Raw genomic sequence first — 130,697 nt, 5'->3', positions numbered from 1 at the left:
GCTTAATAATGGCCCCAAAGCACAAGAATAGTGATGCTAGAGATTGGAATAGGGTGAAGGAAAGCCATGAGTGGTTTTTTTAATGTCAAAATGTAAAAATTCTCAACTCAAGAAGGAAAGAAAAAAATCACATGCTGAGATTGCTATGGTTTCAGTACCAAAAGATATTCTGTAAGAGACCACATTCACAATGTAAATATAATAACTTTTATTATATTGTTTTAAATGTTATGTTTTATTTTTGGGTTTTGTTAATCTCCTACTGTACCTAATATGTAAATTAGACCTTGTCATAGGTATGGACACAAAGGAAAAAATGGTGTATATAGACAGTGGTACATTCATGGTTTCAGGCATCCAATAGGGATCCTGGGAATAAGGAGAGATCACTGTATTGGGAAATAAGTGATTTTAGACAAAACAAAAATAAAAGTGCTGTTTAAAAGAGACTTTGAGTAAGTATATTTAGTTGTATCAAAAATATATATGCATATATATGCATCCTTCCAAAGAACTAGAAAATTTTAGAAGCAACTTTTTTTTGAAACTCTAGATAAGCCTAAAACTGGAATAATCAAAGTAATATGGATGGAGGGATAATACTAAAGAATTCACCCAGAATTTACCTACAGAGATAAAAAGAAAAGTTCTCAAAAGATCATTTAAGAGATATGGAAGGACATCTACATGGAGATACATATGAATGAAAGAATGTACATACTCCACAGACAAAAAAAATCTTGGATATATATGTTTAAAGTATACAAAACAAAAATTATGTATTTCCATATGTACATTACCATAATAGGACATTTAAAAACTTGTAAGAATTGATAAAGAAAATTTGAATAACATAAGTAGGCAACTTGATTTCATACAAATATAATGTTATGTATCTATGTAAATGTTACAAATTTAGATAAGTGTTATATATTTATAAGGTATATATGTGTATGTGTACCCTGTACCTAACAAAAATAACGTAAACACAATGTTCACATGTACATGAAATATTTCTATATATCGATAGTGTAGTAAGAAAATCCTTCCAAATTATAATGACTTGGATTTGTATAAGGCATGATTTCTGATGACAACACAAGTTAAGAATAATAAAAGATGATTTGTATACATATATATACAAACACACATTTAAGTACAAACAAGAATTGTAGTCTGAAATTGCACCTGAGCCAAAGACATAGCACAATGAATTTGTAGCCACCAGAACCACAAAAACAGGAGATTCCAAAATTTATGGGAAGGAGCCAAAATACTAAAGGTAAATCTTAGCTTTAAGTTTACTTAGTAACAGGTACTATCTGCATAAACACTCTTGTGGTAGTTAGTGTTATACACTAAATATTTTCATTCCTGTAGTCATATGGCATTACTGCTTATTATTCTGGTTCCAATGAAGTCATGTGTAGCCACATGACTTGTTTTGATTAAGTGATGTGGATAGAAAGAATACTTGCTACTTGAGGCAGGAGACAAAGGTCTTTTTTTTTTTTTTTTTCTTGGCAATTTTAGAAGCTTGGAGTGAGCCTCCCTTGGTCAACACACATGAAAAAGGGTAACAGTCTTCTCCCATCTAAGTGCTAACCAGGTCTGACCCTTCTTAGCTTCTGAGATTAGATGAGATTGGCACATTCAAGGTGATGTGGCAGTAGACAGAATGACAGTCTTCTGAGCCCTGTATCCCCGCCTTCTTCTGACTTTGGTCCTGGGAATCCATTTGTGTAGTGTGAGAGCATCAGAGGAACTTATTACCACCAGCTCCTTTCCAAGTTAGTCTTCTCTAGAATGTCTAGAATTCATTCTATAATAATTCTGGAACTCATTCTAGAATTTCTGTCTTCTACAAACTGAATTATTTTAGGTTTTCTTCTTGAAAGCTACATTTGCCTGTTGAGCTAATCATCTAATAAGCTGATCTTTATTGTTGTTTTCTGTCTCCAGTTTTCTAGTAGCATCTGGGAGTTTTCAGACATTGTTTCCCATGTACTAATAAAAATTGCCTCCAAATACCATCAAATCAAGTCCAGAGTCTGAAAACAGAAGCTTTTAGCTGGTTATAAAGCTAGAAAACTGTGCTGTAATTAAATCTCCCCTATGATCCATTTGAACATTCTTTAGTTCCCAGAGCCATTCATCTTTGTTTTTTATTTATTTGTGTTTTTTATTATTATATTATTATTTTACTGGGGGGTACATTGTGACATTTACAAAAGTTCTTGCAATATTTCACCTCCTCCACCATGTTCCTTTATTCCCCTATCCTCCTGTTCCTGGAATAGCTTCAGCAGGTCTCATTTTTCCATATTCATACATGGGCACATAATATTTTCACCATATTCACCCTCCCATACCCTTTCCTTATATCCTCCTCCCTCCCACCTGTACCAACCCCTAAACAGTACTGTTTTACCTTCCTGTAGAACCATTCGTCTTTGAACTTGCATTCTGATTTGCTGAAGACTACCATAGATTTCATTCCATTGTAATTGATACATACCTTCCTTTTTGAAAATCAGCTATTTCTGAAAATAAAAAATAAGAACATACAGTTACATTAATGATAGGGATATGCTTTGAGAAATAATGATTTCATTATTGTTCTCACAGGCTATACAAACTAAGATGACTACAATATTACCAGGTGACATAATTTCTTTTTGCATGGTACTGGGGATGAACCCAGGGCCCAGTGATAAGCAAAGTGCTTTACTACTTGAGCCATACACACAGCCCTTTTTGTTTGTATTTTCTTTTTTGAGATAGGATTTTGATAACTTTGCCTCAGCTACCCCTTGAACTTCAGGCGACATCATCTTAAGGGACCACCATAATAAATGGAGTTCATTGTTGATTGAAACATCATGATACGGGCATGACTATATCTATAATCAGGATGACACAATCCTTCTGTGACAAGATTATAATCAGTGTCTCTATGAAGGATCTGAGTGATCTTAGATTGTAGTTTAAGCATAGATCATCCATTATCATATAATTATTACTCTTTTCTGAAAATTAATTATGTGTACAGGCCATGCACTCATTGGAGGTTTGTCTTGAACAAACTTGAGGCAACATCTTTGAAAGTGATTATGGCTTCTAGAATGTGATGATGTGGCAGAGAATGAACACTCGTTTGCAATTTACTTCAATTCCAAGAGTCTGACACTTGTAGTTGAGCCAGTCCCTTGGTAGAGGAGAACTAAAGAATCCACTACCACGGGGTGGGGCTTGCTGCTGTGTCATGCCAACACTGACTTTTAAAAGACTTCTGGCTTTGGTTTTTTAATACTTCCATGTGATCACAATATTCTTTTTTCAAGAAAAGTTTTATAAAAGCTCTGAAATTATCAAAGAAAACCTTTTTGAATTGAAGAAAGCAAGCTACTACATTGACTAATGATGAGAGACATTTGAGGAATGCAAGAAAATAAATTATTCTAAATGAAAAATTTTCAAAAGCTCTAGAGTAGACATCCAGTGGGATGATAATATAAATGACAAATTTTACTAGCAAGAGTCATATCAGCTGGTTTCATTTTTCTCTTGTAAAGTTGAAATTTGTAAAACCATTAAAGGTACTTTTATTACTGCATACTTATTACAGAAATTATTGGGTTCAATGTGGCCCATTCTTATAGGTATATATTGTGCTTTGATCATATTCTCCCACCCTTCGATGCTCTTTTTCTCTCTTCTCTGCTCTCCTCCCTCCCTCTAGTTCCCATATTAGCCCTTCTACTTTCAGGGTTTTTTGTTAGTTTCCACAAATGAGAGAAAACATATAATACTTGCTTTTCTATGTCTGGCTTATTTTGCTCAACACATTATCTTCTAGCCCACCCTTTTCCTAGCTATTACAGGATTTCATTCGTTATGGCTGTTATTCATTATTGTGTGTATTTTAAATATTTTATTTATCTATTCACCTGATGATAGGCACCTAATCAGATTCCATATCTGGGCTCTTGTGAGTAGTGCCACAATGGACGGGGTGTGCAAGTATCTTAAAGGGGCTTTCTCATATGACCTTATTTATCTACACTTTAGTATTCTCAGGCAGTTACTTTTAAGATGAGCAAACCTTGATTTAAAATGCCTATGTGCTTTTGGTTAAAAAAAATTTTGGGGTTTGAAAAAAGTTTTTTAAGAAAAAAACCTGTTTTTACATTTGTAAATTTTGAAACATTTCTTAAACTGGTATTGGACCTGTTCAGGTCTGACAGAGACTGTAATGTTGCTTCTTTTGAGTATTTTTTAGAGTAGAATTAATGTTGCAAGAATTCAAATGGCTGGCAGTGGAAAACAGTGCAGTTATAATTTTATGCTGTTTTGTTATGTGCTCAGAAATAAGCACTGAATGAAGAGCCTTTGTACTATCAAAACTATCCCAGCGCTGGCAACTTTGTTGATCTTGGAAGCTTACTGTTTTCTAATCTGTGCTTGGTGACCTTTCAAGCTGCAGTCATGTTTTCTTGTTAATGAATTACACTTTGTTCTAGGCATCCCAGGCCACTGATCTGCGTTAGTCGATGGTTTTTATTTATAGGTCATGAAGACCAATGCTCCTCGCTTGGTGCTGCCTAGGACCTGGAAAGAGACACTACAGTTTAGGAGCTTGGATGGACCTGAGAAGGTCAGAATGCCTATTTTCACCTCCTGGCTCTGTCATTTACTGACTGAGAAACTTTGGGTTGCTTAATGATCAAATAAGTTAATATATGTGAAGCACTTAGATTATTTCCTGGTATTTAGTAAGTATCAATAGCTACTCTGTGTGTGTGTATGTGTGTGTGTGTGTGTGTGTGTGTTACTGGGGTTTGAACTCAGGACCTTGTGCTTGATAGGTAGGTGCTCTACTACTTGAGCTATGCCCCTATCACCTAATAGCTACTCTAAAGAAAAAATGTAGAAAGTTTTTTTCCAATGGCAGTTCTACCTATGTGAGCTATTAATAAAAAAAGAAAGCAAAATTGGGAGCCTGAGATCAGGAGGATTGCAGTTGGAGAGTAACCTAGGCAAATAGTTCATGAGACCCTCATCTCCAAACTAATCAGAGCAAGATGGACTGGAGATTGACTAAGCAGTACAGCACCTGCTTTACAAACCTGAAGCCCTAAATTTAAACCCCAGTTCCACAAAAAAAAAAAAAAAAAAAAAAAAGAACAGAATTAGAGCTGGGGGATATGCTAGTTCTATTGTTATTCATTATATCCCATATCCTGACTGATGAATGAATATCACAATACTTGCCCTAATACCTCATCGCTGGATGAAGAGAACCAAATGAAATCATGTCACTTTCTACATGAAGCCTTCCTCAAACGTTTAGCCAAAATTGTTTGTCCTTGGCCACCCCTGGGCTGTTGACTTGTATTTTTCATTATACTTATCACACTTAGTCTTGTGCTCTGGTAACTGTTTATACGCTGTTTCTCCAACTAGGATAAGGTCTTAGTGGAGACACTGTCTTATTCAATTTTTAAAAATCATATAGCACCATGACTTGAACATAATCTAAGACATGTAATAAACGTTTATTAAAAAGGGCTCATACAAAGATAGCTTGCCAAATAAACAGAACCATCATTATTACTACTTTTGTTGTTATTATAACTACTACTATCTGTGATTTTAGAGAGTATAATTACATGGGTTTTTAGCATGAATACCAGTAGCAGAGTTGAGTGAGGTCAGTCTGTGCAACTACCGTAGGGATTATTCTTATGAATTCTGGCTTCAAGTTCTCTTGTTTCTCTCTGTGTTATTATTATTGCATTAAAATACAACATATTATATATAGAAAGCATTTTTCTGGTTTTATTTGAGTCAGATGTGAAATAATCAATTTTCATGGAATCTGCAAAAAGCCTTCTAATTACTCCATATGATAAATGAGGCTTGTAGGAATATCTAATTAAGTCAGATCTAAATTCCAGCTACAACTTGGGGATTTGTTTATTTATTCATCTACTTTTTTTCTTTTCTGTGACAGGGTCTCACCATGTAGCTAAGGCTGGCCTGGAATTCACAATCCTCCTGCCTCAGCCTTTTAAGTTCTGAGATTACAGGCAAGAGCCACTACATCTGACTAGGCTATTCATCTTTTTTTAAAAAAAAGCATTTCAATGTTACTTTGCTATGTGCTAGACACTGTGCAAAGCATTGTGGGGCCACATGGGCAGAGGGACTGACAGTATTCAGTTCTGTGAACAGAAATCCCCATTAAGAGGCATAAGAATCACTCAAGTACAGTAGTCTGAATCAACTTGAAAATACAGTTGTCATTCAGGGTGCTTCAGTTTGTAATATGAGCTACTTGGGAGGCAGAGATCAGGAGGATTGAAGTTCCAGGTCAGTCTGGGATATAGTTTGAGAGACCATTATCTTGAAAATACCAAACATAAAAAAGTGCTTGTGGAGTGGCTCAAGTGGTAGAGCATCAAACTGAATTCAAACTCCAGTACCATACACACATACACACACACACACACACACACACACACAAATATAGTTGTCAGACTTGGGGGCATGGCTCAAATGGCAGAGTGCCTACCTAGCAACTCAAGGCCCTGAGTTTAAACTCTCAGTACTGCCACCTCCCCACTCCCATCTCTGCCAAAAGAAACAAAAACAAAAACAAGTAGGGATTCTAATCTTTGTTTTACATTAGGTGCTTTTTCATTTCTTGGAGTAATCAGATCTATGATCTTGATCTAACTTTGTGTAAGGAAAAGCATGGTTGGGCCACTAGGAAATGCTGAGAACTGCCATCATTTTCATGACCAAACTTGGGCAAAGAACCTAGATCATCTGCAAAACTAGGAAAACAGGATGTTCCTGTACTTCCTTAGAGAATTATATTTACATTTTGAAGCAGAAACTATGCTGTTTGGGGAGTTCTGTTGTTGGATCGATGATCAAATTCACAATTGATTACTGCAGATATTAGAAATATAGGTGAAAAACACAAATTAAAATAATTTTATTTCTTAAAATTTATTTCCTACAATTTACTAGATGGTTTTGGTATAATTTTGAAGTGTAATGGATGGGGTCTACTGGAAAAACAGACATTTCTTTACCTGATCTTGAATGTGTGATGTATAGGTATTAACTTTATAGTGCTTCACTATACCCTTAAAACATAAAGTTTTTAATGATATATGCACATCCATGTTCATATCTTCTTTGTAAACTTCTGAAATCACCTTATCATTCCATTTAAAATAAAAAATGAAGCAACTATGCATGCAATTTCCTTTAGAGCACACAGCTTAAAATTTGCATCAAAATAAAAAAATCAAGACTGCTTAATTAAAACCTTGACACCATCAACCTCTTTAATTATGTGTTAAAGAGACTGGCACCCTGGGGATACCAACTTAAAATCAGTGTGCATTTTAAGTGTCTTTAGTATGTGTACATGCACAGTTCTTTGAAGAATAAAAGAGAGAGAGAGAGAGAGGGCTTAAATAGAAAAGAATGGTCTAAAATTTCTCTGAACAGGAATTATTTCATGCTTTCCAAGCAAGTAGAGGGCGAATTTTTTTTTTTTCTGAAGAATAATGCAGAAGAGAAATGTAAAACAAAATGTTTTCCCTCTTCTCTATGTTTGAATTTCAATGAGTGCTTTCTTTTGAAACAGGAAGATTTTTATAGTAATTGTTACAGTCTGAAGCTTGACTTCTGGTGGCTGGGATGGGCTTTTCAGACCACACTGGGTAAGTGGGGGAAGAGAGGGCTGTTTATTTCTCTTCTTCCTTACAGTGCATAAATTTTGCAGTAAAATGATTGCTTTCTTTACATCTTAGTTCTTGTTGTCTTCACTATTAGGCGCCCATCCCCAATTTCTTTCACTAATGTGGAACCCAGCAGCTCTTTGTTCTCATTGTGTCTGTCGTCTCCCTTTCTTTGTGTTGCAGGGATACTGCTACCGCATCTGCCACTGAGCATGCGGAAAAATCCTTCAATAGATTCTTTACTTAGGACTTTCAGTAGTATTACTCCACTTCTCCAGGTTTTTGTAATATCCAGCACATCTGAAAAGATAGACTGAAACTTGGAAAGGTGTTGGGAGATACAGGTGGTTCTGAGGTAGGCTAGTGAGCTGCGACATCAGCTTGGGGAGGTTCAGGGTAGTTACTACATACATTTATCTAATTTCTGGAGCTGTTGCCAAGCAAATTCTATGCAGAACACCCACGCTGCGCTCACACAGAAGCTAGAGATGTAGAATGACAACTGAGAAGACACAAGTGTTTGAGTAGGAAGGCACAGAGCCAGATCTAAAACCAATAGATACAATGTGTTAGCAGTTCTACAGAGACGCAGCACACCATCACAAAGATTGGTACGCGCGGTTCCCGAGCAAGGACCTTCGCCATTCATCAGATAGTAGTATCATCCAAAGATGGGAACCAGTGGCGGGAACTTTTCTCATAATAAAACATCAGGCTTTTTTCTGGTTGAGTTAAACACTCAAAATGCGAAGTCAAAGTTAATTTAATGGAACTTGATTCACTTCTGCTTACAAGGCTTTTTCTTGAAAAAAAAATTGATTTGCCCATGGTTTCTGAGAGGTAAGAAGTAGCAAGTTTGCAGGGGAGGCTAGAGGGTCTTGCATAGAATTCTGAGGTTTTCGGGTTTTTGCTCCAGAAAGTTTGATCTTAATAGCTTGTAAGTTACTTAACAGATGGTCTACTATACAGTTCTGCTCAGATTTCTCCCTATAACCATTGTTTGTTTGCTTGCTTTTGCCTGTTTTGTTCACTGCTTGCAGGGCCAGCTCTTAGAACGGTGCAGCAGGTGCTCAAAGATCTTTTGACTAATGAATATATGAAAAGAGTATCAAAAACAACTCTTGTTTTATGCTAACAAACTAGTGAGAACAGTTCAAACTTGATTATTTTATAATAAGCCGAAGTGAACACTTGGCTGTTTAGCAGATGACTATTTTCCCTCTCTTAGTGACAGGAATTTCTTCCTTTCCCCCTAAGCCTCTCCTCTCCCACCATTTTGTTTCTGTATTACTATTTGGTAACTGCATTAATAGCATCTTTTCAAAGTCTTTCTGCTCAGCACATCTACTTTTAAGTTCTTAGGGTAATGTTCCCCACCCTTCGATTTTCTGTGGGTTTCCTTGGCTAGTGATTAACAAATACTGTTGTTAAGCCTAACAGTGCTTTTGGAAGGGAACAACCCAGCCGCCCGGGGAGAGTCCTCTATTTCAGGCACCTGCTGCGGCTTTTAGAACCCCACCCCAGCTCTGAGGTCCACGCGGCACAGCGTTCTCTTTGCAGCAAAGGGAGGAAATGCCTGCGGCGGGAAAGTACAGGTGGGACCCAATCAGGCACCTGCGGTTAGGTGGCCCCAGGCGCAGGTCCATGGCTCAGGCCCCGCCCCCTCAGGAGAACCCCCCCCCCCAACTCCACCCCCCCTCCCGCGCCAGGCGTGTCCTCCAGCATCCGGCCCCGCCCGGCCCGGGGGCCGGGGCTAAAACCCGGAGCCGCCGCGGCGCCCAGGGGACTGGCGGGACGCACTGAGCATGTGCAGAGCTGGTCGGCGGCGGCTGCCTCGGCCCGAGGCTGGGCCGCGGTGCTGATGCTGACACCCGGCTCAGCCTCAGTCCCAGCGTGGTCCGCTCCCCGAGCTGGGGCGATAGCCAAGGAGCTGTAGCCTCCTTGCCACTTCTGGAGCGGGGGCGGCGGGCACGCACCCTCGGCGGCCGCAGTGCCCTCGGGGCCCGCGATGATGGCGGAGCAGGTGAAATGCGCCTCGGCAGCGGGCGGCTCCGGAGCGGGCTCGGGGCCGGTGGTGAACGCCGAGCTGGAGGTGAAGAAGCTGCAGGAGCTGGTGCGCAAGCTGGAGAAGCAGAACGAGCAGCTGCGCAGCCGGGCGGCCAGCGCGGCCGCCGCCCCGCACCTGCTGCTGCTGCCACCGCCGCCGCCCTCCGCGCCGCCCCCCGCCGGGGCCTGCAGCCCGTTGGGTCCGCGGAGTCCCCCGGCCTTGGCGGCCGCTGCCACCACCCCGGGGGCTCTGGGGCTCGGGCTGGCGCTGGGCGCTGGGGGTGGCAGCAGTGGTGGCGGCTCCAGCTCTGCGTTCTCGGGGACCTACTGCCTGCCCAGCCCCGCGCCCTCCCTGCTCTGCAGCCTGGCGCAGCCCTCCGAGGCGCCCTTCGTCTACTTCAAGCCGGCGGCGGGCTTCTTCGGCGCGGGCAGCGGCGGGCCGGAGCCGGGGGGCGCGGGGACACCGCAAGGGGAAGCCACCGCGCCACCCTCACCGCCCCCCACGCTGCTGGATGAGGTGGAACCGCTGGACCTGGAGAGCCTAGCCGCCTGGAGGGACGAGGACGACTATACATGGTACTGATGAGCTCCGCTCGGTTCTCCCGGGACCCCGACCTCAGAGACCCGGGAAACTGAGTGGGAGGGGGCGGGGAGAGAAGGAGGGACCTCACGGACGCCCGTACCTCCCCATCCCCCAGTTCCGGGTCAGAGTGGCCGAGCAGGTGCCAGATCGGCTTTTTTAGGAAGGCAGAAACCTGTTTTCTGATAGATCACATTGATCCGACTGGGGAGTGGTGATGAACTGATCCCCGCCATCTGCCTTGTGTTCTGCTCTTGGCTGATTATCGTGTCCCCAGATCCTCGTTAGCATTAATTGCAAAATCCATGTCATCTTGTCTTTGTCACTCGGTCCTGCTCTTTTTCCTTTTTTTGGTGGGGGGGGGGTGAGGGGCGGTGCATGTGATGGGAGTAGGTAGGAGTTGGCTTCTGTTACTGTTACTGTCCTTTCAAAGGAACACTGGACAGGATTTGCCTTCTGTCCCCTCCCGGGGCACCGAAGCCTCCTAGTGATGGATCCCTTAGAGATTCGTGCTTGCAGAGAAGTTGTGCACTGTATAGCCTCCTTCGCTATGCTTTCACAGATAATCTTGCTTTTTTAGATGTGCTGACCTCTCTGGCTTTCCCATCCGGAATTGTGGCAAGAATGAACACTTGTTAGGGAATGGTGTGAGTAGGTGTAGGCACTTTTTTAAACCTAGGAACCGAGGAACTTTCTTTAATTAAAAAAAAATTAAACTATTGAAGAAAAGTGCGATTAGAGAAACTTGATTTTCTTATTTTTAGAAATTTTTAAGTTGGCAGTATTTATGCACCTGAAATCTGGTTACCTGTATCTACTTTCCATGAATGAGTAAGTTTTGGAAAAAGCAGATATCTAATTCCTTTATCTGTTTTTTTTTTTTTTGCTGCTTGCTGAAGGAGTAATAGTCATTCTTTAAAGATTGACTTCGTGTGGTTGGTTTTGTGTGTTTTCCCTAGTCACAAGATATGTAGTGGATAAGGCTGAGCTTGGATTCATGCAAGGGAAGGGAAAAGTGTGCATTCTACCTAGCAGTGACATGAAAAATAGTTTCCGGTTATCTTAGGTCCTTTTGTTTAGGAAATTACCTGTATTCCAAACTGAGTTTTCCTCACTTTGTGTTCTTGTTGTATGATTGCATTCCTATTGTATGATGCATGTATGAATCTGTAGATGGAGAACCTTACTGGTTTGCTATTGGCAACTACAGTGTTTATTTTCATTTACACTGTTATGTGACAGTTGACTAAAGTACACTAATTGATTTGATTGGAGAATTAAAATGTGTAGAACTACCTTTATCAGTTATCCTTCTTAGTACTTTTCTGCAGCTGTGCAGGTATCTTAAGTTGTAAAAATGAAATAACACTTCCTGGAACAGTTTTAACCCATTCTTTAGAAGCTTCCCTTTTTTTCGAAAGGTGTAGGCTTTATTGCAGTCTCGTTTTCAGCCTAAATATAGTTCTGGAAAATGGTCTTCTTCGTTAGTGACTGTAAACCCTTATGCCACTTCCAAATTATTTTAGTGATACTTGGCCTTTTTTGATGTATATGAACAGTGAAGGAAACTTGTTTGTATTTTTGATGGAAGTTTAGGGGATCAATTCCATGCTTTAAAAATATTGGCATTTAAAAAATGTTATGATATTGTTGTTCAGTAAGTATATTTGGTTAGTAATTGTGTATGTGTGTATATGTAATTTTAATATTTTCTTTTAATGGACTTCTGCCATATTCAGTTATCTGACTATTCCAGTTATACTGATATCTAGGCTTTTGTTCTGCCTTTTTTTTTTTTTGTCCAAATAGCATTGAAATAACTAATTTAAAATCTCTTTAATAGGATTGGCATATTAATGCTTTAGATGGTTTTAAGAAAACTTAAATTTAATCAGGTTCTGTTAATTTCATTAATCAAATATGTAGGTGAATAAATCAAATTAGTGCCCCAGTGCTTTAGAAATGTATCTGTAGACATATGCCACCCTATTTACAGACTATCTTTCTTGAAATAGACACCAGAAATAGATCCCAGGTGGAAAAAACAAGGAAGGGTCATTAATCTTGGTTGAATGGACTTAAAAATTTTAAGGTCAGATGATATACCAGATTTTTAAACCATAACATTGTATACATTATTTTTGTATTGCAACATTTTGGCATATTGATTTTGGCATATTGATGAAAAAGTAATCAACAAGAAATAATTTTCAAAGTGCAAGCCACTTGTTAATGCTTACAAAGCGTACCGGTTCCCTTATCACTGCAAACTATACATGTCTCTCTCAGTTTCACGATAGTACTTTTCATTCAGATTCTCTAATAGGTTTGCAGTATGGCAACTTATTTTAGTTACCTATGTATGTTAAAAAAGTGGAGCAGATTTAGTAAAGATATTTAAAACCACAAAGTATATTATATGCACGTGTTGAAATATTACAGTGACATCTCTTTGTGTAATTAATATATGAAGATAAAAAAGATATTTAAAACTAGAAGTTAGTACAAAGTCACAAATACAGCTCTATTCTTGTCCCCAGTCCATCACAATGACCCAGAATTAATCTTTTAACATTCCGTAGATTCTTCTAAAGCAGGGCTGGTGGAGTGGCTAAGGTGGTAGAGTTCCTGCCTAGCACGTGTGCGGTCTTGACTTCAAACCCAGTACTTCAAAACAATATCATAAAAAACTCCCACATAATTGTACAGGCCAATATACAAAGATTTACTTACCTGGTTTTTACACTTACATTTCATTGAACTTATGTAGGACATTTTGTAAATGTAGCTTTACCTTTCACTGTAACAATTTCATCTTTGTTGCAGTAAAAATATTAAGGAAGAAGTTACTATTATCTGTATCTCCTGTAGTTTTCATGAATTTTTATGATTTCATCTAATGGGTTAAGCAAGTTAGTATTTGATAATTAGAACAATACTCACTGTCACCTACAAATGTAGATTAGTCTTGAATATTTTAGAAGTATATCCCTTCTAATAAAACCTTACGATATAACTGTTCTTGTCAACTGTGACAAAATTTGGCTTATGGGTACAAGTAAAATTGTAAAAGAACCAATATTTGTGTGGTGAGAGTTCATTAGTTAGGCCTTTTATTTCTGAACAATTATTTAATCTGTAAGCAGTATTTAAAAAAAAACAAGAATGGTATGCTCTTACTCACTTTTAAAAAGCTTTAAAACAACAATTCCTTATTTCTTTACCCCAGTTGAGTTTAAAGTATTTAATTTTGCCTTAATATAACCTGGTTATCCTAGCACAGTGCTGCTTGAATTAAATATTTCAGGAAATTAAGGTTGAGACGGTCTTAATCCTTAAGTCTAATTACTGTGGCCCTGTAGTAAACGTTCACATCTTTTACTACAAAAGCTCAAAAGGGCTAAAATCTTGATGGGGCATTGGTGTGTCTGGAAGACTTTCCAGTCTTAATGGAAGGAATGATAAAGATCTGTATCTCTGTCCCAGTGTCACCAGGCTGAGAAGCACCAGAGTATAAGCAAAGGAAGACAGATTGGTAGGTAGACCTTTCCATGACCTGGTTCAACTCCCTTGTTTCAATGTTGAGGGACAGAAGCTGTGAGTGGTGACTTATGAAAGGTTTTGCAGTTGGTTACTAAGAGTACAGACTAAAATTCAGGTTAGATACTCAGATTCACAAGTGTTTACAGCATTGATATTTTCTCACAAGCAAGGTTGTGACACATTAGTGGGTTATTAGGTCAGTTTAGTGCATTTAATAGTATTAAAAAATGAAGAATAAAAATTTAGAGTTCATTGCACTTTATAACACTATACTTGATTAAAATTCTTTCAGTACTGTACATGTATGTCCTGAGTTAAAATAGTAAATGTACTTGTGTGTTATAGTCAGAGACATGCCGATTTACATTGTTTGAAAGCACAATGAATTTGGAGAAACAAATGGAAAAGCATAGCTATCGGAAGATAGTGTAGCACCCTGGTGTAAGTTAAGTCTTGAACACGTTAATAAAGAAGACATTTTTCTATTTAAAAAAATGTCAAGATTAAAAACATGACAGCCGATAGAAAACAGTCTTATAATAGGGCTTTATTTTAGTGTAGTGAAAACATTGAGACTTATGTAAAAGGTATGTGGCAGGAATTTTAAATTGTCCCACCTGGAAGGGACAGGAGAATGTTGTTAATTATACAAGGGAAAATGGTAATGTGTACAAATTGAGGGAACTTTAATGAATGAGATGTTCATCTTCTATGTGTAATACTAAGACCCCAGACAGCTGGCTAAAATCATTCCAATTCTTCATCAAAGCTGTTGAGTGCCTTGTACTATACATATGGCACAGCTAAATTAGCCCACCTAAACGCTTCTTTTTTTCCATAATTGATTTTCAGTGAAAAGACCAGAGGGCACGTCACTTTCTGACAATGCTAATTGAAAATGCACAGTGTCCTCTAGCAGCAAATGGTGTTGCCTGAAGTGTATGAGAGTGTGTTTTAAACAAGTAACTTGAGGCACTGAAACAGAAGTTTATATTCAACTGGGTGAGGAAGGGAAGGGGTGGGAGGGGAGGGAAAGTTTTCTGTAGGACAGGTCATTAACTAAAATTTGGACATCACATGTCCTTTTAATAGCTAGTGGCTGAGTTTTTCACTGGCAGCTTACCTTGATCTCCCAGAAGGTTTATGATACATGAACAAAAGATTAGCTGAGTGTTGTCATTGTCAATGGTTTAGCCTTCCTTAAAATTTGTCTGAAAATTATTATAGATTACTTTTTTGGTAATAGGTCTATGAGTGTATGTAATTGTACTCATTTTTGCTGATCCTGTTTGATTTATATTTGCAAAAAGATGACTTGAAAGCATCTTTTTTGTTTTTTCTAGACAGTTTCATTGGAAACATTCAGGGTTATTGTGGAAAACTTTGCATTAGTTTTGATCTACTGGTCTTAGCAAATGTGTAAGTCAGGAGGTCCAGAATGTAAAATATGTGTAAAAGAAGGGAGTCTTTGAGAAATTTAATAGTTTCTATGTATGTACTTTTGGAAGTTAAAAGTTAAAGAAAATTAGCGTGACATTTCCAATGGTGTTTTTTTTTTTTCCTAGTATTTGAAAAATTAGGAAGGTTTAGGTTAAGGCTTTTCCTATATTCTTGACAAATTTCACTACACTATTAATGAAATGAAGTTGTAGGAATGATCACTGAGGGGCAGGCACATTGCACTAGTGATGACAAAATAGGATATTGTAATGTTACTGGCATTGTAGTAGAGATGTGATAAAGGGGATTCTTGTGACTTAATTTTTAAAAGGTTAGAATCTTTTAAGGGGAATATGGGTTTTACCTTGTTTTTCTAGTCTTGGAGATAGGATCTACTCAGGGTATTTGCAGTTAGTTACACGATCTCCAGAGCCACCCTTTTTCTTCTTTACATCCAGGTCTAGGCCTCCTGGTAGAAATAATAGTCTCAGAACTATCCTGGATGCATTGTTTGGAAACTGACTCTGCAGATAATCACTTCTGTCTTCATGCCATTCCTTTGCTGAGTGCTTCTGGTTTTATCAAAGTAATACAATAAATAGCATGCAAGTCACTCCAAGTCTCATCTCAAGCAAAGCTTATTTAAGAAGCCAGCGTTCTGAGTCTTGCCCACCAGTGCCTTTGCTCTTTGGCTCCTTGGATTAGGCCGGTTGTTTGAGATTGCACAGGCTGTAACTGTGAATGCAAGGCTACCCTGCTGCCTGGGTCCCTCAGCCTCATCTGTAGGTGTGATCCTGATGGTGCCACAGGCGCTGGACGTGTAAACCTCTGGAGTGAATGTAAGGTTTTATTCATGTGCAGGCATGGGAGATGAATTCCTTCAACACTATGAATGAAGAACCTGTTGCTCCGTCAGTAGTTAAATAGCGACAGTATCTAGCGGCAGATCATTAAACAGAAGATCGGGGATGTCTGCCTGGTGTTGATTTTTTTTTTTTAATGGATCATCCCAGCTCTCCCCACCCCCACAACCCCCTCCCCAGCTTTGTTCACTCTTCATTACTTTGCAGAATGCAGAATGTCATGAAAACAGAGGAAAGATGGAAAGAGAAATAGGGACGGTGTTAAGCTTGCAAAATATTATACAGAAGACTACAAGTTGGGTTGAAACCAAACTTCTGACCTCTGAACTCTGTAACAGTGTGGCAGAAGGTGTTAGTTTTAATGAACTGAATTCTCAAATTCATATTAAAAGAAAGCTCAGTTTTGTTTTGTTTTTCTGGGAACTACAAGCAAAGGTGCCAAAACAGTGGTTTTGTGCATCGATGGTCTTGATAATATGTATCAGAGAAATTTATATGAAGAGACTTTGTTAAAAATTAACGGTATTATTAGCTTTGCTTTTCAAAGGGCTGTTCAAAGGCGTGTGGTAAAAATCTATTCAGATTTGAAAGCTGAGGCTTTGTCATCAGCCATAGCCTCAGTTAAGGTCATGAAAGCCCAGCAGGTTGTGAAAAGTGAAAGTGGGAAGGGATACTGGTCCCATTCCAAGACACTCCTGTGGAAGTACCAGTGAACACAGTGCTGCCTGAGAAGGAGTCCCACAAAGAAGCAGGACAAAGCAATGTCCTGGGTTGGCTCACACCGGGAGGGTAGAGCTAGTTGGCTGAGTACAGTTGCAAACTTTTTATCTGGATCATTTTCCTGGTGACTTCAGCTTCAGTGTGGGCTCAATGTTTGTGTGAACCAACAAAGGGCCAGTCTTCCATTGCTGTAGTCAACTGTCAAGTGCAATTTGTAGTAAGTTATGAAAAGTTTTTAGATTACATGATTGCATATGTTGCATTTTTTACCCAATGGTAAAAAAGGACAGAGCTACTGGTGGAATTTATTTATGAAGCTATTTTGATTTTGTTTTGCTTTAATTGACTTATTTTAAGAAATGGCCTGGAGAGGAGGTATAGCTCAAGTGGTAGAGTGCCTGCTTTGCAAGTGAGAAGTCATGAGTTCAAACCTCAGTCTCACCAAAAGAAACATGGATCCATGGCTAAAACCATGCATGTATGCAGTTTTACATTTTATTTTACATAAAACATGTGACTGGGAAAACTTGTTTTCTCCTTGAGCCTCAAGTTCTTTCTGAAGAGAAGTTTTTTAGCAGCTTAAGTTGTACATGAATTACTAAACTCTCTTCTCTACTTTTCTTTATGAATAATACATGCCAGCCAAATTTGTAGAAAGGACATTACTAAAGACATTTTGTAAATAGGAGTATTTTCATAGTGGTTCATTAAAAATACATCTCAGCAAGAACTTTGCAAGTTTTTTTTTTTTATGATGGGTTTTATCGAGATAGGGTCTGTCAAACTATTTGCTTGGGCTGGCTTTGAACCACAATCCTCCTGATCTCTTACCTCCTGAGTAGCTAGGATTACAGGAATGAGCCGCCAGTGCCTGGGTAAAACTTTGCAATATTATGTAATTTTGATAAGGTTAAAAAAATTAGTTAAGGAAAAGGACACATGTGTAGCAGCAACTATTTGAATGTGATGAAAAATGGTCCTAGTTGACTACTGTTCACTTTGGTTTATGTCAGCTCCAGCTCCTGATATAAACACAAAGCCTTATTTTGATTACACACGGTGTCCTGCTAGAAAAAAATAACAGTAGTAAAGAACTGGCAGACTTGAAAAATGAAAACAAAAATTGAATGCTTCCTATGCCCTAGTGCTACTTTGGTAGAGTCTCACTTTAAAACATAAATTGCTTGGCAAAAGCCTGTTCAGCAGGTGTTTCTTTACATTACCTTTTGTGAGTTTATTGTGAAAATGCTGCAGTCATATTGAATGAAAATACACCCAAATTATTTCTTATAAAGAAATAAAGCCAGAATTGATCACTTAATCTTATTTCTCATGTCTAACCAGAAAAAAGGAGTTCAGTGAAGGTCTTATAGACTGGTTAAGGAAACTGTAATGGCATTTAAAAATATATTATAAAATAATAAAATTAATTAAAGTTGAATGGACATTCCTCTGTTCCTTCTTCCCTCCAAGTCTTTCACATAGGTACTACTTTATCCCATTCTATTTGTTTCTTTAGTTCTTTATTTCCAGACAGTTCTTATATTTTTACCATTTTAGACATCTGTGGACTTGTTGAGGGAAATGAAGATATAACTATCTTTCTTTGACCCTTAGCCACCACATCTCTTTTTCCCTTCTCATAGTGTTTTTCATAGTTCTTATTTTAAATCCCACTTAATGTCTGTGTTATGATTATGCTATTAGCTGAGCCCTGTTAATTCTGTTATAAATTTTGTCATTTGTTCCTCTCTTGTCCTTTTTAAAAATTCCTTATAAAAATTATTTTCCCAAGTGCATCCATAACATCATATACATTTGATAATCTCCTAAATCTGTTTTCAAAAATTTATTTTGTAGTGCTACCCCTTCTGAAATTTTTGATCCCATTGCTCCAGCCTTGAGAGTTTGTCCCCTAGACTAGATGCATATGCTATTTTCATAGGAAAGGAATTCCTTCAGTTTCTTGCCTATATTGGCTTCCGTATTTCTTAAGTTATTTGGCTTCATATTTCATTTGTTTGAGTGAACAATTCAAATGGGGCACAACTTACTTGCTTCTAATAGTCTTCTGACAAAGGGGATATGCATGAGATATCCTGAATGCGAGACCTATCAGATTTGAAACTGCCTTTACTCCACCTGACATTCATGTTTGGCTGGGTATAAAAGTCTGAATCAATCATTTCCCCTCTGTTCTAGCTGTTGAAGTGGACTGCAATTTGGGAGTTTAGTCCTTTGCAACTTTTTTTTTTTTTTAGCTTTATTTTGTGGTATGGCATTTGCATTCAGAACTTTGCACTTGTAAGGCAGGTGTTCTCTTGCTTAAGCCATACCTCCTGCTTTATCTCTACTACTCTTACATATGTTGTACCTTGTACCTTGGCATGGGTCTTTCTGTTTGTTGTAGTGGACATTTCTGGGTCCTTTCACTCTGGAATCCCATGGCCTGCCTTTAATTCTTTTATTTAATTTTAATAAAATCTTATTTTTTTAAAATAATTTTCTTTTTCTTTCTTTTTTTTTTTCCGTTACTTGTAATGGTCAGATGTAATAATTCAATCTTCTTACTTGTCTTCTTTCATTGTTAATCTATCTTAATTTTGCTCCTGGGAGATCCCTTCAACTTAATATTACAGACTTGCTTTTTGACTCTTGTTTTTGCTACAGTAGTTTCATTTTTCAAAAATGAAGAAATTGCTTTTTAATCCTATATGTATGTATGTATATATGTACACACACATATATTATGTGTACAAATGCAACATTTTCTTAGATTTTTGTCTGTTGTAGTTGTCATGGTATTTTTAATCTGTTCCCTTCATTATTTCTCTTTTAGTTCTTTTTTTCCTTTGCTTTTAATCCCCACATTTTATGAAATAGGAATATTCCAAACATTGGATCTCATTATTTGTCTGTTTGTACCCAAAGGAGGTATTGAAATTGATCTAAAGTTTCATGTGTGTGTGGAGCTCTTTAGTGTATTTTATTAGTAATTTGGAGGGTAGCCAGTCAGGTCTCATTATCTCTAGGTCTTCTCTTGGGTTCATCTGTCTGTAGAAATAAACACTGTAATCCTGGAAGGTAAAATGTAAGGCACTCAATTCTAGGAATGTAAAGAGAAACTGAAGCCAGGGTTCTAACTGGTCAGCATGTAGACTTTGACTTAGACTCTGTAGTAAGGCACCTCATTCTGCCTTCAGTTAAGTTTGGGGTGCCTGAAGGCAGGGCTTCTCTGGGTCAGCCTATTCAGATAGTCATTTCTGGTTATGATAGAAAAAAAGGGTGGTGGGATTGGCTATTTTAGGTAGGTGGAGGATGGGATCCAGTTCCTCATGCAGATTTCAACTGAATTATCTGCATTCAGTGCCACAGCATCCCCAAGGTCTATGGAATAATGGAAACAAAATCCTCTTAGGGGAATATGGCATTGTGGGTCATTTAGAAACTGAGTCACTTTTGAATATGCAGAGGCTGTATGGTCAAGTGAAAGAACTGTATTATATAGACCCTAAGTTAAGGCCATCTTCCTATGAGATTTCCCTACTCCTTCTCCCTGTCCCCCCGCCTTAAAAAAAAAAAGCTATCAAAAAAAATTGGTGACAGTAGCTAAACTCTGGAGGCAAGCTAGTTAGAGCTTTCTAGCAGCAAAGACATCAACAAGTAGGTATCCCTCAGGATGCTGCAGGTAATGGGCGGAGCAGTGCCTCAGACAGTAGCTTCAGACGGCAGCTGAGAGGAGTTTGAGAACAAGCAAAAGCTCAGATGTGTGTGTAATAATGACGAAAACTGGTTAACTCAAGTCTGGAGATAATGAACTTCCACAGTTCACAAATGGCTCATTTCTGTTAGTGCTGTGACTCCTGCTGCTTTTCACATACTTGGAAGATGACAGCTCTGAGTCTCACATCTTAAGGACACTGAGGGACACAAAGCAGTCTCTTGTGGCACTTTACAAAAGGCTTTCTTAAGGTATACTTATTTACTGCACATATGTAAAATTTATAATTTGATAGACTTTGAACATGAATATAGCTGTGAAATCATCACAGTAAACAAGATAATAAACACACTTTGAAACTTAAGTTTTCTTGTGACCCTTTGTATTTCTTTATTTCCAGTGCTACCACATCCAACCCTGGAAGCCACTGATTTATTTTTCTGCCACTATGACTCAGTTTGCAATTTTCTATAGTTTTGTATTAGTAAAATCATATGGCATGTACTCCTCTGAGCTGGTATTTGAGGTTTGTCTGTGTTGTTACGTGAGTCAGTTGTTCATTCCTTTTTATTGTGGGAGCTATTAGATGACCTGGAGAGAACTATGGTTGTTTATCCACTCATCTTTTGATGGACACTTGAGTTTTCAATTCTTGGTTATAATAAAACTGCTATGAACATTTATGTATTAAGTTTTTGTATGTACACATGCTCTTATTTCTCTTGAATAAATACTTAGTGAGTCAAGTGACTGGAACAGACAGAAGGTATATGTTAACTTTTTAAGACTTTTTTACCAAAGTAGTAATACCAGATTGTTTCCAGCAGCTGTGGGAACTTCAGTTGCACCACATGCTCTGAGGCTCATCGGTACTTGCCATGGCCAGGTGTAGTTTTGTGCCATTGTAATAGATGTGTGGTAGTATCTTAGTGTGGGTTTACTTTGTATTTACCAAATGATAAGCTTTTCTTTTATATCCTGTTTGCCACCAATAGGACTTCTTTGATGAAATGTCTATTAAAATCTTTTGCTTATTTTAAAATTAGATTACTTTTTATTGAGTTTGCATGTGTGTGTATACAGGTACACATTTTTTCTACGTAATATTTCTTTGTCAGGTATGACTTGCAAATATTTTTCCCAATCCACAGTTGGTCTCTTATCCTAGCAGTTTCTTCAGAGAACAAAGATTCTATTTTATTTTGATGGGACTGGGGTTTGAACTTTGTGCTTACAAAGCAGGTGCTCTACTGTTTAAGTCACACCTCCAGTCCTTTTGCTCTGGATATTTTTGGAGATGGGGTCTTGTAACGTGTTTGCCTGAGCTAGCTTAAACCTCAGTCCTCTTGATCGCAGTCTCCCACGTAGCTAGGATTACAGACCTGAGCCATCAGTGCCCAGTTGCAAAGATTTTATTTTTGACAAAGTCCAGTTGATAATTTTTTTTCTTTTATATCATGCTTTCAGTCTTAGAAATCATATCTAAGAAATATTTGCCAAACAACACAGACTGCCACCTATGGTTTTTAACAAAAGCTTTTTTTTAATATAGTTTTACATTTTTGTCTGATCTGTTTCAGTTAATTTTGATATTGTATGAATTATTGATCAAAGTTCACTTTTTTTGTATATGGAGACCTTTTTCATTCTAGCAAGAGCATCCTTTGTTGAATTCTCCTTGTACTGTGTTAGAATTCAGCATGTGTGGGTTCTATTTATGTGCTATTTTTTCCATTAGTACATTTATGCCATACTAAGCTGTGTTCATTATTGTATCTTTGGCTCAGTGATTGCCTTACAAATTTGATGTTTTAAAACAGTTTGATTCTAGGATTTTCTCCATTTCCATATGAATTTTAAAATCATCTCTATGCAAAAATACAAAAAAAATCTGGGATTCTGATTTTGTTACATATAAAAATCAATTTAAGAATTGACACCTTAACACAGCATTTGATCTCTGACCCATAAACTGGTGTATCTCTTTATTTTTGTCTTATTTTCTCTCAGAATGCTTTTAGATGCACAGATTAGTGCATATCTTTAGGTGTCACATTTTTAATGCTATTATCAATGAAAGTGAAATTTATAAAACTTTGTTATTAATATACACGAATGTGCAATTAAGCTTCATACATTAATCTGGTATCTTACAATATTTGCTTTTTGTAAATATTTACTATCTCTTTTGTTACTTATTACTAATACATACAAATGTGCAATTAAGCTTCATACATTAATCTGGTATGTTGCAATATTGCTACTAAACTCACTACTTTAAATATCTTTTACTGTAGATTCCTCAGTTTTTTTTTTTTAACATATTGATGTCATCTGTGAATAAAGACAGGTTTACTTCTTTGTTTCCAGTCTAAATGGTTTCATCTATTTCCTGATTACACTGGCTAGACCCTCCGTGTAGTGTTGAGTAGAAGGTAATGAGAAACAGTATCCTCATTAGGGGAAATTGTTCAGTCTTTCACCGTTCACTATGCTGTTTGGCAGCATCTTTAATCAGATCTTTAATTGGAGTGAGGCTGTTTCATTCTGTTTCTAGCTTACTGGAGTTTTTATTAGGAATGGCTGTGAAATGCTTTTTCTTTGCTGAGATTAGCACGTTTTTTTTTTCCATTTTAGTTGATACGGTCAGTTATATTGATGTCAAACATCAATGTAACCTTCATTTCTGGGGTAAACCCACTTGGTGATGATGATGTATTCTCTTGACTGTTGTTAGTCTGAACTTACTAAAATATTTAGACTTTTTGCAATTGTTCATGAGTGGTATTGGTTATTTGAGTGTTTTCCTTATAATGTGTATCTAGTTATGAGATCAGGGTAACATAGGTTTCATAGAATTCCTTTTTTTTTGAAGAGGAATTTGTAAGGAAGTGGTATTTTTTGTAAATGTTTGATACAGCTCAGCAGTAAAACCTGCCTCACTTGGGTTTTTCTTTGTGGGTACTGTTTTTGTTTTTACTTTTGAATTCTTTTACTTTAAAGTATCTATATTTAAAAGTGCATTTTCTGTGGTAGGGCGCTTGTCTAGAAAGTGCCAGTCTGAGTTCAGTCTCCAATACCACATACATACACACGCACAAATAATAGTTCATTTTCTGGAAGCAACATATAATTGGGTCTTTTCTTAATGCTTAATGGGAGCCATGCACCCAGCCCTCTTCTGTTTTTGTTTTTGAGATAGGGTTGTTCTAACTTCGCCCAGGTTGGCCTTGAACTTGTGATCCTCCTGCCTCCGCCTTCTGAGTAGCTGGGATTACATGTACCACCAAATGAAGCTTTTAAACAGGAGGAAAATGTTGACTATAAGCCTATCAGATGATTTTCCCTCAGTTTTTATTGGCTAGGATTGTATCCAGGGCTTGGGCCTGAAGGAAGCAATTCCAGAGGCAAGGGGGGATTACCATAATTGGCTTCGCTTAGCACAACTCAAGATGTGGTCTTCAGACCAGTAATACCCAGCATCACCTGGGAACTTGATAGAAATTCAGATTCTATGACACTACCCCACACCTACTGAATCAGAAACCTGAGGCTGGGGTATGGTCTAGCAATTTGTGTTTGACGCGCCAAAGATGGAGAACACTAGCCTACACTAACCTTTACCTGAACTAGAGAGTCGTACCTAGTCCTGATTATATCTGGACTCTGTTAGCAAGGATGGGTGGAAAGGTTTATGACCTACTTGTATTACAGTAGACGTGAGTTGGGGCCCAGGATTATGAATTTATAATTAATATATTCAGTAGACTGTAGACCACACTCTAATGTGTATCCTCTAATGGTATGTCACAATTACTATTAAATTGTTTAAAGGACACTTTGTTATCTTCATCTGTAACAGGAATTGGCAGATAGCCTCCCCAGGCAAATCATGTCCATTGCCTGCTTTCTGTGGCTGGAAGGATAGATTTTCACATTTTTAAATGATGGAAAACAAGCAAATTTTCTATAAATAAAGTTTACAGGAACACAGACATGATTATTTATTTACCTAACATCTATGATGTTTTTGTGTTCTCAAAACTAAAAATATTTCCTAGCTGGCCCTTACCTGAAAAAGTTTGCCAACCCCCATCTATAAGAATAAGTTACTAGAGAATAATACATTCTTTATCTGTCCTGGATAACTGATAAGTTACTGTAACAGGTAGAAGCCCTGTCTAGAATAGTAAAAGTGCAAATAGTGAAGTATATTTTAAGAATATGTGCTCATTAGAATTATAGTAACTTTGAAGTAATATTACTTTAATGAAATTTATGAGAATAAACTGATAAATATAGCAAGATCAATTACTGGAGTCTGCAGTTGCAAGGGAAGTAATTCCGCCCCTCCCTAACCTCATTTTAGTTAACTGCTAATTCTTTTCTCAGACCGTTTTACTTAACCTGATTTATCACTGAAAATACTCTTCTTAAGTTTACCTTGGCATAGTATATTGGTGAGACCCACAGACCCTTCCTTAGTAGTTGCAGTGCCTCCTTGGTGGTTATTTTGAGTACTGTCCATTTCTGTGGGATGATTGTGGATGCTGAAAGTGGATTTGTCCCTAAAATGCATTTTTTAACGTTGTTTTTTTTTTGGCTTTAATGAAAAAGCATATACTAAAGTTTGGAATAGATTTGAAATGGCAAAAATATTAAGTGTTCAGAGAATTAACAAAACACTGACTTGTGTTTAGACTTACTGTTTTTTAATGCACATAAAATTTGACTTTTTGACCATGTCATGTTTGCATCCAAGTTTGCATATGATTCTGTAGCAGAAAAAGAGATGAAGGTGTTTAACTTTAGGCATATAATGTGAGATCATAAGATTGTCCTGGTGTCCCTTCGGTAACAAAAGTCCCTGACTCTCTGAAACATTTAAGGGGGACATTGTTAGAGCTGTTTTTGAAGTAGTTCTCAGCAGGCTTTGGGAAGTGCCATATTCCATTTGAGGATATTTGCCTGTTAAAAATGACTTTTGGTACTTTGAAGTAATCAAATGTGAGTTCTTTTTCTAAAGAAACCATTAAATGCATGTTGTTTTCCCTAGAAGAGAGGCATTCTCTCTGTGCCTATATCATACCTATAATATAGATTTCTCTTTTTAAGGTTATACGTTGGCTCTTCAAAGACACTCACCTCATCAGAGAAATCCATGAGTCCTTTGCAGTGGTGTAGACACGTCCTAGATAACCCGACTCCTGAGATGGATGCAGCCAGACGTTCCCTGTGCTTTAGACTGGAGCAAGGTATTGTGAACGTGTGCCCTTGCGTTCTCCAACTCTAGCCACTCTCGGCTCTGCTTTCATTCCTGGTTTGGGCTAGAAACTTTAGTTGAGAAAACCTTACCCAGAGGTGCAGGTGTTGCATGAAATTCCTTTCACATATGCAGCACACCACAGTTTCTCGATATAGACTGTATTTAGGTTTGTGTTTGTTATAATTTTTCTTGTAATGTAGGAACACATTGTTTTCCATTCTATTTGCAAATATTCCAGTAAGTGAAAAGGGGCAGTCTTCAGTTTCCTGGAGCTGAGAGCAAGGTTGTCTGGTTGAGTTCTAAGGCAGAAAACTGGGATTCCGTTGGGATCTGAGTACTAACCTTATCAAGCTCCTTTAGTGTTTAATTGGTTGTATAACTGGATGTCTCAACCTTCATAAATTAGGGAAGAATCTCTGTACTGTATATAACACACAGATTTATGGAGCCCAACAGAAGTGTAAGCATAACAAAACAAAAAGGGAGAGGGGGATTGAAAAGACAGTTGTAGAAGGAAAAACAGCAAAAGGAACCAGTATTCCTCAGCACCTTACTGTCTTGATGCAGTAGACTATTTAAAGCTGTGATAACTTAGGTTTTTGGTTTCTTAACCTCTTGGCATGTGTTGCAATATCTAGAACAGTCTTTTCCATGGACCACCTACATCCAAATAACGTCTGAGCTTGAAAGTACAGGTTTCTGTCCCCTCCAAATTAGTGTTTCTGGTAGGGCCAAGTGAATTAGCACCGACCCGTTTGCCTGGGTGATTTTTATGCACACTGACATCTGAGAATACTGCTTCTGAAGCCCTTTAAGGATAATGAGTGGCTATGAAATATTTGAACAAAAGACAAAGTACAGGCAATATTCTGTGGGCTCTTCGATAGTCAGTACCTTAAATTCTTGACATCCTTCATCTTACTCACTCTAATTGTCCTTTTAGAGAGAAGAAGAATTAGGTTTAGAGACATTTAGAGGATTGCAAGGCTGGAGAAGTACTTGGGGGAAAAAGGCAGAGCTGGTGTCTCCCAGATACCAGAAACCCTGTCCTCTGTATTGGCATAGTCCTAAGTAAACATCAGCAAAAATCTATTTTAAATATTTGAGGAAGAGCATGTCTTATTAACATTTTAACTAACATAAAATAACTGATTCAATAGTAGCAATAGAGCAGGCTCTATTGGTTGATGCTAGCATTCATTCTGTTCCCATTCACCTCAGTGACCCTAAGCAGACCATCAGGTCCCTCTGGACTTTGCTCTTTTGGGAGTTGTATAGTTCACCCCTAAGGCTTTTTAGTCAAGCCTTTATGGACTTATCAATACATTTTTAATATGTTAATTTGTCTAAATAATTTGAAGTGAAAGTAAAATGAAATTCAGAATTACAGTTCCTTAGCTCAGGGGCCAAACTTTTTCTGAAAGGGGCCGTGTTGTAAATAACCCTAGGTGTTGCAGGTTACAGTCTGTTGTGACTATTCAATCTTGCAGTCACTGGAAAGCAGCCAAAGATGTAATTAATAAACTGTGTTAATAAAGCTGTGTTCCTATAAAACTTTATTTATGGACACAGATTTTAATTTCATGTGTTTTTTGTATCATAAATTATATTTTACTTCTATTTTCTACTAATAAATGTAAAAACCATTCTTCTCTGGTAGACATGACAAAAAGAAGAGCAGACTAGACTTGAGCCAGCTATGGCCATAGTTTGGTAACTCTTGCTTTAGCTTATTTGTACACAGGTAGAGGAGAAGCTCTTTTATTTTATTGTTTTTACATTTACTTACATGTGAATACATTATTTGGCCCACTGCTTCCAGGCAGAACCTTTTCCGCTCTCTTGTTCAGAGGACAAGCTTTTAAGTTTAATGTAAATCTAGTTGATATTTTAGATCGTGTCTGATTACCTAACTTTCCTTTTATTGAGAAGGGGCTCAGCTAAGACTAATTTGTAAAAGGAATTGTGAGGTCATGAAGACATGCATTGACTTGCTGTAGTTTGTGTGTGTGTGATATAATTAAATTTCATGTAAAAGTTTAGAGAAATAGTTTTTCAAAACTAAGATTAGTCCTTTACTAAATTTGTGGGGAACCTGTAACCTCTTTTGCTGTAACTGTTTTTGTTTCAAAGATCTGTAACCTGTTACGAGAGGTTAACTGATGGGGGAGGATACAAATGTCAGTGGTAGAACACTTGCCTAGCATGCCTGTGGCCCTGGGTTTGATCTCTAGCAGAGCGTAGGGTAGTAATTGGAGTGGGTTATCTATTAGATGAAAAAAAAAAGTAAACTTATGCTTCTATTTTATAAAATGCACAGTTTAAAAAATATTAGTCTTCCGAGTCTTATAATAAAAATAGATTTCTATCCCCTCTTCCTGTTCCTATTTTATTTTCCAGATGCATTACATAACAAAGGTTCTTTGTTCTGGTTTCCCTGTTTACTTTTTTTCCTTCCAAGGATCAAACCTAGGACCTCAGGCATGCTACTCTGCCACTGAGCCATGTTGCTAGTCCTGTTTACATTTTTCTAAATCCCATTTTTGTATGGCAGTTGACTTAAGTTCTCAATTTTAAACGTTATCAATTTCTCTTTTGACCTTGATTTTAGTTCTTTTAACACTCTTTTTATACTTTTTCTCTGCCGATCCTTCCCATGTAGCTTTTTACCAATTTTGGATGCATGAATATCATTTTTTCCTTTCATGGTACTGGGGTTTGAACTCAGGGCCTCATGCTTACCAGGCAGGTACTCTACCACTTGTGCAACTCCACCAGCCCCAGGATGCATGAGTTTTTAGTACAATAGAAACACTCATGTAATATTTTAACATTTATTTTTTTCATCAAACATTTTGGATTTTAGTTTTTTTTTTTTTTTTAAGGCTGGGTGTGTTAACGGTGCTAGTGCAGTCTGTGATCAGAAGACTTCCAAATTCTTTGTATCCCACTGAGAAGAATCCATGACAGGACACATGGGTTTACAAAGAGTTTATTAAAAGTTAGGGAAGAGAAATACAAAGGGAAGCATGGTGAGGCCCAGGTGGAAACCAAAAGCCAAGAGAGTGTTTCTGCTCTTCAGGTGCTTTTAAAACCTACAATAACCTATGGGAAGTTGAGAACCAGGTGATTCTCATCTAATAATCAATGAGTCGGGAGAGGCCTGGGCAGTTCCCAGCCAGGTGAGGGTGGATTCTGAGCCAAAGCATGGTTAATCTAAAATGTAATACATTTTTTCTGTGAGTCCCAAACTTTCCCTACTTTAGCCTCAAATTCCCTGAGAGACAATATTCCAAAAAATTCTTTCTTGGGGGTTGTTGAAGGAAGGGTGGTCTTCAGTATCTGCTTCGAGCTGACAAGGGGCAGCAGACTCTGCCTACAAGGGACATTGTCTCTCCCACTTCCTTTCCTTCAGGATCATTCGGACATAGAGAGTTTGAATTATTGTCAAGGTTTCTCATGGAGATCTGGGTTGCTTATGGAAATCTCATTCCTTTGTATAGATCAATAGCTCTGTTTCCTTATGATTTGGGTCTGAAAGGCTTTCATTCTGGAAGAGATAAATCTGATTTAGAGGTAGGACCTGCACATTAACAGTGATGGAGCATCAGAGGGGCCCTGCCAGCTGTAACAGGAAGGTTAAAGAATCTAACTTTTCACTTTGAAAAGTGATAAGTGTCTAATGGTTTAATTTGTCCATAGGTGTTTATATCTGTAGCTATTTTTAACTGTTAGATGGCCCTCTATTTTGAATGGTCACTGTAGTGGGCAGTTAAGAGCTGACTACATTAGGGGTCAGGTGTTCCAGAGGGCAGATGTCTGTCCAATTAGAGAGTAAACATCAATGAGTCAGTTCTGTACAAAGACGACTCACAGTGTCCCTAAGCAGAAGTTAGATACCATTGAAAGTTCTATTGCCTGTGCTTAAACAGAAGGCCTTGGCCAAAGACATGAGTTTGTCTTCTGCTGGCAACCTAAAAGGCTTAAAGATTACAGCACATGTGTAGGAGCTCCTTTTAAAAATCTCTTGGCATTGGTTGCTTTTAGAGGTCTGGCATAATTGACTCCACCTGGATCTGGAGAAGCCTCCTCATTTGTGCAGTCCTCTTGAACTGCCGTGTAGCTGAACACCACTGTTCCTCTAAGAAGTGGGGGGATGCTGAATGCTCGGGGTCACGTCCTTTTTAACTCTGAACAGTCAGCTCTGAAGATTCTGCCAAAATGGTAGTTTTGTCTCTCTGAGCAGGAGTAGCTTCTCCTGGAAAGTCACAGCTTCTTCCAGAAAGTCAAGATTTTGTCTCATGGAAGAGAGGGAGTAACACATCAGACGGATCAGAAGTCAGTGCCAATGTGACCTTTCTGGCAAAATTAAGCAATAAAGATATTTATTTAAAAATGGCTCTTAAGCTTGGCTTAATTGAATCTAATTGTCTCATATGGGATATACCGACACCCTTAAATTGACAATAGACAACATTTATAAAGTTTTACAAGGAAAATACAAAATGACTCCAATACTTAAGAATGTCTGTCCTGGTTGACAGATAAGCAGTTGTCAGAGTTATTTTTCATGGGCTTGCCTGTAAATGCTCCTAAAGTATCAGAACTATAATGATGGTTACTTAAAGTAATCATGGTTAATAGTTTAGCAATTAATATAATAGTACAGTACTACTAAACCTCTCTTACTATAATTGGGAACATATGCACAAACTTGTAAAAGGAGTTAAGACACCAACTTGGTACAGTGTCTTTTTATAACTATTTCAGAAGTCTTATATACTTGAAGACAAAGACATCTAACATATAAAAGATCCAGTAGCGGCATCACAATTTAAACCTAGGTTAGGCAAAGTAACAAGTTAGTGGTTGTCAGTACCGTACTGACAGAACTAACAAATAAAAACCCTAAATTTTCCATTGGTTAAGGGAAGGCAGTGTCAGTAATTTCAAATAGCCCCTGTTTTGATGCTCAACTGAATATTATATATATAAGACAATGTTTATCTAGCCAATGTCAGATAAACCAATGTTTTATCAAATTGACAGATGTGTGTTAAACCAATGTTTAGCTGACAAATAGATGTCAGGCCTAAATGGCGGAACTTTTAGCATTTGTCATAAAGAGCAGAAATTTCAAAGACCTTATTAGATAGAATGTACCTCAGATAAAATAATTATAGCTGTTTACATGTACACACTTCTAACTCTATAAATGATTTCATGACACTTAGATACACATACAAGGCACTAGCAGTATTAGAACTATTTAAAAGAAATTTTACTTAGTTTTCTCAGTGTTACCAGAAAAATACCTTAGGATTTTTGTGTTTGGCAAGCCACCAATTTAGGCAGGATGCAAAGAATAGTAAATAATTTCAAATGGGCAATGTAGAGAGCGTGTCATCTCTTTTTTGGCAGGATCAAAGCACTACCAGTACTTAGGGATGCAGCCAAGTGAATATGTTGGTTTCCCCTATCCAGGCTAGTAGAAACAGAGAGGGAAAGGGAAGGGGAAAATCCATTCACCTCTCCAACCCTGCACGAGGGCTTTCTATGCTGACTGGTGGGGAAAGAGAGAAAAAAAAAAAAAAAGGGAAGAAGGAAAGTTGCCCTTTGGTAGAGAGTAGATTGGTTCCAAGATCCTCAAAACATCCCTGTTATATTTTGGAAGGCTCAGTTGCAGGTCCTCTTGACCTCGCTTGCCTAAAAAGCCTTCCTATAGACATCTCTGTGCAAACAAGATGCGGGGTACCCCTGATTCCTACCATTCTCCAAAGGGCCGGTCTCTTATGAAAGTTCCTAAATGGGATGCTGATCCTGAATGCTAACCCAGCTGTTAAGCTTGGCTGTTACAAACCCATCACTTGTGATCAGCTTTCACATCAGTCCATGGGGTTGTAGTCAGTTTGTAAACTTGAGAAGAATAGGGGGAACAAGTATAACACCAAAAATCCCCAACAGTTATTTTAACAAAACAAAAACTTTTTTTTTTTGTGGTACTAGGGCTTGAACTCAGGGCCTTCACCTTGAGCCACTCTACCAGCCCAATTTTTTTGTGATAGGGTTTTTTGAAATGGGGTCTCCCAAACTATTTGTCTGGACTATCTTTGAACTGCAGTCCTCCTCATCTCTGCCTCCTGAGTAGCTAGGATTACAGGAGTGAACCATTGGTGCCTGCTACAAAAACCCATTTTTCAAACAATTTAAAGAACTAATTTTGACTTTAAAAAACTCTCTAGGCAAACTTTATAGTCAACCCAATCACATATATAAATTTACGTGCTTTAAGACCTTAATTTGTATCTTGAAACAACATTTATAAAAACCCAGAGTTTAGATAACTGCTTTTAATAAAACTCTTAACAACCTTGTACCTTAAAGCACTTAGTTTAATTTAAAATAGTAATCTACAAGAACACATGGGTTAATGAGTTAAATGTAAATTATATTCACGATAGAATGAAACAGATTATTGTCCATAAGCTTTGTTTTAGTTCTAAGGCAGAGGATTGTTAGGCCTGGTTGGGATTAGAAGTTTAGACAATTTTTGAGATAGTTGTGCACATTAAGTTTATAAAGTAGCTTAAGGACCATCCTAAGTCATCTATATACACACACACACACACACACACACACACGGAGTATTGACCTAGGCATGCCAAAGATTTCAAAGCATGCATATATTAGCTCAAAAAGGTAAAAATTAGATGGCCACAGTTGGTAGGAGACAAAGACATACATAGAAAGCACACACAATGACACACAAAACAATCAGATTAATTCCAGTGCACTCTTAAATAAACCATTTCTTTGTCATTATCTTTAGTAGGTTAGTCAGCTAGATTCCAAAGTAGTTTATTATAGATCTTTAAAATAAAGATTGTATTCTTTGTCCAATCATTAACTTATTAATGCGTCAAAAACAACATGTATAAACATTAATTGCGAGTTATAATTTTCCTAGACGGTGGCAAGATGGCGTTCTATCCCTAGGATGTGGCAAAATGGCATTGAACACATGTGGCTCCATCATGGTGGCAGCATTTCCTGTGACCACATGCTCACAGGATCTCTCAAATGGAACACAAAGACATGTGCAACATACAGACTCAAAATAGCAAACTGTTATAGGAGTAAAAGTCATCTCCCCCAAAATAGCAATCTGTTACAGGAGTAAAAGACATCTCCCCCCCGATAGACAGGTGTCCATATGAATTAGGCATGCTAAGGAAAAGACCAAATAATTGAAGCAAACTAGGGTGGGATTTAAAAGGTCTTGTTAGTCTCCTTGAATATGACATCATTTGATAGTTTTGGAGAATTAGTCATAGGCTGAGGAACTTATCCCTCTTTGAAGGTAATGTCCTTTCTTTTAGTTTTAAAGGCTTATCTACATTTAGGATTGCTAGGGCTTGGGCAAATACCAGTAAACCTTTAAACATTGAAGGGCTTTTTTGTTGTTGTCCAGTTTACTCCAGGTATTTATTATCAGATCCTGGGTTGTCTTAAAGGGGCTTTGTTATCACCTAGAAAACCAGGAATCCAAATCCTATATAACCCAGCCACTTACAGATCCACAGTTTGGACAGGACCTTAAACAAGTTTAGAATCTGACATACTACACTGAGCTATAGAGAACAGTTTTCCCTTGCAAAATAAATAAACTTCTATAATAAACTTCTATAACTTTAACCCTGTGAGTTTTTGTGTAGCATTTATTTAAATGAAGTTTAGACACATAGCCCACACATTTTTGGGGTGTTAAATGTATTAAAATCACTGAAAAGACAGTTCCATAAACTGATTTAGTTAGGACTCAGTTTCTGACAGAATCCTGATAAAACATAAAATCTCTTCTGTAAGTAGTTTTTTAGCAAATATAGCTAAGAGCAGAATATCTTTAAGATAGATACTAGCTTTAAGTTTACTAAATTTTGATTTTAGGAAATGATTTAGATAATCTTTCAAATTATAGCCACATTAATTACATCATATATTTTGCAGTCTTTTGAACATTGAGGTTTTGCCCCTTTTTAAAAGTAATTTAACTTTTTAACTGTAATCCAATCTACCCAACAGTAATCTACACCGTAAATATCAACTATGCCTGGAACAGAGGTTTTCACAAGTGACTTTAACAAAACAAAGACCCAAATTTAGGAGCTAGTCAGAGCAAAGGCTAGGACTCTCAAACAGAAATTCTCTATCAGAGCAGAAACCATAGATCACCTAGTGTCTCTTGGAATAAGACAATAACACAAACTCAGAATATCACCCAGGGGCCAAAAGGATCCAAAGCTAAGAGTTTTTTACCTTAAAATCTAGACAAGGCCTGAGGCTGGTCTGGTTGGGGAAACAGGCAGAGAGGAACCAGCCCAAGTGACTGGGCCAACATGGCTAGCATGCTTCCTCTGCCTGGGCTGGTTGTCAGAAAGGGAGGAGAGAGAAGGGGGAGGGGAAGAGAAGGGTGCCATGGTTTTAAGGTGGCCTGCCCCAGAGGGAATCCCTGGGCCCCAGGAACTTCTGCAGGAGTGTTCTCTGAGAACCCCAAGCCATGTGGGGAGCACGCGTTGGGTAGACAGACACCACAGGTATTCTATCACTTGACTCACTCCACCAGTTTTTAGTACAATAGGAACACTCATTTAATATTTTATCTTTTTTTTTCATCAGACATTTTGGGTTTTAGTTATTAAAAAAAAAAAAAGGCTGGGTGTATTAACAGTGCTAGCGCAGTCTGTAATCAGAAGACTTACAAATTCTTTATTTCCCACCAGGAAGACTCCATGGCAGGACACTTGGGTGTAAAGGGAGTTTATTAAAAGGGAAGAAAAATATAAAGGGAAGCAGGGTGAGGCCCAGGTGGAAGCCAGAAGCCAAGAGAGTGTGTTTTGGCTCTTCAGGTGCTTTTAAAACCCACAATAAGGGGAAGGGGAGAACCAGGTGATTTCTCATCCAATAATCAGTGAGTGGGGCGGGCCTGAGTGGTTCCTGAGCCAGACCATGATTAATCTAAGATGTAATATTCTTTTTTCTGAGAGTCCCGAACTTTCCCTACTTTAGCCTGCCTCAGGTGCATTGGCTCAAGACTGTAATCCTAGCTACTCAGGAGGCAGAGATCCAGAGGATCATGGTCTGAGGCGAACCCTTGGCAAAAAGTTTAGGAGATGCCAAGTCAACCAGTGGCTAGGTGTGGGTGTATGCGCAGATGTCATTCCCAGCTGCCCAGGGAAGCACAGACGGTGCAGGCATCAGGTGAGACCCTATCTTGAACATAACGCAAAAAGGGCTGGTGGGGTGGCTCAAGTGGTAGAACGCCTGCCTAGTAAGTGTAAGTCCCTGAGTTCAACACCTCTGTCCCATCGCCAAACCCCTGCCCTCTCCCTGGCAGGAAAAGTAAAAACAAAGAACAAAGAAAGCCTCCAAAGCAAAACCAAAGTCACCTTTTTACTTCATTTTATTTATATTCCCCCTTTTTAGTGGGATTTATTATTCACATGCTATTTGGAGGGAGTAGGAAGTGAAAATATGTGGGAGGTCAACTTTGAGGAGTTTTTTTTGACAATACTGGGGTATGAACTCAAGGTCTCACATTTGCTAGGCAAATGCTCTACCACTTGAGCCACTCTGGAATCTCAGTCCTTATTTCTGCCCCATGAGTGGTTAGGATTACAGATATGAGCCACCAGCACCCAGCTTAAACTTTGAGAAATCTTATGTTTGAAAATGTCTTTACTATACTTACACCCTTATCCTGTATTGTTCCTGCTAGGTTTAGAATTCTAGCTTAAAAACTGTTGCCCACAGAATTTACAAGGCAATATTCCATTATATTTATTTATCATCATAATTGCTGTTGGAGTCAGTTTTTGTTTCTCGTTCTTTATTTTGCAACTTGTTTACCTGAAATAATGTGGGTATTTTAGAATCTTGTTTTTATTCCTGGCATTTTGAATTTAACTTATTTTTTGTGCTAAGCATTTAGTGTCATTTTCAACCTGGAAATGTTAGCTCTGCAAAGTTTGCCTTATTTCTTTATAACCTCCCCACCCCCCTCCCTAATTCTCTATTCTTTTTTTCTAGATACTCCTGTTGGTCAGACATTTAATCTCCTGAATTTTTTTATTTGATGTCTATGTTTTATATTTTTCTCCCTTGCATTTGATTCTTGATTGTCTTTCGATGTTCTTTCTTGGACATTTAAAAAACTCACCTTCTAAGCTTTTGCTGCTTATTTATAAAGTATCTTCTGTGCTCCAGGTACCACTTTAGGTAATGGGATACAACCATGCATATATTAAGTCCTCTGTCCCTCACTGGGCTCATTTCTAGTATGCAGATTTTCACTTAATCCTGCTGTGGTGGTGGTGTGTGTGTATGCACGTGCGAGCAAGATACCCTTACTTGTGTTTGGCTTCCTTTCTTAAAGCTAGTGACTTTCTGTTTCAGTTAATTCTGATACTAAAACCTGTCTTTGGTAAAAGAGGAGCAGGGCAGGGAGCTGAGGATTTAAATATTTTGTGATAGCTTTTCAAATACTTTGCTCAACCACAGAACCCACTCTTTTCTGTGGTATCTTGCATCTGCAATTCCAGAACCTTCCAGGTTCTTATTTGTGGTCCTGTAGAACAGAGAATGAAACCCATGTCTATTATCTAATGTTTATCTGGTTTTTGTTTAAGTTCTGTGACCCTCCTTGATCTGATATTTTGCTTCTTCCATTCAATCTTCCTATGACTTTGTCATTCTAGTGTGGTTTTGTAAGAGAATAGACATTTATATTTAGTCTTTCATATTGAAGAACTAGTGGCTTCCTCTTAAGGGAGTTCTTTGTCAGTTATAGTTATTAGAAATAAGAAATTATGCTTTTAGATTAAACTTCGTTTGTAACACACTGTAAATATTTCACTGAGCATTCTCCATTTCAGAAGTTTCAATAACTTTGAAGCATTTTCTTTTTGTTTGGACTTCATTTTTCTGTGGACAGTCGGCAATTTCAAGTGGCAGGTATTATTAAACACTTTCTTTGAGACTAGGGTATCCTGTCATCTGAATACAAATTGCCCAAAGTCAGGGACTTTTTTTGTCCTTCACTGGTTCTAGAATGGCTAGGAGGGATCCTGACACACAATATGAACTGTTGCTAAAGTAAATGAATGTTTTGTTTTGTAAGTCAGTGTCACAATTACTGCTGTTCCTTTCAGTTTTGGCTTTGAGTAAGATGGTGTGGGGGTCCTTGCATCATTTCCTTATCAGCCATCTCTTACTTTTAGAGGAAAAGCTAGTAAGTATCACTTGAAGTGCCAGCTATATACACTATTACTTTCCTATTCACCAGATTTAGTTTAAAAGAATCAGTTTTTACTTTTTCTTGTGCATTTTCTTGCAAAATGATTGAGGTCTTCCGTGGTTGTAGATTTCCTCCCGCCTACAAAGAATTTAAAGACTATTCATAAGAAATCCTGTCTTGAGTAGGAGTGATTAGGGGCTGGCGGAGTGGCTCAAGTGGTAGAATACCTGCTTAGCAAGTGTGAGACCCTAAATTCAAACCCCACGACTGCAACACACACACACACACACACACACACACACACACACTCACTCACTCACTCACTCACTCACTCTCACACACTCATACTCACTCACACTCTCTAGGAGTGATTACATTTGGAAACAAGGTAATCAGTTTTCCTAGTCTGTTTCTCTCTCCTCCTATCACCTTCTAATCTACTGTCGCTCACACATTTTACTCTCATCTAGTATTAAATACAAGTTCTGTTTTCTCTCTTCTCCAAATACCACTAAGAAATGGTAAATGTTTGAGGTGAAAGATAGGCTAAATCCTGACTTGGTCATTGTACAATGTATACATGTGTCAAAACATCAGTGGTACCCTTAGATTAAAAAAACTAAAATTTTTTTTAAATTTACCTTTTTTATCTTTTAAATATTAGTCTGGGGCTTCAGATAAGATGCCTCTTACCAGAGCACAGATATTTTAGATATTTAGTTCTTTTTTGAAAAGAAATTTACTCAAAACTTAAAGACTAATTCCCTCAGAGCATGTGGAGGGGGACGTGGTTACAAGGGGCCAGCATGGATCTGATGGGTGGGCGTGGTGCTGTGTTCCCTTATTTTCTCTTTTGCTCTACGTCCTTGGTGCTTGCTGATGTCTTGGCTGCAGGTTAGCGGAGGTGGTCAGTCAGTCGTCCTTCTGTATTTAAGGAGTAAGCAGTCCCAGGGACACACAGTGAGGGTTTGTCATGCTTGGTTTCTGTAGGCACACTTGACTGCATTTCTCCCACAATTGTCTTGAGTTAGATAGCTGGTAATGAGCTCATTCAGATTCTAACTGTTTTTTTTTTTTTATTTTTTTTGTTTTTGGCTCTATTAATTTTTTTAACTCAGGGCCTTGTACTTGCTAAGCAGGCACTCTGCCATGAGCCCCCAAAGCACACACACTGCGCCCCCACCAGTATTCTACTTCTTTTTGCTTTAGTTATTTTTTTGAGATAGGGTCTTGCATTATACCCAGGCTGTGCATACCAAGATCCTCGTGTTTATGCTTCCCTTATAGCTGGGATGATAGGTGCAAACCACCATGTTCAGGTTTTGTTGGTTGAGACAGGGTCTGGAGAACTTTTTCCCTAAACTGGCTTAAAACTATGATCCTCCCGAGAGGCTAGGATTAAGATTCTAACTTCTTGAAGGGCCTGGATAGCCTCTTCTTGCTGTCTACCCTTGATTTTGTGAATAATTATGAGAAAATTTATGGAAAGTCTTCAATCTTGAAGAGTGCATCTTTGATGCAATGAGAACAGGCTCAAAATTTTGCCTATTTGAAGAAAGTTGTGTTTTTTTTTCCTGAAGAAGGTGAAAGAAAGAATATTTTGTAAGAGTTAATCTGTTAGGGAGATAACACACATATTATTGTTTTTACAAATGTTTTGTCTTTACAACTACTGACAGTTTTGCTAATTGGTTAAATGTATTTTTTTTTAAGACAATAGGATAGTTATTTTTAGTGCAAGGTATATTCTTACAGATAACTAATATGTAATACCCTTAAATTTTCATGGGAAATATTAATTGACTGGAATCTAAGAAACTTTAATACATATCTCAAAACTTATTTTACTTTTCTCCTAATTAATCTTTTAATATCCAAATTTTATAATTTATAAAGTCTTATCTCAAGTTGTCAGGACAGGCAAGTTACTTAAGTGTTCTCAGTCTCTTTATTTGTATTTTGTAGAGTTGTTGTAGAATTAACTAAGGCTCCTTATAAAGCAAACAGGAAAGGCTTAACTATTGGGACTCAATATATTTGAGTAGCATAAATGACTTTTGGGGGTTTAAAAAAAAGAAGCAATGTTGAAAGTAAAGAAAAAAATCACTAGAATCTTTTAGCATTTCAAAATCTGTAGTCTATTGGTGTAAAAAGAACTAATCCTAGAATAATTTCTTTCTCTGGGCATTGATTTGAATATTCATTCTTAGCCAAAGCTCGGTATCTTGGTTGGTTTTCCTCTTTTGAAGATGATTGTAATGATGTTTATTTTCCATTTGGAGGTGTTGTTTTGTTAACTCTTACATGTAATTTTTAATGCATATCCTCTTTCCCCTTGTAGATTAAGAGTCTGAAGATAGAGGCCTGTACATCAATTTTAATTACTGATGCTTAATAAAAATTTTAATGTTTTAAGCTATGAATGTTTGATTTTTGTAATTAACTAATTTGATACATTCAAACTTATTATATGCACAGAGAAACCAGTTGTCATTGAACATTTGGTATTGTAAATGGGTCTTACTAATGGAGCACCCCCCAAAAAATCTCACTGTGGTGTTCATTAAAATGTTAGTTATGAGGGTGGAGATTTAAATCTGTTGGGTTCACTTCTGTAATCCTCCTGTTGCAGAAGGCTTCAAATACTGATGGAGGAATATGGCGGAAGGACTTAATCTGGTAGGTGGGCAGTGTTCCCAAGTTCCTCAGCCCAACTTAACACTATGAAAGCATGGCTCTTATTTCCAGTCAGTGTCTCACCTGGTAACAGGTTTTAGAGGGCTGTTAGAAAGATTTCAGAAAATACTGAATTACTTGGAAAAATGTGAAGTATTTTGTAATTATATAGAGGCATTCCTAGGAGTGCAGTTTCTGATTCAGAAATGGACCCTAAACATAAGGAACTCTACTTCATAGAAGGCTAATGCCATTTTCTTTTTGGAGTGGGGGAGCCTGTTTTCTCTACCTATAAGCAAAGAAACTTGTTTTCAAACCTTAAACTGAAAAGCTTTAGAATATAGTTTTGTGAACCATAATAGAAAATTGAAGTACTGCCTAGGTTTGCTCTTTTTCTTCTTTTTCCTCTTGGATCCATATATACAAGTTGAGTGTCCCTAATCTCAAAATGTGAATCCAAATTGCTCCAAACTCTAAAACTTTTTGAAAACCAGCATAACACTGCACATAGGAAATCCCATACCACAAAATTTTGTTTCATGCACACAATTGTTTAAAATAGAGTTTTATTTTAAACATAAGGAAGTAGAGTTTCTTATGTTTAGGTTCCATTTCTGAATACAACATAAATTATATTTAGGCCATTATGTATAAGGTATATATAAAACAAGTGAATTTTGTGTTTGGACTTGGGTCTCAGCCCCAAGATAGCTCATATGTATGCATATATCCCAAAATTTGAAAACATCTGAAATCGGAAATATTTCAGGTCCTAAGCATTTCAGATAAGAACCGTTTGACCCGCGTTTCATTTCTGACGTGTCCATCTTCAGTTTTTTCCTATTTCCCTCCACTCTTTTCAAATAAAAATAACAAAACCCCATAGGACTTTCATGGATAGAATTTAACTCACATGATACCCTAAATTGGATTAAGGATAATCTAGAGATTTTGGTAAATTGATGTCATGAGACTGGGATGTTAACCAAAGAATGATCAAAAAGCTTATCTAAGTAATTCTAAACACCCAATCTGTGGTTCAGTTAATTTGAGGTCAGTTAATAAAAGCTTATCTTGACTTAAGTTACTTGAATGTCTGTAACTGTTGAATCAGGACAGATCACATTTGAGGAGTGCAGGTGTAGTTTTCACAAATAGTGTAGACCTGCACAGTTACTATCCTGTGTCATATTTCACCATGACCATCTCTCTTTTCCTCTAGGATGATGTGCTAAAGAAATGTGAGCCGATATCACTTTTTCATTCAGTTTTTTTCTTCAGATGATACCTGTTCCCATTCTTGTTTCAGTTGTTATGATGGAGTGTTTATTTCTAAATTTAGCCAATGAAGCAGAAAGTTGTGGACTGGCCCAGTGCTCTGAAGGTGGCCTTTTGATTTGTATAAGCCACACAGATTAAACCAAGACATCAGGAAGTTTATCAAGTATCAGTCTCCTGGAACCTTTCCAGTCTCTCCTCGAATGAGTCAAGATGCTATCCCTACCAGCTCATGTTTCCTCTTGAGGTGCTCTGTCAAATTCAGTACACAAAATTAAACTTAACCTGTGGGGTTCATTTTAGGTAAGGTTTGCAAACAATTGCCTTCTCAGAAAAATAATTTGGAATCATAGTAAATTTTTTTGTGAAGAGACAGGCTCTTCTGACATTTGCTACTATTTCTGTGTGCTGGAAATTGAAAACGCATTGTCATAGCTGTGGGATAATATCACATCTTTGCTTTGTTGTGTTCAGAATAGCCTCCAGGCATTTGCTTCAGTATTGGTGAGAATGTAGTATAGTAAATTAAAAATAATTAGGGATTGTGTTTCTGTGAAATTCACGGTTTCTATTCATTATATTCAACAACTTAGATAGGCAATTTCCAGAAACCCCTAAACAATCCTGTCTTTTGCCAATTGTGCATGGGTCTTTGTTTTGCATTTTCACCATGGTTAGAAAGGTATTCATTAAAATAACCAGTAATTTATGATATTGTATAATGGTTGCTTCATTGAATTTATAATTAATATGCTATTTTGTTACCCATTCCACCAAGAAAAATATTTTCTCCCAAAGTTCTTTGTGTGTGCATGCACACCCATTATTGAACCCTGGGCCCCATGTATGCTAGGCACATGCTATGAATTGAACCAAGGTCTCCTGCATGCTTACACTGAGTTCTGTCCCCAGACCCCAAAGAGTTGTTTACTGCTTTCATAGGACTATGATCAAGTCAAGTTAATTGAACTTGACTGTGTGACAGTGAAATTAGTTTTATTGTGGTAGATGTTTGTGCCTATCTCTTGAGACCTTTAAAAAGTACAGATTTAAGTAAGAATTTCTAGACTTACCTTTTCTGAAACACTAGGGCTTGATCAGAGATGAGTATGATAATAAGTCGTGTAAAGAGCCGAGTACTTACTAGCTACAGGCATAGCAGTGAGGGGAACAAGATGAGCTCAGTGCTTGGCCTTTGGAGCAGACAGTGTAATGCAAGAGACAGATGATACGATGGTAGTTCTTGCTCTGTTTCTTTGAAACTGCCTCAAGCAAGCATGTTGATGCTGACAAGAGCCCTGAACCTGAGAGGCGTAGTTAGGAAATACTTTTGAGGATATGAAATGTCAGCTGAAACTTTTGAATCAGTGTGAGAGTCAGCCAGCTCACTACTCTCGGGTGTGGTTGAGGGTGTAAGTGTCCCAGGTCATAGGAAGAACATGTGGAAAGTCCTTGAGAAGGGAGAAGGACAGTGTTTAAGAGGGACTGACTGGGCACTGTGATGGGGGTATAATATGGGAAATGAAAAGGGAGAGATTGAAGCAAAATTAGAGATTTATGCAGGGTTTTCAGTCAGTTGAGGATTCTGGATTTTATTTTAAGATGGTTAGGAAGCCTTTAATATTTTTAAGCAAAGGAGTGACACAATCCTGAGGAGGACAGATACCATCTGAATTGTCTAAAAAACAGGGTCTTTTTAAAATTTGACAAGATATGTTGAGAAAACAGAAATTATAAATTCTTTAGAATGCGGATAAAGTCAGGCTTTAGCCTTTTTTGGTGTTGTGCCACATCTCCTAGCAGTCAGAATTTTTAAGCGCAGTTCTTTAACTTAGAGAAACTTGGAATGTTTCCTTTTCCTTTTATCATTGATAACCTTGACTTTCTTGTATGACTTCATGTGAGAAATGGTAGTTACAAATGTAGCCGAACTCTCCATGACACTTAGTTTGCTTTGAAAACATAAGGCTTTGACTTGTTGATACTCTAAATTATTTATAATATTTAGGAATTTTTAATTAAGTAGTGATATTTCATGTATCGGAGTTTTGATGCTCTTGTCAATTTATATTTGAGTTTTTTCCCCCACTGCCATAATTGTAAGATTGCAAGTCAAGGAATGATGGATGGTGTGTAAAAGTACCAGTCTTCTGAAATGTGTGTGTGAGCCAGTGCGTGCATGTATGTATGTGCACCGTCAATGGGATCTTCCATTTTTATAGCATTTTAGATGAGTAATGTTGAAACAGTAGGAGAATATTGCAGCAGTAAGAATTCTAGGACGTGAGTTGTGATAAAGGTGAGAACTGCCAATGGTTAGTCACAGATGCCTATTCTTAGTATGCAGAGAAATCTAGGGTCCCTTCCCCTGACTGAAGAGCAGAACTGGATGCAGAACTCCACGTGGGGCTGAGCGGAGGGTGAGAGATGTAAAATGAAATTCTAAAGTGTTCTGCCTCCTTACTTTGCATTGTTGGGGTCCTCAACTGCCTGGATGCTGTATGTTAAGCATGAAACTTGCTTGTGGAACAACCTGCTAATTTATGTAGTGCCTGTTGCTGGTTTTCTGTTAAGTTAGAGGCAGTACTTGTGCCAGTGCAGAAGAAACTAATGCTAGTTACCTGTTCAGCCTATCGTCATCTTTATGCATAAGTGTGTGGCCATGGTGTGATGATCTAGAAGTTAGTGAAGGTGAGCTAAAATAATGAGCTGACTCTCAGGACTTGATGGTTTTCATCAGTGGTGAGGGTCTAGTGCCAATCACTTTTTTCCTTTTGGTCCTATCACAGTAACGATCGCTTATCGCTTTCCTAATCACAACTGCAAAACAGAAGGAAAATACAGTGCGCTTGGTAATATCTTGTAAAGATACAACCATCCAACATGGACATGGAAACGAAAAGTAAGGAAAGGGTGGAGTGTACTGAACATCTAATATTTCACAGCTGGAAGTCAGATACCAGCAAGGTGATACTCAGTTTTGCACATTTAAAGTTATATTTACAGGGCTGGGATGTAGCTCGGTGGTACAGCGCTTGCCTAGCATGCGTGAGGCCCTGGGTTCGATCCCAGCACCAAAAAAGAAAAGACAAAAAAAAAAAAAATAAAGTTATATTTACATAATATCTTTGTCTCCAAGTTCTGAGAAACAAAACTCCTGGAAAGTGGTTCTTTTGAGAACATTTTAGTAAAGTCATAAATGGGTTAGTTTAGGGCCAAAAAATGTTTTCCCTTTTATTAGAACATCTGTATTTACTTTCTGTCTCTTCTCAGACTAGGTGGGTCAGAGGCCCATTGGAATATAAGCCAAAAATATTGTATGTCTAACTGGAAGATTATTTTTAGCCCAGGAGACGTTGGAATTTTGATCTCCTCACTCTTCTCCTGGGGGGCTTCAGAGTAATTTCTGATAGTTGACCGGCTTGGTTTCCCCACTGCACGGTACACCATGAGAAGTGAGAAGCTAGTCTATCCTTACTTTTGGGATGAGGAGGAGTCGTTATTTTCAGACATGAGGTTTTTCAGAGAATTAATTCCTGTAATATCTCTTTTATAATGATTGCAGTGTAGAAGTTGGAAGTTCTTCTAGCTGGTTGTCATGTCTTGCATTGTGGTCATATTCTGAACTGAAAGTAGTTGACTATAATCTTCTTGACAACATCATATCGGTAACAGATTTTTAGGTCACTCCTTTCCTTTGTTTTTGAATGTCATTATTTTCAGAGGCCCTCTTTGCACATTGACCACTCTCATTGTACTTAAATTGATTTAAGCTGTAATAGAGAGACCTAAGGGGAAAATGGCTTCCACAGGCCTCAGATCACAATCTTCCTACCTCTACTTCTCAAGTACTTGGGATTAAAGGTGAAAACCATTACACCCAGCTTCTATTTTGAGGTGAGGTTTTATTGACTTTTTGCCCAGGCTTGCCTTGAGCCATGATACTTTACCTATCTTTACCTCTAGAGTGGCTGGCCACACAAATAGTAAACAAGGATTCCAAACCACGCCCCCCTCCCCCAGTACTGGGTATTGAACTCAGGGCCTTGTGCTTTCTAGACTAGTAGGAATTTAAAAACACACCTTTGAAGTGTAATTCCTGTTAAAGTTAGATTTTTATCTCCCCTATTAATTGGAAGTGAGAGGTCAAATCACTTGTGAAATTATAGGGATCACACAAGTCTTGGATAACATTGGATTCAATCCAGGTGTGCTTAAAGCTTGATCCTATCTTCAGTTTTGAACAGTGATCAAGTAGAACAAGTCAGCATTCTGGAGAACTTCCCTTTCTGACCCTCATCTTTCAGCTCTGCTTCTAGCATTGTGGTTGGAGAAATCTACCAGAAGGACCAGGAATAAAAAATGCCGGTGTGGGAAAAGCGTGAAGAAATGTGTTCATGAGGTTATTTAAGGCCTGAGAAATAGAAAAGGTCTACTCCTTTAAATGTCATAATTAGATACTTTAACCACTAAGATTATATTAACTGTTAAGACATAGGAAACATTTGACCTATTAAATTCATTATCAAAAATAACTATAAAGTTCTGATCCTTATGGAATAAATGTTATTAAATAATCTTACAAAACATGGTGAAATTTTTTAACTCAAATTTTATTAAGTATTATCTTTCAGTCATCAGGAGTATACAGCCTCTTAGTTACTTTCATACTAAAAATATTTAAAAACTTAATCCTAATGTCAAAAGTGAATTTGAATAGTTCTGTAGATTAGTAATATAAGTAAATGAACTCTTACATGATTTACATACCACCTTTTAAAAAATCTAGTAAATGAACTTTCATTAGGTTTTTTTTTTTTTAAAGGTGGTTTGTAAATCTTAAGACTATAGGTAGGGGCATTTGCTAAAGTTCTTTAGCCCTTATGTGAAATCGACAAATATATTACAGTTGAATCCTCTTTATTTTGTGTGTTTCAGGGAAAGAGCATCATGAACACCTGTTTCCAAGTAATTGTAGGACTTCCTAGACTCCATATGCTTATCAGGTCATGGAGAACTGTGGAGAAGTTAATGCTACTCAGGTTTACCCAGGAAAACATAGTGGATCAGATAAGCAGCAGACCAGACGTTGCTACTCCAGGGCCTTGCTCAGGCTGGCACCTGCTCAGTAGTGCTGACATACTTGAGGCTAGCTTTTATCCCAGCCTGGGCAGTTTATAAAAGTAAAACAGTAAAATACCATCTTCACCTTGGTTTCAAGCTTCTTGTTAAAATTTGTCCAGCCAAGCATTTCTGTAGGCTCAAGGCATGTAAAGATGCAATGCAGTCATTTAGGACATTTAGACTTGATGATGTTTTGTGAAATGAAAGTCTTGCTGCTCTTATGGATTCCATGCACAGATCAGAATGCTGTGGTCTGGCTAAAACTATCTGCCAATTTGTTGAAGAATAAAAAAGTATCACATGTCCCTTTTAATACTTTTTGTCCCTTAACTGATCTTAAACAACTCTGTAGTTGGGATTAGTAAGTGGAATTGAATGTAATTGAATTCCTTGTGCTGGGGCCTGACTGCCTGCTGCATAAAGAATAAAGTAAAAGGATTGAAAGTCTGTCAAACTGACCTTGCTTCCTTTCCCTTTCCTTTCCAGGGCTCTGTGGTAATGAAATCATTATTTAAGAGTCGAGATAGGACTTTAGGAGCCTGTGGTTTTGAAGAAACAATATTTCATAAAAATGTGACATTTGAGACATTTGTTTCCTTTGAGGTGATCTTTGAAGAAATAGAGAAGAACTGTTGACCATTCTGATCAGTTTTGTCTAGATAATATAAAAAGTGCAACCATCATTTTAAGAAGACTAAATTCCATAAATATCAGAAGTGAAAAATTCCTACGGACATTCTATTCTTCCACTTAGCTTCTAGAATGTTTTATCTCAGAATGTAGACTTGTAGACTTTTTGTTGTAACTTGCTAGAACTTTTCATTTATAAAACACTTCATAGTTCATGTACATAGCTAGAGACCTCCCTCCCTTCCTTCTTTCTCTTTTTCTTTCTTCCTTTTTTTTTTTGAGAAAGGGTCTCATTGTATAGCACAGGCTGCCCTCAAACTCACAGTGCTCCTATTGTCCTGGTGCCAGGATTAATGTAGGTATGTACTGCCATGCCCAGCTGTGTGCTGCAGACTTTTACCTTGTACTAACTACGGTCTTATTTATTATCTTCCCACAAGCTAACCTGTTTTCCAGATGAGAATGTACTACCATTAAGATACTGTATAATTTGTTCCAAATTTAAAAGCTGGCCTGTGGCAGGATGAAGACTAAAACTCGGGTGTCTGATAGATTCTTTCTCCAGTGTTCCTTTAGTCTTCTGTTGGCCGTTATTACAATGTGTAATGGAAAATTACAGTCAAGAGGTGTACTGTCAGATATCATTATGGTTGAACATCTGACATAACTTTGCACTATAGTTCTAGCCCTGTGCATTTATCCAGATACATATGATAAAACTGGTATATTCATTCACTGATGTATTGTCTCTAGCTGTGATGTCAACGTTGAGTAGTTGTGACTGAGACCCCCATGGCCAGCAAAACCTAAATTATTTATTAGCTGGTTCTTAACAGAAAACATTTAGGACCTCTGGGCTGGCCTTGTGCTGTCATCTCTGACTTTGAATACAGTCTTCTAAACTCCTGTGTAACTCGTCTTACCAAGATCTTACCCATGAGCTCTAAAACAGTGACAGGTTTCCTTTAGTCACTGGGTTTTGTTTGTTTTTCTCTTAATTATGATGAATTTAGTTCTTTACGTCTGCATGAACAATGTGATTACCACACATCAGCTATCTAAACTGGAACCTGTAAGACCTAAAGACCCTTAACAGAATCTTAAAACAGACTCTTGGTAATGCTTTCAAGTATTTTGTTGAGGCTTACATGTTGATTAGTTTTGTTACAGAGATATGCTAAAGAGACTCACATAGGCCATTTTTTACTTTTCTGTGGTTACTTTTACTTTTCTGTGGTTAGCTGTGTGGTGGCCATTGCAGACCATGTCTGTGTGAGGGTCTTTATTTCAGCCTCTGTCATCTCAGTGTAGTTATTGCCTTCTAATTTGTAAATATAAAGGGCCCTAAAATTCACATTTATCTCTTGTGGTTGCTGTTCTTTTATCCTTGTTTCTAAGAAGAGCGAACCCTCCCATTCCAAGGCTGCTCTCTCCAGCTTGCTCTCTGTCCCATTCCTCTGGTCTCTGGGATCTCACTTCAATGCCTTCTCTTTTTCCCCTGGTCCCATTCTCTTCATTTCAGGGACGTGAAGGACTCTTCGATCCTGAACACCATCCTACTCTCTTGAGTCTTAAACTCCCCAAACTATAACCCCATTTCTCCTGACTTTTGTAGCCACATTTCCAAAGAATTTTTTTGTTCCTCATATCTGCTTAATCTATTAACACTGGCTTTTCTTCCTCCTCTTAGGAGTCTGCTCTTACTAGGGACCCAAGTTGCCCTCGCTAGCAGCGTTTTTCTTAGTCTTCCACTTACAGAAACTCTGCAGCAGTTGCCACTATTAACTTGAGCTCCCAACTTAACTCTTCTGCATTAGTCTTTTTCTTCTTGGCCTCTACCAGCTTTTGAGCCTCCTGTACTATTCTGAGTGACTGTTGTTAGGGTCTTCTACTGATTTTTTCCTATCTATTCTTAATTATTCCTTTTCTTTTCCTTCTGTACATTCTCTTTGGGTAGTTTCATCCTACCTATGGCTTCACCTTCATCCAACACCTATTTGTTGATGTTCCCTGAATCTTTTTCTTACTCTCGTTCCTAAATCCCAACTACACTGTATACCAGCACAAAGATATGTCCAATAACATCTTAGTTCCACTCAAGTTTTCCTTTCATTTCAGCATGCATATCTCACCTTGTTTTAGTAGATGACATCAGGTTCTTAGGAAACATGGTATTGACTCTGGTTTCCTCATTTTCTCCACTCCTGTGTTCACTGGGTCACTTCCTACAGATCAAAATGTGGATTACTGAACATGTTCTCACCAGGTATCCTGCTCATGTTAGTTGAAGACTTCATCTCACAAGATCTGCTAGAGAAGTCTCTTTAATTGGTCTCCCAATCAGTCTCAGACATTTAGCCCACCATCTCTATGGCTGTGCCATCATAAAATTTATATCTAATCTCAAAGTTAAAACACTAAGTGTATGTTAAAGTGTACACCATGTATAAGTCTGTGCAGAACCAATCCCACCAGCCCTGATGCTTTTAATAACCTCAGCATTGTCCAGTTATTGACTTTATCTTGGCCGCATGCTTTCACATGTGTCATCTCTATCTAGTGTGGCATTGTATCCAACAAGATAGGGTCCTCCATCTTTAAGAAACATTTTAGATTTAATGTCATCTAGTGAAGAATAATGATTGTCCTTACTTTGTTCCAAGTGTAGTTCTTCATGGAGCTTTTGCTGTACTAACTATATCACTTTGTTCTCCAGCTTACTTGGCTTCTGCAATAGCTGCTCTTTAGAGATTGAAGTGGGAAGGAAGGGGGAGAAATCAATGTATTTTAGTGTCTTTGGCATCTGTTATTTTATAGTCATGATAGTGGGTGCCTACTCAAGTAGGGAGAAATGAATTTTAAAAAGCAGGTAGGAACATAGGGGCCAGATAGACTTCCCAGCATGACTGTGGAGCAGGAAAATGCTATGTGCAGTGTGTTTCTATGAAAGATATTTAGTAACCACTGGAGACTGAGCTTTACATTTTTTTTTTCTATCTGTTGGCGTATGTTGAATGGCTCTCAATGTGGTTTGTAAATAGTGGGTGTCTGAATCATTCTGTAGTACTTTATTTTTTTCTTTTTTGGTCAGGATTGCACAGGGCTTTGTTTATGAAGATTTGAATGAAGGTTGGCCAGTTCCTCAGGGCAGAAGCAAGATCAAGCATTGTAATTGTGAACTATTTGATTTTTGTTTTTGTTCTTTCCTTTTTTTTTTTTTTTTGATGTGACTGGGGTTCAAACGCAAGGCTTCATGCTTCCAAAGCAGGAACTCTACCACTTGAGCTACACCTCCAGCCATGATTTTTTTTTTTTTTAAATAGTGGCATTTCAAGATTTTGGGGGGCTTTGTGGCCCTCTTGCATGGTTTACTACCAACTAATGGGTTTGGCACAACTCTTCCTTTTAACTGTGCAATGCAGCAGAGTAGGAACTAGCTTATCCTAGACAGTGACTCCTGTTTAACTAATTTTGGTGTATTGGCTATCCTACTCATTAATAATGTAAAGTCATTTAGCTGGAAGCCACGAGATTGATACTAACAAAGTTCAATAATTTAGTAGTTATTAGTAAGTACTAATAAAGCATTCCTATAGGTATATGTATTCACTGAGCCTCCGGTGGATTTGAAATATCTGATCAGACTAACCTTTGTCTTCAAAGATAATACATTAAATTATAGTTACTTTAAGAAGTTGTCCAAAATGACTTAGGTGTCAAGATAGGGTGGTATGAAGTAAGCAAATAATAGTCAGCTTGCTAGTTTGTATTACACTTAGGATTTATTGCGTCCATACTGCGTGCCAACTTGTAGATACTGAACTGCCCACCTCTGTAGTGAGAAGGAAGTATGAAAATGGTGCCTACAGAATGTATTGTAGGGTCACTTAATCTTTAAGCTCAGTACTACATTAATTAAAAAATTATCACTAATATTTTAATTAGATCAGTTTTTTCTTTCATGTGAATTAGGTCATATTGGTTCTTAAATTTAAAACTGGTTTTATGAAGCAACGTTAAAAGATTGACTATTTCCTATATTTTCAGTGTCTAGACAAACGTGATTAAGGAATCATAGGAATGTCATTGTTTTGGGGAATTTTCTTGTTAACAGAATAATTTCCAGTGGGGGAATAAAAGAACTTTAGGTTCCTAAACTTACTGTTTTTGTTATCATGTTGATCTCATCAGTGGGAAATGTATCAAATCTATTTTTCCTCATAGTTTCTCAATGATGTACAAAAATAACTACACAAATATGTTATAGTTTAAGTCAGCCAGCTCTGAAGATGTATAGACAACAAATAAGTAGACCATTAAGCGCATTCAGGTTTTTTTTTTTTAAGGGGGAAGGGAGGCACAAAAAGATGGATGAGCTATTAGTGCAAGTTAGTACCCTATCATATTCATTTCAGTGAAAAATGCTTATTAGATGAGGCAGCAAGTTCACCCAGTAAGAGTATGTTCTTAACAAGGTAGTTTCAGAAGGACTCAAAAGGTGGGTATGAGACAGTGGCAAAGGATGAGAACAATAGCGAGATGACCTAAATAGCATTAAACTCTTGGAATTGACAAAAGGTCACAGTAGTACCTCAGTGGAGGAGAGTAACACAGTTCATTGACCGACAAAGCTTTGCTGGTGATGTCAGGACTGCTGAGGGCAGTGTTGGTACAATTTGTTAAAGAGCAGTTTGTGATAATATGGCAAGAGGTGGCAAAGGTCTTGATTAAAGGAAGCTTCCATAGTTCCAGAGAGCATGCAGTGAGAAGTGTTCTGGGAGGCACTTTAGCTTAAGGCATCTGGGAAAGAAAACCTTGCCAAGTATGATGCATTTAATCAATGCATCATTCTGTTTAGGCCCAACTCTGTGCTATTCTAGTGATGGAATTAAATGAAAAATGCATAATTCATGTCATCTCAAATTTTTCTTATAGCTAGTCCTTTCCTTACACATAGAACTTCGGAGGAAGAATATAGGAAAATTTCACTGTTGACAAGCTTATCATCCACTTTTTCTCCATAGGGGTCATGATCATTTTTGAGTTTCTCAAACAATTTAACATATTTATATTAAAAAAATCAGTTAACATAATTGAATGAAAGTTAAAATGGCTCCTTTAAAAGTTCTTTTTAGGGTTGGGGGCATGGCTCAAGTAGAAGAGCCCTTGCCTAGCAAGCACAAGGCCCTAAATTCAAACCCCATTACCATCAAAAAAAAAAATTTGGTTTGTTCTTTATAAAAAATGATTTGTTAACAATTCTTAGAACTCTTGATTCACATTGTGAAGAATAAGGAGGATGTGATCCTTTCCGCTCCTTTTCTCCCTTCTCTTCTACTATGTGTTTGGGTATAAATAGAGCATCATTGTTCTGTGAGTTTGCCTCTACAATAATTCTCCCCCCTCTTCTTTAAAGCCCCAATGCCAAAGAACAATGTAGAACATTCTTTCTTGCAATAGATGTTAATTGTGTTCTTAGTTGGGATCTTGCTGTCACAGCCACAATAACCGTGCCATTGTGCAGGGAGCCTGGGTTACAGTAGATTCTGTATAGAATAATGAAGGCTGTTTACTCGTGATGTGTTGTACCCAGCATCTGTGGATGAGAACACACAGTCACTGTAATTTGGCTGGCAAGTGATCAAACTGGTATAAAATGTCATCTGTTAAGCAAGTTAGTGGTCACAAAGAACTACTGACCTTTTATTTAATATAGAATTTTTAATGAGAGACTTCCAATAAATGGTTTGAAGAGGTGAGAACAGCTACCTAGTGTGTGCTGCACATTAGCCCCTATTTTGCAGTATACTTCGGGGTCAAGTTGTTGCTTTAGAAGTGAAGGAACTGGAAGTGCATGTCTGTGCTGGCCCAGAGTGGAAATTGCTGCTGAAATGCAGTATGTTACAGGAGGAAAGGGACATACAGGACTGTGTCGGTTGGGAACTAGGTTTGGGCAGCCCCACCCCCCATGGACTGCAGATGCCGAAAGCATTATCATTGTGAATAGTTTCTCTGCCTACTTCTTTCCCTACAAAAGGAAGAGGTTTTTAAGTAACCTTGATGGACTCTTACAAGGATCGTAACAATCCCACTTTTGGAACTGATTTCTCATTGGCTCTTCCCATCCCACTTCTCATTTTTAAGCACTTCTCAGCTGCCCAGGTGCTGAGAAGTAGTTAGCATGGTTCATTAGAGGGGTTTGGGGAATACATTTCAAAGCATTTTTATGCTTGTTCCTTCCAGTTTTGTCAAATTTTCAGCAAATATAAACCATATTATTCAGCTTAAAAGTAAACTTTAACCTAATTTATATTTTTTGTCTATTTGCTGTCCTGCTTAGTACATGTCTAAATGTTTTTCATGAAAAGTAGATTTTTAACTACCGCAATATATCCTATGAAGAGTCAGCACATGATGTTTGGTTTGATTTACTCAAATTTTTATGACTTTGGGGGTCTTTTTCATGATCAAAGAACTAAGGGTTAACAAAGAAGTGATAATTTTGGATGTGGTAAATAAACCAATTAGGTCAGGTTAGGAAATGTGAGAATTAGATCGTTTGCTCATTTTAAGTACAGTTCATTTGTTACTTTAACTCCGTATCAAAATAGTACTCAAGGGTTAATGTGTATAATCCTACTTTAAATAGTCACACATATAATGTGTTCTCTGCAGAAAAGTTGTAAAGTATTGAAAAAAAATCCAAGAGATCACTAATAGTGATCTAAAACAGCCGTTATTACATTTTGGTGTAAAAATACATGTGCTAGTTTGTAGACCATTTTCCCGTAAACCTTGTTTTGGACTCAGGCCCTTTTAAATAGTTCTGCTATAACCTAAGTGCAAGTTTCCATAAAAGATTTTTTTCACTGGGTGCCGGTGGCTACTCAGGAGGCAGAAATCAGGATGATCACTGTTCAAAGCTAGCTCTGGATAAATAGTTCTTGAAAAAACCCAGCACAAAAAATGGACTGGGGTAATGGCTCTAGTGGTAAGACCACTGACCTAGCAAGTGTGAGTCCCTGAATTCAAACTGCAGTGCTACCAAAAATTTTTTTTCAAGGAAATTAAGCCTTCTATTTATTTTAATCATAAATATAACTTCCCTTATAATTAATATACCACCTGACAAAATCTAGACCAATACTTAAGGGCAACTTGCTTAACCATTCTGTAGGTAGATAAGTTATATATTATTATATTAAATTCATTACATAGTCATCCAAAAACAGTTAATAATTAAATCAGCCACAAGAACTGAACCACAGAGGGATCAGATCAGAGATTTGTAGATTAACAGAAAGTTTATGTATGATTACTAGTGTCAGGTGTTCAAGATCCATGTGAACTGAATTTGTTTTGTTCCTGGCTAAACAAAGCCATAGGTAGAACCACACTCCTGGCCTTTAGTATTTACATAAAGTATTACACAATCAAAGTATTTAATACATAAATCTACATCCAACAGAACAGATTCAGTCCACTAAATTTGCATCCCTAACTTATATGTAGACTATCAAAGTCATCAGCGGGCCCCATTCCAGTATCATTCTATTTAAAAGAACTAAGTAGGCTTAATACCAAAATTTGTTAACTTTTCCCTTTTTGGATAGTATGTCATTAAATCCTACCAGTAGAAATTGAAAACTGAGATTATGTTTATCTAAGAGACAAATGTTTTGTTGTAACTTTCTTGCTTTAGTTTGTTCCATGACTTTGCATTAAAGACAAAAGCTCCTTAGCATGGTTTGCATAACCCTTCTGGTCTCTACCAACACAACCAACCTCATTTTCTTTCCTCTATCACTTTATATTGCTAACCAACAACACTAAAGTACATATGTGTAGTTTCTTTTTTTTTTAAACATTTTTATTAGTGTGTGATAGTTATACAGAGGGTTTCATGTGACATTTATGTATATACATATATAATATCCTAGTTTGGTTCATCACCTCCATTAATCTCCCTCATCTCCCATTCCCCTTCTTGAAATGACTTTGCCAGGTTTCAGTGTTCCATTTTCATGCATGTGTAGAAAGTACCTCAGTCATGTTCACCCTCCTTTACCCTCTTCATTTGTCTTCCCTTACCGCTATTTCCCTCCCCTTAACATAACCTGTTTTTCCTTGTTTAAGCATGTGTTCATTGGCCAGTGGGGTTTTGCCTTGGTATTTTACCTATAAATATTTTGTACTTTATAGTCAGTCAGCTTCCCCGTCCATACTCTTCCTTGTCTTTTCCCCTACCCTGTATTGTTAACAGTTCTTAGTGCATTTTGTTGTGTCTTGTTCCTACACAGATGTGATATATTTCAGTATTATTCATTTAGCATTGTTTTCCTCCTCCCTTAGTCTCCTCTAACAATTCCACTTGTGGAAACATGTTCTGCTTATATATGTATTTGTAATAATACTTACACTTATATTTGGATCATAAAAGATTTTGTGGGCAATCTTTTCTGATATTAAATATATTGAAAACTGACTGAAGAAATTTAGGACTGTAAATGGTTAATATTGAAAACATTTTCCAGTTTCTAAAGACTTCTTTATTTAGAAATGGAAAACATTTCTGATGTAGAAACTTAAAGTTCCATTTGCATGCATGCATATTGTCTTCAAGTGCTTTTTCTTAGTGGTTGTGTAAATGGGGCCCTACATTACACATTGCCAATTTTTCCCTTAGATAAATGAAAGTTGGCTAAGATATTCTTATGAAAAGTTGCTTTTATCCTTTTTTTTCTTCCATTTCTTTTCTCTAAAAAAAAAAAAGAATATATATATATATATTCTTTTTTTTTTTTCCCCCACTTTCTCCTCCTGACAAATCTGCTTCCATATAGCTAACCACTGCTGTTTTCTGCTTCTGTGACAGCTAGCCGATGGCGGAGTCTCTTCTCTTCAACTGCCTCCCTGGCTTTTCCTTATAGTCCTGTTGCAAGACTCAGCCCTTATAGCAATGGCATTAATACTCCCAGCTTCTCTAAAACCTCAAACAAAGCAATACTAACACCTGAAAGAACAGGTAATATTTCAACTTCTTGACTACCTGCTTGCTTTGCAATTCAGTCACTAAGCACAATATCTACCTTCTGCTGAAGGTTGAGGGTAATCTTATTATAATGAAGTGTTTATGGTGCAACATATTGGGTACAAAAAGGTCTAGCATTAAATGCACACTAGCACCATTGATACACAGCTTGCTCTCAGCTGTGTGTGATAGACTGCCTTCCCTCTTTAGCAAACGCACACATGTGTAGTTGTGTGTTTCCAAGTGCCTAATGTGCTTTGATTCAACGTCAAGCACAATTTGGGTAGTAGATTTTTTTTTTTTTAAAATCATTGAAGATCACAAGCCTTTATACCATTTTTTAAAGATAGGGCTCTGTAGAAGGAATAGTTGTAGTGGCTTTTTTCTTTCTTCCCATAAGATGATGGTCTCACCATTACCTTATTTGTTTCAGAATTGGTGTGATTCCATTTTGATGAATATACACTTTCAGACCATGCCATTAGATATTAGCATTAGCAATTTTTTTGTGTGTAATAAAACACATAACAAGTCTTGGGGTGTGGTTCAGCAGTACAACGCTTGCCCAGCATGCACGAATCCCTGCGTTTGATCCCCAGCACCACAAGGAAAAAGCAAAAGCAAAAATCCACAGAACATGAAGTATATCCTTTAAACAAACATTTTATAGATAGTAGAGTGATTTTAAAATTTTTGAAACTTGAATTTGAAAAAATAGTAAACAGATGTTTCTGTACATACAAGTTACGAGTATGTGAAGATGTGTTTCTTGTTTGACAATAAAATGATGTGTTGGTCATTTTTGTGACATTATAACGACAAGAGTATTGCTCATATGAATTGTAAGTTATATACCAATATCAGTTCTTTAAACTAAATATTATTTAATTAACAGTAAGCATGCGTTCTTTGTGGTTTAGGTTACGCCTCCAGGGGCTCCCCTCTCAGTCCGCAGTCATCTGTTGACAGTGAGCTGAGTACTTCAGAGTTGGAGGATGATTCTATCTCCATGGGGTATAAATTACAGGACCTCACTGACGTGCAGATCATGGCTCGTCTGCAAGAAGAAAGTAAGTCCTTTGAAACTAGGAAAGTGAGGTCTCCACTTGCCACTTAAGAGATGGGGAGGTTCAGGCACATTGCCCCAGGTAGTGGGCGAGTTGCTTATTTCTCCTGTGTCCTTCTGCTTTGTAGGTGGAGGGGTTGATGTTTATCATATGCTTAAGAGCATCATAAGATTCTAGGCACTCTGATCATTCAACATTGGTATTTTGGACATTGTATGCACTCTTGAGTATTTATCTGGGAGCAGTTGAAATTTGTGTTTACACAAAAACTGGTACATGAATGTTCTTTGTAGCTTTATTTGCAATAGCCCCAAGCTGAAATTAGTTTAGATGTCCTTAGTAAGCAGATAGTTAAATAAATTGTGATATATATTTGATATATTGTAAGAACTTTTGTAAATGCCACATGTGCTGCACCCAGCATAACAATAAAATAAAAGAAAATCAACCTAAAAAAAATGTGGTATGCCACAAAGTATTAACAATAAAAAGCAGCTGGGGGCCAATGGCTCACTGTAATCCTAGCCATTCAGGAAGCAGAGGTCAGGAGGATCACAGTACAAAGCCAGACTGGGGCAAAAAGTCTGGGAAACTCTATCGAGAAAAAACTCTTCACAAAAAAAAAAAGGGCTGGTGGAGTGGCTCAAGGTGTAGGCCCTAAATTCAAACCTCAGTACCACAAAACAAACAAAACAAAACAAAACAAAAAACCCCACAAACCATTGATACAGCACCTTGGATGGAGCTCCAGGGAATCATTCTGAGTGACTGCTATATAATTCCGTTATTTAAGTGTTTTGAAATGGCAAGATTTTAGGAATGGAGGACAAATGGCTGGGGATTAGGGGTGGAAGGAGAGGGAAGTAGATGTGGTTATGAAAAGGGTTTCTGTGGTATTGGAACTGTTCATTATTTTGATGTACAGCATTTGCAAATATATGGGTAATAAAATAAAGAACTTAATACTAACATGTATATACACGAATAAACTGGAAAAATCTGAATAAAATGGATGGATTTTATATGGCTGTCAACACCCTAGTTATTGTGCTATTCAATAATTTTGCAGAATCTTATCATTGAGGGAAACCAGGTGCATAGTACTACCTAGCACTGCATGTGGAACCAGAGTTATCTTTAGGAAAACTGAATTAAAAATACATTGAGCCAGGCATGGTGGTGCATGCCTGTAATCCCAGCACAAAGGAGTCCAGAGGAAGGAGGATCATGAGTTTGAGGGTAGCCTGGGCTACATAGTGAGATCCTGTCTCAAAAATGAAACCAAACAAAAATGCATCGATACACCTCAGAGTAAATAACTGTGGAGGAGTAGATAATTGGAAATGGGGCAGTTTATCATTAGTTCTGCAATAAAATTACAAATAATCTGGGTGTGCGCTACCTCAAAGGAATTAATGTGCCCACATAGAATATCAATATTAAATAAGGTGTAGATCACAGAACTGAACTCTTCTTTGGGGTATCTTTTTAGGGCAACAGCATTCCAATATTCTGCTTTCAGAATGAATCAAAGCTACTATGAAATGTTATGCTTATACAGGATTTAATAAGGTGCATTTTGAGTGGAGAAGTAGTCAGTAATAGGCTACTGCTTATTTATTTATGCAGTACTGGGAAATTTAACTCAGGGCTTTGTGAGTGTGAACCAGGTGTCTGCCACTTGAGCCACTCCACCAACTGTGTTTGTGTTAGTTATTTTTGAGGTAGGGTCTTGTGAACTTTTTGCCCAGGTTGGCCTTGAACTGGATACTCCTGATGTCTGCCTCCTGAGTAGTTTAGGATTACAGGCGTGAACCTTTGTGCCTGACCCTTTTATTTTTTTTTCAGTATGGGCAGTGAGTTAAATAATGAGAAACTTTCAGTTTGACTGTTTCTGGATGTTGCCATTTACAGTGACCTAAAACTATTTAAGTATAAAAACATCAGTATGCTTTGAAAAGTAATATTAGTAACAGAAAGGAATAAAAGAGGGTTGACCTTGTTAGCAAATATTTGTATCTCAAACAAACTTTCCTTTTGACTTTGAAAGTTGGATGAAGGGAGCAGACCGACTTCTTATTTAGGCAGAGATTTGATTATTTTAATTCTCGTAATTCATAGGAAACTATGTCATCTATGTGTTCCTATACTCCATCTTCCTAAATATCTCCAGAGTTGAATAGGGGAAATTCATAAGTATATTTAATTTTCGCTGGAATGGGGGGCAGTTCTTTTCCAACACTGAATTGTCTAATATTATATATCTGTTTGGTAGCTAAATGTGTTTGCTTTTTGAGGGATTTAATGAACTAAAAAGATGATGACTCTCTGTTTGAATAATTTATTGGAACAAATTTTTGTCAAATATTTGATTATAATTCAATGTTAGCTAGGTCAAAAATATCTCCTAATTCTATTTATTTTCTAGGTCTCAGGCAAGATTATGCTTCTACTTCAGCATCTGTCTCGAGACATAGTTCCAGTGTATCATTGAGTTCAGGAAAAAAAGGGACATGTAGTGATCAAGAATACGATCGATACAGTCTGGAGGATGAGGAAGAGTTTGATCATTTGCCGCCACCCCAGCCTCGTCTTCCAAGATGTTCACCTTTCCAAAGAGGAATCCCTCACTCACAGACTTTCTCCAGCATCCGGGATTGTAGGAGGAGCCCCAGTTCCCAGTATTCTCCTTCAAATAATTACCAGCAGCAACAGTATTATTCTCCTCAAGCCCAAACTCCAGACCAGCAACCAAATAGGACCAATGCAGGTAGGTTTCGGTTTAAGGTCAGTATAAATAATTGGTAAAGGTTCTCTAGATGTATTAAGTTCATTGTCAAGAACTTACCAATTTGGTTTAAACTTACATCTGAAATTAACCATCTTCTGGTTATGTATACCAGGTTTACAGATTTATAACTTCCAGGAAACTGCCATGATGTAACTGGCTTGGAAGAATTACAGGTGTGGAGTGTCTTTATGTTGTTGGTCGTACAGCTTTAGGATGGGCAGTGTCATGCCCCATGCAGTCACAGGCTCTGAGGTGCGTCATTCCTTATCTTTCACACAACTGTCAGCCTCTTGCTGCCTGTGCCTAGCTCAGAGTGGTGGCAGGCATGAACAAAAATGCTTAGAGAGGATACTTCCCTTGCATGTCCTGAATTAAGGAAAGTTTGGGATGTGTCTTTCTGATTTGCTGACATCAAGAACTAAGATCTTTGTAGCAGTTGGATTATGGGGCTGATGTTTGGCATGGTAATAGGAAGTTGAGGTGTCCTAAACGGCAACATAGTGAGTTGGAGCATGTCATTCTTTCATATTTTTTTGTCTTCCTCATTTATCTTCCTGTCCAGTCCCAGGAGGTAGACTTCTTGACTTGCAAGAAATACAGGGAGAGAATCATGTAATATTTTAAGCATGATATGTTTTCAGTGATCTGTCAGACCCTCCCAAGCAAATCCCATATAATGTGGAGAAAAAAACCACTTAAAAGTATTCATATTTATATAGTTATAGCCTTTAATTATTATATCAAACCATTTCTTAAAGTTAGGCCTAGAAGTGGTCAAATGGCATTTAGAAATACTGTTGGACTAAATACAAATTATGTTAGGGATCAACCGTTAACCACATTTTTAGTTTTTACCTTTGCTTAATCTGTACTTGTATCATTCCTGTGAATTTAAAGTTCATTTGAAAGTATTTAAAATACTGTGTTCATAACTTTGCTGTTAGTTCAGTGCCTTCAGATTGCAAATTTAAAGCATGTTAGTTAGCTAAAGGATGTCTTAGTGATTAATATATTAAAGCTCATAGTGCCAGAAAGATGGTGCTGCATTGTTGGTGCTGACTGGATGTCACATAGCACCATGTTGGAATTGAGAGATGGGCAGCCAAAGATGTTTCTTGGAAGATTTTCCCATCAAGTGTTTTTGAACACTGCTGTCCGGCTGTCAAGCAGGTGCTAGCTCTGCATCTTGATTAGTATTGTCATTGGAATTGTTTTCCTTTACACCATTGTTGGTGGCACCTGAGAAAAGTGATACCTGCTTTTATGAAATACTGTTTTGGAAAGGATTATGTTTCCCTGAAACCTGTGCTGCTGTAATACTCCTTGCAGGAAAGTTGAGACATACTACAGTAAGGGTCTATGTATGGGAGTTTTATTTTTCTGAGATTGTCTGGTTTCTCCATACAAAGGAAGATGGAAAACAAAGACAATTTTAAGGTTAGGACTTCTGACTAATTATCTTTCTGGTTGGGGGCACAGGTTCTGATGTCCAACAGATCCTGAGTTCTAGTCTTGTCTTGCAGTTAGCCTTCCATGTTGAGGTTTCTCAAGACTCTAAGCTTTGGTTTCCTTAGATCTAAAATGTGGACAAGATAATATCTATCTCTTATGAAACTTAACTGTAATTTCATATCAACCATCTGGTATATATTCTCCTAACCTAAATATGCTGTAAGGAATAAATTAAATAATGAATGGTACATTGCCTAGAGTGGATGTGCCGAATAAAATTTGTCTCCTGTCCTTTTTAAACGTGAAGCATGTGGCTCAGATATCTGATCCTTTATTTGCTACCCCTGAATATTATTTGAACTAAATTGTGACATAAGAATGGTAGCTTTGAAATTAATCTACCCAGTGTTTTATAAATTGTCAAAATAATATAAACAGGTGAAAATAATCATTAGCACTCCCATCCATTTAAAATCTTTGCAACTAAGTTAGAAATACATATTTATATTTATCGTTTCCATAGCTCCTGTACTGCCTAGCTAATAAAATTAGATAGCTAATAAACATTATTGGCATATTTCTGGGTATCATAGAATTAAAAGTCAGACAGCAAATAGTTTGTCAGATATCAAAAATAACTAAATCTTGAAGATTCTTTGCCAGCCTTTCTGTACCTTTTCAGGTACAGTGAGGGTTTTCAGTAACATGCAGCCATTTGTAGCATGAGGGTCTCCCCTGTGCCCTGTGGTGACTGGCAGGGGAAGATAGCTGCTTGTTGGATAGCCACGTCTCTTCTTTATTCCATCTTTGACCCACAGAGTGCTGAGATTCACTGCCTTTTGAACCTGAGTGAATTCATTTAATTTCCTTAGTCTGTTCTTCCAGTTTTCTGCTGCATCTCAGTCCTCGAATCTGAAATTGGTGATTTCTTAGGAAGATAGAATTGGGACATTGCTTTGTGTTCCTTGAGCTTTAAAGTGTATGTGTGGTTATTAATTTCTAAATTGTTTGACAGGGAAGTGAATCTGACTTCCAGATGGTATGACACAACTTGGAGATCACAGATTAGCTCCCAGAGTCATAGAGTCCTAAATATTTATACTTGGAAGGCTTTATTTTTAGAAGCATATTTTATGATTAAAGCTTTGTGAAGTTGACCTGGTACTTAAATATGAGTAAGATTGTTTTTCAAAACTGATGCATTTGAATTAATAGAGATTAGAGACATAAGCAATGTATAAACCTTGACTGGATTTGTGGTTTAGTGGGAAAAACTTAATGCAAGACAATCTTGATGTTTGGGAAATTTTGTGTATGGGTTATGATGTTAATTTGCCTATGTGATGAAAGTATTGTGATCCTGTGAAATTTTCTTAGTCTTAGAAAACTCAGCAATTTAGGGCTAAAGTGTCAAGATGTCTACAACTTTTATATTGTTTAACTAAAGCAAACAAATGTTTATGTGAAGGTGAAGTCATTCTCTCTCTTTCTCTGCTTCTCCCCCTCCTTTGTGGTACCAGAGTTAGAATTTAGAGCTTCATGCTTGCTAGGCACGTCCTCTACCATTTGAGCCATGCCTCCAGCCCTTGAAAGTGGATTAAATACAGCAAAATTAAGTTGGTAGACCTAAAAAGGAAATATGTGGGTGTTCATGGTATTATTTCACATATTTCTGTGTATTTAAAAACTTTCATTGTAGATAGTTGGAGAGAATTTTTTAAAACATCGAAGTGGAATTCCTTCTCTAATTAATAGCATACAGTGATTTTCCTTTGTCTCTCTGCTGCCTAAAAATTATGTATTGGAAGTAATTGAGGCTCTTTTTCACAACAGTGTTTGTGATGTTTGGAAGCTCTAGATGTAGCTCTAAGACTATATTCCTTCTCTTTTAATTCCTCACTTCTACTGTATACACTGCCTACATTATGTATTACAGTATATTAAGTGTCTGCTGCATGGGACTAGGGACTTTAATAGGAATTTGGGGAAACAAGATACATGATTGTTAAAAGTAGCCTGGAGGAGGGCTGGGGATATAGCACAGTGGGTAGAGTGCTTGCTAGTATGTGTGAGGTCCTGAGTTTGGTTCTCAGTACCACAGCCCGGGGGGTGGTGATGGGGCGGAAGAAAAGCTTCAAGGAGATGTAGTAGTCCCCTTAACTGAAGTTTTGCTGTCTGTAGTCGACAGTTACCCACTGTCGACTGTGGGTAGATACTACTAATGGAAAAAAAATCTCAGAAATAATTCTTAAGTTTTTAAAGAACTTTTATAAGTTTTCATAAATTATTAATCCTTCCTGTGCATAATTTATAATCTAAACTTTATCATAGGTGTACTCATATAGAAAAATGTAGTATGTAGGTTTTTATACTATCTGTGCTTTCAGACATCTGCTAGGACCTTGGAAGAGGGATCCCTAGAGAATAAGGGAAAATTACTGTAATGATAAAATAAGGAACACAGTAGTCAGTGGCGGTATTGGATTATTCCTATTCTAGAAATATGCACAGTTAGGAAATAAGTGAGTGGCAGATACCTCAGCAAGGAAGTGTTAGACAAACTCCTCTGAGGAGGGAATAATTGTGTTAGTTCTTCAAGTTTCTGCAAAACCTAGCAAGTTGGGTAAAATACTTGCCTGCGCTTCTATCATAGTACTCTCCAAAATTTCTTATTGTACTTTCCTTTTATACTTTTTGTATATGTTTGTTGTGCTTATTTAATTTTCTATCTATTCCCTAATGGAAAAATTGCAGAACAGAGGTGTAGTTAATAGGTATAAATAATGTAGAGGAAGTAGTGAGTAAGGAGGAACATTTGTATTCAAATGTGTTGTGCTCTGATTTAGCATGAAAGAAAATGACCACAAGGTTGAATGTCCTGACATGTACCCTTTAGTGTAATGAGGCATATATTAATAAAGATAAAAATCGTGTGTAGAGTTGATGGAAGTTAAAAAGCTAAGGGGTGGATTACAATGGTTGATATCCTCTAAAAGTTCAACTCTACCTTTCAAAATGTTGTTCTCTAATATTTAATTTCTCTCATTAGGGAGAAACTAAATTTAAATTTATTTTAGTTTTTCTCATTAAGATTGATAATGGAAAGAAAAACTTGAGAAAAACTGGTATAAACTACAAACTCTGTGAGTGGTGAGGACTATACCTGTTGTATGTGCTGTGGTACCGCCAACATCTTAGAGAGTGCCTAGAAAGAAGATACATGCCATAAATATTTCTTCCCTTGTTTGTTTATGCCTTCCACAGAGTGAGGAAAGGTGCCCAAGTGGAGAGACCATCGTGCTTACTGTACAAGAGAGCATGCCCCTGTATTTGGTAGCAGGAAATATGGCTAATGGTTTTTGTAGAGTTTATACCTTGAAGGCCTTAATAACTATATTCAGGAGCTTGGGCTTTTTGGTGGAGGTGAAAGAGGGGAATTAGAGTTGGAAGGATTTAAGCCAGAAGGTGACCAAGTGTGTGCTGGTGTTAGGAAGAGTGGAATTGGCTTCAGAGGATGGATTGTGGGGAACATAAGAGGATTTTGTGAAAATGTGGGTGATAAATAATGAGAACTTAACTTAGTGGTGGTGGAAAATTCACTAAATATTAGACAGAATTTGAATTCCTGGGTGAGGAAGGCAGGTGAATTTGGGGAAACTTGTGACTTTAAGTAATGTAGAATAAATTGTGAAGGGGAGAAAGTAATGGATTTAGTTTGGGGCTTGAACAGGTTTAGGCTTAGTATTCAAATATACCATTTATTTTCTGAGCTTGAGTAACCTGATATATATGCTCTTTAATTGGGGAGGGGGTGTGGTAATTAATAAACAATTGTCCTGTAGCATTTGTCTTATTGCCAGTTTCATATCTTGGCCTCAGTGAGATCTGTATATGACTCTCTGCTGCCTCTTGGTGGCAAAAGATAGGTTTAACAAGGGAAAAGAAATGGAAGCATTTCTTGGTCTTTTTTGCAAGTGTGCAAACATTTGTTGGCATACTAATAAGAGTTAAAACTTTCCAGATGTTAATGTGGTCATGTTGATGTAATGACTGGATATATTAAGACATGTCAGTTGGAATTTTATTAATTCCATCTTGGTATGTTAGTAATAAATTCAGTAGTTTTGATTCTCCTAGATTTTTAAAACAAGTAACTTTATTCTAGCTTTTTTAAAATTAAATGACTGTACAATTATTTTCTAACCTTATTTGATACAGTTCTGTTCACTTACTGAGTAGGAGCAAACAGCTAATTGATTAGCTAGGCCCTATCTCTTTTTATAGAACATTTGTTTTCTTTTAGCAACAGTCTGTTGAGTGGAATTCTCCAGGCTAGAGATGGTTAATTCTCTGTCTTTGTTCATGGTGCTCATGGTGCCTTTAATTATTCCTGAGCAAAACAGGGTTTTAATTTATTTAGGTACTGGGATTTGAACTCAGGATCTCACACATGGTAGGCAGTTTCTTTACTATATGAGGCATTCCACTAGCCCTAATTTATTTACTGTTGAAAGGAAGTATTTGAATCGACATGAAATTTGTGGTTTTTAACTTAATAAAATTCTTTTCTCTTTCAGATAAGCTCCGAAGAAGTATGCCTAACCTAGCTCGGACGCCTAGTACAACTGCGGTCAGCAGCAACATTAGTTCTCCAGTCACCGTGCGGAACAGTCAGAGTTTTGACTCCAGCCTGCATGGGGCTGGAAGTGGAATTTCAAGAATACAATCTTGTAGTAAGTAAAATTTTTTTTTAATGTTTATACACACACAAACACACACACACACACATACACACTGGGGTTTGAACTCAGGACCTCATGTTTGCTAGGCAGGCACTCTACCACTTGAGCCACTCTACCAGCCCTGTTTTGTGTTGGATATTTTCAAGATAGGGCTGGCTTTTGAACCACGATCTTCCTAATCTTTGCTTCCCAAGTAGCTAGGATTATAGGTATGAGCCACCAGCACCTAGCTTTTTAAAATTAGTTGTAATATCACTAGGAAAATATCTTTTCCATTTCTTCTGTTTTACTTAAGCACACTAATGGAAAGTTTTCTCCTTGTCTTAGAACTTACTGTTTGTTATTTCCCCTCTGTAATCAAATAATGCCTATAATTACCAATCAGTGCCTGTGATACCAACTAATGACAATAGTAAATTATATGTAGACTCTTATGTCTTAGGATAACAGATATACTCAATGGTCATTAACTTATCCACTAATCATATAAAAATATTTTTTCTTTGCAGATTCTCTTCTTTCTAGCAGTTATCCACACCTATAGTCAGGAGAAGCAGGTTTTCACCATTCCATAGCATTTTTCTCCCAAAAGGAAGTTATATTTTAGTGTCTGAAGTTTTGTCACCAGATGTGGTAGCGCATTCCTCATATTCCAGCACTTGGGAGGTTGAGGGAGGAGGATCATGAGATTGATGCTGGTGTGTAGTTTTTGTCCACTCCATTTGGTGTACCACGTAATCCATGGTTTATCTGGTCCTGTTCATTTTACCTAGCACTGAGCAATGTGCTAAGCATTAAACCCAGTGTGCTGTGTGTTTTCAGTTTTTGTGGGAATATGGGGGATATGGTTGTTCCAGATTTATACTCCCTATTCCTACATGTGTTGTGGTTACACTGATCATCTTACACTGATGCTGGGAGGAAGATAGGTTGTAATACCAATGTTCATACACCCAAACTTGGGAGGCTTGAAGTGTGTGCAGAGTGTACTGGCCAAGAGTCATCACCCAGCTGTCTGTCTGTATCCAAAGTGATATTTAACCGCCTCTTCCTCACACCAGTTTTGGGTTCCTAGTATATTTCCTTATATGTGGTGGTCTTTACATTTCTTTATGTCTTAGTTCCCAAAAAGAAAATGACAGCATTTACTCTGTACAAGGAATTGAGCTAACTGATTTATGTGTATTACTGTCTTTAGTACTACCAGTGACTCTGTGAGATAGTTTTAGCATTTCAGTTTTACAGATGAGGAAACAGTTTTAGATAGGTTAAGTAGCAGTTTTCCCCAGGTCTGGCAGGAGTAAGAGCAGAGGCTCCAAGACAGGTCTGATTGTCCCTGGAACTTATGCTTTTAACCACTATTGACGTTCTGACTCCCTTTGCTGTTCTCTGCCTGGAGTTCTTCACTACCTTTCTTCATCTAGTTTACTTCTATTTACCTACAGAATGCACCCGTAACACTATATTCTTTTTTTAAAGTCTTTAGTTCTTTATTGGCCCTAATACTCTCCTAAAAACTCCAAAACAAGTCTTGAATGGGGTAGATTTCTGGTTCTTGCCTCCATTATTTAATGTACAGGTTGAGCATTGCTAATCCAAATATCCAAACTTCAAAATGCTCCAAGAGCTCAAACTTTGAACACTGGTACAAGAGCACGAGTAGAAAATTCTGTACCATGAAACTTTGTTTCATACGCAAAATTATTAAAAACTTCAGGCTATATGTGTGAAACAAAATGAATTTGAAATAAAAGTGAATTTTGTGTTTGGACTTGGGTTTATCCCCAGAATTTTCATCACTGTACAAACACCTGCGAGAAACAATTTAAAAGGAGGAAGGGTTTATTTTGGTTAACAGTTTCAGAGATTTCAGTCCATGGATCACTGGCTCCATTGCTTTGGGCCTGAAGTGGGGCAAAATATGGTGGTGGGAACACATGGAGGAGGCTGTGTACCTCATGGTGGCCAGGAAGTAGAGAAGAAATAGGAAGGAGCCAGTGACAAGGCATATCTTTTCAGGGCACACTTCTAGTGACCTACTTGCTCCAGCTAGGCTGTACTTCCTAAAGTTTCTAGCACCTCTCAAAGTAGCACACCCAGAGCTGGCAGAGTGGCACAGGTGGTAGAATGCCTGCCCTAGCCCCAGTATCATCACAAAACCAAAATTAAATTAAATTATAGTACCAAGGCTTCACCGCATGGATCTTTGGGGGGCATTTCATAATCAAACCATAGCACCCAAGATATGTCATTATGTATATACAGATATTCCCAAATCCAAAACATCTGGTTCAAAGCATTTGGAATAAGGGGTACTCATCCTGTTCCACACTTAATTGTCAATGTTTGTCTTCTTTGCCAGATTATAATTCCTCTCTTTGCTCAAATCCTAGTTTATTTGATTTTTCTGTTCCAGTGCCTGGCATGTTGCCTAAACATAACTCCTGGTGAACGCTTGAGTGAATGAACAAATGAATATGCATGCACGCCATGGAGCTGAATTCTAGGGCTTGACCTGTTAATTAATGACATGTAATGACACAGACTATGAATTTGCTAAGGGCATGAAACTGAGAGGAGTAATTTTATGCCAGTAGCTTAGAAAAACAGACCAAATATAGCATGAAGAAATTTAAGAGAAATATACAATTTTGTGTTTTGATTATAAAAAGCAACAGTGTCAGTATAGGGTGGGAGAAATATGGTTTTGATAATAGCAAATATGGTACTGATTTGGAATTTTTGTTGACTCCAACTTAATGTTGGTTTATTGAATATTTGGGTGCCAGAAAACCATATGTAACCCAAAATAGAATCAAATGTATATGACCAAGAATGTCTAGTTTTGAAGTGCTAGACATGGGAACATATAAAAAGGATATAGGAAACAGTTTGAAGAAACATCAATGGCCAAATCTGAGACAATTTGAACCACAGACTAAATAATTACAATAAAAGATTATACCTGGTAGAGTAATGTGAATATCCATGCGTAGAGGGAGGAAAGGAGGAAGGAAAGGAGGGGAAATTTGTTATGACAGAAGGAAGGAGGGAAAATTTGTTATGCTGGAAGGAGGGAGGGAGGATGGAAGGAAGGAAGGAAAATTTGTTACACTGGAAGGAAGGAAAGAAAATTCATTATGCAGGAAGGAAGAAAAGAAATTTTGTTATGTAGGAAGGAAGGAAAATTTGTTACACTAGAATTCCAGTTAGTATATGCAAAAGAAAAGAAAAGAAAATAGGGAAAAAGTTTATAAGTCAAACATAATACTGAGGAAAAGCCCCCAAGAAGTGTTACTGTTTAGTGAAGGTCAGTCATACCTTTTGCTTTTGAGTGTTGAGGTTCTGTTCTGAGTATGTTCTGAATGTTCCTGAACATTCTGAGTCACTCTCCTTTATGTATGCATATTGGGTTTCTATCATTAAGATTCCTAGTTCTTGACCATTTCATTTTCCAGAAAGACCAAAAGTCAGGTAGAGACAGTTGGAAAGGCAACATGGTATGGAAAGAACAGTGTTATAGTAAGAGACCTGAGTTTGGGTATTTTCTGAATTATAAACTCTTGGACAAGTTATAGTCTTTATAATTCTTGATTTCTCACTTATAAAATTGAGATTATGCTGATTTTAACTAGATTCCCTTACTCAGCTTTTAAATTTTAACCAAGCAATTATCTATCTTGTAGAAAGGATAAAAGGACTAGTAGTACTTCATTTCTGAAAACTGTTCTGTTCTGTAATTTTATTTCAAATGAAATTGGAATTTTTATTGAAGCTATAGATTAATTTTGGGAGACTCAACACTAAGGTCTCTCGATTAAGGGGAAACTGTCAGTCCTTCATTGATTCAAGTCTTCTTTAACGTGACTCAGCAATAGGTAAAGGTGTCTTTGTACAGGTTTCATCTATCTGTAGTCAAATTTATTTCTGAGTATTTATATTTTTATAAATAGCATTTTCTCAAATTTTAGTTCCTCCTAGTTTTCTGGAGTTTAGAATACAGTTGATCTTTATATATTTTGATGTCAGATTTAGCAACTTTGCTAAATTCATTCATCCTAATAATTGTAGAATTTAGTATTACCCAATGTAATAAATGCATATGATTAGCAAAATATGTTCAAGAATGTTCATAAAACCCAGCTTTCCATCCTGAGGAGAATACATTGATTGTGACATTCTTACAGTGGAACACTATGGATTAATAGTATCTCTGAGACATAATTTTGACTGAAAGAAGCTAGACCCAAGAAGAAGCAGCTCTACAGTACTAATTATATGAAATTCAGAATAGGGATAGAAGTCCGTGATGATAAAAGTGGAAATAAGTTGCCTCTGGGGGGTGTAGTACCTGGGAGGGGGCTTCTTGAGAGGAGGACTGGTTATTACCACGTGTTCACTTTGAAAATTCATTGAGCCTGTGGACTTAAGATTTATGTGCCTTATCTATGTTATGCTTCAGAAGATATTGAGCCAAATTCACATATTGAACTTGTAAAAATTAATGGACTTAAAAAATTTTTTTTGCATACAGGCAGAATTGTGTGCCCAAGTAGAAGTTATTTTATTATTTTTTTTTCCTTGAATAAAAAGATTACAAAATGTAAACATTTCTGCCTAATAGTTTATTGCTTTTTAAGGTGAAGTGATGTACAACATTGAGCCAGTAAGTTGATAACGTTTGTAAGGTTTGTTACCTAGAAAAATTCCTTCATTTTGCAGGTTTTGCTGCTGTTAATAAAGGTAATAATACTTGTTGAATTGAGTACTACACAGTGCCAGGCACAATTCTATGGCTTTAAGTAAATTAATTGGTTTAATTTTTGAAGTAACTGTATGAGATAAGTGTCATAATGAATGTTATTTAAAAATATGCTTGTAATAAGTTATTTATACCTACAGACATCACCTTTCTCTTCTTTCTGTAATTACAGTGTTTAAATTGTCTCCTTGTTTTGTTTTCATTAAACTGTTTGCAGAACAACCATCAAGAAATCCTAATAGCACTGAGCAAGTAGTGTTTGTCTTATAAGAATTCAGACTATTCAATTCATTAAAGGAAAGAAGGCTGTATTTAGAACTAGCCTCTAAATTTGTAGTTGACCCTTGAACAGTACAGATTTGAACTACACAGATTTATATATATGTGATTTTTTTCTTAATTTGTGACAGTTTTGAAAAAACTTATGAATCTTGTAGCCTAGAATATTAAAACACTAAGAAAAAGATATGTCATTAATGCATAAAATAGAGATAGATGATTTGCTGTAATAAAATATATGCAAGTCTACTATAAAAAGGTTAAATTTATCAAAGTTTATGCACACATAGACCATATATGGCCCCAATCATAGGTGAGAGAAATGTAAACATATAAATATGCAGAATTAATTCATAACTGTAAATATTACTGTGGTCGTATTACTTAATATTAGCTGCTATGTGCCATGATCATTTTGAAGCCACTTCCTGTTGCTGCTGGTGAGCTTGAATGTTGTAAGTATCTGCTTAGCTCCCTGTGATGCTGATCATCCATCTGGGCAAGTCCTCTCCAGGAAATTGCAGATCACAGTAGAATGTGATCTCTCATTGTTTTCAAGTATTTTCATTAGGTATATAATGCAGTTTTGGGGTAGTCACAGTTATAGCTGAATTTTTGACTGTGCAGAGATTGGTTCCTCCTGACCTCCCTATTGTTCAAGGGTCACTGTAGTTAGATACTCCACAGTGTTGCTGATTGATAGGAGGCTCATGTCAAGGAATTTTTTCCAACTGAATGGTGCCTGGAACTTGTATTACTTATCTCCTCCTTTCAGACAACATAGGCTCCTTTGAATATCAGACTTTTCTGGAGTTGTGTGATATTCACATGAATATCATTTTCTCTTCTAGTTCCATCACCAGGACAGATTCAACACAGAGTCCACAGCATGGGACACTTCCCAGTGTCTGTCCGGCAACCCCTTAAAGCCACAGCCTATGTGAGTCCAACTGTTCAAGGCAGCAGTAATATGCCTTTATCCAACGGCATGCAGTTATATTCCAGCACAGGAATCCCCACCCCGAACAAAGCTGCAGCTTCCGGGATCATGGGCCGCAGTGCACTTCCAAGACCTTCCTTGGCAATAAATGGCGGTAACCTGCCTCGGAGCAAAATTGCACAGCCTGTCAGAAGGTGGGAGCCTTGGTTTGTTTACATACCTTTATCTGCAGTTTGACATTCAAAGCTGCTCCAGGAACTAACCTCACTGTCCTTTGACTCAGTTAACCTTAGTAGGTCACTCTCCTTTATGGTCCAACTTGTGTCCTCCTTTCTTGGGAAGGTGAAGGGTGTCCCTGTGTGGGTAACTCACTTTCTCTCTGATCTCATCTTCTTCCTTCACGCCCTCATCATTTCACTTTTGACAAAGTTTGCTTTTGATTGAATTTACTAGGTAAGCTCCATCAGAGATTTTGAGGTCCCCTCACGCCCCCCAAGTTATTTTTGTGGCTTGCTTCTGGCCTCTTTCAGGTCTTTGCTCACAGTGATAGCTCTAAAAAATATTGCAAGCTCTGTGGGCAGAGGGTAATTGGTTCTTTGGCTCACTGCTTTGTATCCTCAACGCCGGATCTATGCCCAGCACAGTGTAGGATCTCAAGCAAGTGTTGGATCAATTGTTTTTTTTTTTTTAATCAAAATATGGGAAAATGTACTCATGCACCCCTGCCCCATGGTTTAAAAAAACGTGTTAGTGAGACTCAGCAGGGCTTTATCAGCTTATGTTGATAAGTTCAATATGGACTGTGTAGTTTTTTTTTTCTCTTCAAATGTTAAGTTTCTTACAAGAAATATTGTAGACAAGCTCTTAGTTATGACATACCCTTCTTGAACTGGATATCCTGAGTGACTCATAGCACAAAAACAATCCTTAAAAAAGTGAGTGGAGGAGAGATTGATGAGAAAATAGAGTAAATATAGATAACTTTTACAAGAAATTAAGATATGAAGGAAGATAGGTTAGCAGGTTAGAAACCATAGCAAAAGATTGAAAGGGAAGTAGGAACAAGTAATTTTTTTCATTATGCATTTATATATAGTTTTGCTTTTTATTTTCTAAGTAGGAATAATAGTTGTTCAGATCAAAAGCAGATTCAGAAACTATTGAAAAACAGAAGAGTATATAAAGGCTGACCCATAATGTTACTATCCAGATAGAAATTGTGTGGTTATGTGTTTGTTCAATAAGTTCTGGCTCACTCTCCTTAGTTAATGCAGAGCTATGTTGTGTTTGTGGCTGCCTTAGAATCACATGGTTATAATACATTCGCAGTGTCTCCATTCCTGTGACCCTGCACACGGATACATGCTTATCTCCAAGAAGGAAAGGTCGCTACTGCCAGTCTATAGGAGAGGGTCTGTTTCCCAAAACTTTTTTTTTTTTTTTTTTTTGTGGAACTGGCATTTGAACATAGGGCTTCGCACTTGCAAAGCAGGTGTTCTGCCACTTGAGCCACACCTCCAGATCATTTTGTTCTGGTTAATTTGGAGGTGGGGTCTTGCAAGCTGTCTGCCTGGGCAGGCCTCAAATTGTGAACCTTCCCGTCTTAGCCTCCCAAGTAGCTAAGATTATAATTGTGAGCCACAGATGCCCAGCAACGTTTCCCCAAGCTTAAACAAACAATGGGCATTATCATTCTTTTAAAATTCTTTGCCAAAATGATAGCCAAATCTTTGATTACTAGTAAGGTTTAAAATTTCTACATGTTTATTTGGCATTTATATTCAATGAAGTCATCATGTATGTTTCTAGCCATTTTTCCATTGAGGAGCTTATCTTTTTCTGTCTAAACTAAAATTTTTAAAAGTATTTTTTATACATTATGTGGCAAGTTTATGCATGTGCAACATACATAGCACCAAGCTGTGGCCTGGGGCTCCAGCAAATGAGCATGTACTGTGAAGGCCTAGAAATGTGAACCTTGAGGTAACTTGGGGCAGTGCCAATAGCTTGTCATTACTAGTGGGTGAGGAGACCAGAATGAGAGATGTGGCTCATGGGATCACTAACTTCGGTTTCCCCTTTTCATCTCGTTATAGTTTCCTGCAGCCTCCAAAACCTCTGTCTTCACTCAGCACGCTGAGGGATGGAAATTGGAGAGATGGTTGCTACTGATGCAGTTCTATGTACCCTTGAAGAATGGGAAAGAAGTGAAAATGAGGGTTGTGTTACCTAGCTGGCTGGGTAACAGTGGATGCTGGGATATTCTTTCCCTTTTGCATTTTAACTTTACTGCATTGTTTTTCAGTGGACCAATCACCAGAGACTAATTATTGCACTTAAATATTTACCTGAGGTACTGCAACATTCTCAGACCCATGGTTGCAGTATTGTGACACTTAGATCTAGGAAGTTTTTGTAGAACTGCTCTGTACCTGAACACTTTTTGAGAGAATTGAGATGTATCAATAATGCTTTGCCATATGAGTTTTTTTTAAATAACCTGTTCAATTTACTTACGTGTTCTAACCATCTTTTCATTATGTTCTGTATTTTAATACATTGGATATTTCCAACTGGGTTCTATGACATGCTTTGAATCTTACTTTTTTATAGTTTACAGGAATTTTATTTTTTGTGCCTATTTTCTTTTTACACCTATGTGAACCACTATGGAACAACTTAAAATTTGTGCCATAAAAATATTTTTGTGGTAAGGTACTATTTTTTTAGCTCTAGGGATATATCAGCAAAAATATACCATACAATTTGAGACATAATTTTATGTTAAATGAGCACAATGTAATCTGAAGCATTACGAGGAGATAGCCAGACAGCAGAGTTCAAGGTCTTGTCTTTTTCATTGTTAATTTATTATCGTACATGCGTTTCATATTTATAATGGCATCACAAGCTCATTGCACTCAAAACCTGCAATGTTTGCTACTCTACCACAATTGATTTTCAATACTTTATTACAAAGGATGAAACTGTAACATTTTATTAACAATGCTTCTGGAAATGAATGCATTTTAAAGCAAATAAATCTTTTTGATAGACCTTTTACAAAATCCATTTGCACTAATGAATGCTTTCTTATGGTATATGACTTAATATTTGTTACTGTGTACACTGCTGTTTTGGAATGTTCAGAAATAAAGACTCTATTTCAGCAATATCAGGCCATGCATGAATGTACAGCACGAACAGTAAGAATACCACGGACATGTCTCCCTGCGGTTGTGGAAACGGTTATGGTGGCTACATTCTTGGACCCGGGGCATTTATGTTATACACAGGTAGACTTAAAACACATTTGCAAAAATTACTCTTATCTTTAAAATACTTCTGATAGGAAGTTTCACAACAGGATATGGGTCTTATTTGGAAAGTCCACTAGAACTAAAGTCCTCTGTTGCCCAGAAACATGTTTATGAATGAACCTGTCAGTGGGGATTTTAGTATTCTATGGTGGTGGAATTTGAAATACTTTCTTAGTATCAGTAAAATAGCAAAGTACTAACAGTATATTTTATGTGTTGGAGAACTTCACTGGAAGGTGCCGTGGAAAGTTTCAGCAAAGGTTTTTATGTTAGGTTTTAAGAACTTTAGCCACAGTCATTAGAGGTTTTTTATATCTTTTAATGTGCCTTTGTATATAATTCTGTCTAGAACTAAAAAGGATCATTTAAAAAATAACTTGCATTTAAAATGAAGTGTGAGTGCAAGGAGGTAAGAAGTGAAAGAGGAAGTAGTATTACTAAGCACCCAGACAGGTGCCATCAGCTTTTGGAAAACAGCTGGCAAATAGTGAAGCTGACTTTGGAATCCAAGTTCTTTTTGATTCAGAAGTCTGTTTCACTACTACCCTTCTCTCTTCCTATAAACATGTAGTTAAGTTAGTATATTTTAAAATTGTCAGTTTATATGTTCTGAGGAAATCTAAGGATTTAATTCATTTTCAACTTGAATATTTTGTGTATATTCAAAAAAGTCTGCTTACCTTTTAGGATAAAACACAAACCCTTCATCTTGGGTTTTATATTCTTGTGTAAAGACTAAAGAGAAAGAGTGTAAGCTATAAACAACTGAATCACAGCATGGCAGGTCATGAGTGCTGGGGGGAAGGAGATCAAGTAAGTAGAGCTGAGAAAAAACGGATGGGCGGGGGAAAATCACACAACAAGGATCGTCTGGTGGACATCATTAGGAGCTGACGTTGAGCAAAGACTTGGAGATCCCTGTTTTCACTTGGGGTTTTACAGAACATAGAACAGTGTTGGTGTTATTTTCAGTTCTCCGTGTTCTAGATGCATAGGAGAAAATTTGATACATTACACAGCATCTTTTGGGGACTTGTTGGAAATGCATATTCTCAAGCCCCCTCCCAGACCTACTGAATCATCCCTCCCTGGGATTTGTAAAACCCTGTTTCAGAAAGGCTGCTAGAAAGGAGGGAACATCCTGTGTGAACGCTTGCAAAATGCTGTGTGTTGGAGGAAGATCAAGAAGGCTAACATGGTTGCAAACATAGGGAACAAGGAGGAAAGTAGTGGAGAAGAGGCCAGAAAGGAGACAGGCAAAGCTAGGTAGGGCACAGTGGGCCTCATGAAGCACTTTGGTTTTCTCTGAAATGGAAAGGGGTCGCATGGTTTGGAGCAGCAGAGTGCATGATTTGACTTGTGTTCAAAGCATCACCTGCATTTGGTGAGAATGGACTGAGGGCAAGTGTGGATGCTGCTGCTAAGATGAAAATCAAGGCCTTTTACATTTAATTTTGGAAGTGACATCACTTTTACAAAAATCTGTTCATTAGAAGCCAGACACTAGGTCTGCTTCTCATCAGGAGGACTTACACAAGACTGTAAGTACAAGGAGACGGGTCATCAAGGCATCTTAGAAGCCACTTGTAAAGCACTTCCACTAACTTTACCAGATAAGTGCCAATCTAATTTCTAAAACAGTTGTACCACATGACATTTTTTCCACCAGTGAATGAGAATTCCAAAGCGAAGTGTAACTTTTTAGTCTGCAAGTGTGCAGTAGTGTCTCATTGTGGTTTTAATTTGCATTTCCATTGCTGCCTGTGAGACTGAACACCTTTTCCTTTTCATTCATTTATTGAACATTTGATTATTCTTTATAGATTCTTGTTCAGATCCTTTGCCTATTTTGATGGTGTTTTCTTACTGATTTGTGTATTTATATATTCTGCTATAAGTCTTTTTTCACTTGTATGTATTATAAAAATATCTTCCCACTATCTTGCCTTTTAATTCTTGGAGTGTTTTGATGAATAGAATTACTCATTTTAACATAGTAACATCTGTCATGCTTTCTTTTTAAGATTTCTCCTTTTGTGTCTTGTTTAAAGAATGTGTTCTTACCATGGTCGTGAATATATTCTCTTATATTCTAGAAGTTCTACTATTTTGCTTTTCACCTATAAATTATAAGATTTTGTATATTGTATAGTTGTTTTATATTTCATATTTTCCATGTGGATAGTCCTATTAACACATTTAAAATTCCATTCTTATTTGACTGCTCCTAGTCTACAGAAGATCCCTTATGTATATGTCTGTTTTGGGGGATGTCTACTCTTGTGCCCAGCACCATTCTGTTTTAATCATCATAGCCTTACAAGTTTTTCTAGATAGAAGAGAAGTCCTGCTACCTTACTTTATTTCAAGAGTGTCTTGGCTAGTCCTGTCCTTTTCTTTTTTTTTTTTTTTTGGTATGCATATTTGAACAAGTTTGTCAAGTTTCAGGGAAACATCTTGTTAGAATTTTGGGAGTGGATTCAATTTGGGGCAAATTGAACTTTATAATTTTGAGTCTTGTACTCCAAAAACATAGTCTGTCTTTTCTCTTATTGATTCAAGTATTCTTTACTAATTAAAATCGTATGAAGTCTCCATGGAGGACTTGCTCATCCTTTGCCAGATTGCTTTCTAGATATTTGATATTTTATGCTATGGTGAAAACATTATTTGTGTGTGTGTATTTTGTGTGTGTTTGAACTCAGGGCCTCATGCTTGCTAGGCAGGCGCTCTGTCACTTGAGCCACTCCACCAGCCCTGTAAAAAATTTTTTTTGATATCCAGTGACTTGTTTTGAAAGTTTTATTCAACAATCTTGAATTTATGTTATAGTAATTTCTTTGGAGTCTTCACATACAGTAAGATGTGTGGGTGTTAGGTTGATTCCCTCATTGCTTTTTTTTTCCCTGCCAATGGCCTTCAGAACTATATTGAATCTTGATAACTTCAAAAGAAAAGTTTAAGTTTTTACTGTTAAGTTTAAAATTTGCTAATAGTATCTTTTTAATAAAAGAAAGTGATTATTAATAAACTTTACCTCTGCATATTAAAATATGCTGTCTTTCAGGTGGACTTTTTTTTTAAAGCAACTTCTGTGGCATCCTGGTATAGTTAACAACAGAGCTGAACCAGGCCCAGAATGTCAACCAGCTATCAGTTGCTATACTCCCAGCAGTGTAACACTTGCCTAGGTACAAGGCAACCTAGGCAGAAGCCTATCGCTGGGGTGAATTTTTCTTGTATTGAAACCTCAAAATATTTAAGTAAACCCAACTTGGTTATGATGTGTTTTTGTTTTAAAAGTTAGATGGACTTGATTTACTACTGTTTTATTTTGAAAGTTTTGTTCAGTTTTTTGAAATTATAGTATTGTACAAATTCTTCTAGATTGTAAAAACCAAAATATCCCCAACTCACTTTATGAGAGTAACACAATCTGGAGAAATTTGTGTTGTATTTTGGTTTTTAGTTACTTTAAGTCTTGGCAGTGCAGCCATCAGAGCTTAGAATTCAGGTCAAGTCATTTTTTTTTAATTTCATGGGATGTATATTTTTCTTCTAATAGCACCATGATAACAATCCCCTCTACAATGGGGATGTTTCAGTTTCTTTGTTTAGTTGTGTTCAATTTTGCTTTGTCTTTTAAAGAGCCATGTGATTTTGGCATCTACACAGTTAACATGTATTATCTTCCTCACAGAGTGAGCTTGTAATCATTGGAGCTATTCTCTGTCTTTTAACAATGTTTTGAAATCTACTTTTCTGATATTAGATAGCTACATCAGATGTCTTAGTTTTTTGTCTTTTGTTTTTTTGGTGGTACTGGGGTTTGAACTCAGGGCCTCATGCTTGCTAGGCAGACACTCTACCACTTGAGCCACTGCACCAGACCAGATGTCTTAGTTTTTGTATAACGGATATTTGCTTACTTTTTTTTTTGTTTTTTGAGACAGGGCTTCACTATAGCCCAGGCCAGCCTCAAACTCAACAATCCTCTTGCCTTATACTCCCAAGTACCGATAGCCATGCATCTCTACTCCTAGCTCATTAGCATTCTTGTGTGTAAACAACGTATAGTTCAATTTTTGTTTTGTGGGAAAAAAATATGTGAAAATCTTTGTCCTCGACATGAGCATTTGTACATAAAATAATTGCTAACATATTTGACTATAAACCTCACACCTTCTGAGTAGCTTTCTGTTTATTACCTCTGTTGCCTTTGTCTCCATTTTTATCTTCCCTCGGGTTGTTTAGTCTTCTATTAGTTTGTGAATTTATCCTAATTCACTTTTGAAATTCTTTTGCCAATTACCCAAGAAATTATTATTTACATTATTAACCTATCAAAGAATAGCATTAATCTTTTCCCATCCTCTTAGGTAATGTAAGGACCTCTGGTTTCCTTACGTCTAATTCATGTATATGCAATTCACCTTTCAGCTGGAGAATAATGAGAGATGATACATAGATTTTGCAGTTCTCAGAAATTCAGAGAAAACAGCATGCAAACAATGCAACTTGTATGATAAGAGATTTAGAGAAAGGTGCACAGAGTAGTGATGGAACCAAAGCTTTGCAGGTAGTGTGAGTGCAATTGTTTTAAATGAGACCCTGAGTTCTTTCATTTGCACATATTTATTGAGAGGCTACTGATTGCTAGATGGTGAGAATATATCAGTCAGACATGGCTCTTACTATTATGGAATTTTCATTCTTGATTCCTGGGAGAAATATTCAAACCAGGCAAACAAAATGCTATTTTCTTCCAGACAGAAATAGGTAGGAGGCTGAGACTTAAAAAAGGCAGGGGGTGAAGGGTGATTTACCTAAATATCCAGGAAGGCCTTTCTGAGATGTGTAGGAGTTTTGTGAAGAGAAGGGGAGTGATTGTTCCAAACAGAGATGAGGAAGAATTTGGGGTGTTAGAAGGACCAAAAGGCACACAATGGCTGGACCTTAGTGTGCTAATGGCAAGATGGGCTATATGATTTGTGAGGTGCCTGTTGAAAGCATTCAGATTTTCAAGATGGTGACAGTGAGCAGTAAGCCCAGCGAGGAACCCTTTGCTATTGTTTATGCTCTCGTAGTCAGCCCTGGGTAGTGGGAAAGAGTTGAAAGTAAGAACATAGTTGAGGCAGGGGTAAGATTATGTAGACCATCAAGTCTATGTTAAGGACTTTCAGTTTTATTCCAAGTCCAATGGGAAACTTAATAATACACTCATGATATTCTTCCTGTGTACCAGACATTCTGCTTAGTTCTTTACAAACTTTTTCTAATATAATCCTTACATAGCCTTACTAAGTACTGTCACCCCCATTTTGAGGATGAGGAAACTCAGGTACAGAAATGTACCATGGAGATGTTCTATTTTGTACCTGTTTACAGACCTAGAGGCCTCCTGTAGCTGTGTGGGCATCTCTTCCTCAATATTTAGGAAGTTTTCTATTTTTTTTTTTAAGTTTCTTATGCCTTTAGCTTGTACCTCTTCTACTTCTTCAGTGTCCATGCTTCATAGATGTGGTCTTTTAATGTCATCACAGAGTTCTTGCATCTTCCATTCAGACTGCTTTATTGTTTTTTTTCTTCCTTTGATTGTCCTAATGCATCTATCTTGTCTTCAAGCCCTAAATTCTGTCTTTAATTTGACCCCCATTCTACTGTATACTTTTCACTGAATCTTTTATTTTACTTACTGAGCTTTTCATTTCCACGATTTCCATCTGATTTTTTGTCAGGGTTTCTGTGTTTTTTTGAATTCCTCTTTAATATCCTACACTGTTTTCCTAATTTCATTCAGCTGTTTGTATCCTCCTTGAATTCTTTCATCTTTTTGTACATGTCCTCTCTCATTTTGTTGATCATTCTTATGTTTTTGAGGTCATTGGGTTTTTTTTCCTCTTCACTATCCTTAGTATCTGTTACTGTTGAGTTGTTGACTTTTGGGGGTGTCATGTTTCATTGTTTTTTCATTTGTGTCTCTGCATTGAGATTTAGGCATCTGAGGCCAAATTGGTTGTAAATTTTAATCATAGTGATCTGACAGTCAAAGTATTCTCAGTGTTCAGGCAGGACTTTATATTGGAAGAGTTACAGTGTAGTTTCTCACCACTGGACTGGGGTAGTGACAGCTCTGTAGTAAAGCTTGTGCCCACATGTTCAAGGTACAAATCCTAGTACCCAGCACCACTCAGAGGATAAAGACATTGGTCTCTTGAGTTTCCTTATATATGGGTTGGTATTTATGTGTGTTGAGGGCAGAACTGATCAAGGGTCCATTGTTCACTTGTATGCTGTTTTTACCTTAGAAGCTTCCCTTCTTTGTGTGTTAGAAGCCACTGCTGGCTGCATGGTGCTTTTTAGTCTATAGGCCAGGTTAAGTTTCTCCTTGCTGTACCAGTCTCCCCATAAGAGTACAAAGAGTTCACTGCGCTCTGCACTGGTGGTGGTGAACTGAGGGACTCGGGTACTCTGCCTTCAGGTCTCAGTTCTTTTAGAAACTGCTCTGCAGTTTGCCATCCCGTAGAGGGATGAGGCCTGGGGATATCATGTGAGCTCAGAGTTCTGTTCTAAGAGCTCTCAGTCCTGCCTAGCAGGGAGCCCCTAAAGCCACCAAATAAAGGCGCTATTCTGAGCACTGTGCCAGCCATGGGCTTGGTCTGTTTCTGCAACGATCCCCTGGCACTGTGGCTTTCTCTTGCCAGGGTGAACGGGGCCACCAACCACCAGGCTCTTTACTGTCCAAGCTCCTCATCCTGTTTTCAGAGCTGCGATTATTTCTTATTCTCAAAACCTACCTGGTCACTAGCAGGTTGGGGGAGCTCCTATAACCATAGCTCTCTGCCAGTGGAGTCTAGGTGCTTTGTTTTTGAAAATTTTCCCAGGCATCGGAACTATTCTCACCATGTAGGGTGAAACACTACACCTTTCCCTTCCCAAGCTACCTTAACTTCTTAGATCACCCCCAGTCAAACCCTCTCCCTCTCAAGTTTCTCGGGGCTGTACTCTCTCATACATTGTGGCCATGTGTCTGTAGGCCGCCTAAGCTGTGATTGCTCCTTGTTTTCAAGGAGTACCTTGATAACTTCAAGTACCTCAGTCTTGATCAGGAGGCCCTCTTTCAAAATGGCACCTTACCACAGTAGTCTGGGGAATGAAAGGTTGTCTTGTCTGATGCTGCTCTATTGTGCTGGGGAAGTCACTGTCCTGTTAAATCCCTGTGCTGGGGTTATGGTTTGCAAGAGGTATGTTTTTTTTTATACCAAGGTCTGCCAGTCTGTTATGGAGTCTTCGGCTTCCTCCTCCTTCTGGGGGAGCTGGGACTGGAGCTGCAAGCTGTTTCTTAACTTACTTGGTTACCTTTGTTTTACTGTGTTTTTCAGCCGTCCTTTCCCTCCTTTTGTGGCTCTCCGTGCTCTTCCTCTTTTGCTTTTCTGTATGTAATCTCTTCTTTTTTATCCAGACTCTTCTCATTCATGAAGTTTGATGGAGAAAGCTTCTACTCCTCCCAATTTGCCCTTCCCTCCTCCTGTCTAACTGCAACTTTGTACCTATGAACCAATGTTTCCCTTAAACTCTCTCTGCTCCTGGTAACCACCATTCTACTCTCTACTTCTTTCTTTTTTGGTGGTATTGGGGTTTGCACTCAGGGCCTCATGCTTACTAGGCTTCCTAGGCAGGCTCTCTACCACTTGAGCCACCTTGTTTTGTATCAGGGTGTTTCAAGATAGGGTCTCGCAAACTATTTGGCCAGACTGGCTTTGAACCGTGGTTCTCCTGATCTCTGCCTCCTGAGTAGCTACAGTGATAGGCATGAGCCACTGGCACCCAGCTACTACTTTTTTTTTTTTTTTAACATGACTTTTGGTAGATTCTACATGTGAGATCAAATAGTACTTGTCTCTGTGTGCCTGTGATGTTCCTTCTAGGTACTAAATACAAGAAATTGAAATGAGTGCACTGAAGAGATATCTGCACTCACATGCCATTGAACATTATTTGCAATATCTAATATGGAGAAACAAGCTAAAGGTGCATCCATGGTTAAAAAGATTAAAAAATGTGACATGTGCACACGATGGAATGCTAAACAGGAAATGCTATCATTTGCAGCAATATGAGTAAACCTGGAAGATACTGTATTAAGTGAAGTAAAGCAGAATTTAATAGAGAAATGTTAGTATCGCTCATATCATTGGAAAGCCTGATAGGCCAGGTTGGGTGGACCTCAGAATCGTCACCCAAAGTGCATCACAGACCTGGGCTGCCGGGGGTCTTCCAGGGTTGTGGTGGGAAGTCTGAGGCTGCCACTGGCTCCATTGTCTGCACTCCCATTTTCTTTGCTGTGGTCCAGGAATAAGGAGGCAGTGTTAGGTCTGCATCGCTGTGTCATCCAGATCTGTACCAACCCAAAGAGAATGGGCCGAAGCTCTGCTGCCCCAGACCAATGCCAGTTCCTCCATGGACAGGCTTGCCAACAGAAGCATGCTCCTAAACCTGTCACCTGTCACCTGCAAGGATGTTTGACCAGTGGGCCTGAAATCACATCTGGAATACTCTCTGCAAGGAAGTTGGATAGATGTGGATTTTATTTATTTGCAGTACCGGGGTTTGAACTCAGGGCCTCATGCTTGCTAGGCAGGCACTCTACTACTTGAGCCACTCCGCCAGCTCTAAATATGGATTTAGCTTTGTATCCAGTACAGACAGACAGACCCAAGAAACATATCCAGCACAGGATGATTGTATTCACCCCATAGGTGGGGATAGACTAGAAGGAAAAGATAGGTGAAGTATAAAGATGGTAAGGTAGGGTTTGATGAAAGACTGCTTTCAATAGAGCTAAGCCAATCAAGTGGTATGTGTTTGGCAATGCCACATCCAGGAATTAGAGGTGAGTAAGGGCTGTGGTCTGCTCCCCACAACCTCTCAGGCAGAGATGTTATCACAGGCAACACTTTACCAAATGTCTGACTGCAGCATAATTTGGTCGCCCTATTTCTGGCTATGATAACCATTTTCCTAATTTCTATCTGCTTGGCAGCTAAGCCAGTGACAGGCTTTTCACATTGAGTCATAGAAGCCCTCTGCTTCCTGCACTAGTTCTATTACTAAGGATTGACACATTGACTTGGTGTCCTGAAAGGACAATCCTAAGGCAGGTGCTTCAGGAAATACTGCAAGTGACTGGGAGGTCAGAAAAAGACTGGGGAAGAAGTAAAGGAGCTGATTAAGCAGGTTATCACTGTGAGCAACTAAAGTACACAAGGAATTTGTGAGAAATCGGATACACACCTCAGACCTGTGCCACTCAAGAGCTACAGTATTTGCTCACCACCTCCCATCAGGCAGCAGTTTGAGGGGTGTTAGCTTCCCCAGAACTCTTATGTTGAAAGGCAAAGCTGCCTTCCCTAGCTTTGGAGAACACTGTCAGGCACTACAGAACCTTCCACAATTGTCTAGATCAGGGCTGGCAAGCCCATTGGTCAAATCCTAACTGTGGTCTATTTTTATACAGTTTACAAGTTAAGTGTGATTTTTACTTTTTTAATAGGTGTTAGAAAAAAGCAATTATGTGAAATACTAAGTGGCCTACAAAAGCCTAAAATATTCACTGACTTTTCAGAAAAATTTTGCCAATCTCTGGTATAAATGATCTTTCAGTAATAAAGAATCCCCAAATTTCAGGTTAAAAAGAATTGTCACTTGGACTCTGTCCGATAGAGGGTTTTTCTCCCTCCAGTTGCTGCTTGCCTTACAATGCTGGCCTGTGACACTTCATGGAGTTCAACAGAGGGCGCCAGGGAACAAGAAAAACTGCAGCAACTCTTGTTTTCCCACTGAAGGGGACCTGGCCACTGCCTGTCTCCACTGTGAAGGAAGCAGGGGAACACAGCGTTCTGTGTCCAGGAAGGGGAAGAACCTGGAAATCTGGTCAGCACTGGTCACGGCATCAGTGCTTCAGTTTCTTAGTAACTGACTTCATGTATTCTATACTAGAGTGGCATGCAAGTACATAATGTTTAAATATTCTTATAGAACAAGTTAAATGCTTTACTCTTTTAAAAGTGTTAGATTTCTTCAAACCTATAGCTGTTTGTTACATTCCACAAAGCTTTGAAAGACAGTTCTTTCCCCACAGTCAAACTTACCTGATAATCTTAGCCCCATTTTAGTATGAAGGCTTCTAATAGCTGCAGAATGGCTACAAGAGTTACAATAGCCTTGTTTCTTATAATATTCAGGAGACTTGTTAATTAGCACAACATTTTGTGTTTCCAGGTGCCTTACTAGTTTTGAAGTGTGGAAATTTAGTTTTAAGACTAGTTAAGATCATATCCCTAGGTCTATCATTTTCATTGGACTATCAATCAGACAAATATTAGATAATATAATTTTTCTTTTTAGAATGAAGCTCAAAAATAAGTTTGATATTAGAGTCAGCATTTTTCTTATAAATACATTGCATATAATACATTTATATCCGGCAGCTGATTATGCCTTTGTATTTTGCATGTCATTCTCATATCAGTTCGCAGGAAAATTGGAGTATGATAATGAGAAAGTAACAGTTGTCAAACACTTAGGAAACTGTGATATGCACCCTAAAGTAAATGGAAAGTTCAGAACCCAAACTGGCAGTGAGTTCCAACATTTTTGTAGATGGAGGATAAAGGTCTGCTGCATTTTGCTTTACAATAAATTCTCAAATACAAAATTAAATTGTAGAACAGGGACTGTGTTTCTATTGCTGTATAACAAATTACTACAAACTTAGAATTACATGAACTTGTTATTTCATAGTTTTTATAGGTCAAAAGTCCAGGCAGGCTGAACTGGGTTCTCTACTTAGCATCACAAGGCTAAAATCAAGGTGTCCAAGGGGCTGCCTTTTTTTTTGAAGCTCGGGCTCTTCCAAGATCATTCATATCTTAGTTCCAGCAGCTGTAGGACTGAGGCCCATTCCCTGCTGACTGTCAGTCAGGGCCTCACCTGTGAAAAATGTGACTCATTTAAATTTGACCCATCTGGATAATTTCCCTTTAACTCAAAGTCAGCATCTTGGTAACTGATCCCAGGATTGATGTATTCTATCATAAACACAAACTCTTGGCCTGATTTTTTGTTGTGGCACTGGGGCTTTGAACTCGGGGCCTTTAACTTGAGCCGCTCCACCACCCCTGTTTTGTGAAGGGTTTTCAAGATAGGATCTTGTGGACTATTTGCCTGGGCTGGCTTCCAACCACAGTCCTCCTAATCTCTGCCTCCTGAGTAGCTAGGATTACAGGTGTGAGCCACTGGCGCCTGGCTTGGCCTGAATTTAAGAGGCAGGAAATACACAAAGCTCTACACTAGGGGGCAGTAATGTTGAGGCGTCACCTCAGAATTCTGCCTACCATCCTGTTCCATTTGCTGTGGTAAAATTAACCATTATATGCCAGCAAATTGAATAAGCACTTGTGAAGGAAAGATCAAATGACACCTCCTGGATAAAACATGTATTTGCCTTATCCAGTCAGTCAAGTCACTACCATGGGTAGATCACAGTAATCATTTCTCGATGCACTCTGGTCTTGTTAAGCATCTGAGTAATCCCTTCTAATATTTTCTACTTGGTATTTTCTATTGTACATCATTTATTTTAAAGTCATGAAATGGATTTCATGACCCACGATTTGCAAAAAAAAAAGTCTTAATTCACAAACTTTGTCTTAACTAGTAATTGGAAACATTTCTTTATAGAAAAGGTGTATGCAAAAATATTTCTGAATACTATGAACTAAACCATAGGTACAAATGGATAAACAACTGTGTAAACGTAAAATTTTTTATTTAAAGTTGTTACAGGATTTTTATTTTGTATGTAATTCTAATGTTAGTTTGAAGGGTAATTGGACTATTAAAATGAAAAAATAAGTTTTCAAGCACTTAGGAGTAATACTAAGACAATCAACAGTACCACTACGGACCTCACGAGGGCAGCATCTGTCCTAGGTATAGTTGAGGCTTAAAATGAATGTGCTTAGTTTTCTAGTGAGTGGGAATTCTGGTAATTGTACCAGAATAAGCAAAAAAGTGGTTTGTGCTTGGCAATTAAGAATTAAGTCTGGTCAGACCAAAAGAGCTGTGATTTGTTTTTTGTCTAATTTAAGAGAATTAGTTTAATTCTCCTTTTATTCCCAGCTGCTTCTTTCATTATTTCTTTTGGTCCTCTGTCCATCTCTGGCCTGTGTTCTCGCCCAGGTGATTCAGGTTAGTCCCAGTAACTATGGGTCCTGAGAATGTGGCAATCGTAAACCTTTTATGCTGACTCAGATTCATTAGGATATCTCTTTGATATTCTGCGTTGAAGTTGACTTCAGGCCATATATGCTCTGGTAGCTCTTTTTCTTTTTTTCTTAATCACCCAAAGTTCAAGTTTATATTAGGGCTCACTCTTAGTACTGTACATTCTGCAGGCTTTGACAAATGTATAATGACATGTTTCCATCATTATAAATAATACCATACAGAATAGTTTTACTGCTCTAAAAATTCTCTGAACTCCTCCATATATTTATCTCTCCCTCTTTCCTCACCCCTGGCAACCACTGGCCTTATAGTTTTACTATAAAACTATGTTCCTATAGTTTTACTTTTTCCATAATGTAATATAGTTGAAATCATGCAGTATGTAATTTTTTTCATATTGTATTCTTTCACTTAACTGGTGGCTCTTGAACTGCCACTTTGGTGAGTGGCTACCACTCTTGACCAGTGTACAAGAGGGAGTCCTGCCTGGTACAGGAGGCAGTACGTTCTATCTCCAGACTTCAGAGTGCTTGGGAGACACTTTTCCTAACACATGAACTAACAAAATCAAGCTGAATATCACACTTTAGACCTTTGCAGACTTAAAATCTAATCATGACTATTGGAAGGAAATAGCTATTTTGAATCCCTTCCTCACCTCTATTCTGGACTCACCACAGTCTCACCTTAAAATCATGCTAGCTTAATAGCACTCTGTGACTCAATCAACAGGAAATAGGCAGTAGGGGCCTTATAGTCTAGTTAGATATGGAGTAAATTTCCTGCCCTTTGTCTTACTTAGACCGCTATTGTCACAGGTTAAAGCACTGGCTCTAAGTGTGTATTTATTTCAAATCTATTTTTGGAGGTGTTGGATTGACTGGGTCATGTTTCTACATTTGTAAAAGGCCTGAAGTATGGTGGATACAGCAGCCTATCTGAATTCCATATTATTTTCTTTTTACCAATGTGCTATCTTGGAGATTTTTGACACTTGACCTGCTTTCTCTTGCCCTTGGTCCTCTGCATTTGTTGCTTGCTCTGGTCAAAATGCTGTTCCCACAACCTTCCTCTTGTCTACATTCCCTGCCTCACGAGTTACTGATACCTGTCTGGGATGTCTCACCTGTGCTGCTGTCTTACAGCATCTCAATGTGGCAGATGCTTATTGATTTGTTTGTCTCTCTCAACAGACTTTACACCTTTAAGATCAGCGCTGTGTCTTCTTATAACCTGGTTTCAGCTTGGGGGGAAAAGTTAGACCTTGTCTCAAAAAAATAAAGGGTATGGTAGCACATGCCTTTCATCCATGCAGAAAGCATTAGGTAGGCTGGCCCCATTGAAAACAAGAGGCCCTATCTCAAAAACAACCAAAGCAAAAAAGGGTGGGGGTGTGGCTCAAATGGTAGCGCTCCAGCCTAGCAAACTTGAGGCCCTGAGTTCAAACCTCAGTATTGCCAAAGGAAAAAAAACTTTGTTCCTAAAAGATGCTATCAGATGCACAGTAAAACTTCTGTATGTATTGAGTCATAAATAACTGCCAGCTACACTGGAGGAGGATGTAGGAGGAAGGGTAAAATTAGCAAGACCATAGCTCAAAAAGCAAACGAAAAAGAGAAAGACTGGGGGCATGGCTCAAGGGGTAGAGCATTTGCCTAGCTAGCATTAGTCCCTGGGTTCATTACTGCAAAAAAAAAAAAACAAAGTAACTGATGATGTTATTGGCCTTGAACTAATAGACAAGGTACTTGGTAGGCAAGCTGATGGTGGACAGAATCTGACAGAACTAGGTACAAAGAGGCCAGTTGTGGTGGTGGGGGGAGGGCTAAATGTGTTAAGATGGGAAAAGTGTTCAACAGAGGGTGAAGTGAGGTGAGGTCATGAAACTGGAGGATGGTTAATGTAAGCTGGTGACCAACCCATCTAGAATCTGAAACAGTCTGGAGGGATGTGGGTTGCAAACATAGCTGAATGCTTGGCTCTGAGAAGGACAGGTGATGGCTTTCAGCTCAGCATCTTTCTTTCAGGTTGCCAGGACCCACATGAGGGCCCTAACCACCTGCAGTCTGTTTGGGTGTGGGGCAGGTGTGGATTCAGAAGTTGGGGCAGGTGTGGATTCAGAAGGTGGTGCTGGAAGAGTAGAGTAGGACACAGGGAGTGTCCAGAGCCTGGACACTGGTGGAGAGTGAAGAGGAAGAGGCTCAAGTTCTGGAAGACAGAGGGAGTAACATCCTAGGGGGGAAGAACCCAAACTACACATTCGCTAGAGCTCTGCACTCCTGGTTCCAGCTTTCCTCCAAAATACATACTGCTTTTCTTCTTAAACAAAAAATTGAAAAACAAACTTATTATAAAAACTCCAAATCTCTCAGCATAAAAACTTACAACTATTCAATGTGACATCCCTCCCTTCCAGCATATTCCCAGATCTGTTCATCTTAAAAGGCAACTCCAAACAGTCATGTCCCGCAGCTGTTCTGGGACTGGCTTCCAGGAACAACCAGCTGGACCCGTGCTTATCGTCACCTCTTTCCCAGAAGTGACCCAGACCACGAGGGTGTTGCAGTGGCCCAGGGTCTGAGCAACAGCAGAGGCCAGACTGTTATTCTAGTGCCTGAACAGGAAATGGACCTATGTTTGAAGGGATGTGCTTAGGGCCTCCCAGATTGGGAACAGAAAGTGGCATATTTGAGTATTAGGGTCCCAGCATCAACCAATTTAGGTGACAGTTTGAAAACAACCTGGAAAGAGCTCTTTTTTCTTAAACCCAGATACAAACCACATTCTAGACTGTGACTAATTTCTGTCCTGTGTACCGATGCTCTGCCTTTTGTCATGGAATGGCAAACCTTTAGAAAATAACAACCCTCAGGCAGTCTATGGAAGCTGGGCTGCTTTCTATGACAGAAGATGCTACATATGATGAAAACATACTACATGCTTCCTAATTCAGAGCAAGTGCTTGGGAAGGCACAGAGGCTGGTCCTCATGGCTACAATGTGAACATTAGGATGAGGAGTTAAACGCCTCTCCTTTAAATTTATTCTTCATAACTATTAACGAAAGGATCAGATTGATAAATATCTAAAAAGCAAATTGTGTGTGCGACATATGAAAAGGTCCAAGTTACAAGAACACTCGCTGAATTTTTTAAATAATAATGAAAAATAGGAAATAATCCAATGAGCTTCAGATAGGAATATAAATAAACATAGCAGAAGACCATATGGCAGTTAAACTGAATGAGCAAAAGCACACGGAACAATATGGAAAATATAATTTTAAATGAGAAAAGCAAATGGCAAAGGAGATGCCCCAAATGATAGTGTTTAGGTAAATTTTAATATTGAAGCAAAATTATAAATTATATACAACTATAATAAAAGTTGAAAATGCTTGCAAGAAGGATAAATATCAAATTCAAAGTATTGATTTTCCAGGGCATGGAAAGGACAGGAATAGGGGATTGGAATTGTATCTGTAATTACATGATATCTTTTCTTAAATCTATTTTTGAATTCACATGCATTGAGGAAATTTCATTGTCATAATTCCAGACATGTGTACAGTACACCTTGAACAAGTCATCCCTCCATTATCGTGTCATTCCTTCTCTTCCTTCTCCCTCCTTCTTCAAGCAGTGTTTGGTGGGCATCAGTATGTCTTCATGTGTATATATGTAGTACATATATGTACTTCCATCCTCCTTACTCCTCAGTGTTGTTTCTTCCCTCCCCCCCACTGAACTATCCCTCTATGTACATTCATGTCCCATTATTATATACTGTCATCTTTTTTAAAAATAAAATTCTGAAGCCAATATGGCAAAATGTTAAAACTTATTAAAGTTTTGCAATAGGCACACAGATGTCTGTTTTATTACATTTTGTTTCTTGTTGTTTTGAAATATGAAAATAAAATTAAGGGGCTGTGAGTATAAGCATCTCAGATAAGAGTGGCTGTCAAAAGACTCCACTTATCAGTCCTTAGCCTTTTCAAACAGAAATTCCATTGCCTTTAAGTTGTCCCTAAATAAGGTGGTACTTCTGGAAGTCACTGGAGGAAAGGAGAGACTGCAAGAGGAAGAATGTGAAAAAGATATGCATGTATGTGGATACCAGGATGTTTTCATTTTCTGACAAACTGGGGCTCTTTGAAGGTAAGGAGAGTCTTTGATTTTCCTGTACCAATCTAGTGCATCCAGTCCAGTTAAAAGAACACAAAGGAAGCCAAAAAAAAAAAAAAAAAAAAAAAACCCATAACAACTTTCAGTTGTCCTTCTGAACAGCTCAAAGCAAGTTCACATGATTCCCTCATGTTGCTGCCTCACCGGGGTCCTGGGAATCCCATTCAGGTCACATTACCAACACCACTGCCTGATTACCAGGTCTTGTCCTTTTCAATATGGAACTGGCAGGGTTTTGTTCTAGGAAATGTGACCTGGAGAATCCTGCTGGGATAGGGTAGTCGGATTGTGTTTGGCTCCTTACTGAATTGCTTAATGTGGAGAAGAATGACAGTGTGTTTCTGTGTTAGATTTTATTGAAAGCAACTTGCATTCAGTTCTTCTGACCGTGACATGTGCTGATCATATTTTCCCTAGTGTCTGTCATTGCATTTCTGAAGGTTTTCATGATTTCTACGCATAAACGAGAGCTTTGCAGGTTCTTTGTGTGAAAGATGAAGTGAGAGTGGCGTGGAAGTGATGCAGGAGAACTTGAAGTTATTCTTTCATTCTTCTACATTTGAGCTCATGAGTCCCGTGAGGTCATTTTCTCTAGGTAAAAGAAGACAAGAACACATGTTTAGCACTATTCTGTTGGGGCTGATAATTTATATCACTGGTTAACTATCAAAGCAGGGAGCCAGAGAGTTCCTGCGTAAACTGGTCATTACATTTACTCTGCAGAGGTCTGTCTGCCATTAACACCTTCATTTCTGATAACTGTTTTTTGATTCACAGAAAATGATGTGATTGTTTCCAAAGAATGGAGAAATTAATGCAGGTTTCATTCACAGGCTTTGTTAGGCCTGTGAATGGTAGTCAGGTGGATATGGGTTCTACTTTAGGCCTAACTACCTGGCCAAGTAGACAATGAAGAGAAATGAAGGGCATCAGTTAATCTCTTTGTTGATTATAGATAGAAAATTATGGTGTAGGGAATTATTGGCAAACTATAACCCATGGACCAAATCTGGCCCACCATCTGATTTTGTAAATAAAGTTTTAATGACTCACAGTCACATTCATTTGTTTACATATTGTTTATAGCTGAGTTGAATAGTTGTGACAGAGACCATGGGGCCCACAGATCCTAAAATACTTGCCAGGTGGTCTCTTAAGGAAAATTTTTATCGACTCCTGATTTAAACCACGAAGAAAATATAAGTTTTGAAGCAAAAGCATTGGCCTTAAACGTAATTTAATATTCAATCACTGTTCTGCCAAGAAGCTAAATGAAGCACAACAGAAATGGATAGAACCCCCTGTCTCATCTCAATGATCATATCCCAACTTTTAAATTAGTATTTTGTATCTCATTACCTAAAAAACCTTTTTTATATCAAATAGATAATGATGACAAGCAGGCAAAAGAGCTAGCACAGAAAAACAAAAGGGAAATATATAATCATGAATACAAAGGATATGACCTACACAAGCCAATACTGATCGACCCATCTGAAATGTGGCTCTCAGACATACTTCCCCTTCTTTCTCAGCTTCAGGAACTGTGGGATTGCAGTTCTCAGTTCACTATTGCCTGACGCTTTAGTCAATCTTGACCAATTGGCCTCATCTCCGTCAGCAGGTGGTCAGTTTCCAGAGTGACTCTAGGATTTGGTGTCTTTGGGGTCCAGATTTGTTCTCCACTACCCCATGGAAATAAGGCCCCAGCCACAGTCTGCCAGATTAGTATGACCGTTTGTAAACCCTTACCAGCCTTTATGCCTGCTAAAACCCTATTCAAAATGTATGGTTTTCTTCTCTTTCTCATTAAAACTCCCTAGGGCGATGATTCTGCCATGTTAGGATCTGAAACACTCAGACTTCTTAGAAGTAGCCTGGATCACAGTTACATTTGTGCTTTCTTTCAGACAAATCCACCTACTTAGGCTGCTGAACAATTCAAATAGCCTGTGTCACAAGCATTTCCACTGCTTTTGGACACTGTGCTCTGGGCTGTTGGACCCAACCTGCAGTGGGTCAGCCTCTGCAGTTTATTCTTTGGAGATGCCTACTCTCTTCTCTTTCTCTGACAGCCCATTTTGGAAGCAGCAGTGTGCTTTGCAATTAAAAACATAAGAGTTCTGAATGTAGTCTTTCTAAACTATAAAATATGTGCTACAAATATTTTAAACAAGTAGGGTTACAGAATAAGTCTATTGTGAGATAAATAGGCCACAAGTAAGATATGTATGTATTGATAAAGCATCTTATCTGCTATCTGCTTGCATGTTTTTACAAATTTACCAGGTTAAATAATGACGTTGAGCAGGCCATGAAAAACTTATAATATCGTGCCAGTAAGGTTACATGTATGTTACAGAGACATCTTTTATTGACGTTAGAAAAATATGTTATCTTTTAAAAAATTGTTTCAATACAGAATGGTAGTCAGTAATTTTCAGATTGATGGCATTTTTGATTGATTTTAGTTCAGTTGTTCCTACAGGTGTGTCAGCAAAGATTTTTGCTTTGTTTTGTTTTGTTTTTGGTGACACTGGGGTTTGAACTCATGGTCTCTCACTCTTGAGCCACTCCACCAGCTCAGCAAAGGCTTAATAAGAGAAGCAGATTTGGTAGATTTACCACAGGGATTTCACCTTACGTGATTATGTTTTCCAGGCTCCACTAAGTCAGTTGGAAATGATCCTTGGAATTTCTATCTTCTAAAATGTTATTGACATACATCGTTTCCTATGATCTCATTTATAATTCTCTTTGGTATCATTTGGTACCTTTTTTTATCCTTCATTCTAAATTTTGGGGTCTGAGGGATGCTGGAAATAAAGGAATTTATTTAATCCAAACCTGTTAGCTGGAAATCCCTGCTTGAGTATGTCAGCTCAGATCACTGTACCCACTGTTTTCATAGATCTCATTTCAGGTATCTTACATTGATCTACAATTCTTCCTTTCATACTCATATATTAACTGACCATTTATCTCAGCTCATGCCCACCTGGACTTGCAGGAGCTGCCAGGCCCCTTCGCAGGGCCAGATTCCTACTTATAAAATCTTCTCACTAGCTTTGTCTCTCAGACTGGGGTAATGCTCCATCAGATAGAGTTATTATTCTAGCTTATCCAACCACTCAGAGTGGTTATAACCATCAAATGCATCCAGACATATTATGGAAAAGCACACTTAACTGCTTAAAAGCAGAGCCTTGACTAATTCTATCTTTTAGGTTACAGCACTGAATCCTTTTAAAGCAATATGAGCAGCTACAGTCATTTCAGTTGTGTTTATTTGCAGTCCAATGAAAAAGGGATTTCTTTTTCTTACAGGGGTCAAAGGTTCAGTTCTAAGTTCACTTTTTACATAACGTGTACTTAGAGGTGTGAAAGGCTAATAGAGGTGATGGCCACAGTGCCTCTTTTCATCTCAAAACTTTGGTCTATAGGCAAGGCCAGGAAAAGGAGAGCCAGGTTGTTGGGTAGGGACCCTGGGCCACTTTACAGGCGGGTCCCACCTGTATCTTTACCTACACCGACCAGCCTACCTACAATGTGCTTCTGTGGAGATCCACTAGAAATTGTGACCCTCTGCCAATTTGCAAAGCTAGTTGAAATATGTACTTGAAAATCTCTGCTTTAATTTAGATGGCTGCATAATATGAGAGTGGTTTTGATTTTAAAAATTAAGTCCAAATACTTAAATGAAGAAAATTCCCAAATTCTGTTAGTCCCTGTTTTGTGCCTGTTTACTTCTTGTTTCAAGATCAGAAATAAGACCTCTCATAATAACATTTACCGCTTTTCTTTTTGTGTGTGTGTCTTCTTCAGTTTCTTCTCTTCATGACATTCAATGAATCTTTGGTATTAGAATTTTTTTTACATTGTTCCTGTCTTTAAGGCCTTACTGTCAACCCAATAACTTTGAACATTTAAGTTATTGTTAAGAAGAGGGAAAAGTATTTCAAAACATCCAGATTTCATTTTCCATTTTTTTCTTCATTTGCAATCATATTCTTTATTCTCTGCTCTGCTCCACTTTCTCTCCAAGCAGGAATGTTGTCATCAAATTAATCATTTTTATAACTCACATGCCACCCACATTTGCTCAATTTCCCTATTTTTTTCTCACACATGGGTGTGTCATCTTTGGAATGGGTTTGTTAGCCCCTAATTAGGAAGTCTGCCTCAAACCCATCCATTCTTTCCACTGAAATACAACTGAAGGCAAACAAACGCATCTGTTTCATATTTCTATGTGCACAACTCATGGGGTTAGAGTTGGTTTCATTCATTATCTTAATTGAATCCATCTCCTACATGTAAACAGTTTTAAAGGTAATGTCAACTGCACTTACATAGACAAGAACCTTGAGTTTGAGGCCACATTTTGTTATTAATCATTAGGGTATTCTACCACATTGAGACATGTTTTTGCCTCAGTTTCCCAATCCTAACACTTGCCTCTATGGCTCTATTTTAGAGAAGATAAGATTTAAGATTGGAATATCATAAGATATGGCTCCTTGTTGCTACAATCCTGAGCAAAAACTTTTAATGTTTTATAGTTCTTCAGTGTAGTTCAATGTCTGTTTTGGATTTATTAATCAGTTACACACTTTCATTCTTTCTCAGGAAAAGGAGAAGTTGCATTGTTCTGATGAGGTAAAATAAGCTTAAATGAATCCAGATTGGGAAGATAACTTCTTTTGGTTTATAATTCCTTTTCTTGGCCTTTTCACAATAGGGCTTGTTCCTGTATCTATACATTATTTTCCAACTGCTGAAGGTGAAAATCACTTTTAAAAGTCTGAAAATGAGTTGGTTTTCTACTTGTTCAAACTAGCATTAAAAAAAGATATAGGTCCATAAATTTACAGAAGATGGAAATAAATTTTCCTCTTCAATAGTAAGAGTGTTTTCTTTTTAGATCTACTCTGCTCATAGCTGGAATTGTTTCACCTGTTATCCTACTTTAAGAGGAAAATTGGTTTCAATAAAATAGACAGTAGTTTAATTGCTCATGGATTCTTTATTCTAAAAAATAATTAAAAATTATTATTTGATTTACCAAAATCTTATTTGCACACAGGCTTTTAAGAAATTGCCTGAGCTTATACATGTTACCCCCCTAAAGTAGGCAGTCATATTTTTAAAACATTAATCAAATGATGTCTTAAGATCTCTGGCAGTGTCCTGTTAAATTCAGAAGAGGCTCTAAGTCACTCACTGTGACCTGTATGGCACAGTGTCATTTGCCTTGGTCCAACTCAGCATTGTTATCTCTCATCAGCACCCTTTTTCTAATTACACTCACCTACACTAACTCACTGAATCATCTACTCACTTGACAAATATTTTAGGAAAATCCAATATGTATTAAGTAGTGCTCAGTCAATGCCACTGAAAACAAAAGTAGCAAAGTCCTACCCAGATGGAGATTATACTTAGTGGTAAATAGATAATAAACAAAACAATATGTAACGTATTGGTGCTAGACCTGCTGAAACCAAATGCAGCATGCAGTATAGACAAAGATGGAGCAAAGTATCTTTGAAAGATATGAGTGAAATGAGGAGGTGAGTCATGAGATTGGTGGAAGAGCACAGTATGCAGAGAAAAGAGCAAGTGCAAAAGTCCTGAAGTAGAAATTATTTTGTGAGTTTGGAACAACAGGTAGAGATTGTTCTGGCAAGGAATGAGGGAGAAAAGATGGTGGGGGGCGGGGCATGAAATTGCAGAGATAGGCAGGGAAAGATAGTGTAGGAATTCATAGGCCCTGGCAAGGAGTTGGATTTTATTCTGAGGATGTTGGGAATAGACTCTCAAAATGGGAGAGAGAAACCTCAGGGTAGGCATGGGGGTGACAGGTAATGTTATCTGAGATTAAGAAAATGGTAGTAGAGACTGAAGAAGTATTCAGATTCTAAATACTTTTCAAGACTGACACAAAAGTATTAAAATCGGATTAAATGTGTTAAAAAAAAAGAAAAAAGAACTGAGGATGACTCCTGAATTTTTAGCTACCGCAACTGAATATTTATTCCCACTGACTAAAAATGGAAAGATTGAGGATCTGAAGGGAGAGCAAGTGTTTTGTTTTTGGATATGTCATATTTGAGCTGCGTGGAGGCTGAGGCAGGAGGACTGTGAGTTCTTCAGGCTAGCCTGGCTATGTAGGGTTTTTTTTTTTTTTTTTTGTCTCAAAAAACAATTAAAAAAAACCTCAAAACAAGTAAACAAAAAAAATAAATTCAATTGCAGAATCCATGTGGATAGAGAAGAGGCAGAGGGCTGAACCATGGGGGCACTTTACAAGTTAGGGAAAGGAGAAACTACCCACACAGGAGACACTAAGAATTCAATAGTGGAGGCAGGAAAAAAATCCCACCAAGAAGTGTTCTGGAAACCAAGTGAATAAAGACTTTCAAAATGGTGGAACTAATCCATGGGGCCAAGGCTGTCAACTGTGTTAAGATTAGTAGGACTGCGTTAACTGGATTTGCCAAGATGGAACCACAGCTCACCTGGAGAGCGATGATAGTGATGGGGTTGAACTGAGCAAATTGGCATTGTTCAGCAATTTAGCAACAGGCTAAGAAATGTCTTGAATTTTGTAAAACCCTCCAATATTCTTCTTATTCTTAGCAATGCACTTACGTTAAGATTAAAGTAGTTGAAGTTTTCCAGAGTCTAAGATCTTAGTTAGGTTGTAGGAAGCTTGAGTTCATAAAAATAATCAAAGCTGGGCTTTTTGAGGTAAAATGCTCAGGCCCACAGCAGCATGGGATAAAGTGGTGGTGCACAGTATCCAGTGCGATGTACTCTGAGTTCAAATCCTTGCTCTTCCAGCAAATCAACCCCTTGAATTTTGAAATCTTTGTGTATAAAGTAGAAATATTTATGACTGTGTCAAGAAATTGCTGCCAGAATTTACTATGCAAAGAGACTAGAATGTAGCACAGCTCCTTAACTTCCTTATTTAAGGTGCTATTGGGAAGTTGAGTAAACACCCAATCTATGCCAAAGACAGGTTCTTCTATTTCCCTATATTTCTTTTACACTAGAGAAATAAAAAAAAATTCAAATTAAAAATACCCCTGAGATAATCAAGTTATAAGGAGGAAAGCTTTATTTTGGCTCACTGTTTTGGAGGCTTCAGTCATGACTGGTTGACCCTATTGCTTTTGGGCTTAGGGTGGGGCAGAACATCGTGGTGTGGAACACATGGTAGACAAAAAGCTGCCTACCTCATGACCCAATGCAAAGGAGATGGGTAAGGAAGAGATCAGGGCCCCACAATCCCCTTTTGAAGACACACAGCCATGACCTAAAACCTCCCACTGGGTGCCTCTTAAAGGTGCCACACCTAATAGTTACACTGGTTGGGGACCAAGCCTTTAACATATATGCTTTTAGGGGACATCCCAATTCCAAACTGTAGCAGTTAGCTTCCTATTGATCCAAGTGTGAGTAACATTAATAGTCTCCAAGCTCTTTCCCTGAAAAGAGCTATTTTCTTTCTTTTTAAAGAGAATCTCTTCTCTCTCTCTCTTTCTTTGTATCTCTCTTTTCTTCTTCTACCTTATTGCTATTACCATTATTTTCTGACTTTACAAAATACTTGCTTATTTTAGGGGGAAATGAAACTTTATAACTCTCAAGGAGAAGGTTTAAACCAATGATGGCTGTGTCAGATAATTTTTCTCTATGGATTTCCTACCAGGCAATGTCTTGACTCACCTCTGGCTGCTTCAGCTTCCATCTGGCTGTAGGCAAGGAGAACTCCTTCCTGTTCTCTTTTGGCAAACAGAGAGTAAATGTAATAAAAAAAAGTGCTCTATGAAAACTTCTATGAAGCTTGAGTTTGTGATCTCTTTCAAAATCCTCCCTTTTCCCTACCACTCTTTTCTTTCCGCAGCAGTGTTTTTTTGTTTTTTTTTTAAACTGGTGAGTGTGAGCCCTTGACAACTTTTGCAGTGGCTGCGCTCCTGTGTTTTTTGCCTAATTTACCAGGTATGAGTCAGTCCTGATAGTCTTTCATGCCCGACTTTGAGACACTTTCTGAAGTTGGCTCTGTTGTATATCACCGTTATTCACTGCCCTCGTTAGGAGGAGAGAGGACTTCTGAGCCCAGTGACAAATAATGACCTTTCAGGGAGCTGATTCTTGGAGCACTTTGTGGAAGCCATTACTCTCCTGGAAAAGTTGAGGGTTGGGCGGCCTCTTTTACTTCTTGTTTCATAGGGGTACCTGGATCTGTGGAGACAAGATGTGGACCAAGGCATCCCTTAAACAAGGTTGCCACCCCTGGTTTTGCCTCGGTTGTGTTTGTCACACTCAGTTGCTTCTTTGAGAAGAAAAACGGAACAGACTTCGCTTATGATTGGTTGAGTGGTCAGGGGGAAGTATGCAGTTCTACTGCCTGGAACTGGGCTTGCTTTCTGTTCCTGGAACCAGGCAGGTTTTCTGTGTATGTCTTCCTGGGGGGCCCCTCTGTGCTCACACAAACTCAACAGGTACCTGTGATTTATGTTTTGAATGTTACCCAAGTTATTGCAGTGAACTCTTGGTTTGGTCTACGAGGGAGAGTTTTAGCTGACTATGAGAAGACAGCTAGAAAATCAAGATGTAAGGTGATGTGCAATTGCTCCGAGTTTGTTTTTTTAAAACATATTAATTATAGAAAGTGAGGGATTTCACTGTGATGTTTCTATGCATGTATATAATGTTGTTTGATCATATCCTTCCCCTCTGTTACTTTTCCTTATCTCCCTAAAATCCCTGCTTTTAAAACATTCTTACAAAATTTTTACATGGGTTTCATTATGATCTTTTCAAACATACATTCTGAGTTCTTATACTGAAGGAAGAGGTAACTGTTGTATAAACCTTGGGAGCCCATCTGAGTTACTAAATCCTGGAGCTCATACCAGGCTGAGCCACAGGGGAAATCCAAGTGGCAATTGCTAGGCCATGATTTCTATAAAGTCCCATTGAAAAGACTCATCTTTACAAAGTATTTTGTACTTTGTGTTTGGGGGGAAAAAAAAAGTCTTTATTCCCACAGCAAATTATAATTGAAGGAAATATTTTGAATTTTTAAAAAATTTCAGCCTTTTATAAGCATGAACCTGATGGTGTTAGCTTCTCATCAATTTATTAAAGAGCCAACCAAATATATGAATTATTCTAGGGAATCATTGGGTCACCTGAAGTTTTTTTTTTAAGATAGTATCAATAATTTTAGATAACTAGAGCAAATTCACTCAACTGCATATGAATGCTACTCAACCAGGGTTTTGTTGTTAGAATCGCATAATAAATCAATTTTATGTTCTCCATGTGAAAGTTCTAAGGTTTTAGAGGAGCATGTTAAAAGCAAGATAGCAAGGACCACTGTGCTATTTTTCTACATAAAATAAATAAGAATAACCACAACAGAGAAACAAGACCAAAATCCCAAAGCCAGCAGTCCAACAGCTGCCAGATGATTCTTATCTCATAAAAATTCACATTGATATCAAGAAGACACATGGCAGGGAGCCCTATTGGTTTTTGTTTGTTGCCCCATCTTCACTACTTGTTATCTATAAATTTTCCCTAGAGTGGAAAATAAACAAAATCCTTCCTTATATTTTTGTAACTGCTCTAAGAATTGAAGGGAATTCTGGTGTCTTTCTTAAGAGATGTGGGATTGTGAGGGAAAAGAACACATTTGCAAAGCATTAGATTCTATTAAATCCTAGCAACAAATGCTTTTTGGGTCCCTGAAACATTGCTGAGGGAACAATGTTTGGAGTCTTTGGAATTTTCAGGGATGTACAACCCTCTAGCTTGAAGTATAATCATGTATGAACAGTGATGCTTTAATTGTTGCTTTGTCTGTTCACCATAGCCAAGATACCAAATCAAGTTAAGTGTCCAGTAATAAATTACTGGTTAAATAAACTGGTGCATTTGCAAAATGGAATATCATTCAGCCTTAAAAAAGAATGAAATCCTGTCACTTGCAACTACATGGATAAATCTAGAGGATATTATGTTAAGTGGCATAAGTCAAGCACAGAAAGACAAGTATTGTATGACCTCACTCATGTGTGAAATCTAAAGAGGGTGATCTTATAAAAGTAGAGAGTATAACAGGTTGGGAAAAGTAGAGGGAAGAGCTGGTTATTGAGAGGTTGCTCTTTGAGTACAAAGTTACATTTAGATGGAATAAATTCTGGTGTTCTCTTGCACAACAAGATGAATATAGTTAAATATCACATTGAATATTTTTTAAATTTATTAAATATTAAATGAATTTATTAAATATTTTAAAGTCAGTACCACAAAAGATGAAAATGTACAAGGTGATGGCTATACTCAATACCCTGCTTTGGTTATTGCACAATGTACAAAAGTATCAATGTACACGAGAATCACACCCAACTTCTAAATATGTATAATTACTATGTGTCAATTAAAAGCAAAACTAATAAAATTGCTGCTTTTTTTTTTTCTTGGTGAAATCAGAACTCTTCTAACAGCATACTCACCATGGGGCAAGACCACTATGTGTGGCAGCAAGAAAGAATTTGACCTAGTTTTTCTAGGTATTTCTGAGAGTTTAGCTGCATAAATTTGGCCACTAGGCTTTTCTCACTTAAAGAAAAGTCACTTGAGTATTTGACACTATTTAGGATGACGGCTATAGGTTAACTGTTTAAAAATGACCAAAAGGCTATTTGTCTAAAGCTCCCCTAAAACTGTGTTAATTAAAGTAATAAATAGGTGTTGCCTTTCTAAAGCAATGTTATATATAGAGGTCTCCAGATGTTTTTCAGTGTGTATCCCAAAGGCAGACTGGTAGCAAAACATGGCATATGTGGCATGGTTATTCAGCCTTCATAGTTGGGGGTGACTGTTCCCAATGCACTGCAATGATTTTTCACGTTTTCTTGTATACAAGTCTCCTAAAGAGGCTCTGTTATTCTCTCTCTTTCTTTCTTTCTTTTTTTTTTTTAACAAAGGGAAATTGAGTTCTGTTGACTTCATGCAGATGTATTGGTTCTTACTGAATGAGTAGGACTAAAGATGAGCTCACTTCAGCTCTCAGTCCTAGTTTTGCATCCTAATAAAGAATCTGGCTCTATGGGAGGTCAGGACTTGTAGTGGGATTAAAGGTAGGCTAATGATTCCTATAACAACGTTATTGAGCTTCTGCTTTCCACACATGAACAGCGAACAAGCCCTGGCTACCTCTTTATGGAATTACCCTACTTTCTTTCTTTCTGCTTTATATTTTGCCCTATGGCAGAGCTAAAATAGAATTTCTATTGTTTTCCCTTCAAAGAGAATGAGAAACTTAACTTTAAGCAATTTCTGTTTTCTAGTCTTTGCTTAAAAATGGTGCGATATAGTAATTGGCGTATATCCTGACTGTGTGTGAAGCACAGAGCAAGTGCCTTATGTCTTCTCTTTTTGTCTCTGTGCTCTGTCCTCACCACACCCAGTCTCAGTGGTTCTTTTTCTGTTGTTGGATGGCAGCAAGAGTTTACATCTCACATCCTTGACTTTGATGATGCCTTTGCCTAGGGGGTTTTGAAGCATTTTTCCTCTTCCATCTGCTTCAGGTAAATGATGTCACCCACAACTCAGATCTCAGTTCAATGTCACTATCTCAACACGACTCACATGACCAGCTTTTCTATCGTAGCGTTCATAGCACTTACTACTCTCTGAAATGATCTTTATTTGTTGGCTGACTTGTTTATTGTGTCTTCTCCCATAGGAATGCACATGTGGAAAGAGTAGAGACCTTTTCTATGTTGCTTTCTGTTCTATCCCTGGTATACAGAGCAATTTGCTAGTATAGTATAGTTGCTACTTTACTGGTTGAATGAAAGAATGAATTATCTCATCTAAGGTTCACAAAAATGGATGAGATATTATTTTATCCATTTAAAAATATGGAAATGGAGAGACAAGAAGTTAAGTAACTTCCTGGTGCTGCAGAGCCAGCAAATGGTAGCATTTTCCATGTCACTGACTTTGTCAGATATTCAGGATGGTCAAAAACTGTAGCCTCATTCTCGTCTTCACCCTTGTACAAAAACCACCTTGGAAAGTGAGCAATGGGTGTGCTTAACCAAAGAACACAATCATTCATTTATTTATTTCCTGACATACTCTACAGAAATTTAATACAGTTCAAAAATGCATTTGACCAGCTAGTCCTGGTCAAATATGCAGCAGCAGAGTAAAAACATCTCAAGAGTAGATGAGATTAAAAATGTAGGATGAAGCCAGGAATTAGATGAGTACACAAAATGCTCACAGAAACCCTCACATTTTCTAGGTGTGAATTTGACTTTATATTGTCTAGAAGAGAAAGACCAATTGCACTCTTCACAGTGTTTGTAAGAGAACAAGAAATAACCAGTGATTCAAAAGCAGAACAATTTTCCCAGAGAAGTATTCTTGACTTTTCTCACAAAGAAGACACTGTGTGATGTGAGAAACAATGATACAGTACATATAGTCAAAATGTTCATGTTTTCCCTCTATAATATGTCAGCCCTCCAACATCTAGGTGAGTAAAAAAATAATGCAATGAGAAATCTGAAAATAATTCTAAGGAAATTTCCAGAAATATTTTTATGGGAACTCAAAATGATGACATTTGGTTTTTCAATTGGTGCTGGGGTGGCTTAGTCCAAAGGATAACTTATAAATCATTTTGGAAGGCTCACTTTTATATCAGGTCATAAAAATTATTTTCTTTAACCAGGCTGATCAGCACTTGATGTAAAGAGGATGGTATACACATGTACCCCTCCTCCAACTTGAAACCTCAGGTTACCACCTGGAGTATAAAGTCTGATACTGGTTAGATGTGTAACCATGATCTTTGACAGTTAGCAAAGCTCAGAACAAGCTGGCAAACCTGGCATTGGCCATTGGATCTTGTGTAGGAAATCTTAGAGAGTGCACTTGAATTTCAAGTCATTAATGTTTATTATTGCCTGTATATGGGGAATATTTTAAATTGCATGATCTTTAAAATCATACTCTTTTCTACCACTTTGTGGCATGAGACACTGGGGCCATCCACTTATGAATGGTTGCCTCTTCCTTCTATAGTTTACAGAAAGTGGAACATTTAATTGTGAGCTTAAACTGACACTTCATCCAATCTTATATGAGTGATGATTTAATTTTGTCTAAATTTATTGAATCACCTGGATGGCTTAAAGTATTAAATAACTCTAATAATATTTTTATACGTCAGAAAGTAATTTTCAACAGTGGATTGATTATACAAGATGGAAAACCTTTGGCATGTCAAGCATGAGTACAGTTGCTGGGAAATAAGTCAACGAAACACTAATCAGTTCATTTAAGAACTAATAACATCAGCCCCAAGGCTACAAGAGCCATTCAGACGGCTTTCCTCCATGAAGAGCACATGCTCTCTCTGAACTGGTAGTAGAGTGGATTTCATCAGATAAGCTGTCAAATGCTTCATAGAACATGCCTCAGAGAATTAAGCTTCCACTGTTCATACAATTTTATCAGAAACTAGCAAAGTAGATTTTCCAGTAAAACAGGAAATTGCCCTAAGGCCATGCTTTTGAACATTTATTCAAGATGTACTTTAAATGCTGTTTCAGCTGTCACTTTTTGCTATCGGCAGAAATGTTTTGCTTTTGTTGTAGATGAACAGTTCTCTTTAATCACCAAAATCAACTAAAGTGTAGGGAAAACAAGGGCTGTGAAATTAGAGCATTTGCAAGAAGGGGTGAGGAGAGGTAGATTTTGATGCAAAAGTTATTTGAACTGATTTGGAACCACAATTGAGAGCATGAATTGTTAACAAAGAAACTTTGTTTCACTTAATAACTTTAAGGTATACCCTAATACATAAGGAAGCTGTAGAATATAATGGTTAAAAGTATAGATTTTGGAATCAGATTGCCTAGTTCCAAATACCATTTCCAAACCTTCAGTTTGCTCAGGAATAATTAACTAACACATGGGGAAGAGAAGAATAGATATGACCTTAAAAAGTCTTATGTAATTATGGGCTATTACTACTACAGCGCTGTAGAATCAGTAAAAATCATATGCAAAATAGGATATAAACATACTGATGTTATGTACAGTAATTTCAGTTTCAGAGCTAATAAATTTTGAAAGGCATAAGGAGTGTTTTTGTTTTTGTGAGTTTTGTTTACTTGTGGTACTGGGGATTGAACCTTGGGTCTCATATTTGCTAGATAAGCACTCTTCCACTGAGCTACATCCTCCTTCCTGAAAGGTGTAAGAGTTTAAAAATTAATAGAAAATTTCCAACTTTAAGAAGTACAGAATATATATCTCAGAAATAGGCAATGAATGACTACATAGAAAATGGAACACTTGATTTTCTATAAGTAGAATGTAGGACTTCATGCTTTTTAGTAGGAAATGAAATGGTAGATGCACACAAAATATTTTATTATGACAATATCCTTATATTTTCAGCCAATAACTGAAAAAAACCCCAGCCATTTCCCATTTTATTATTTGTAAATCCAAACCAGAATCTCAGGAAATGCCTTGTTGATTTCTTGTGGCATTCATGTGGTTCTCTACTTTCTTCTATCAGAAGAGAAGATCCATTAATGTCTTTTGCCTCAAGACATTTTACTGGAGCATCAGTTCATTTCCTCAGTATGGTAAAGGAAAAGAAGATGAAGTTGCTTCCTTGAGAGTTGTCTTCAAACTCAAACTTAATATTAAATTATAGTTCAAAATTGTAAGATTTTTATTATTAAAGGCACAAACTGCTCCAGGGCACTTCATTGGCTAGCATGGATACCACACACAACACTGATCATGAAATGACCAGTTATTGGCATAAAATAATTGGTGTTAAAAACCTACACTAGGAATAAATTTATAACAAAGTGTCACTATCTCAGAAAATGCTTTTTGTACTGTTGTTGACACAGAATTTGAAGGTAGCCATTATTGCAATTTATAGATGGTAACTACTAAGTGGCATGATTATAATTTAAATTTTGAAAATACTTTCATATCTTACTAAGATATTATAATGATCTTAATACTTATTACAACTATCATGAATAACTGATTTTTGTTAAACTTGACCTTTTGTTCACTTTAGTCTTAGTGGCTCCATGAGCTCTATTCAATACTTCTTTTTAAATGAGAAATCAGGAATTTAGTCTTATATAGTTCTATAATATATATGGGACAATTAATAAATGACCAACAATATGTATGACAGATGGTTAGATGTTTCCCGTTCTCATTCATTCCCTCTGCCTGGGCCCTCAGGAAGGCAGTTTTCCAGCATCTGTTGTAGTTAGACTGGACAATGTGACTGCATTATGATCCCATGGTGACCACATATGACAGCTGTTCCCTCTGGGACTTTTCATAAACCTCCCCGTACAATTCTCTATAATTCTCCATGATCTCATTTCCCCCTTTTTTGGGGGTGGTGTTGAGACTATGGGAACAATGTGACACTTAATCCTGATTGTTCACTTGATTGGATTGAGAAACACCGAGGAGATTAGTAAAGCACACCTTTGGGTGTTTCCGGAAAGGATTAACTAAGGGGAAGAAAACCTGTCCTGAATGTGTATGGACCATTCCATATTCCCAGATGGAATAAAGAAGGAAGGAAGAAGCCCATGAGTTCAAGCATTCTCTGTTTCACCTCTTCCTGATCACCATGATGTGAGCTGTCCTGCTATGCCATACTCTTTCCCCATGATGGATTGAAGCCATGATGGATTGTGAGCCAAAGTAAATCTTTCCTCCTTTTAAGGTAGTTTGTCACAGCAACAAGAAACCTAGCTAACACAACATGTGTTAAGAATGGAAGAATCCTCAAGTCATATCCTGACTTGTGCTATATGTTAACTCACTAAGAATTCAAAGTCTCTTATTACTTCAGCTTATCTTAGCTTTTGAACAGCATGTAGGATATCTTGATAGATTTTCAAAGCAAATACACTCATGCATACAGTGTATAGCACCAGGATCTTCCTAGGTACTGTGAAGAATGCCAAAGGGAGCTGAAACAATGGCTCTGGTGCTTACCAAGACTTTCATTTTTTTAAAGTATTTTACAAAGCACTGGATTGTAACATACCAAGTAGGTAAAACTGTGATATTTACTTGAGAATCATAGAATATTTTATCAGTAGAACTTCAGAAGTTATTTGGTCAGTACAAACTTCAACCCAGTGCATGAATCTTGCCCCTAGGCAGCCTCTACAATTCAGATAATTATGACAGTTCCTACCTAGAGAAATTTGGGAGATTTTATAATTTCTTACTCTGCATTTGCTTGAATGGAAACGTGGTGAATTTTTTTTAAGTTGAAAAAAAACCCATGTGCCAAGAGGCAAGATACACATGTACACTATCTTGTTCTGCCTGGGTTCCAGAAATGGGTGTATATGTATGGATTTATATTAGGGATTGTGGAGAAGATAAGCCCTATGTGGAGCTTTGATAGATGAGAAGGAGGCAGCCTGACAAAGGAAGCAGAGAACATTCCAGACCAAAGGATTGACATGGGCAAAGGCATAGAGACCTGGAAAGAGCATAGCGAATTTAGGGATCTTGAAGAGGTTCAGTCTAGCTGAACTGTTGATTGCTTATAGTGGGTGGCACAAAAGGATGACAATGGGAAGTAAAAAGTGATGGAACATTTCAGATTACACTGTAACAGGAAGATGGGGGAAGGACTGAGATGTGAAGATGATATACCATGCATCTGATTTGCTATGTAGATCAGTGATGGGATCATGTGGAGTAACTTCTGGGTATAGGCTTGGAGACTGGATGAGTGGTTGGTAGAGACAGTCACCAAAACAGGAAATAAAGATGCAAGATCAGATTTATGAGTGTCTGGTGTGTGCATGTCAGAATGTGTGTGGGAGCAAGTGTGTGTCTGCATGCAAGAGGACGACAGATTGAGAAGTGGAAATGATGAATTTGATAAGCTTGTTAAAGATCTATGTGGAGATGTTCAGAAGGCAGATGGAGATCTAAGGTGAACAGAGATTTAGACTTAGGAGACATTAGGTTGGCTAGATAAAGTCTCTCAATTAAAGCAAGAGGAGATGAAGATGGAGTTCAAAATCAAGGACAACATACACATTTAAGGAAGGGAAGACTCGAAGACAGTGGGAATTCTTAGAGTAGAAAATGAGTTTAGAGCAATGCCACAGAAAGATGGGAGATTTCAAGATGTCAGTTTTATAAAATCCTATAAACAGATTGATTAAAAAGGGACTAAAACTGGATTTAGAAATGCGTGATTACTTGTTAAACTTGGCAAGGCAGTTTCAATGGAGTGGTAGGGATGGAAATCAAATTGTAAACAAATGAGAAGCAAATATGAGAAAGAAAATAGAAATAAGAATACATAACACTTTAAAGATTGGCGAGAGTGAGGTACAGCTTCATCGAGAGGGAGCCATAGGGTCAAGGGGAATAAGGAGATGGTATTTGTAGAAAAAGGAGAAAGCACAATGGGAATGAGAAGGTCAAGGTGGGAGAATAGAGATGACTAATGGATGGCAACATCTGAGGGATGAGAAGTGGTACTTATTGTAGGGTGGGAAAAGATATAACATGCACCCTAGGCAGATAAGAAAGAGGATAGTCTAATATAGATACAAATATATTTTTGAGTGCTAATGGAGGGGCAAGATTGCTCTTTCTTTCTTTCTCTTCTTTTCAGTCCTGCGGGAGGGAAGAAAAGAAAGGAAGGAAGGAGGGAGGGAAGAAAAGGAAGGAGGGAAGGAAGGAAGGAAGGAAGGAAGGAAGGAAGGAAGGAAGGAGGGAAGGAAGGAGGGAGGGAAGAAAAGGAAGGAAGGAAGGAGGGAGGGGAGAAAAGGAAGGAGGGAAGGAGGGAGGGAAGGAAGGAGGGAGGGAAGGAAGGAGGGAGAGAGGGAAGGAAAGAAAGAAGGAAGGAAGGAAGGAAGGAGGGAAGGAAAGGAGGGAGGGAGGAGACATAACACACAACCTTAGGTAAATGAGAAAGAGGATAGTGTAGTAAAGATACAAATATATTCTTGAATGCTGATGGGAGGGCAAAATTACCCTTCCTTCCTTCCTTTCTCTCTCACTTCCTCGCTCCCTCCTTTCTTTCTTCCTTCTTTCCTTCCCCTTCCTTCCTTCCTTCCTTTTTTCCTTCCTTCCTTCCTTCCTCTCTCTCTCTCTTTCTCTCTCTCCTTCTTCCCTCACTCCTCCCTTCCTCCTCCCTCCCTCCCTCCCTCCCTTCTTTCTTCAGCTGAGTTTCATTGAAATCAAGTAGGTTGGGAATCTGAGACAAAGGTGTAGATGGATGTCTACCAGCTTGCTCAGATTCCCTTGGACATTGGAGAAGTTGCCAAACTGGAGAATTTTTCTGGGCCTAGGCAGCAAAGGCTTGAATTCAGGGTAGAATTAGTGTCAAGGGGGTCAGTGGAAGACATGGATGAGGAGGAAAGAGGCTGTTACCTCCAAGTTTCATTAGTCTTGAAGAAGCAAGAACACCTACATGAGGCCAAAGAAATGCAACTCCAGGCGAGGGTGGAGTTGCCTCTTTGATATACAGGTCCTTAAGTACGGGGCACCAGGAGAAAAATTAGTAATATGGCCAGGGATGGAGGAAGAAGTGAAGTTACTGGGCACCCGTCAGGTTTCAGTTCAGAAAAGCTGATGGTAAGTAGAAATCTTACCTGACATGCATTTCAGATCATTTGCTTATTTGCTTTTCCACATATAGATTTTTTTCAGCAATATATTTTATTTCACTCCTCTAAGCATCTTTTTAATATCACTCCTTTAACCTATATCTGTTTTCCTGTCAAGCATGTTAAATTTTAATATCATTTTAAAAATGGACTTAAAAGCAGTAGAAACTTAAGGCAAGAGATGCCATCTTGCCAGCAATATGTAATACCACTTTCTCTCTCATTTGTTTTATAGGGCCATCGGAGCAAGTTGGGGATGATGTTGCACGAATAGCTAGCCATTGCTGGATGAAAGCAATTTAACTAGAAGTGCTTTGTCATTGAATGATACACCATTAGACCTGTATGCTTTGTACAGAAACATTGATTTTCATGCAACTATTAAGATTTTTATAGATATTACAGATATGTTGATATAGCTCAATTGTGGATATGCAAAGAATATAACTTTGTTATGAAGTTTATAAAGGCTCATTCCTTAGAGCTGAGAACAGCTGTCATCTTCTGTCATCTCAGGAATATTACGCAGTCCTCACACTGCACCTGTCTGGTGCAGGAGAAAACATATCATCCCAATTTTAGAGAATGTAAAAGAAATGGAGTAAGTCTAGGTGACTTTTCCATATAATTATGTGCTAAAAGGACATCAGAACCCTCTTTTTTTTTGCTCATAACCTAATGCTGTCATTTTATTTTAGCTTTCTTTGGAAGCATTAAAGAATGTTTTGCTGCAGTTTACTGCCATCTTCAAATCTAAACACAAAATATTTCACACTGTTTATACAGTGTGGTAATCAGTTTTGCTATAATGCTTACTTTGAAAATGTGAATTTGCTCCTACACAATTGATAGAGAAAAATTTGAGCCTGACGTGAAGTGCACATTTGTTTATGTGCAATTTCATTCTGAGAAGCAACAGGTAAACATTGAAAACTACACCCAGCTGGCCATAGCAGCATAGAAATACACAAAACTCACCCCATATACCTCACTTGTCTACCAGCTCTTGGGTCATTGGCTATGTTGGAAACCAGTCCCCTCCACATGTGCTATTTCAACTTTCCCTCCCATTTCAAAAAACCCTCTTGCTACTTCACAATGACTCACAGACAACTACTTCTGCAGTCTAATTTCAGGACTTTTCCTAGTGAAGTGCCATGTTTATCATACTATTTGCTTATTTCTTAACCACTTAATGTGCAAAACTGTGGTGCTACTTTTTTTTGTTTACTGGATTCCTATCTTGTTTTTATGTGTCAATGATGAATATTGTGTAACTCATTTTTTCATATATTCCCGATGGCTTATGTTGCAAGACATTGCACACACAGTGATTTTTAACAATAGTATGTCACATTATAGAGAATTATATGTGGAATTCAGATCATCATACTTGCAAACTCCACAGGCAGTTATGTAGCAGGAACTGCTCCAGACATAGGAGAGGACACAAAGATAAACAATTCTTGTCCCTGCTTTCAAATATCATGGTCTGTCAGAGATAATTGTACACACAAATAGCTCGAAAGTAAGTCATACGGTGCTCATGAATGAAGAGTTACAATGGTAAGGAGGGAGAGAGTAATTCTATCCCCGGGGCACTAGAACGATTTCTCGGAAGACATGGAGTTTGATCCAAGCTTTAGCAGGCAAGTGGGAAAGACAAAATAGTGTTTTCTGAAGATTCTTAAATAGCAGTTTGAAAATGCTTCCATCAACCAATGGCCAGTTCTGAGTCTGTGATGGAAGAAACTTTAAGAAAAAAATGATTCCTAAGGAACAATTTCTATGCATCACAAAAAGTTGTGGCTTCTTTGCAGAGACTGATAATGAATTAGAAATCTAAAGCAGGCAAACTTGATTTTTGGTATCTATTCTTTGTCCTTATGAAGAGCCCTCTCCTCTTTCTTGCTGTCATTTGTCCTCTAACTCTTAAAGATTTTTTCTTTCTAGTGGTTGGTTCTTAACCAAGTATTATTTGCTAATGTAGCTGTTGCCTAGAAAAGAGTGTGACTTCTTTTGAGGAACTTAAAACCGTAGAGGCATTTTTAGAGGGAAACTGGAAGGGTGCAGGGCCACAGGTAAGCACATTTTTTGAGCACCTACCACATGCCAAGCACTAAATCATTGTCACCATAGTCTCACACACTCTTAAAATTCATCCTTCCTACTGCAGAAAAGATGGAGATTCTTCCTGAGCCTACAACAGTAGTTTTTAATCGTAAATGCACATTAGGATCATCTAGGAAGGTAGGGGCTTTTTAAAATCCTTTTTCCTAGACCCCATGCAGCCCTGTGCAATAAGAACCAGAGGGAGTGGGACCCAAGGCATTGGTTTCTTTGTAAGTCTCTTTGGGTGGTACCAATGATGAGCCCAGATTTAGAGCCGATGACTCAGAAGGAGGTCTGATATCCCTGCTATATCTGCCTTACAGAGGGAAATTTGAGGACAAATCCAAGATCACAATCAGTTTAATTTATTTGTTCATTTGTTTTTTGACAGTACTGGAGTTTGAACTCAGGGCTTTATTTATTTATTATTTATTTATATATTTTTGCAGTACTGGGGCTTGAACTCAGGCTCTCCACCTTGAGCCATTCCACCAGCCCTTTTTGTGTTAGGTATTTCGAGATAGGGTCTCACGAACTATTTGCCTGGGTTGGTTTCCAACCGTAATCCTTCTGATTTTTACCTCCTGAGTAGCTAAGATTACAGATGTGAGCCACCAGATTTCTAGGCAGGTTTTCTACCACTTGAGCCATTAAAATTTCAGTTTAATTTAAATGATAACTTTGTGTAGATTCTATCCCTGAAGTGATAATATGAGAAAAAAGAAACTCATAATATTTTTCTTTTAAAATTACTTTGAATTAGAAATTTGCTTATTTAGCATCTGTGGAATTTGGGAGCTGATAGTTTCTTTTTCTTTCTAGGATTCAGAAAGCATCAAGCAGGGGTGTTATTATCATGGAGATAGATGCTAGAAACAAAGTAGACCAGTTGGCAGGTAAAAATGTTGATCCAAAGTGGGAGACAAGTAGGGCATGCATTAATGGATGCAGCATAGGCCAAGGGATCAAGAATTTGCAAAGGAAATTTTTGAATGGGGAAGAACCAAAATTCTTCAGAACAATATGATGAGAGAAGCTCAGTGATTGTTGGTTACTCTTAGTGGGTGCTCATGTGGGCAAATTAGATTCTGAAGCATCAGGCTCCAGATTTCAGTGGATAGGGAAGAATAAAAAATGGTGATATGATCTGGGTATGGTGGTATACACCGTTAATCCCAGCATTTGCAAGGCTGAGGCAGGAAGGGTACAAGTTTAAGGCCAGCCTGGGCTACATAGGGAAACCTTGTCTCAACAAAACCAACCAAACCCCAAAACCAATCCAACCCAAAATATGATGACATGACCATTAATCTCTTAGGTGACTGTATTATAATGTTTATTTGGAAATAAGGAAAGAAAAATGGTGGTAATGTAAATGTACATTTGGGAGTAGGCACAGGTAGGGGATAGCATGGAAGAGCCTAGACAGAGAGAGACAGGCTGTTTGCTTTTGGTACATACTGAGTTTTAAAGGCTGACCGTTCATGCTACATTGGTGTTTGGAAGTGAAAGAATGATACACAGTTATTGTTCTGGGTTTCAGAGGTCACTAAATTATACGGGCAGGTACTTTCATCCAGCAATGTAGTTGGTCAGTGCTCCCAAAGGCACTGAGACACCAATGAATTTGACTGGTTGTTTCTGTGGGTCTTAATCAAAATCTTCAAGTCTTTCCTGTCCATAGATTGTGACTATTTTCTCCAAGAATGTACAGACCAGAATCATTTGGAATGATGTCATAAATTTTCTAAAACAAAAAACAAAAAACTAAAGGTCATGTACAAGTAATTCATTCAGAAATTTGTATGTATTTGGAGAAGACTGCAGCTCATACAGCTCTTGCCTTCTTGGGGCTTTTGCTGGATCTTGGTGGTTATGCTGGTTCTTCTATTTCCCTTCCCACATCTATGCTCTTTTCTATTCTGCTTTGTATCTTAGGACTCTGACTCCCTCAACCTACTCTTGACTGGGTTTAGCCAAGGAGAAACCTTGGCAGGAGATGAAAGGGCAGGAGGAAAGCCAATCAAGAATTTCATCTGCACTGTCTCCCTGCTCTGGTACCATGTCTTTGGCAATGGGTGAAATACAATCCTTGCCTGGGAGATTCTCCTTAGTGACTCCAGTTTTTACTGTTTTTTGACAGCACTATTTCTTCCTTTTCCTTCTTTAACCAAACAGTGGTAATGACTTCCTTTTGTTGCTAATCAGTGCCATGTTGGTTCCTTTAACCCTGCTCTTAGCTCTGCTATTATTCCAGAAGAAGTGATGACTTTTACTTCTAATAGGGACTTTGACTCTTGTAGTTGTTCTGAGAATGGATACTGGTCTTAGGATTCCCTTAATTCCAAGCGAGATCATACAGCCTCTAGGAGTCTGGGATTTGGACACAAGAGCATTCCTTGCCACCAGGGGTTGTATAATTTGAGAATTAAGGTCATATAGCATACCCAGATCTACTATTATATTTCATACTGGTGGGCTAAGAGGATCCCTGAGTATCCTTTGTGTTCCAAAAATCAACGTTGATGATATTACTTACAGTTATAAAAAGATGAGGTTTAATATATAATAGAGCCATTCTACATAAGTAAGATAAGATAGTGAAGGATCTGAAAGATTTTTTTCACTGACATATATTATGGTAACTTGAACATGGGAAATTATTAATATATTTCTTTTTATTTATTTATTTATTTTTGCAGCACTGGTGTCTGAACTCAGGCACTCTATCACTGGAGCCACTCCACCAGCTCTAATATATTTATTTTCAATGATGTGCTAACATGTTGTTTGAACTAACACTTTAGGTTTCTAACCAAGCATAGACTTACTCAATATTTTTAACAATGATTAATGCATATAAGATATTCATCTTATTTTATCTAATAAAATGATAGTTTCCCACTCCATGGAATTATAGACAGGAACTTAACTGATGTGTGTGCTGTCATTTATATGTAGGCAACTTATTCTTGGGTTTTACCAAAACATGATATAACTCAATGAGTCAATCAGTAAAGAATTATAATCATGGTGCACAAAAGCTGGGCCATTATTTTTGTGTTCTGAAAATGTGTTGGTCCTCATTTAGAATTATAGAGAGTACTTTTAAAAGTTTACAATAAATACATAAAAATGACTAAAACATTAGAAATACAAGAACCTCCTGGAGCCCTTAAATGAAATAAGATAGTATTAAGTAAAAATAGAAGATTGAAGGGTTGATTAATAAATACCTTCTGATATGACCCGTAGTGTTTATTCATTCTCCACTAGGGAAACAATGTAAAGTTGAAAACGTTTGCTTCTCTGATCCCCTGGCTGGAATTTTTCTTTTCTCTGTCTCAACAAATCCTCTGGGCCAGGATGGCTGCAGGGTGGGCAGGTCTCAATCTGAGAGCCAAACATGACAGATAATCCAGTGGAAGTATCAGTTAATTGGGGCTAAGCAAAGAAGCTGAATCTATCAACCTGGCCACAGGATAGGCCCTCGGTACCTCATTACAGGAAGAGAGTTCAGCACTGAAGGCAGCAAGTTCTTTTTACAACTGGTTGTACCAAACTTCCTATGTTTACCCTTCCTCTGTCACTCCATGATAGATTTCCTGAGGTCAGGGATTATGTGTTCATTTAATTCCCTACTGCATCTCATAGGGAGATTGGTGCTTACATTATTCATAATTAGCTTATAATCAAGTCAAGGTTAAGCCATAGATACTAATGCTAACATAAACATATGGAATCCTTTTTTTTTTTTAAGCATAAATCATCCTCCATCTTACGTGATGAAGGAGGAATGAGGCTCAAATTAGATTATTCAATAAATTCTTTTCTGCTTCTAGAATTCCAGAATTTAGTGGCAACTAGTGAAGCCACACACTGTTGATTGTGAAAAAAACAAAACAAAACTGATAACATTGATTTAAGGTGTATATATAGAGTAGACAATAATGGATATGGAATCCAGGTCTAGACAGGCATCCTTTTCCCAGGAGTCTCTTACGTAGTTTACACATGGTTTGGGAGAGGTTGGGCTTTCTAATGGCACTAGAGGCAAAAAGTAAAGTCTTCCTTCCCAGTATTCGTGTAGTTGTTACCCATCTTCAGGGCTCATGGCAATAAGCAGACCATAGAGTTGATGAGGGGGTTGGTTGAAAAGCCCTATTAGAGGTGAATAGGGTGCTCTCCCTCTTACTCATTTGCACTGCTGGTAGAGTTAATGTTTTGAGTCTGAAGGACACTATGACTGTTATCAGTTTTATTGGACAAGAGACTATAAAGGTAATTAAAGAGACCATGCCTAATAACCCAACTCTTACAATTTAAAAGTAAGAAAGAGGCCTGATAGGGTACCAGGGATATACCTATCATCCTAATTAAGTGCTAACAAGACAGTTGTCCTCAGTTTGGTAACTTTAGTGTATTCCCTGTGTTAACTGTCTCCATCCGGTGGGCTCATCTACAATTCTTAATTCTTCTCCATAGTTACCCTTCTTCATCCTCCACACTAGCAATATTTCTATAGGTTTCAGTATTTAGTAAGTGGTGTCCCCAAAGCACTCACCCCAAATTGTTCATCCAGTTTATTCATTCTTCCACCTTTTCACACCTTCCCCCTGCAGTTCAGATTTGGCCAAATTGCCACACAGTTTGAACTTGTCATCTCTTCTAGCACTCTACTTTATTAAGCAAGCACACCTCATAAATGAAAATAAAGGAGCCGCATGGCAAGCCCTTTTTTTTTTTACTTAAATTAAAAAATCACCTAACCAACTTGCATTGCTGCAGGGAAGTGGGTAGAGATAAATCAAATATTTAAATGAATCAAATGAGGATAGACAAATGAACATGCATAATTAAGCTGCAATTTTCTAAATCAGAGACACCTCTGGCTCTAGCTATATTCCAATATCTGGATATTTTGATTAAAAATGCCTAAAGGGAATGTTGTTTTTAGAAATGTAGAACAATGGCTTCTGATGTACAATTTGAAGAAAAACGCTTGTTGCATAATTGCTTGACAATTCCCAATTTTATATGAGAACATGTATAGATTTTTTCTTATTACTTATTTGAATTCCGGGATAGATATGCATCATCATTTTCTGTGAGGTAGATTATAAAGGTAAACTCAGAGGTCCTGCCTAACCGATACATGCTGTGTTAACTTTAAGAAGAACTGGACTAGCCATTTTTATGCAGCTACAAACCAGGTATTGCTATGTGGACATGATCCACTAGCCTAAGTAAAGGAGTCAGTGACGAAATAGTGACACATTAGTCACACTACAAAGTATAAATCCTGTGGGTATAATGGACTATTATTGTGCACAACAATGTAAATGGAAACTTTTAAACACAGATGACAATTGTTCTCTATCTAGATAAATCTCACTGAAGCTACTCTAACTTTTATTTTTATGGTCCATACATATTATCCCAGGACTTCTATCTCTTATTTTCTTCTTTATAACGTCTTCTTCCAAAGTTATTCCTTTCTATAATTTTTCTAGCTTTTTATATGTATATATAGAAATCTGTTTGATGACTTTTTATAATATTTTACTTAGATTTTTTTAAAAACACAATGTTGGAATAGGTGTAATACACTTCTTCAAAAACCATTCTGTACCAAAGAAGGAGTGATGTTTCATTCCATCTGTGATAAAAAATAAATAATCAGTTAAGATCAACTAGTCCTGATGAATGTCTGGATTGGGATCACAGAGGTAGGTGACTTGGAACTGTTGTTGATCAATTAAAGCCAATTATTAGGTTTTAAGAATAAAGAAATGACACTCTGGGGTCAATCTTTTTATACAGTATAATGTAGAGAGAAGTGATTTAAAAAAAAAAAGAATTAATTCAGCATGCAGAAAAGACAAACATATCTCTAGTTAAGTTGAAATAGACAATTCAGGATTCTCACCAGAAATACCAATGGTTGAAAATGCAATTGCCAAACTTGACAAAATCATTTTTTTGTGTGTAGAAAACAATCTATAAAATAGGGATAGATGGCTACTTTCTTAAAATGTTAAGGCAATGCTTTAGGTAAAAAGACAGAAAGTTACTTACTGGGAAAATGTCAGAGGCATTTCCACTTAAGTTGGAAATAGAACAAAGTTGCTCACTGTTTCTACTATTGTTTAGCATTGTGTGTTGGGATTAGCCAAGAAAATTAGAAAAGTGAAAAGTACTAGGAGGTAAAGGAAGAGGCAAAGCCACTTCTATTTGCAGGTTGTTTGACATGGAGGAAAAAAGGACTGTGTATCTGTCATATATAAGAACAAATCCCATGTTAACAGTGTTCAAGAGCCAACTCGAATAGTCTCTCATTGACCAATGATGGGCAGTTTGGATATCAGGAAGAATAACGAATACAACTGACTGAAGAACATCCAATTTCAACTCATGAACTCAGGAACCTGTCCAGAAACAGTCTTTGTGCAGTGTAGCATCTGAACACTCCCAGTGCTCTTTTCTGAATCTGTCCTGAGAAGTTGTGAAGTATAGATAAGGTGCCTGGACCTCAGCTATAGGAAGGTGAGGAAAGTGTTTGACTGCTCCCTTGGGTAGAAAGTTCTCATAATGTGGGATTTCCACAATATAGAAAGGCCTTAAAACACTGGACTGCCACGCAGCACAACAAACATCCATGATGAAGCACCATTTCTGTTACTCAGAACTCTGATTAATTCAAGCATGATTTAAATGGATCAAGATCAGTGGATAAGACATGAAATCTATTTTATATGCTATTTCTTTAAATCTATATCCATATTGAAATATATTAAAACATAAATTGATGATATGACTTTTTAACTATCTCAACAAAGCAATTTTAAATCTTTTTAGTATGAATTGATTTTTATTCTTGTCAAAATGCAGCATACTAATAATTAGGAATTAGTAATAGTACTAAAATTAATTAATTAACAATTTGTACTACTTAGTAATTAGTAATAATTAGTACTAAAAGACTTACAACACAAAAGAGCTGTCTGTTCCATAGTGCTCTAACTTTTAGCAGTTTAGTTTAATAATTTACATCCATTTCCATAATTACATGCGTATACCAATTTCACTCCCTAATTCAATTGAATTAATTTTTTTGTGGTACTCAGATTGGAACTTAGAGATTCACTCTTGTTAGGCAGGTATGCTACTGCTTGAGCCAAGCCTCCAGTCTCATTCCTTAATTTTAGATTTAATCTATTGATTTCAATGATGATGAATTAGGATTTGTAGTCTCCCAGTCTCTTTTTCTCAATCCTCATCTATTTCTCACATTATTATTATTTTACATTATTTGATGAACTCTTTTTTTATTAGCAAGTACAAAAGAGTTTATTGTGACATGTTCTTTCATGTATTTAATGTACTTGATCAAATTCACCCCCTCTATTCCTCCTAAAAAGTATTTGATCATATTTGCCCCATCACCCTCTCACTGGTTCACCCCTAACAGTCTCCCTTTTATATTCATGCCATTGTTTTAGGGCTCAATTTTGCATATGAAAGAAAATATGCAATATTTGTCTTTCTGAGTCTGGCTTATTTTGTGGTGATTGTGCTTAATTCTAAGCCATATAATATGTAAGAATTGCATCTCCTTCACTTGACATCATTTTACTTTTCCTAGAGTTAGATTTGCTTTCAATTTTTTTTCTTAGTTTTTTGAAAGTCAGCCTCAGTCTTTCAGACTGTAAACTGTTCTATAAAATGCCTCTCAATTTCATTCTGAACATGGGCAAAACTATCAAATAGTCTCTTTGCTTCTCCCCTGAGTAAACTCTGTCTGGAGGTTTTGAAGTGGTCTGTACTAGTTGCTTTCCAGTACAACTTTCACCCCAGAACAATTATTAACTATAATTGTTAATAGTAAATGGTTAATAACACATCAAAATATTAATGAAAGAATTTCATACACAACTCCTATCTAAAGTATTTGACACAGTATTTCACTCAGCCTCACAAGCTTCATTCATTCAATACACATTTATCAGCATTTACTAAGTACCCCAAGTCGAGTTAGAGGACTGTAAAACAGTAATACGGTCCATGGCAAAATAGGACTCACAGTAGTAAGGGAAGCAGACATGAACCAGACCCTAAGATGGAGTGATTAGTGCAAACCAAGTATGGGTCAGGCCTAGGCTAAAGTTTAGGGAAAATCTCTTGGAGACGCTGACACTAGAGTTGGTACCCAAAGGATTTGTCAAAATCAGTTAGGCAAAATGAGAGATAGGAAAGAAAGTGGGAAAGAAATTTTCAGAGACATTGACAGCACAGACAGAAGGCCTCTGCCTGGTAGAGGGTTCCACCCTTGAAGCCCCGCAGATGTGAAGGACACAGAGACACAAGATATGGCTGGCTGGCTGGGATCTTGGGAAACATGTTAAAGATTTAGTTTAATATCTATTTGTGACTCTTGCAGATTAACAACCTTTTTAGGATTATTGGAGATTTTTTCCTTCTCATTTCTTATTTTGGGCTTTGCTTTCTTCATGTTTTGAACAACTGATGTTCTCGGGAGAGTAACTAGCTGCTCTAATCTTGATGCTTAGGAACTGATTAGCTGATCGCTAGGCTGAACCCCTGGATGCTTGTAGTGAGGGTATCAGAAACAGGGCTGAACATCTGAGATTTAGAAACAATTAGTGCTGATGTTCTTGATACGTGCTGTGCTGCCAGGATCCCGACAGCATCCCTTTGGGACACACTGCACACCATATGCTTTTTCCTATCAGTAACAACTATCTGGTGCAGACTGGGGAAATGTACAAGAGGCAGAAAGAACTGTGCTGTTGAGCTGTCAATCACAGTATGCTTTCCCAAGGAATGAATTCAATGAGAACAAGTAGCTGGAGCCAGTGACATCTTCATACTCAGAACAGTTGGTGAACAAATTGTCAGGGAAAAAAAAATATCAAGCAGATCTAACCTGCTGACACTACAGAAAGAAGGATTAGAAGAACCTGGATAGTCTTAGTTCAGAGCAAAAAGAAAATACCTGAACACCAAAGATTCCTGGTAAAGCAGTATCTAAATCATAATGCTAGTTCATAAGGCATAACCCTTTCAAGTATCTTCCCACTCTTTTGTTCAAAGTCATCTGTGACTGTTCCATTTACAGAGAGAACATTTAAAAAAAAATGAGTTATTGATAAATGTTTCAACAATGTGAGTGCTGGATTCATGCTAAAAAGTTGTATTCACTTGGGAATTAAGCTCACCTTTGTGTAAGAAATTAGGTTCCTGTGGGTGATAGCTGTTTGCAGAGAAGTCTTGCCAATGATGGGCAGTCTGCACCTGCCTCCTGCCAGCCAGGTTGCTGTTTGTGGCTTTAATCAAAATGTATGTTATTTTAACCTGGATGATGTTTGTTAAAGTTCTTTAGCTCAAGGAAAAATATTTTGTGCTCTGTCACACTTAATAATAACTCCATATACCTGAGTCATGTTGGTCATATTTAAGAATTTTCAGAAGTTTGTTTTTCTGTGACTAGTCACAGAATGCAGGAAGACAACTAGACTCTCAGCCTATATCCTGCCACTGGAATAGAAAAATAAGACTCTATCTGAATTCATACCACATTGTAGCCTGGTTCCTTGCATCTTAGTTTTATTTTACTATCTCCATGCCTCTTGTGGGTATCTGTATTATATATCTCAAAGGATAACCACTAGAATGCAAGGACCTGGTTGATGGTCTTCTTTGTACAGCATGATGAAGCACTAAATCAAGCTCTACAATCTGAGACTGCCATTTGAAATGCTTATATGGCTTTTTTTTTATCAGAAGTCATATATGCATCCGGTGCTGGTGGGTCATGCCTGTAATCCTCCCTACTCAGGAGGCAGAGATCAGGAGCATCGTAGTTCGAAGCCAGCCTGGGCAAATAATTTGTGAGAGCCTATCTCTAAAATTCCTATCACAAAAAAGGGCTGGTAGAGTAACTCAAGGTGAAGGCTCTGAGTTCAAGCTCCAGTACCACAAAAAAAAAAAAAAAAGGAAAGAAGAAGAAGTCACATATGGCTTCTTGAGCAGAGAATCTAGGGGTAAATTACTGATTACAGTACTGCATCTTAAGGCTAACCTTAGACCCAAAACCAAAATTTTCCTGATTTCAGAGGTGAGTTTTGATGGATTTACTTCAGCCAATCTCACACAACCTTCATCTACAAGACAGAATATCAATCTAATAATGGAGATACATATCCATCATATATAAGGACGTATGTGATATGTATGTTCTTTCTTCTTCCTTCTTCCCTAAACCTTTTAGTAAATTCCTCCTGTTTGTTCAAGTTTTCACATGGTTTCCTTATTTATGAATGTCTCTATTTTGTTGATAAAGACTTGAAGTTAAAAAATGTTGAATAAACTATTCATGTTCACACAGCTCTTGTATAACAAAGCCTAGATATGAACTGAGGTCTGTATAGCTTCAAAGCTACTGCTGTTTTATTCATTTATTTTTACCACAGTGGATTACATAGGTTTTTGGTACACTGCCTTATTTTCCTATAGGAAAATCTTCATTGAAAGCTGTATTTTAACTGAAAGTTTTCGAATCAGAGTGAGAAATGAGTTGAACGGTTTACAACAGAGCTACTAGAAGACTCTGCCTAAAGGTGTCAAATGTAAACACTGAAAAAAAATCACATTTGTGCTGGTTTTTCGTGGTTAAATCTTTTAATTGGCCCATAAAATCAGGTTTCAGCCAAAAGGAGAAAAGTTCCAAGTAGTAGTGCTTTTCCCAGTACCTGAAAATGCTTGATTTTACATCAAACAGAGTATGATGCTTCATGAGGAAGTCACCTTCTTGTCCCTGGTCACCTGAGTAGAGGCTAAATGACCATCAACACAGGCACTGTTGAGAGGATGCCCGTGCTGGCGGTTGGCTAAATGGCCTTCTCTAAGCCTCAATAATTGTGATTTTCATCTTTAAATGGAAGCTACAGGGTCTACACTGGAAAGAACACGGACAAATGACCCAAATCCAAGCTTTGACTTTGCTTCAACCTGGCCTACTGACTTTGGGAAAAGAATTTCCCCAAGTCCTTATTTTCTCCTCTAAAATCTGAGAGAATTAAAAAAAATTTTTCTTCTTCTCCTCCATGGCTCATTATGTGGAACCTAGTATTTAGTTCCAAAAAGAAGAGACAGTCTGGTTCTCCAGAGGTCGGGCTGGGGTTCTTACTTTAGCCTCTCCTGCCAGCACTGTGGAGCTGAGGAGAATATAGAACCCAGTTTGAAAACCTCCCTTTTAAATGTCACTACATTCTTTTTAGCCAGAACTTTTGATGATCCTACTGCAGGGGGAGCACAGAATTGTAGCAGGGAGATCACAGAGTTCACACTCACCATGAGAAAAGCTGACCTGTTGCTTTTCCCCACTCTATTGTTAGCAATACTGACTGAAGCCATTGTACTCATGGTCCATAAAAGTAAAAAGGTTTTAATCCCTTTTTGTAGAGATTGCCTTCCAAGTAGTCTATTCTTCTATTAAAGGTTTTAAGCCAATTGTGTATGTTTGACTAAATGTAAAAAAAAAAAAGATTTGTGTATTCAAAAAATTATCAAAGAACCACAAAATATTGAACCACAAAATATATGGAGTCATAGTCTTTGGCTTTATACAAATATGCATACATATTTTGAATGCTAGTTTTCAGATAGTTTGCTAAACTGCCAATCTCTCTTTACAAATGTCCTAACACAAAAGTGTTTGCCCACTTTTCACATAATGAGACTTTTAAGTCTTCCTACAAATGCATTGGGGCAAAGTAACCTGCTCACGTCTCTTCTTTTGTGTGACCTACAATTTGCCCTCTTCATGAAAGTGTGCCTTGGAATAAATATGTACAGTAAAAATAGGAATTTCATTCCTAAAGAGATTTCTTTATATTAGTTTCTTACTCTGCTTGCAAGTTAAAGCCATAAAATGCATAGATGTGGCCTTTATTAAGCTTGGAAGATCTGGCATGCTTCTATGTGAATATCATTTCATCTGTAGCATTTGAATTGGGAAATTCCTTTGTGTGATTTCAACAGCCTTTTGTCCAGAGAGTTAAATGCACTGACAGAGCTTTTTGACAGAGTCACAGAAAATACTCTGCTGAATACTTAATCAGTTCCTAAACTGGCTTTCTTCCATTTTTCCTTTCTTCAAGACTATGTTGCTAGACTACTAGAGTTTTTACTTATTACTGAGAGTTTAAGACTGAATAAATGTAGGCACATTCTATACCATACTATTTTGATCATCCATATTCCATATTTTATATACAATGGAAGTCCATTGGAAAATTTTGAAATTTTATGCTTACACTTTTGAAAAATGAGGTTTTTTTTTTTTACTAATGCAGTCCATTAAATTCAACTGCTTAATTCTTATTTTCAAAGTAAGATTATTAATATATACTTAATTATTAACAGAGAAGTCTAAACCGGATAAGACCTCATTTCAAGGGACCAAATAGAAGACTTTGGGCAACGAAGAATTTATTATCAATTGCTATCATACTGAATAAAGCATGGTGAAGGACAGTCAGTGACATTCAGTTTTTTCCCTCTTTTTCCAAAGCTTCACAGCAGGATCTTTTCTGGCAGATTTTGTAAACCAAGAAAGGCAGTATTCTTCTGGGGTGAGTCCTCATCTTTGGATGTCTACAGTGAGTGGAATAATGCTTGACTGGTTGATTAATTCCTGCTCCTTCATCTTCCAAAGTAATCAAACCAACCACATGTTTTCTAATTGTATTCTCTGTATAAATAGACTTCTCTTAGCTATTATAAGCCTTTTGAAGAAAGGTTAAGTCTTGCTAAGGCTCTTTTCTTATAGGCGTGGGCAATGATGGTGGCCAGAATAATACTCCAAACTATTTCTTTGACTCTTAATTTTAATATGGAGAGAGAAGGCCATTTTTGTTTAAACAGGGATTGAATTTGAGAGAAACATTGCTTTGAGAGACACAACACGCGTTACAACATCATGATGTATTCCACCAGATGTCCGCAAGACAGAAAATCACATGGCTAAGCAAGCCATGTGAATGTTCTTAAAGGTAGAAAAAGAAAAACAAACAGAAAAGAGAAACTAAACATGTGTCAGATCTTTCCTTTCTCTTTACATTATTCCAATTTGTATGGATACTTATGTTTGTAATTTGCCAATTACGAATTTCCCCCATCTATATTAAACTCAGTGATGACTGTAATTTTACACATATATCACAATCGTATTCCATTTGTCCATATCTATTTAACTATAGGGTTACAAGTGAATCAGCCTCCCGGGCTCCCCAGATATCTGTTAGGGTGGTTGTTAGGATATAGTGAGAAATTATTTTTGGTTATTTATGACAAATTATATGGATGCACAGTTACTCTCTAGGGCTCCTGGACCACATATTTGAAAACTATATGCAGTTGACAATCCTGAGCAATACTAGAATCATTTGAATTAATTTCCTTTTTTTCAGAGTTGGTGATCCCATGCTCAGTACATCAGTAAGTATTCACTGAGTGACTACAGCGTAGGCTGTCATACAGGAATGGTTGAGTTCCTCCAGGGATGTCTGTACTAGAAGATAAGGGACCTGAGCACTTTTCAGGAAAGGGAAGGGCAATCCCAGTTGGGAACAATGGTCATAGATTTACTGTCACTTCACTCTATTTTTAACAACCCAGTCACTTCTGGGGTGGCTACTGCCTAGCACAGCCTCTGGCATATGGTAGGTAGCCAATGCATAATTGCTGAATGAAAGAATGAATTCATTCTCCAGGGCATCCACTTCATTTTCTCTGCAGCTATACCATCAGCATGGCAACAGCTCACTCAGCATGTTATTTTTAGAATTTTTCTTATGCTATTTTCCATAAGGTAGTGGTCTCTGCATTTTTTCAGTCATGCATTCCTATTAATTAAGAAGTTTTGTGTGTGGACACTCAAAAGAAGTATTTTATTAAAAAAATACTGTATTGCTTTATAAAATATATTTAATTGATGGAGAATTAGATTAAGTAGGCTAACAGAAGTTCTAATGAATTATCCTTGCATCCTAGTAGATTTTTTGTCCCTTGCTTACTCTCTTCTAGAGGCTGTTGGCTATAAAGGCTAGAAGAGTAGAACGCAGTCCTTGCCTTGGACACTGCATTATCTGATAGACTAGATGAATACAATATGGGAAAATGATAGGGAAGGTATTTTATGCTACAGTGTACTAGAAGAGAGCCCTGTACATAACTTTGCTATAAACCCAAAATTTAAAGCATATTTCACTGCCTACAACCTTTGATTTGTAGCTAGATATTTCTTCCATTGAATTGAGTTCAAGCACATTCTAAACTTTTCAATGGATAAGTTCTATTCTTTTGGAAACACACAGACTTAGTATTAAGAGAATTTTTTGTTTACTTTAATGTCCCCTTTCCTTTTTTTTCCTATTCTGGAAAACCTGTCCACTTAAAACTGGCCTCTAATCTACCAGTCGAATTAATTTTACTTTCTTATGAGACATTTTTTACCTTAATTTTTACTCTGAGGAAAGGATATGAGGTGGGTATTTCCTACACATATTCTAGAGGTTCATTTACTTTAGGAATTTAGGATGATGTAGCAATATGTTTATGGTTTGCAAATATAAGCATAGTGATTCTGTAAATAATCCAATAACCTCAATTTTCTTGGCTAGCTGTCTAGATACTGACATCACAGGAAATGCCCTTTTAGTTTGGTGTATACATCTCTTCCCCAGGGCTCTTCATCTTTTACTATCTAATGCCATCATTTTTCTTCATTCCCATCTTTTCTTCTGTGACCTTAGGTCATGTGTATCTATTTTCAGCAAATAAAGGTGTTTTCCAGAATGGTGGAAAAGGTCAACAATGTACAGTAGAACTAGTAAATATCCACATAAAGCAGATCCATATAGCTGTTTAAGAAATTGAGAATAAATTCTTTCCAGGTCTCTACTAAGTGAGTTTGGTATATTTGCAAGGAGATAATTGTATAACATTTATCTGTTCATTTGTGCTATAACTTGACTATCAAAATATGCTAATATTTTGATATTCTACATAGATCTAGGGACAAAAAGGAGACACTCAAAAGCCTAGATTGGTAAATATGTCTGCAGGAGTAGCTGTCCTGAGTATTCTAGGCAGTCTGAAAAGTATAGAGTTCTTAGTTATTTAATATAGTGGGATTTGGATTTATAGATGGGTTTCCTGTGAGTTAGGTCACTTGAATAAAGTCAGCTTTGACTTTTATTCAGTGCCTAGAAGCAGAACCTATATCGTGAGTCCCTTGAGACATAACACATTAGGAAGCTCCATCTCTCCCTGCCCCTTTGCCCCCCAGCTGGCTGCTTGGACATTGTTCTTTAGCTCAATCCCAATTCTCTATCTGTTGACATCTACAGTAAATATATTGGGTAATTAATTTATTTCAAATGACTATAAAATATCTACCTTGTATTAGGTATGGAAATGCTAGTTGCTATAAAATATAAATCCCCAATCTTTAGTCATTTAACAGAAAAGCTTTCTTCTTATTCATTTAACACTCTAATGCAAATGGTGTGCGAGTGGGGTGGGGAGTTTTACCCCATGCAATGATAGCTCCAAGTTGCTGGGGGTGGGGGTGGCTACCATCTTCAACAAATGGCCCTGGGTCACTGTGAGTGTTGATGTCTAACAGGGAAAGAGTGTGTGGGGGTAGGAAAGGCACACACGCTGTTTAACTACCCCAGAAAGAAGTGATATATATTATCCTGCTCCCCTTCCTCTGGGACAAGTCAGTTACATGACTATATGTAGAACAAAGGAGAAGATTCAGAAATGCAGTCTCTTCCTATTAGTAAGTCCACAGAAGGAGAACACTGAACCTTGAAGAACAGCTAAGCCCGCTCTGCCACGTACCCTAGCATTGTGAAATGTTCCTGAGGACAGGAAAAATGTTAATGTAATCATTAAAAATCCCTTGCTTTCCAAAGTAAACCTTTGATGTAGTGTTTTATTCCTAAGAACAAGGCATGCATTTTATATTAACAGTGAAAGTTTAAATTATGAAACACAGTGTTTAGATTGCTTTCAATATACAAAGTAATGGTGAGATCTAACAATTACCTATGTAATTTCATCAGTGGAGACAAAATAGACTCAAAGACCTAACACAGATTTTTAGCTAAATTATCTGACTTAATTCTTAAAATAGGTAAGCAAAACAAACTCTTATCTTGTTTTATATTACATAACAGGAATGTTTTCTTTTTTCTTCCCCAGATTGTTTCTAATTGATTAGAAGGAAAAAAGTTTGGATTTTCCTAGAAGTGAAATAAAGCAGAAAAATAGCCCAGATATTTATTTTACAGTTTGGGGCTCTGCTCATGGAAATATTCCATAGTGTAGAAAGAGATTCTTTGTGATGTATCAAGTTACAGAAAATATCACTCAAAGGTAAAAACATATTTCTTAGCACATGGTACTTTAGAAATGTAGAAATGTTTAATGGGCAAGAGAAGGACTGAAATAAATATTGAAACTACTTTTCCATAAAAGGTCTTGAATTCTGTTTTAATAAGTGATCTTAAGTGTGTCTAGTCTTCTTGTTAAGGCCATTTTTCCTTGAAGGTGCTTGACTCTATTGACTCTATATTTAATGAATCAAAAAGCAAACACAAAACCAGGCAAAATATATAAAAAAGCAACTTTTGGTTGCATTTTTGTAAGTACATTTGCATATGTACTTATTTATTTTTTACAATATGTGTTCAATAAACTGAATGGTTGTCAATACTATAAGTAGATCTGATGGCTAAAGCAGTAAGGCAATTTGTGGTCATTTTGATCAGAGACAAAAGTCCCACAGAGAGACCTATCTCACATCTAATCAAACAAACAGGGTGAGGATTGGGAATATCTGAGTTTGGGGGTAAGAGTAGCGAGGCTGAGTGTAAAAGAATCTTCTGTATGGTCTGTCTGGGCAGATCATACCTCTCTCCAGTCAGACCTCTGTCTGGAGGTGTGACTTGCACAGCTGGCCTGAGGCCTTTCTTGAGGGCTTTGGTTCAATCCTCAGCACCACACACACAAATTTATCTGGATGTTTTATTGATTTTCATTTAGCAGTGAGCCTGAGTGTGTTACAGTGATAGGGGCTGCTACCTTCCTCTCCAAAGCTACATGCATTGAACAACTAGAATTCCTTAGGCCATACCATGGTGTATGTTAGTTAGGATGGTAATGGTGTTCATAGGAAGAACTAGTAAGTACTTTATGTTAGGTCCTATGTTGGAGGCTGAAAAATCACTAAATTTCAGAATATCCATGCAAGCAAGATTTTCTTTTTTTTGGTAAGATTTTCTTATTCCATCTTTGCATATGGGGAGTGTGAAGTTTAAGGAGCTTGAGTAATTTGCTCAAGGCCACACTATTATTTGAAAAGGAGGGTCAGGCCCACCTGTGCCTGACCTCATAACCCTGGCCCTTTTCCCTAGGCGAATCGTCCTCTCTCCATAAGGTGTCCACAACAAACTTTCTGGAGCCACAGATAACTTTCCCATCAGGTTTCGGTCTTCCCCTTGCTCTGACATAGTGGCTGCCTCAGGCACTAGTGTTTCACGGCACATCGGCAATTATTTATGACTTGGAGATTTGCAGCCTGAGGCTGGTTTACCAGAACTGTTTTGAACAAAAACAAAAGGAACTCTTTTCTTGGTTGCTCCAGGATTCTTTGATTCTTTGATCCAAAGGAACTGTTTTCTGTAGGAGATGTGGAGGAGGAGAACACGCAGAAGAAAGGCCTTTTCCGGGCCAGTGACCTTGCTTGTGTTGTGTGAGTTTAACTTTTGTAATAAATCTCATCAAATGCAGCAATTTCTTTATGGTCACTTGAAAACTTCCGAAGTGTTGTGATGGGGATAGAGATAGCTAAGGAGTCAGTAGGGAGTCCTTCAGGGATCAATTGGTGAAAAGTATACTATGTTGCAAAGAAAATTATAATTTTTATTATAATTATA

At 37.7% G+C, this 130,697-nt stretch overlaps 1 protein-coding gene, 1 long non-coding RNA gene and 1 pseudogene across 6 annotated transcripts; 2 read left to right on the top strand and 1 right to left on the bottom strand.

The window, feature by feature from the left end:
- Positions 1–9,540: 9,540 nt before the first annotated feature.
- Slain1 (SLAIN motif family member 1) lies at positions 9,541–75,182 on the top strand. 5 transcript variants are annotated; one of them, XM_074043175.1, is made up of 8 exons: positions 9,541–10,385; positions 25,792–25,931; positions 55,819–55,968; positions 56,895–57,044; positions 59,470–59,811; positions 65,862–66,017; positions 71,919–72,201; positions 74,104–75,182. In XM_074043175.1, exons 1-8 carry the CDS (start codon positions 9,772–9,774, stop codon positions 74,177–74,179), a joined length of 1,911 nt encoding a protein of 636 aa, XP_073899276.1. In that variant the 5' UTR covers positions 9,541–9,771; the 3' UTR covers positions 74,180–75,182. The 5 variants fall into 5 exon arrangements, with proteins under 5 accessions (XP_073899276.1, XP_020008349.1, XP_073899278.1 ...); XM_020152762.2 differs by lacking the exon at positions 9,541–10,385 and adding an exon at positions 10,792–11,220; XM_020152760.2 differs by lacking the exon at positions 55,819–55,968.
- LOC141411445 (armadillo repeat-containing protein 1 pseudogene) lies at positions 14,928–25,777 on the top strand (annotated as a pseudogene).
- LOC141411446 (uncharacterized) lies at positions 28,919–34,368 on the bottom strand. Its single transcript, XR_012436193.1, has 2 exons — positions 34,259–34,368; positions 28,919–30,301 (listed from the first exon to the last, which is right to left on the bottom strand). It is a non-coding gene; the product is annotated as an uncharacterized lncRNA (long non-coding RNA).
- Positions 75,183–130,697: the final 55,515 nt, after the last annotated feature.

This window comes from Castor canadensis, chromosome 10 (genome assembly GCF_047511655.1).
Source record: "Castor canadensis chromosome 10, mCasCan1.hap1v2, whole genome shotgun sequence".
NCBI classification, from domain to species: Eukaryota; Metazoa; Chordata; class Mammalia; order Rodentia; family Castoridae; genus Castor; species Castor canadensis.
This window is presented reverse-complemented; position numbering and strand designations above follow the sequence as displayed.

What these genes read in the sequence shown, in the direction of transcription:
- Slain1 (XM_074043175.1), top strand. Translation starts at nt 9,772, where the DNA reads ATGATGGCGGAGCAGGTGAAATGCGCCTCGGCAGCGGGCGGCTCCGGA. An exon ending in ACCAAATAGGACCAATGCAG is followed by an intron (nt 59,812 to 65,861) that starts GTAGGTTTCGGT and finishes TTTCTCTTTCAG; the next exon opens with ATAAGCTCCGAAGAAGTATG. An exon ending in ATTGCACAGCCTGTCAGAAG is followed by an intron (nt 72,202 to 74,103) that starts GTGGGAGCCTTG and finishes ATCTCGTTATAG; the next exon opens with TTTCCTGCAGCCTCCAAAAC.